Source organism: Triticum urartu, chromosome 1A, assembly GCF_056163025.1.
Source record: "Triticum urartu cultivar PI428250 chromosome 1A, HENAU_Tu73, whole genome shotgun sequence".
NCBI lineage: Eukaryota > Viridiplantae > Streptophyta > Magnoliopsida > Poales > Poaceae > Triticum > Triticum urartu.
Genome location: NC_141873.1, coordinates 128,689,346 through 128,833,524, shown reverse-complemented (window position 1 = coordinate 128,833,524; position 144,179 = coordinate 128,689,346).

Here is a 144,179-nt window from a genome sequence, read left to right as displayed (position 1 = left end):
ACATGATGATTGGCTAAACAGCATGGCATTGCGTAATTCACATATATAATGCCTTTGCAACAAGATAGCATTGTATAATTCACATATATAATGTCTTGCAACAAGATGGCAATGCATAATTCACATATATGGTAATTAGACACAGAACTGGTGGCATTCACACAAATCATGTCTAAACTAATCAAATGACATAGCAATGCGAGACACCATACGCACGATATGAGCAACATAACCCTGCCAAGTTAGAGCATACACCTTGGGGGGGGGGGGAATAGGACTAGTCATCTCTCTCTGAATCCTCCTCTGAGGAGCTATCCGTAACCAGCGAGATATGCGCTTCGTCAGATAGCATAGTTTGCTCTGAAGACCTTGTTTTCACTCCAGAATTTACCATCACCGTGTCAAATGGCTGATGCACATGAAGAGCAGTTGAATGTACTAACATTGTTGACAAATGTAATATGTAACGAAAAAAAAGGATGGCCTGATATAATTTACATATAAGATGACTGGCTAAGCAAGATGGCATTGCAAAATTCACATATATGATGCCTGGCTAAACAAGATGGCGTTGCATAATTCACATAAACGATGAATAAACTAAACAGATGGCATTCGCAAAAAGAATGTCTAAACTAAGCAGATGACATATTTGATGTATAAAGTAAGCAATGCAAGACACCATATGCATGATATAACCAACATCAGCATGCCAAGTTAGAGCGAAGACCTCAGGGGGTAAATAGGAGTTGTCTTCTCCTTCTGAATCCCCCTCGGAACAGATATTTTCCTCGCGATTACAATCTGAAATGCATGGAGGGGGGGCTGCCTTTGCGCCTACCATGGAGCGACGTCTGCATGAAATTTTATTGCCATGCAAGGCTCGTCTCTTTTGCTCTACATGTTCAGTTCCATTGTTTACAATAACTGTCATGCATAGGAATAAAACATAGTGAGATTATGTAAGGAGTGGATGCGGAAATCTAGAGTGATGGTAGCAACCTGTGGATAGACCCAAAACCAATAATAGCAGTCAGATAATGGCTTCAGTTAAAAAATACAAATAATGGCTTCTTTACTGTTTGTTTCCCACCCAACATGAAACTCATAGTAGACACCAGAGATTAACCAGATAGTAGATAGATACTATTGATAGCGGCCCCGATATGTACCCCACAACCATTTAAAAACCCAAGTTTGACCATTACTTTGGAGCTGACTCAGAGTCTAATCGGTGAACAGGATGATAAAGTAGCATGTAATATTAAGCGATGCATAACGTAAGCATACACGAAGGAGTGCGGCCTCTCTTGCGGACCCGTGTAGTCCCCGAGGTCATCTGCTCGGTTGATGATGGTAATGCAGTTTTCATGGCTGCCAGCGGCGGGGAAGAAGATCTGAGGTGGCGAAAGATAGTCTGGAGGCCGGATCCCTGCTGTGCTGGACCCTTCTGTCGTTGGAGCAGCTGAGCTGGGGTGGACAACGGCCAGCAGGAGCGGGAAAAACCACGCAAGGTTTTCTTTGACAACTATCTGTAAGAGAAGTAATTCTGTAAGGGCTCGTTTGAATTGGAGGATTCCAGCAATGCAGGGATAGGAAATATACAAGAATAGGATAGGAATGCACATGCAAAACACAGAATTTAAAAACACAGGATTTTTGCCAATCTGGGTGTTTGATTCACAACAATTGGAAGATCACAGGATTCTAAGAAGCATGGTGAGATTAAGTCAAACCACAAGAAAATGTACGGTTATAATGCTATTATGCTACTATCTCTTAGTCTTGTGCTTCATGACTAGGAATTTGAAAAGGAGGACAAGTGAAAATTAAAATTCCTACGTTTTTTATTTCAAGGAGACACTAAAGGAACAAATATGTGTGCTCAGTGGACAATATATATAACATGTAGAGTAAAAAAGAGATGCAACAAGTGTACAACCTCTTTGGCGAAGCCATGTCGATCTCAGCATGATTGGGTTGGCCGGTGAGGATGCTCCGGCTGACTTTGCTGTCGGAGGAGGGGAAGAAGATCTTAGGCGTCTGGAGATGGAGCCCGAGGTACTGCTCCGCTGTGATGGAGGGTTTCGTCGTTAGAGCAGCTCCGGCGAGTTGTACGACGCTGAGGCTGAAGCAGGACAAGAGAGACAACGAACAACGTTAACCTGAGTGGAATTCTAATAGCATCTCCAGTACATGACGTAAAATACATAACCACAAAGTGCTAGATGTAAAATACATCAGCCGCTCATCTCCGAACTTAATTGTCGAAACTGAACTTAACTGTCGAAACTGAACTTAACTATCGAAATTGAACTTAACTATCGAAACTGAATTTTGCTGTCGAAACTGAACGCACTAGCAAGGTGAGGCTACACGTCGTTCGACTGACTTTTTCATCTCTGGTCAGTCGATTTTGTAGCCGTTGGATATGAAATCAAGGGCCTGTGGTTCATCTTCAACCTCCACCCCCCTAAGCCGCCAGCCACCACCGGCCAAACAGCAGTCCCCCGCGGCCTGTGGCCGGCGGTGCGCCGCCCCGCCTGCCCCGAAAACACTCCCAACCGCCGATCCGCCGCCGCCCCGGCCATCCCTCTAGGCCACCCCACCCGTGCCGAGCTTTTTCTTCGGCGATCCCCACGCCACCGCCCCGCCAACACCCTGCCACCGCCGGCGACCACCGCCCCCATCCTGAACCCTAATATAGATAGGTGGGTACCTCTCCGACGAGCCCCCCTGTCGGTGTCAAAACTGGCGGATCTCGGGTAGGGGGTCCCGAACTGTGCGTCTAGGCCGGATGGTAACAGGAGGCAAGGGACACGAAGTTTTACCCAGGTTCGGGCCCTCTCGATGGAGGTAAAACCCTACGTCCTGCTTGATTAATATTGATGATATGGGTAGTACAAGAGTAGATCTACCACGAGATCGGAGAGGCTAAACCCTAGAAGGTAGCCTATGGTATGATTGTTGTTGTCTATGTTGTCCTACGGACTAAAACCCTCCGGTTTATATAGACACCGGAGAGGGTTAGGGTTACACAAAGTCGGTTACAATGGTAGGAGATCTGAATATCCGTATCGCCAAGCTTGCCTTCCACGCCTAGGAAAGTCCCTTCCGGACACGGGACGAAGTCTTCAATTTTGTATATTCATAGTCCAGGAGTCCGGCTGAAGGTATAGTCCGGCTATCCGAACACCCCCTAATCCAGGACTCCCTCAGTAGCCCCTGAACCAGGCTTCAATGATGACGAGTCCGGCACGCAGATTGTCTTCGGCATTGCAAGGCGGGTTCCTCCTCCAAGTACTTCATAGAAGATTTTGAACACAAAGATAGTGTCCGGCTCTGCAAAATAAGTTTCCACATATTGCCATAGAGAGAATAACATTTACACGAATCTAATCTGCTGATGTATTCTGTAGTGTGTCACACCACGGCCAAGCCTTTATCCGAGTCGTTTCATTATCCCACCTCAGCGCGTCATGCGAGGCAGTTTCCTTGGCACGTCTTGTTAAAGCAGAGATCGTGTCCCCTCATTTCGGGATTCTCATCAATACGGGCGTGGGTAACCCAACTGCGCCATTGATTATGGCACCTGGAGATAGGTGAGTTTTACCAGGCTGGTGGGGACACGTAGTTGCGTCTACCCATATAAGGGGATAAGGATCCACCTTTTCACCTACGCCTTCTTCCTCCTTTGCCTATCCATTCTCGCGCACTCGAGCTCCAGCGCCCAAGTCTGCACTCCCCACCTCAACCTTCTCCAACCATGTCCGGAGCGGGAGGCAAGTGGATGGTCTCCTCCGTCACGGAGGGACACATCAAAAAGCTGAGGAAGGCCGGATACCTGTCTAACGACATTGCGTACCGGCTTCCCGAAAAGGGGCAGCTCATCCCCACCCCTAGGCCCCATGAGAGGGTGGTGTTCCTCCCCCATTTCCTCCATGGACTGGGCTTCCCTCTCCAACCATTTGTCTGGGGGCTCATGTTCTACTACGGCCTAGATTTCCATGATCTGGCCCCGAACTTTGTCCTCAACATCTCGGCGTTTATCGTCGTGTGCGAGGATTTCCTCCACATCTGCCCCCATTTCGGCCTATGGCTCAAGACTTTCAACGTCAAGACGAAGGTGGTGCGCGGCCACCAGGCGGAGTGCGGAGGTGCCCTGGTCGGCAAGATGGCCAACGTCCTATGGCTTGAGAGCTCCTTTGTGGAGACCCTGAAGGGGTGGCATTCGGGGTGGTTTTACATCACCGAGCCGCGCGACCCCGAATGGGTCGCACCCCCCGAGTTTCGATCCGGACCCCCTACGCGGCTCACCTTCTGGAAGGAGACGGGCCTGTCGTGGGGTAAGAAAGGAGAGCTGACCGGACTCCAAACATGCAACTAAACCCTGGTAGACAAGAAGCTCAAGCTTGTCAATGTAGTCCAGGTTATGCTCATCCGCCTGATCCTCCAGTGTCAACAACGGGCTTTCAACCTGTGGGAGTACGACCCGGCGCGGCACCAGACTCTGAGCAGGCTCTTCGACACGATGTACGAAGATGCCTGGAAGGTGCTTTTCAAGGGCGCCGAGGCCCCCGCATCCGCTACTGAGGATCGCGGATTCAGTACGCAGCGTCACGCTCATGCGGTAAGCTGTTTTTTTCCTTTTACAGGGTATCAGTTTTTCATAGTTTGACTCCATGCGGGATCTAAGCTCCCTTACCTTTAACAGGATTGGCAGGTGACGTCCGGACAGATCAATTGTCCGGCTCCTTTGCCCGAAGGCCCAGTGGATGCTCGCTTGGCAAAGCTGCTGGTTCCGGCACCCTATGTGGTGCCGGAGAAGAAGGCTGCGAAAAAGGCCACGGGGACTCGAAAGAGTGCCCGGCGCCAGGAGGTGTCGGATCCATCATCCGACGGTTTCGAGGCGCATTCCTCCCGTGAAGACGAGGAGGAAGAAGAAGAGACCTCTCCCCCTCCAGCGGGAGGAGAGAAGAAAATGAAGGCCGCCCCCTCTGGGGAGGCCAGAGGGTCCAAGAAGGGGAAAATCCTTCCTCCGGACTACTCCACCGACGCCGACGACGGCGGAGAGGAGTGGCAGCCCAGGGCCAAGCCCCTGGCAAAATCGTAAGTATCCGGATACTAGAGTAATTCATAGTATTCGTTTATTGCACAGCTTTCCCTTATGTCGAATATGTTCATGCAGCCCACCCAAAGACCAGCTCGACGCGTCGTCGAGCGGCTCACTGGACTCGTCGGACGTGAACTCGCTTCCGACGGCTTCCTCCCCCCGCCCTACGGACGACACCGAAGTGTTGTCCCAACAGGTTCCAAGCCAGGAGGAGGTGGTCCTGGAGGCACCACAGGGCGACCTCCCGGACTCCAGGAGTAAAGGGGATGAAACCCCCAAGGGCTCCAAGTCCGGCTCTAGGCCGGACTCCGCTCCGGAGCCTTCAAAGGTTCCAGAGTCCGGCGGGGGACCTCCTTCCAAGAGGAGCAAGCCCACCGTGCCGGTGTCCCCCGTCCAACTGGAGGCGCCGGACAATCTGTTGGAGGCGCTCCAAGGCGCCTGCATCGACGAGGAGCACCGCACTATTATGAGTGCGGTGGTCCAGAAGGTTCAGTCCGCCAAGAGTGGACTGACTGAAGCTTGTACGAGCCTTTTAACAGGCTTTGAGGTAAGTAAAGAATGTTTAAATAATGTTACCGCATAGACAGTAGCCCCTGATGCTCTGTTTGGCGTTCGGGAAGAAAAGCCGAATAGAGGATCAAATAAAATTCGCAGGAGTCTAACAAAAAGGAGTCAATATGCGTATGCAGGCTTCTCTGCTTGCGTTTGCCGCACTGACTGCGGAAGTGGACACACTAAAGCAGAACCTCGAGCGGTCCGAGCAAGAGCTCGGGCGCGCCAAGAAGCAGCTCGAGGACAATGAAGGTAAGAAATACCTTGTTTAAATATATATAAAAAGGTGCAATTGCAAAAAATGACAGGATTATCGTGGCTATTTTAGGGGCCACGTCTGAGGTGGCGACCCTTAAGCAAGCGCTACTCGAGGCTGAGAAGAAAGTGGCCACGGAGCGCACCGAGCGGGAGAGGTATGAGGCCCAGGTTGGCAAGGTGCGGCAAGAGCTCCAGGTTCTCATGAAAAAGCATGAGAGTTTGGAGCTTGACTCAAAGACGCAAGCGTCCGAGCTCACGGCGGCTACTGAAAATGCCAAGTCTACCAAGGCCGAATCCCAGAAGACCCTCCAGGAGTTGGATGAGGTGAAGAAGATAGCGGTGGGTAAGGCGTTCTTTATGCAAATAAAACACATAAATGTGAGTTACTTATTACTTACCCGAATCCGGAGCTCTCCAGGAGTGTTCGCAGATCTTCCCCGGAGTGTGTCTGATGCCGCCGCATTCTATCGAGCCGAGGAGGGTAGCTCGAAAGAGAAGGTGTTCTGGAGAGGCTCTGCCTGGGAGCTATTTCGGGCTGGTGCGGCGGCTAGTGGAGGCCTGTCCAAGGCTCGAAGTCATCAAGTGCTCCGTCTGCATTGAACGTGCCCATAGGGCCCTTGCCCGTGCTAAGGTGCACTGGGGCAAGCTGGATGCTGAGAAGCTTGTGAAGGACGGGCCACCGCCGGGGAAAGAGCATCGCAAGCCTGAGAATTATTATAAGGATGTTCTGAAGGGTGCCTGCCTTATGGCGGATGAATGTTCTAGGGATGTAATTTTTGAGTGAAACTTGCTCGTTTTGTCCTGTGCGCTGGAAACTTGTTCATATGCGCTAAGTAATGAAGTTTGTAATTTAAAATATTACCTTCTGTGTGGCTGTTTATCAATTCAGAGAGATGGCAAGTCGTCAGCTTCTGCCCCCGTGCCGCTAGTGCTGGGGTGTTCGGGGATAAACCTGAGCGTTCTTTTTCCCATGTTTGGGTCCTTCGAGGGAGGCGCTCAGCCCAACGAACAAGGCAATCGGACTATAATGCGTGAACACTCTCACTTAGCCATAGAATTCTATAATTTTAAATTTCGGTGAAGCCCCTGGTATTCGGAAGACCGAGTTCGGGGCGCTATCCACGCCTTGGCCGGACAGAGCCGGCTCCTCGCCCTAAGCGGCATAAGTCTTTAGGGACTCAAAAGACCTCTCGAATAGCGACCAGCTCTCGCTTCATCATGACAGTCAGTTTTAGCTTTCTCCACTGAGGTGCTCGACCTAGCTCAATTGGGGCACAATCGCAGTGGTTCTCCTAGTGCTACCTTAGCCGATATAGCGGAACGTAAGGCACCAAAACATAGGAGCCGGGCAAACCCAACTATTGACCCAAGACATGATTCGGAGCCGATGCATATAATGCTATAAGTTCGGGGTGCCACACTTGTTAAAGTGTTCGGACTTCTCACACCATATTGAGGGGTCCTAAAGCCCCTGGCGTTTTTTGGCCGTACCAACGTGTACGGGTGCAACATGTCATTAAGGAACATATATATATAAAGAAAAGAAAAAGAGTAATGCAAAAATAGACAAAAGCTATGCATTGTTTATTAAAAAGGGGCTGCGATTAAAGCTGAACGATACAAATAATGCGATAAGTGAAAGGTTGGACTATTTAACATGTCCGTTCCAGGGGCAAGCTACAGAATAGTATGCGGAACAGCTATACTGCTCGTGATAGAGACCACCTGGGAGTTCCGTAATGCGGCGTGGCTTGTCTGCTCCCCTGGTTCTTGCATCGTTTGTGCGGCAATTGAATTGCCAAACAGGCCTTCCAAAGGATGGAGTCCTGAAAGTAAGAGAAAATTAAAAAATCGGCAGCCCCTGGTACGGTTTAGGCCGTGTTTCGCGGGTGCCGTGATGGTGCCCCTCCCCCTGTACCCATGGTATCTCTAGAGCGTAGTTATGTACGCGAAGTACTGGCGTCGCCTTTTTGCGAGGGTTGGGGTTGGGGCCACATTGCTATGCCTGCTCGGATCATGCCAGGCGGTCTTGTTGTAGGTTACTCCAGGCGCGCTTGACGGTGTCCGGTCGTTTAGTGGCCTGACTGGAGAACTGCCTGGAGAAGCTGCTTTGTACTTCCGCTGCAAGGGCCGCCGTGTGCTCCTCCGTTCGGAGGGAGCGTTCGGTGTTTCCATTGACCATAATTACTCGAGGGCCTGGCATCTTGATCTTAAGGTATGCGTAGTGCGGTACCGCATTGAACTTGGCGAATGCGGTTCGCCCGAGCAGTGCGTGATAACCACTGCGGAACGGGACTATGTCGAAGATTAACTCCTCGCTTCAGAAATTATCCGGAGATCCGAAGACCACTTCAAGTGTGACTGAGCCTATATAGTTGGCCTCTACAACTGGTATTACGCCTTTAAAGGTCGTTTTGGTGGGCTTAATCCTCGAGGGATCTATGCTCATTTTCCGCACTGTATCCTGGTAAAGCAGGTTCAGGCTGCTGCCGCCGTCCATAAGGACTCTAGTGAGATGAAATCCGTCAATAATTAAGTCTAGAACCAATGCGGTGAATCCGCCATGACGGATGCTAGTGGGATGGTCCCTTCGATCAAAAGTGATCGGGCAGGAGGACCATGGGTTGAACTATGGGGCGACTGGCTCCACCTCGTATACGTCCCTTAACGCGCGCTTCCGCTCCCTTTTGGGGACGTGGGTTGCGTATATCATGTTCACCGTCCGCACTTGTGGGGGAAAACCCTTCTGTCCACTGTTGTTCGGCGGCCAGGGCTCCTCGTCGTCATCGCTATGCAGCCCCTTGTCTTCATTTTTGGCGTTTAACTTGCCTGCCTGCTTGAACACCCAACAATCCCTGTTGGTGTGATTGGCCGGCTTTTCGAGGGTGCCATGTATCTGGCACAAGCGGTCGAGTATTCGGTCCAAACTGGATGGGCCCCTAGGATTCCTTTTGAATGGCTTTTTCCGCTGACCGGATTTAGAGCATCTGAATCCGGCATTAACTGTCGTATCCTCAGCATTGTCGCCGTTAATGCGGCGCTTCTGCTTGTTGCGACGTGACCTGCCACTGCCGTCCCTGGTGTCCGAGTTACCAGGGTGCTTGGTCATGTTGTTGCTACGAGCAAGCCAGCTGTCTTCTCCCGTGCAAAAGCGGGTCATGAGTGTCGTGAGTGCTACCATAGATTTCGGCTTTTCCTGTCCAAGGTGCCGGGCCAACCACTCGTCACGGATATTGTGCTTGAAGGCTGCTAGGGCATCAGTGTCCGGACAGTCGACTATTTGAATTTTCTTTGTTAGGAACCGTGTCCAGAATTGCCTGGCCGATTCCTCTGGCTGCTGAATTACGTGACTTAGGTCATCGGCGTCTGGGGGTCGCACATAAGTGCCCTGGAAATTGTCGAGGAATGCGACTTCCAGGTCCTCCCAACAACTGATTGATCCTGTTGGCAAGCTGTTAAGCCAATGCCGAGCTGGTCCTCTAAGCTTGAGTGGCAGGTATTTGATGGCATGGAAATCGTCGCCGCGGGCCATGTGGATATGAAGGAGATAGTCCTCGATCCATACCGCAGGATCTGTTGTGCCATCATATGATTCGATGTTTATGGGTTTGAAACCCTTGGGGATTTTATGATCCATTATTTCGTCTGTGAAGCATAGTGGGTGTGCGGCGCCTCTGTACTGGGCTATATCACGGCGTAGCTCCAATGAGCTTTGTCTACTGTGTTCGGCCCTGCCGAATTTGTGGCCGGCGTGACGGTTACCGTCTCGAGCCGTGGGGCGCCCACGTGATCCATAGATCGATCTTGTTTGCCTTGCCTTGTCCTCCAGCATATCTCGTAAGTCCGGCGCACATTCCCGTGCCTTGGTACGGGGTGCGGCTTGAGTGGAGGGCCGAGAGGCCTCTCTGTCACGGCCACGAGGTGGCTGGTCGGCCACATCAAGTGCTTCCTCCTCTAATCGGGGTAGCAACCTGCGCTTTGGGTAGCTCTTGGAGGGGCATTTGATTTTATGCTCCTCGGCCGCAAGGACTTCAGTCCATCTGTCGACTAGCAAATCTTGATCAGCTCTAAGCTGTTGCTGTTTTTTCTTGAGGCTTCTTGCCGTGGCCATAAGCCTGCGTTGAAAACGCTCTTGTTCGATGGGATCCTCTGGCACGACGAATTCGTCGTCGTCGAGGCTTGCCTCCTCTTCGGAGGGAGGCATATAATTATCGTCCTCAACCTCTATGTCAGCCGCTCTCTCCTGAGGGCTGGTTTCTCCATCCTCCTGTGCTAAATCTTGCTAGAGGGGGTTTTCTTCGGCACTTTCCGGAGTATTATTATCTCTCGTGCTGGAATCGCCGCATTTGTTTTGGCAGGATTTTGAGCAGCTCCGCTGACGCCAGTGCTTAGGCTGTTTCTTGGAGGGGTCATCCTCCGCTGTTCCATTGCCATCTCCTTTTTTGGGGTGTCCACCATGTATATGTCATATGACGAGGTGGCTTTCCAGGGCCTAGTAGGCGCTGGTTCTTCATCATCTCCTCCATCGGCGTCCATACCGTCGATGTCTTCGGAGTCGAAGTCGAGCATGTCGGTTAAATCATCGACAGTGGCTACAAAGTGGGTGGTGGGTGGGCTTTGAATTTCTTCATCGTCCGTACCCCAACCTTGCTGACCGTAGTCCGGCCAGGGCTCTCCTGACAAAGAGAGAGACTTTGGTGTCTTCAGAATATCGCTGAAAGGCGAGTGCTGAAAGATGTCCACGCAAGTAAACTCCATGATCGGCGCCCAATCGGATTCGATCGGCAGGGGCGCGGAGGGTTCGGAGTCCGGAGAGGAGTCCGACTCCTTGGAGTCACGAGTCTCGCAGAGTGCGGGGCTGGTGTTCGGCTCAATCGCCGTTGGGATCACAGCCCCCGAGGTGGTGTCCAACCGCCCATCCTCGATCGGCGCAGTTAGCTCCGAATTAGGGGTCGAAGCCGATGCGGGTGCGGCCTCCAGGGAACTGTTCGACGGCAGAGTTAGATCATGCTCGTCGTGACAGTGCGGCGCGCTCGGCAGTGGCTCGAATCCATCGAAGATCAAGTCCCCGCGGATGTCAGCCATGTGGTTTAAACTTCCAAATCTGACCTGACGGCCAGGGGCGTAGCTTTCGATCTGCTCCGAAATGGCCAAGTGAATTGGCCTGCAGTGCGAAGCCGCCGAAGATGAAGATCTGTCCGAGGAGGAAGGTCTCACCCTGGACTGCATCAGCATTGACGATCGTGGGAGCCATCAAGCCTGACGGCGACGTCACAGAGGAACTCTCAATGAAAGCACCAATGTCGGTGTCAAAACCGACGGATCTTGGGTTGGGGGTCCCGAACTGTGCGTCTAGGCCGGATGCTAACAGGAGGCAAGGGACACGAAGTTTTACCCAGGTTCGGGCCCTCTCAATGGAGGTAAAACCCTACGTCCTTCTTGATTAATATTGATGATATGGGTAGTACAAGAGTAGATCTACCACGAGATTGGAGAGGCTAAACCCTAGAAGCTAGCCTATGGTATGATTGTTGTTGTCTATGTTGTCCTACGGACTAAAACCCTCCGGTTTATATAGACACCGGAGAGGGTTAGGGTTACACAAAGTCGGTTACAATGGTAGGAGATCTGAATATCCGTATCACCAAGCTTGCCTTCCACGCCAAGGAAAGTCCCTTCCGGACACGGGACGAAGTCTTCAATCTTGTATCTTCATAGTCCAGGAGTCCGGCTGAAGGTATAGTCCGGCTATCCGAACACCCCCTAATCCAGGACTCCCTCACCCCCTCCCCGCTGCGGCTGGTTCTTCCTTCACCCCGGCGAGCCCCCCCCCCCCCCACCCCATGAAAATCGATTGACCCAAAAGTCGATTCAGTCGACTGAAGTGTAGCTTAATCGGAGCAGCATCGCAAGCAAGAGCAAGAGTGAGAGCAGCAACGCAAGCAAGAGCAATAGCAAGAGCAGACCAGGCAGGAGACTGAGAGCAAGAGCAGAGCAGCAGCGCGAGCAAGAGCTAAAGCAGCAGCAGCTCCTACTGATGTGGACGTCGCCGCCGAGGGAGCGACGACATGGAGGAAGTGGCCGATGATGCCGTCGTGGATGGAGCCGCGCCGTGTCGGCTCGAGACCGAGCACCGGCAGCACCGTGAGATCGAATCAAGAAGAAAATGTGGTGATTAGTGTACAACCTCTTTGGTGGCGCCGATTAGGCTACAACTTCATCTGAGGAAACGGTGATGATGATGCTCTTGCGGTGGTGCAGGTGAAGATGGCGGTGTGGGAATGGAGGTGGCATGAAAGACGAGGGGAACGTCGGGGCAGCTCCTTGGAGGTGGAGGACGGGGTGGCTGAACCGGCAGGATGATGAGATCGACGACGGATCCTCATCCGGTACGGTGGATGAGGGACGTCGAGGTGTTGCTGTGGACGACGTCGTCGGGGAAGAGGCTCCGGCTGGGTGGCGGACGGAGCAGGGTGTGGGGTTACGTCGCGGGTTTTCGCGGCCTCGGTGTACGAATGGGTGGGCGGATGGGATGGCAGTGGGGAACCATGGCTTAGAGACGCGCTTGTCCGAAATGTGGGGTAAGTTACGAAAGTACCCCCACCTATTTGAGGCGGTACCACGGGCATTTCGCGTGTCGGGATTTCACAGGAGGTGGGAGTTTTCGCGCGCGTTGTAATTTCGGAATAGCAAGGCGCGGGTTGAGATGGAGAGAGTTGTCGGAGCACAACGAGACAAAGATATATCTTATATATTTCGGGCTAACAAGGCGCGGGTTGAAATTTCCGGACAAGCGTAACGTGTACTGTACCAAATCAATGTGCACTACAAATGTCATTCAAAACTTTGAATTCATGTTATTTTCAATTAAAATATTTCTCTACGTGTATAATGCATGCAACCTACTACTCAAATGAACGTTTTAGTGCATTCCAAACGTATATACTACCGCTTCAATATGAACTAAATTTGAATTCGTTTCTCTATTTGAATAAGATCTATAGTAATGATTGTTGTGAAGTCAAAGCATTTGAATTCGTTTCTCTATTTTAATAAGATCTACAATCATCATTATTGTCAAGTTAAACCATCCTTTGTGTATTATCTTCACAGCACACCACATGATTAGTCTTGAGTTACATATGAACTATGTGTACTATATGAACTCGAACTAGATTTTTTGAATCCACTTTATTTTGATTTCAAGTCACATTACATTTCTAGCTCTAGCTAGAACTTCATAATCTAAACCATGTCTCATATGTATAATGTGTTTATCACATTATGTATGGTGCCCCGCCCCCTACGCCTACAAGTATTTAGATGTGAGTTGCAAACACCACACATTACCACAAATTCAAATAAAATGTGAGAATGTTCGATATATAGTATTGTTTAGATTGTTCGATATTTAGTTCTAAGCTGCAAACGCCACACATTATCACAAATCCAAATAAAATGTGAGATTGTTTGATGTATAGTATGATTTAGATTGTTCGGCATTTAGCTGTGAGTTGCAAACGCCATGCATTATCACATTATGGTATAACATGTGCACAGCACGTGTATCACCGCTATATTCATGCATGCAATGTTTAAAACACTATGATCTCCTATTCAAATATATGAATCCGCTTTCATATCAAATTATGATCTTTGTTAGTCTCTTACACCCACACAATCCTCTAACCTTTGTAGCTACCACTAACTTTCTCTCGTGCATGCACACGCCCTCCTCACCCTCCCCCTCCCTTGGCATTCTAGACACCGGGCACATTCATTTTTTTCTTTAGGTCGTTCTCCTAGAGTCTCCACAACTCCTTTCCGACACGCACCGATCGATAAACCTCTCCAGCGATGCTTGCCTACAACATACACACACACCTTCAATCTCCTCCTTTATGTGTCCTTGCCTCGTGTCTCTCATACGGTCAGACACACGTGTAAATTCTCGCCCCTCTTTTCATCGATCTCACAACCGCAAACTCCTCCCCGTATCTAGCTAGTAGTTGGGACTCTCGCACCACCTCCTAGCTCCATTCTCTCTGTCTATCTGTCTCGCTGGGCCTTATTTGCCTCTAACAAATGGACGTACACCGACCGATCTCTCGGTATACATATACCTATCTAGGTCCTTACAACTCGTTTTTACCCACACGTCAATCGATCTACCTCATTAGTTGTGTCTCTCCCTTCCTCCGACAAACAACAATTGATCTACCGATCTAGTTAGGTTTGCTTACCAAACACATGGTTCCCCTTCATCATCCATGGATGCGTCCCGACAGATCTATCACGCATAGGCACACACAGAAACACATCCCCAATCTTATTGATAACAGTGCAGTTCCACCCTCAGTTTGCCTAGTAGGCCTCTCCCACCATCTTCGAGAAGCAACTCCATCACCCATCCAGCACTCTACCCCTCTCCCTCCCTCTCCCTCCCTCTATCTCTCTCCTCTCTCTCTCTCTCTCTCTCTGTGTGTCCCATCATATTTCCTGTCCTTCAGTTATGTATGGATGTCGACCGATCTCCCTCAAGACATAGCTGGGTCTCTCCTTCTCAACACATACACGAGTCATTCTACCTCTATAGTTAGGCCTCTGCCTACCCCTCCCCCACCCCTCCCCCCACACACACCGATCCATCAAGCACTCTAGTCATGTCTCCCTGCCACACACAAACTTGACATGTGCCCTCTAACGTTCCGTTAGGCCAGTCGCCCTATATCTTTGACTTGCACACATACACAATTTCGATGGCTCTCTTCATCGATCTCGCACCCACCCACTTGATCCTCTCTTTGACTCTATCGATAGCTATGACCCCTCCCTCTCTTCTCGTGGATTACCCGACCCTCTATGTATGATATGGATAGGCCTCCATTTCACACACATTGCATGCAAAAATTTGTTTGAGATGCCATCGACACATATTCCCACAAATAATTCACGAAATCAACCCCCACCCGACCCCCCACCCCAAAACAAAAAACACTCACGAACGCGGTTTGTATCTCTCACACACACCCACGTAGGTGGGGGACGTGCACGAAGGGAAGAGGTGCATGCACGGCGCACGTACTCCCGTCTCTTTCCCAACCACACCCGCGCGGGTACACTGTGGAGCTCATTTCTGTACGAAAAAGGCAGCCCACATGGTAATTTGGCACGTGTACTGGTTGTCCACTTGGTGGAGGGAGGATCGTCTACCATGGGTGAACAAACAAATTGCGACTTGACGTGTTATGTTAAGAAAAAGAGGCAAACCATGTGGGGCATACCTTAGAGGCAAGGCTCTATACACTGGAGTACTTTTGATGTGTCCCGTCAACTCGTAGAACGAGGAGAAGCTTGCTTAGTACGCTGTCACCCCCGTTCCTAAATATAAGTCTTTGTAGATATTTCACCATGAACCACATGCGGATGTATATAGATGCATTTTAAGTGTAGATTCATTCATTTTGTTCTGTATGTAGTGGAATCTCTACAAAAACTTATCTACTAGTAATAGATAGCCCCCACTACTAGGAATTCTCTATCCTCTCCTTGAGCCACATCATCAAAATTGATGTAGCCGTTAGATGAAGTAAATCAGTCCATAATAGCCGTCTGATCTAGACGTTGAGAGGCTCCGCACTAAGCCACATGCAAGCATGCAGAAATACCGTGGCACATGCATGTGAGTGGGTTTTAAATCACATCAACATGTCTGCATGCAAGCATGCACCGGTAGCATGCATGTAAGTGAGCTTTTAAGTCCCATTAACATGTCAAAAAGAGAAATATAATCCCATTATGTAGTAGGAGTTGGCTGATCTTTTTTCCTTACATGGGATGATCTAAATGATGATGGGAGTTTGTTTAGTTTGGCTACCACATTTGTCATGCGGTTATAGAGTTTTTTTTAGTTCTATGCAATCGATAAAGAGAGATATACCGTTGTTCCGCGGCAACGCGCGGGGACTCATCTAGTGATATTTAGGAACGGAGGGAGTACTATGTAAAGAGTTAGGTTTCGCACGATGATAGTGTGAGGTGGGCCATGTAATCACTGAGCCTACGTGTTTTCACTGCTCTTGCACGCCTCCGCTGTAAGGATGGAGAAAATTGTAATCTAGTAGTAGTACCTCCTTTCGCCGAAAGCGTGGGACATCCAGCAGTCCTACCACCTTAGTAATAAAGACCAATGAGCCGTCAAATCGCATAGACCCAGCAGTAACCATCACTCTTGCGCCAGTGAGAGGTCACGTCCACTCTGCCCGGGCATGAATGCGGCACCGATTCTTTGGAGCGGCGCTGACCGTTTCGGGCGGGAAGCGCGCGCCTGCGATGGAGGGGCTTTGGGTGGGCAGGCTGGTCAGGAGAGGGCGTGGCAGCTGTCCGCATGTCCCTACCGGACACGCCCGGAAACGAGAGGATGCACCGACTCTCATGGCTAAAATCGTACACTACACAACATCTCTCTGTAGGAGTAGGTCGATCTGTCGCTCTCTCTAACACACACATGTTGTTAAACACACACACACACACACACACACACGCACGCACCATGGTCCCGTTGCACCTTCTAACTTGAGGTCTCAGGTTCGATAACTACACTTGAGCATAATTTGTGCCAGGAGGATTATTTGACTGGTCAAAATGTTTTATAGGGTTTGCACGCTTCACACTCTCTCTCCAGTATATATATATACACGCTGGAGCCTCAACGCTTGTAGTTGCTCTCTTCACACTCTCTCGCCCTCTCCCTCCGTTCTGAATTCCTTGTCGCAGGTATGGATGTATCTAGATGTATTTTAGTTCTAGATACATCCATTTCTTCGACGAGTAATTTGGAACGGAGGGAGTAGTTGCTCTCTTCACACTCGTTGGCCTCTCTCTCCCTCACTGCTGCTCAAAGAGCCGGCAGGATCCGTCCGCTGGGAAGGGAAGGAGGCTTAACGCTGTCGCCGTCGGCGAGGGACTACCGGCGCAGCTGTTCACTTTCCACCCAGCGGCGGCGAGGGAGGGCCTCCGACCCCTTCTTCTTCGTCGCCGTCCCATCGCCCACCGAACCATGCCCCAAGAACCTTAAGTTATAATTTACTTACTCCACATGCATTGCTCTAGCTGCATGTATACCATGAATCTAGGACGTGGTTCAAAGAGGAAAGGAGTGGGGGAAAGTAGTGGGAAAAGTTCTATATAGCATGAATCTAGGACGTGGATCAAAGAGGAAATGAAGGGGGAAAGTTGTATAGCATGAATCTAGGACGTGGTTCAAAGAGGAAAGGAATGGGGGAAAGTAGTGGGGAAAGTTGTATCGCATAAATCTAGGACGTGGTTCTAAGAGGAAAGGAAGGGGCGAAAGTACTAGTTCAAAAAGGAAAGGAAGGGACAAGGCTGTAGAGTTTGACCAGGACTAGATTTGTTGCGCTCACATAGGGAAAGGTGTCTAAAGATAACAAAACCGGGCCAACACAAATATGCTCCTTGGTTGTTTGTTCTTTGTTGCAACATACTGTGCATGACCACAGTACAACGGTAGATGCACATGGTGCTGGTGCGTCCACTGTCCCGTGCAACTCATTAGCTGTTGTTAATCTAAGGCCCTGTTTGGTTAAAAACTACCTAGTCCCTACCTGCTTGGTTCCAGGGACTAAACATGGACTATAGGTTATTAAATGACATGCTAAAAGACCATGTTACCCCTAGTAATGAACTAATATAGACAAGGTGCGATGCGTGGCTGGGGCAACTGTTGGAAAAAGTCCCAAAAAGACTCCCTCGGGGTCTTCTTTCTTTAGTCCCAAATGCCCACTTTTAGTCCCTAAAAGTCCCTCCTGTTTGGTTTAGATGGGACTGAGACGGAGTTTTTTTAGTCCCTACACTAAAATGTCCCTGTAAACAAACACCCTCTAATAATGCCGCTGGAAAATTGATGCAATGCCAGAGTTAAAAGAAAATTACATTTTAACGAGGTTTATTGTTAATATAATCTCTATGTTAATATTAATTAATGCCACCGTTTGAGAAATGCTATTCTCTTGCTTTCTTTCCCATTTAGATAAGGTAGATGCTTCTTTTTGTTGGCTTCTGTTTCATCCACCGTTATTGACCACTAATTGTTTCCTTTGCACCTCTGTGTAAACAGGGTTATCTACTTCACCTCGTTGCCATTGTGACCTTTTGTTGCACTGCACTTTTGTTTTAAGAGTGTTTTCTGCAGTTCAACCAAAATGTCACACCGACAATGTTGCTTGATTGCTTGATCTTAGTGGAACTGCACAAGAGGGATCTTACTTCCTATCTGTTAAGGCGAATTTGGTTCAGATCTTCTTCTTGTGAGTTGTTTGAATTCCGCATCATGAGAGGTCAGTACTAGCCTTCTTTCACATGATTCTGCAGTGTGATTTCATATGTTGTGCTACTTGTACGATAATGTTGCTTGATTTTAGTGAACTGCACAAATGGAGACAAGACTTCCAATCTGTATGTGCACCGTAATATCCCATTGAGGTAAGATAAGGATATTTCACAACTGCTGGCCTATATTTTGCCACTTTCATCAGAAAATTAAGTTTGGTACTATACTTGTGCTCCCTAATTGACATGCCAAATCTTACATTGAAGGTGAAGCTTGTCTGTTATTGAACCAAGTGATGAAGGGGAAGAACAAGCGGAAGAAAAACAAAAATCAACTCCCGGTGCTGTAATGAAGCACTGGAACTGTGATGACACAAGTAATGATATAGTTTTGCATCTTAATTTATTGCTATGGCTGGAACGAGCAATTGTTTTGCCACTGATTTGATGCCACTCTTAATGTAATATGTAATTATCTCAACTTGTGCAAACAGGGATCTTCTTTGAAGATACCATATATTTTAGTGTAACTGCACAAGAAGATGTTGGAAACATTAAACTAATCGGGGAGTATATAGTAAGCATGGCCACCACCGTAGATAGCAACAGATGGTTCCGGAGAAGTGCTTCATCTGTATGCTCTACACACTAAGCCTCCTGACAAAGGTTGGTACTCGCCCACCGATTTCATCCATATGATTGAGCTTTGTCATCTCTATTGGTGTTGTGCTACTGTTTAGATACTGTCATGAAAAAGTGGTATTGTCCTTGAGAAGTGCTTCATCTGTGTTGTTTTAAATATTTCCTTTCCTTTTTCAAGAAAACAGGGATGCTAGCATTTAGTAGTCCTCTTGTCTTTGCACAACCGGATCATCTTCCTCTGAAGAATAATATGGAGTACGTGAAGTGACTAGTTCCGATTATGCCAGGATGAAGAAGCCCTATCTATCTTCTCATTAGAAGGAGCAGTTGAAGGATGGTTACATTACTCCCCACAAGACCAAACTAACTTCAGCTCAGAAGGACTGACAAATCTCCATCTTTTTGTTGTGATGCGCGAGTACAATGTTGTTCTAGGATTCTTTCTGGCAAGTTCCATTTTTCTATAAGTGTGCTCTACATGGACCATGTATGTGCCTGTTGAAACTATCAATTCATAGTACAATTTGCTTTATACTAATCACTTTTTTGTATTTGTGCAAACAGGGGTGCTCAGCTTGATTTCAATGGGAACTGCACAAAATGTTCATGAATACATCGAATCATTCATTTCCACCACAAGAAAGGAGGTGCCGATAAGTTCAAGGCGTTGCAACATATAAGGGCGAAATCATACAAGCTACGCGTGAATTTGGTTGATTTTGGTGGAACTGCACAAAAAGAACAGTTGGTTTATTTAGCACGAGGTGCCGTGTCAATATCCGAACTGATGGCAAACCCTGCCCATTCCACAATCGTAGGCATTTGATATTTTGGAATGGGACAACCTTGTCAAATTTTTCTCATTGATTTTAGCAAGACATGCGTTTGATATTTTCGAATGGGACACCCTTTGCTGTCAGCAACGTCGATCAATTTTTTCTTTATTCTTTAGTTTTGAAGTAAATATTGCCTCTGACATGTGAGTCGTTGAGATGCATAATCATCGATTGTTTTGAATGTTCTCTATGAATTGCCAGGCCCGTGTGTTTGATTGCAATGTACAGAAATGCTAAAAAGCTGCTCAAACTCTTTGTACTCCTTCTATTCCTTTTTACTTTGCACATTGTGAAAGTGCATACTTTTTTGTATAAGATTGGTCAAAGTAGAGATACTTTGACTGCAGACAAAACTTGTATGCAGACTAGAAAGGACCGGAGGGAGTACATGTGAAACTGCTGCAAATGAGGTAATCACCCTGGGAATAATGCTAGTACGTATTGTTTTGCATGTTCATTCAATGCCAGTGATACAGGAATTCGAACTAATCGAAATAAATTCATTCATACACGGTCGGATTTCATATAAACTTGCCGGATTTCATTACATTTCATACATTCTTCAACTAAAAAGGGGTGCGCTGGAGGTATAATTAATTAACCGAAGCTACCCACATGTGTCCCACTGAGCTGAACATAAGCTTCAGTGACTTAACTGCAGGTGCACTTGCGTAACTGACATGTGGCCTGTTGGGCCCACGTGTCAGTCAGCCAACTGCACCAGCAGTTAAGTAGAAGCAGCGTTCTTCTCCAGCGCAGCTCTCCAACTCCACGCCGCCGCCAAGAAGCTAACCAGCCGTCAATGGTCAACCCGCCTAGCTTGGCTTCAAACGGAGGGTAGCAGCGGTGGCCTTACTTGGACCCGAGCGGCGGCGACCTACCGTGTTCTACTCTTCCTCGTTTTCTGTGTGGCACGGCCTCGTTGGCAGCGGGGCGGGGCCTCGGCGGAGCCGGCGATGTCCTCTGCCTCGTTGTTGGCAGGGCGGGGCCTCAGCGGAGCCGGCGGTGTCCTCTGCCTTGTTGTTGGCGGGGCAGGGCCTCGTCGACGCTAGCGGAGCGGGGACTCGTCGGAGCCGACATTGTCCTCTGCCTCGTCCTCGGTCTCGCCAAACAGTGCCTCGCCCGCTTCATCGCCCTCTTTTCTAGCCTCTTTGTAGGCGGCCGCAGCCTCCGCCACCTGCATGCGGTACCGCCAGTGCTCGAGGCGGCCCTTGCGGGCGGAGCGGTACGAGTCGAGCAGTGCCTCATGCTCCGCCCGCTCCGCGGCGATCTGCTCCTCCGCCTGCAGGTGCTCCTCGAGGAGATGGTGGTTGTAGGCGGCGTCGGCCTGTGCCTCCCGGAACTGCTCCTCATGCATCTGCCTCACCCTACCCATATATTGGGCACGGGCCTCACCGACGGTCATGGTGCAATGCACCGGCGAGGATGGCGCGGAGGAGGGGGCTGGCGCCGGATCGTCGACTACCATGTACTCCATTGGGACGTCGTCGTCCTCCGGCTGCCTGCCGGCCAGCCGGTCGGCAGCAATGGCTTCCATCTCCTTGTGGTTCGTCGTCCTCCCGTCCCGAAGAGCGCTGGAGCACAAGGAAGCCATGGTGGGTAGTAGTGGTGTGGACAGGAGAAAGGGAACGGATGCGGATGACTGCGGCTATGGCCGGCGCAGCAGTTTATATAGCAATGGTGGGTGGGCAGAGGGACGGACGTGTGGTGCCCGAGTAGCCGCCTCGGTAACCGCGTATCATTAATGTGGGCAGCAGATGGACGGACGGATGGCACTTGTGTCGTTTGAAGGCAGAGCAATCGCCTGCACCGGCAAACGGGGAGGGCGGCGCTGAATGTTTCGGGCGGAAAGCGCGCACGGGCGAGGAGATGACTTTACTTGGAGAGGATGACAATGGGGACCCATCAGGTCCATAGCCTCACGTACGCAAGTGCCTCCTTATTATTTATATATATATAACTATAATTTATTTTGCTTCCTCCTGGTTTCCTAGCATCACGGTCCCACACCATTGTCAACCTATGTAGTACTCCCTCCTTTCCGGTTTATAGGGCTTATCTCAAAATTTTAGTTTTTCCATTTTATAAGGCTCAATTTGGTTGTTCCCCATCACATGTTCAGACTTCAAGGTGTATTAAATCATTGCATGCAAGTATTAAGAGAAAACTGACCAATGCATGCACTTTATGCATGCATGCATTGCAATTAATGCATTCGTAAACATAATTTTTTGAGGAAAACAAAAGCATTAATTGGTGCAAACTACAAAAAATATTCCACCACTCATCATCTACCTTGGTTGGTGAGATTTTTGAATTGAGCCTTATAAACCGGAAAGGAGGGAGTAGTCAATAAATGAGAGAATTGCACAAGAAGCGGCCGACAGCTCGGACCAAGCAGCTCGAGCAGTATTTGTGTTTTTGAGGTGTGAGCACTGCAGAGTTTTTCGATGTTTAGCCCAGATATTAATTTTTCTCCTTTGAACAACAACGAAAACACCGCTGCAGGTATTAACTGGGCGGGTTGTGGCCCGTCTAGCCCAGGCCAGATATCCAGCCCAGATATTAATTTTTTTCAAGCTGAAAATGGCTAGCCCATCTATACTTTTTTTAGGAATACCTAGGCAAGGTCCAGTTGTTATTCTCCGCCCTGCTGGGCTGCAAATCTTTCCTAGGAGGGATGCATTAGGCTTAACAAGAAAATGGGCTTTAAGAAATAATAAATGAGATGTAATTATAAAAACTGGGCAGTAACTATAAAAAAATGCACCAAACACGTCATTACTTTATAAAATATTATTTTTGGATATTGAAAATTTTAATTTCATTAATTGTTGCGAGTGCAATGTTTCGTTGGATTTTTACGTAATATAAATTTATATTGAAATTGTATTTAATCTGACTAGAAATTTCGGGATAAAAATATTTCGGATCCCATCAAAATGTGGGAAATTTTATTGAATTCTGTTTTGAATGGTTGGTTGAAATGGGCTGTACTTTTAACAAACTGTAAATGGGTTGTAGTAAATTCCATTAGAATTCAAAAATGGGCTACACATTCTTACAAATCTCAAATGGGCTATAAGTTCTTTGCCACACACTTCTAGCCTTACTAAGTTGACGCGTCCCCTAAAAAAATAGAGTTGACGCATATGCAAGGCTTTGTCAACTTATAGTCAACCCACGGTTCTAGTAGTAGTGGCCGTTGGATGTCAATCCAACGGATGCCGTGCTTCTTCTTCAATCTCGGATATTCTAGCTTCACCCGCCCAAAAAATGATTCCTCCCCCTGACATCTGGGGCGCACCGCTCCGGAAGCTGACCTGTGGGCCTACTAAGTTGACGTACCAAGGGCTTTGTCAACTTAGTCAATATAAACGATTCTAGCTGCAGTGACCGTACGATGTCCATCCAACGGCCGTCGTGCTTCTTCAACCTCTGGTCTTCTTGTGCTCCAGCCGCCCAAAGCAGCGCCGGTTGTGCCGCCTGCTCCTGCCTCCCGTGGCCGGCTGTGCTGCCGCGGAGGCCTCACCGCCCCCTACTACTCCCACTGCTAGCCAGGCCATCCCTCCACTCACCCACACCCCCTGTTATTCTACGGCGACGGCAGCGCAGCCAAACCAGTGAACTCTCGTACTCCTCTCCCCGTGTGCATCCACTACCGCGTCTTCCCCGGCTCTGCATCGTCCCCTTCCTAGGCCTCACCGTCGTCCACCGCCCTGGTGCTCTCGGCGCGGCGTGGTCAACATGGTCAAGGAATGACTTCCATTGGACATGGACTATACGTGGAGAGGCTGACAGTTGGGTCCACGGCAGCCGCAAGGAAGTGCCTCCTTATTACGTGTAAAATAATTATTCCTCCACCTGACAGCGGGGACCCACCGGACGGTCCATCGTATTTCGCGAAAAAAATGATTCGCCCCCTGACTGCTGGGACCCACGAGCTACATCTTCACACGCAAGGAAGTGCGTCCGGGAAAAAACGATTCGCCCCCTGACTGCTGGGACCCACCAGCTACATCTTCGCACGCAAGGAAGTGCGTTCGAAAAAAAACAATTCGCCCCCCGACTGCTGGGACCCACCAGCTACACCTTCGTACACAAGGAAGTGCGTCCGGACAAAAAAACGATTCGCCCCCTGACTGCTGGGACCCAGCAGCTACACCTTCGCACGCAAGGAAGTGCGTCCGAGCAAAAAAAACGATTCGCCCCCCTGACTGCTGAGACCCACCAGCTACATCTTCGCAGGCAAGGAAGTGCCTGACAGTCGGGACCCACCTGGTCGAAGCATACGTAGTGTTGTCATTCTAGTCGCGAACATGTACGTACATACAGGTCGATGTAGAGGCGCGCACGTGTCATAGTAGAGGCGCGCACGTGTCGTAGTAGAGGCGCGCACGTAGCATGTACACGTATGTACAGCGGCCAGGGTGCAAGAAATTAAATACGGCCACGTATGTGTACATACGGGCGGGGTCTCGAACGCCTACTTGTGCATACGTACGGCCAGGGCTCGTGTACATGGCTGGGTCGGAATGGAGAAACAGCGTCGTCCTCGTGTTCATGGGGAGGCAACGGAATGCGTCGTGTTCATGGGAAGGCAACAGAATGCATCGTGTTCATGGGGAGGCAATAGAATGCGTTGTCTTCATCGGGAGGCAATGGAACGCGTGGGAGCCAACCGGCTGGGTCGGAACGGAATGCGTGGTCGTGTTCATCGGGAGGGCTTGGACGGATCAGGCGATGGAAACGAGGCCTGGCGTACCGCAGAACGGAGGAAACGGACCTCCGACGGTCGAAACGGGGGTCCTGTTGATCGGGAGGGGTGTGGCGTACCGCAAAATGGAGGAAACGGACCTCCTACGGTCAAAACAGGGGTCCTGTTGATCGGGAGGGGTGTGGCGTACCGCAAAACGGACGAAACGGACCTCCTACGGTCGAAACGGGGGTCCTTTTCATCGGGAGGGGGTGGCGTACTGCAAAACGGGACTCCACGAGATACTGTTCATCTCCATCGTTGACCTCCTCCAGCCTCCACGGGCTCCTGTTCATCCAGCCTCCACCGCGCGCTACTCCACCGGCTACTATTCAACCACCCCTCCACGGGCACCCCTCCACCATCTACTGTTCATCCAGCCCTCCACACCACGGGGTCCTGTTCAACCACCCCTCCACGGGCACCCCTCCACCATCTACTGTTCATCCAGCCCTCCACCACACCACGGGGTCATGTTCATCCAGAGGCAACGCCACCGCTCACTGTTCATCCAACCCCCCCCCAACGCTCACTGTTCATCCAATCGATCGGCTTCAGTTAGCAGTAGTAGCGAAGGAATCGCTCGATTGGGTTCAGTTAACAGCCATCGATCGATCGCTCGGGTTCAGTAACGCGTAGCCTCCAGTGCAATCGCTCGGGTTCAGTAACGCGTAGCCTCCAGTGCAATCGCTCGGGTTCAGTAACGCGTAGCCTCCAGTGCAATCGCTCGGGTTCAGTTAGAGCCCAACGCCTCGCTTAGGTTCAGTTAGAGCCAACGCCTCGCACACACACGCATATGTGTACGAGAGAAACGCGCATCGCTCGGCCCCCGACCTCCCACCGTAACTGGGAACTCCCCGAAATTTTCCTCGCCCTCGCTTCTACCACGGTTTTTTCCGTCATGGACGGCCAAAAGAATGTCATGCAGCTGCGTCTCCAGCCCGCCCAGGATGAAAAGCTGATTTTCTGTCATGATTTTTTGTCATAGAAGAAGGAGCCCACCACATCTATGATGGTACCGGGTTTTTTCACAATTATCGTCATAGAAGTGTCATATGTATGACAAAAAAAATTCGGTCGGCCCAAAATGTCACGGATGTGTCTTTTTTGCAGTGCTTCATCTTTTGCAAGGATTTTTTTTATTATTTCCAAATAGACGTTCCGTGAAGTTTTAGGTCATTTCGAGAACTTTTGATTCTGCACATAAATAACACCATGGCAATTCTGCTGAAAACAGCGTCAGTCCGGGTTAGTTCCATTCAAATCATGCAAGTTAGAGTCCAAAACAAGGGCAAAAGTGTTTGGAAAAGTAGATACGACGGAGATGTATCAACTCCCCCAAGCTTAAACCTTTGCTTGTCCTCAAGCAATTCAGTTGATAAGCTGAAAGTGATAAAGAAAAACTTTTACAAACTCTGTTTGCTCTTGTTGTTGTAAATATGTAAAGCCAGCATTCAAGTTTTCAGCAAAGATTATAAACTAACCATATTCACAATAACGCTTAGGTCTCATGTTTACTCATATCAATGGCGTAATCAACTAGCGAGCAATAATAATAAATCTCATATGACAACACTTTCTCAAAACAATCATAATATGATATAATAAGATGGTATCTCGCTAGCCCTTTCTGAGACCGCAAAACATAAATGCAGAGCACCTTTAAAGATCAAGGACTGACTAGACATTGTAATTCATGGTAAAAGAGATCCAGTCAAGTCATACTCAATGTAAACTAACAGTAATGAATGCAAATGACAGCGGTGCTCTCTAACTGGTGCTTTTTAATAAGAGGATGATGACTCAACATGAAAGTAAATAGATAGGCCCTTTGCAGAGGGAAGCAGGAATTTGTAGAGGTGCCAGAGCTCGGTTTTGAAATAGATGTGAATAATATTTTGAGCGGTATACTTTCATTGTCAACATAACAACCAAGAGATGGTGATATCTTCCATGCTACACACATTATAGGCGGTTCCCAAACAGAATGGTATAGTTTATACTCCCCTCCACCAACAAGCATCAATCTATGGCTTGCTCGAAACAACGAGTGCCTCCAACTAACAAGAGTCCCAGTGGATGCACAAGCAGTATTCCCGCTTAGTACAGGTGAAGGCTAGCAAAAGACTGGGAAGCTACCAGCTAGAGAGCGACAACAGTCATGAACATGCATTAAAATTAATCAACACTGAATGCAAGCATGAGTAGGATATAATCCACCATGAACATAAATATCGTGAAGTCTTTGTTGATTTTGTTTCAACTACATGCGTGAACATGTGCCAAGTCAAGTCACTTAAATCATTCAGAGGAGGATACCACCCTATCATACCACATCACAACCATTTTAATAGCATGTTGGTACGCAAGGTAAACCATTATAACCTCCTAGGTAATCAAGCATGGCACAAGAAACTATGATCTCTAGTTGTCATTGCAAACATGTTTATTCATAATAGGCTGAATCAGGAATGATGAACTAATCATATTTACAAAAACAAGAGAGGTCGAGTTCATACCAGCTTTTCTCATCTCAATCAGTCCATCATATATCGTCATAATTGCAATTCACTTACATGACCGAACGATGTGGATAATAATAATAGTGCACGTGCATTGGACTAAGCTGGAATCTGCAAGCATTCAATAAACAGGAGAAGACAAGGCAATATGGGCTCTTTTGTCAGATCAACAATAATGCATATAAGAGCCACTTTAACAATTTAATTATGGTCTTCTCCTATCGACCCCCCGAAGAAAAGAAAAGAAATAAAACTATTTACACAGGAGATCTTCCAACAAGCAAAAGAAGAACAGGAAATCTTTTTGGGTTTTCTTTTTTTAATTACTACTACAAGCATGGAAAGTAAACTAATTAAAAGCTACAACTAATTTTTTGGTTTTCTTAAAGTTTTATTAAGCACACAAGAAGAAAGCATAAAAATGGAAATAAACTAGCATGGATGATACAATGAAAAAGTATGAGCACCGACATCTAGCAATGAGTGTGTGAACATGAATGTAATGTCGGTGAGAAATACGTACTCCCCCAAGCTTAGGCTTTTGGCCTAAGTTGGTCTATGGCCACGGTTGGCCTGGCGGATATCCATAGTAATAGTTGGGGTCGTACTGCGAAGAAGAAGACTCTGATTGCCACTAGTTGGCAATCATCTCCGGATCCCACTGGTAATTAGACTGTCGTGGAGGATCAACTTGTGGTTCCGACTCTGGCTCTGTGGCTGATGTACGGTTCCGGTAGGCGTGAATAGCCTCTAACAGAACAAGGTACTGGCCTGCAGATAAATCAAACAAGGAAGGAGCAGGCAGGGTAATAGTCTCAGGATGATGTTTATGAAAGAACAATTTGTATTGAAGCTCCCCTTCCCTATTCTTAACAATAAAGTCATGTGCCACCATACTCTTATAATCTAAATAAACAAGAGGCAGCAATTTTTCTTCCTTCTCATAATGCCTAATAGGTATGTTAAAATGTGCAGCTAGGCGTGAAGCATAGATGCCTCCAAAGACGGGGCCCTTTGTACGGTTCGGACTTAACCGTTTAGCAATAATACCGCCCATACAAACAGAGTTATCACAGAATAAACTGTGGAACAAAATAATAATATCAGGAACACTAAGGTTTCCACAGTTTCCGCGACCAATTAAGCAAAGACTAGCAAATATTGCAAAGTAGCGTGAAACAGGAAAACGTATGCTAGTGATTCGTGCATCGGAAACCTTCCTCGTTTCCCCTACAGTGATGGTATCAATAAACCCATCCACATTGCCGCGATGTGGTTACTCTATCGTGCCCTCTAAAGGGATCGAACAAACCCGACAAAAATCATAAAGTGACATCTCCTTATGCTCATCATATAAATAAAAATCCACCGTAGGTGGTGAGCTCCTAGCATGGAAATGAAAGTTTTGCACAAAGATATTGGTGAGTAAGAGATACTGGTCGCGTTGGTCGTGGAGGAAGGCGGTGAGGCCTGCATTCTCAGCCAATTCATAAAAATCATCATAAATCCCAGCTGCTCTCAAGAAATCATCGGAAGGCCATTCACACGGCCGAACCTCCGTAGTGCGAGGCAGATTATATTTGGGCCTCTCTGCTTTTTCATTTTGATTTTCCTTTGAGATTCGGCTCGATGAGCCCCTCAAAAATCTCTTCATTATTTTCTGAAAAATTCTGAAATTTTTAGTAACTTGAAATAAAAGTGAGCCAAGCTCAACAAAATTGATAGCAACAACTCCTACAAGTGCCTAGAGCCTATATCATGCATTAGAACTACTTGGGACCATATAAATTTGAAATGCAAGCTCAAGAACAGGGTCACCTAGGCAGCACAAATTTGCAATGAATAAAGCACTAGAACAAAAACTAATTGGACCAATGGAGGAGTCACATACCAAGGAACAATCCCCCCAAGCAGTTTTGTGAGAGGTGCTTTGAGCAAGGAGATCGAAAATCACAGCAAAATGAGCTAGAACTCGTGCTTGAGCTGGATATTGGTGTTTGTGGGAGGAAGAAGGAGTGTGTAGGTGCAGGAATAAGTGGAGGGGAGCCACTGTGGGCCCACGAGGCAGGGGACACGCCCAGGGGGTAGGGCGCGCCCTCCACCCTCGTGGCCAGGTGGATGCCCCTCCTGTTGTGTTCTTAGTGCCAGATATTCTCAAATATTCCAGAAAAATCATATTTAAATTTCAGGGCATTTGGAGAACTTTTATTTTCGGGGTATTTTTATGTTGCATGGATAATTCAGATAACATACAGAAAATACTATTTTTGCTATATTTAATATAAATAATAGAAAGTAAAAAGAGGGTACAGAAGGTTGTGCCTTCTAGTTTCATCCATCTCATGCTCATCAAAAGGAATCCACTAACAAGGTTGATCAAGTCTTGTTAACGAACTCATTCCGAATAACATGGAACCGGAGAAATTTCGAACAACACTATGTTACCTCAACGGGGATATGCACGTCCCCAATAATAGGAATATCATATTTCTTTTTGACAGTAGGAAGAGGAAATTCAAAACCTCCAAAAATAATCGATGGAAATTTTCCAATAGAATTGATACTATGAACTTGAGGTTGTTTCCTCGGAAAGTGTACCGTATGCTCATTACCATTAACATGAAAAGTGACATTGCCTTTAGTGCAATCAATAATAGCTCCTACAGTATTCAAAAAGGGTCTTCCAAGAATAATAGACATACTATCGTCCTCGGGAATATCAAGAATAACAAAGTCCGTTAAAATAGTAACGTTTGCAACTACAACAGGCACATCCTCACAAATACTGACAGGTATAGCAGTTGATTTATCAGCCATTTGCAAAGATATTTCGGCATGTGTCAACTTATTCAAATCAAGTCTACGATATAAAGATAGAGGCATAACACTAACACCGGCTCCAAGATCACATAAAGCAGTTTTAACATAGTTTCTTTTAATGGAGCATGGTATAGTGGGTACTCCTGGATCTCCAAGTTTCTTGGGTATTCCACCCTTAAAATTGTAATTAGCAAGCATGGTGGAAATTTCAGCTTCCGATATCTTTCTTTTATTAGTAACAATTTCTTTCATATACTTAGCATAAGGATTCATTTTGAGCATATCAGTTAATCGCATACACAAAAAGATAGGTCGAATCATTTCAGCAAAGCGCTCAAAATCCTCATCATCCTTTTTCTTGGATGGTTTGGGAGGAAAAGGCATGGGTTTCTGAACCCATGGTTCTCTTTCTTTACCATGTTTCCTAGCAACAAAGACTTTCTTATCATAACGTTGATTCTTTGATTGTGGGTTATCAAGATCAACAGCAGGTTCAATTTCTATATCATTATCATTGCAAGGTTGAGCATCATCATGAACATTATCACTAGTTTCAGGTTCATTACCAGATTGTGTTTCAGCATCAGAAATTGAAATATCATTTGGATTCTCAGGTATATCAATAACAGGTTCACTAGAAGCATGCAAAGTCTTATCATTTTTCTTTTTCTTCCTTTTAGAAGGACTAGGTGCATCTATATTATTTCTCTGGGAATCTTGCTCAATTCTCTTAGGGTGGCCTTCAGGATACAGAGGTTCCTGAGTCATTCTAACAGTTCTAGTAGCCACTCTAATAGCAAAATCATTATTCTTACTATTCAATTCATTGAGCAAATCATTTTGAGCCTTAAGTACTTGTTTTACTTGAGTGGTAACCATAGAAGCATGTTTAGTAATAAGTTTAAGTTCACCTTTGACATTAGCCATATAATCACCCAAGTGTTCAAGCATATTTTAATTGTATTTCAATTTTCTACCAAAATAAGCATTAAAGTCTTCTTGCTTAACCATAAATTTATCAAACTCATCTAATCATGGGCTAGCAAACTTAGTAAATGGGATTTCAGCTTTATCATATCTATAGAGAGAATTTACCTTTACTACCTGTGTCGGGTTATCAAGACCATGTATTTCTTCAATAGGTAATGGATTAAGATCATATGTTTCTTCAACAGGTGGTAAATTAAGACCGTGTATTTCTTCAATAGGAGGTAAATTCTTAACATCTTCAACTTTAATACGTTTTTCTTTCATAGATTTCTTTGCCTCTTGCATATCTTCAGGACTGACAAATAGAACACCTCTTTTATTCGGAGTTGATTTAGGAATAGGCTCAGGAAGTGTCCAATTATTTTCATTTGTCAACATATTATTCAATAGAATTTCAGATCCATCCGGTGTTCTTTCCCTGAAAGGTAATCTATGGAAGCATCGGTTAGTCCATTATAAGAGATATCAAGTATTTCATTTTTCTTGAGAGGATGATCAGGCAAAGCATTAAGTAACTTGAGAAGCCTCCCCCAAGCTTGTGGGAGACTCTCTTCTTCAATTTGCACAAAATTATATATATCCCTTAAGGCAGCTTGTTTGTTATGAGCAGGGAAATATTTGGTAGAGAAGTAATAAATCATATCCTGGGGACTACGCACACAACCAGGATCAAGAGAATTAAACCATAGCTTAGCATCACCCTTTAATGAGAACGGAAATATTTTAAGGATATAAAAGTAGTGAGTTCTCTCATCATTAGTGAACAGGGTGGCTATATCATTTAATTTAGTAAGATGTGCCACAACACTTTTAGATTCATAGCCATGAAAAGGATCAGATTCAACCAAAGTAATTATATCAGGATCAACAGAGAATTCATAATCCTTATCAGTAACACAGATAGGTGAAGTAGCAAAAGCAGGGTCAGGTTTCATTCTAGCATTAAGAGATTGCTGCTTCCATTTAGCTAATAACCTCTTGAGCTCGTATCTATCTTTGCAGGCTAAAATAGCTAGAGCAACTTCTTTTTCAAAAACATAACCCTCAGGAATAAGAGGCGATTCATATTTATTAGGGGAAGAGTCTTCATCGTCACTTTCATCAATATTATCAGTTTCAATAATTTCATTCTCTCTAACCCTAGCAAGTTGTTCATCAAGAAATTCACCAAGTGGCACAGTAGTATCAAGCATAGAAGTAGTTTCATCATAAGTATCATGCATAGCAGAAGTGGTATCATCAATAACATGCGACATATCAGAACGAATAGCAGAAGCAGGTTTAGGTGTCGCAAGCTTACTCAAAACAGAAGGTGAATCAAGTGCAGTGCTAGATGGCAGTTCCTTACCTCCCCTCGTAGTTGAGGGATAAATCTTGGTTTTTGGATCTCTCAAGTTCTTCATAATGATAAGAAGATATAAATCCCAAGTGACTCAAAGAATAGAGCTATGCTCCCCGGCAACGGCGCCAGAAAATAGTCTTGATAACCCACAAGTATAGGGGATCGCAACAATTTTCGAGGGTAGAGTATTCAACCCAGATTTATTGATTCGACACAAGGGGAGCCAAAGAATATTCTGAAGTATTAGCAGCTGAGTTTTCAATTCAACCACACCTGGAAACTTAATATCTGCAGCAAAGTATTTAGTAGCAAAGTAATATGATAGTAGTGGTAACGCTAGCAAAAGGTAATGATAGCAAAAGTAATGTTTTTGGTATTTTGTAGTGATGATAGCAATAGCAACGGAAAATTAAATAAGCAAAGAACAATATATGGAAAGCTCGTAGGCAATGGATCAGTGATGGAGAATTATGCCGGATGTGGTTCATCATATAACATTCATAACCTAGCGTGACAGAGAACTAGCTCTAATTCATCAATGTAATGTAGGCATGTATTCCGAATATAGTCATTCGTGCTTATGGAAAAGAACTTGCATGACATCTTTTCTCCTACCCTCCCGTGGCAGCAGGGTCCTAATGGAAACTAAGGGATATTAAGGCCTCCTTTTAATAGAGTACCGGAACAAAGCATTAGCACATAGTGAATACATGAACTCCTCAAACTACGGTCATCACTGGGAGTGGTCCCGATTATTGTCACTTCGGGGTTGCCGGTTCATAACACATAGTAGGTGACTATAGACTTGCAAGATAGGATCAAGAACTCTCATATATTGATGAAAACATAATAGGTTCAGAGCTGAAATCATGGCACTCGGGACCTAGTGACAAGCATTAAGCATAGCAAAGTCAAAGCAACATCAATCTCAGAACATAGTGGATACTAGGGATCAAACCCTAACAAAACTAACTCGATTACATGATAGATCTCATCCAACCCATCACCGTCCAGCAAGCCTATGATGGAATTACTCACGCACGGCGGTGAGCATCATGAAATTGGTGATGGAGGATGGTTGATGATGACGATGGCGACGGATTCCCCTCTCCAGAGCCCCGAACGGACTCCAGATCAGCCCTCCCGAGAGGTTTTAGGGCTTGGCGGCGGCTTTGTATCATAAAATGTGATGAATCCTTCTCTCTGATTTTTTTTCTCCCCGAAAGCAAATATATAGAGTTGGAGTTGAGGTCGGAGGAGCTCCAGGGGGGCCACGAGGTAGGGGGCGCCCCCCACCCTCGTGGCTAGGGTGTGGGCCCCCTGGTCTTCATCTTTTGCAAGGATTTTTTATTATTTCCAAATGGACGTTCCGTGAAGTTTCAGGTCATTCCGAGAACTTTTGTTTCTGCACATAAATAACACCATGGCAATTCTGCTAAAAACAACATCAGTGTGGGTTAGTTCCATTCAAATCATGCAAGTTAGAGTCCAAAACAAGGGAAAAGTGTTTGGAAAAGTAGATATGATGGAGACGTATTAGCCTCCGCCGCTCGCAGGTCCTGCCGGCTACAGATTACGGTAGCCGTGTTGCTTAATGACGCGTGCTTGGTCAGGGGAGCGTGGCTACAGTCCTGCCGCCTGGTGGGAAATCACTATAGCCACTCTGTGTCTTATCTGGATAATGGGGCGTGGGACCCCTAGGAAGGAACGGGCCGGCTGCTGGGAGCCGGCCTCCCTCAGGTCTGACTGGTGATGCCCCCGACGTCTTCCGGGCTCTCGCTGACAGGAAGGGCCCACTGACTTCGGGCCGTATCGACAGGCGGTCGTGGGAACAGGGCTTCTCCAGCCAGGAGTGATGTCAAGGGAGGAGCGGCAACAGTGCCGCGCCGGGTGGAGATCTCCACCTGTACGGGGCACTGTGGCCATGCCCGGCCCTGGATTCGGGGGGATGGGCTACACTACAGCCACACCCTGTCTTGTCTTCTTAATGGAGGCGCAGACTTGGAGGGCACCACGGGCCAACTGCCAGGAGCCGGCCTCTTTGGAGGCCGCTTGCCAAGAGTCGGCCCGTCTCCGGGAGTCGGGCGTTCGGCCAGCCGGCCGCCAGAAGGCGGAGCTCAATCTTGACGTTCCAAGGGGCGCAGCCGGCCCCGATGTCTTGAAAAGTTCTGGGCCTCGGGTTAGGCTACCCGTGGCCCATTACTCCGACAGTTATATTCATGCCCCAATCATGAGCTCTCAAAAGAAATGATTATTCAAAAATTTTATGCTCGGCTTTCTCTCAGTAATCGCTCCATGCTCGATACTTCTTGTATTGGATCTTTTATGATGAAGACTATTGAATTCAAATGGGATTTATTCAAAAGAATTAAACGCAACTATGAAGATTGGGACCTCGATGAAGGTAAGGAGTCACGTATAACACCTAAGTTTGATTGTGTTAAATATTTTATGGATACCGATGCTTTCCGTGAATTTAGCACTAAATATGGACTTGACTCTGAGATAGTAGCTTCTTTCTGTGAATCCTTCGCTACTCATGTTGATCTCCCTAAGGAGAAGTGGTTTAAATATAATCCTCCCATTGAAGTAAAAGTAGTTGCACCTATTAAAGTTGAAGAAAAGACCATCACTTATAATGATCATGTTGTTCCTACTGCTTATATTGAGAAACCACATTTCCCTGTTAGAATAAAGGATCATGCTAAAGTTTCAACTGTGGTTAACAAAAGTAATATTAAGACAACTAAACCTCCTGAGCAAATTAAAGTTTAACCTAGTGTTGCTATGGTTAAAGATCTCTTAGCCGGTAATATTGATGGGCATGTTATTTACTTCTGCAATGAATCTGCTAGAATTGCTTGACCTAATACTAAAAATAAACATAGACCTGTTCTAAGCATGCCTGTTATTTCTGTTAAAATAGGAGATCATTGCTATCATGGCTTATGTGATATGGGTGCTAGTGCAAGTGCAATACCACATTCCTTATACAAAGAAATTATGCATGATGTTGCACCTGCTGAGATAGAAGAGATTGATGTTACTATTAAGCTTGCCAATAGAGATACTATTTCACTAGTTGGGATTGTTAGAGATGTTGAAGTCTTGTGTGGGAAAGTTAAATATCCTGCTGATTTTCTTGTTCTTGGTTCCGTACAAGATGACTTTTGTCCCATTATTTTTGGTAGACCCTTCTTGAATACTGTTGATGCTAAGATAGACTGCAATAAGGATATTGTTTCTGTGGGTTTAGGGGATATGTCTCATGAGTTTAATTTTGCTAAATTTCGTAGACAACCCCATGATAAAGAATTGCCTAGTAAAGATGAAATTATTGGTCTTTCTTATATTGTCGTGCCTCCTAGTGATCCTTTAGAACAATATTTGCTAGACCATGAAAATGATATGTTTATGAATGAAAAAGGGAAATAGATGAAGTATTCTTTAAACAGGGGCCTATTTTGAAACACAAATTGCCTGTTGAAATTCTAGGGGATCCTCCTCCACCCAAGGTTGATCCCGTGTTTGAGCTTAGACCTTTACCTGATACTCTTAAATATGCTTATCTTGATGAGAAAGAGATATATCCGGTTATTATCAGTGCTAACCTTTCAGAGCATGAAGAAAATAGATTATTGAAAACTCTGGAGAAGCACCGTGCTGTTATTGGATATACTCTTGATGATCTTAAGGGCATTAGTCCCACTCTATGCCAGCACAAAATAAAACTGGAGAAAGATGCTAAACCGGTTGTTGATCACCAACGACGGTTAAATCCTACGATGAAAGAAGTGGTAAGAAAAGAAATACTAAAGATTCTAGAGGCAGGTATAATTTATCCCGTTGCTGATAGTCAGTGGATAAGTCCTGTCCATTGTGTCCCTAAGAAGGGAGGTATTACTGTTGTTCCTAATGATAAAGATGAATTGATCCCACAAAGAATTGTTACAGGTTATAGAATGGTAATTGATTTCCGCAAATTAAATAAAGCTACTAAAAAGGATCATTACCCTTTACCTTTTATTGATCAAATGCTAGAAAGATTATCCAAGCATACACATTTTTGCTTTCTAGATGGTTATTCTGGTTTCTCTCAAATACATGTGCCAAAAGAGGATCAAGAAAAGACAACTTTTACTTGCCCTTTCGGTGCCTTTGCTTATAGATGTATGCCTTTTGGATTATGCAATGCACCTGCTACCTTTCAAAGATGTATGGCTGCTATATTCTCTGACTTTTGTGAAAAGATTGTTGAGGTTTTCATGGTTTCTCCGTTTACGGAACTTCTTTTCATGATTGCTTAAGCAACCTTGATCGAGTTTTGCAGAGGTGTGAAGAAACTAATCTAGTCTTGAATTGGGAGAAGTGACACTTTATGGTTAATGAAGGTATTGTCTTGGGGAATAAATTTTTTGAAAGAGGCATTGAAGTTGATAAAGCTAAAGTTGATGCTATTGAAAAGATGTCGTGTCCCAAGGACATTAAAGGTATAAGAAGTTTCCTTGGTCATGCCAGTTTTTATAGGAGGTTCATTAAGGACTTTTCTAAAATTTCTCGGCCTCTGACTAATCTCTTACAAAAAGATGTCCCTTTTGTCTTTGATGATGATTGTGTAGAAGCATTTGAAATACTTAAGAAAGCTTTGATTTATGCACCAATTGTTTAGCCTCCTGATTGGAATTTACCATTTGAAATTATGTGTGATGCTAGTGATTATGCTGTAGGGGTTGTTCTAGGACAAAGAGTTGATAAGAAATTAACTGTTATTAAATATGCTAGTAAAACTCTGGACAGTGCCCAAAGAAATTATGCTACTACTGAAAAAGAATTTTTAGCAGTTGTATTTGCTTGTGATAAGTTCAGACCTTATATTGTTGATTCTAAAGTAACTATTCACATGGATCATGCTGCTATTAAATATCTTATGGAAAAGAAAGATGTTAAACCTAGACTTATTAGCTGGGTTCTCTTGTTACAAGAATTTGATTTTCATATTATTGATAGAAAGGGAGCTGAGAACCCCGTTGCAGACAACTTGTCTAGGTTATAGAATGTTCTTGATGACCCACTACCTATTGATGATAGCTTTCCTGATGAACAATTAGCTGTAATAAATGCCTCTCATACTGCTCCATGGTATGATGATTATGCTAATTACATTGTTGCTAAATTTATACCACCTAGTTTCACATACCAGCAAAAGAAAAAGTTCTTCTATGATTTAAGACACTACATCTGGGATGACCCACATCTTTATAAAGGAGTAGATGGTGTTATTTGATGTTGTGTACCTGAGCATGAATAGGAATAGATCCTACGCAAGTGTCACTCTGAGGCTTATGGAGGACACCATGTTGGAGACAGACCTGCACATAAGGTATTGCAATCCGGTTTTTATTGGCCTACTCTCTTTAAGGATGCCCGTAAGTATGTTTTGTCTTGTGGTGAATGCCAGAGAATTCATAATATTAGTAGACGTCAAGAAATGCCTATGAATTATTCACTTGTTATTGAACCATTTGATGTTTCGGGCTTTGATTATATGGGACCTTTTCCTTCCTCTAATGGGTACACACATATTTCAGTTGCTGTTGATTACGTTACTAAGTGAGTAGAAGCTATTCCAACTAGTAGTGCTGATCATAACACCTCTATCAAGATGCTTAAAGAAGTTATTTTCCGAGGTTTGGAGTCCCTAGATACTTAATGACTGATGGTGGTTCACATTTCATTCATGGTGCTTTTCGTAAAATGCTTGCTAAGTATGATGTTAATCATAGAATTGCATCTCCATATCATCCACAATCAAGTGGTCAAGTAGAACTGAGCAATAGAGAGCTTAAATTGATTTTGCAAAAGACTGTGAATAGATCTAGCAAGAATTGGTCCAAGAAACTTGATGATGCATTATGGGCCTATAGAACTGCATACAAAAATCCTATGGGTATGTCTCCATATAAAATGGTTTATGGTAAAGCATGTCACTTACCTCTCGAATTAGAACATAAGGCATATTTGGCTATTAAAGAGCTCAACTATGACTTCAAACTTGCCGGTGAGAAGAGGCTTTTTGACATTAGCTCACTTAATGAATGGAGAACCCAGGCCTATGAGAATGCCAAACTATTTAAAGAAAAAGTTAAAAAATGGCATGATAAAAGGATACAAAAGCGCGAGTTTAATGTAGGTGATTATGTATTGTTATACAACTCTCTTTTAAGATTTTTTGCAGGAAAACTCCTCTCTAAATGGGAAGGTCCTTACATCATCGAGGAGGTCTATCGTTCTGGTGCCATAAAAATCTTCGAAGGCACAAATCTGAGGGTGGTAAATGGTCAAAGAATCAAACATTATATCTCAGGTAATCCCATAAATGTTGAAACTAATGTTATTGAAACCGTAACCCCGGAGGAATACATGAGGGACACTTTCTAGAATGTTTCAGACTCCGAAAAGGAATAGGTACGTGGTAAGGTAAGTAAACCGACTCCAAAACAGTTCTAATGGCATTTTTTCTCCATTTTGGAATATCTAAGAAAATAGGAAAATAAGAAGCAGACCGGAAAGAACACGAGGCTTCCACGAGGGTGGAGGGCGCGCCCTACCACCCTGGGAGCGCCCCTGCCTCGTGTGCACCTCGTGTGCCCTCCAGACTCCATTTTCTTGCACAATACTTCTTTTGGTCGGCAAAAATTCATTATATAATCTCCCGAAGGTTTTGACCGCCGTATCATGCAAATATGTTTTGTCTTTGTTTTGACCTGTTTTCTGACTAATCTAGATCGCCATGGCGTCTTCAAGTGCCCCCAAGGACAAGTTCTTCGAGAAGGTCATCAGCCCCTACCTCACGGAGGTGCTGCAACACCCTCAAACCATTGAGATGCGTGAGGGGTTGCTGCACATCCGTGATGTTGAGGGACCAAGGAGGACCGGAAGCGTGGAGACAAGGCTCGAGGCAATGGAGCAACAAGTTTTCAAGTGCCATGAGATGGTGGAACATGGACTCGAATCCAATCATATAATGATCACGGAGTTCACCAACAACCACAAGCTGGATGACAAGGACATTAGGGAGGCCATCTTCAAGCTTCACGAGAAAATTGAGCACCTCCAAGCCCAGATCTATGACCTGCAAAACCAAAACTGTGAGTATGAATATAGATTCAAGAGGATGAGTTTGGCTGCAGATTTCAGGATCCCGGAGACTCGATCATCCTTCTATGATGGTGAGCCTATGCCTTGGAAGACGGACGACAAGCCTACATCACCAACAACTCCATCATCACCACCTCCGAGGAAGGAAACATAAACACATGGGTATAGGTGCTACCTCTTGAGCACTGCATTGGTTTTCCCCGAAGAGGAAGGGATGATGCAGCAAAGTAGCATAAGTATTTCCCTCAGTTTTTGAGAACCAAGGTATCAATCTAGTAGGAGGCTACGCGCGAGTCCCTCGTACCTGCACAAAACAAATAAATCCTCGCAACCAACGCGAATAGGGGTTGTCAATCCCTACACGGCCACTTACGAGAGTGAGATCTGATAAGATAATATTTTTGGTATTTTTTGATATAGATGCAAAGTAAAATAAAGGCAAAGTAAAAAGCAAAGGAAATAACTAAGTAGTAGGAGATCAATATGATAAAGATAGACCTGGGGGCCATAGGTTTCACTAGTGGCTTCTCTCGAGAGCATAAGTATTCTACGGTGGGTGAACAAATTACTGTTGAGCAATTGACAGAATTGAGCATAGTTATGAGAATATCTAGGTATGATCATGTATATAGGCATCATGTCCGAGACAAGTAGACCGACTCCTGCCTAGCATCTACTACTATTATTCCACTCATCGACCGCTATCCAGCATGCATCTAGAGTATTAAGTTAATGAAAACAGAGTAATGCCTTAAGCAAGATGCAATGATGTAGATGGATAGACTCATGCAATATGATGAAAACCCCATCTTGTTATCCTCGATGGAAACAATACAATACGTGCCTTGCTGCCCCTACTGTCACTGGAAAAGGACACCGCAAGATTGAACCCAAAGCTAAGCACTTCTCCCATTGCAAGAAAGATCAATCTAGTAGGCCAAACCAAACTGATAATTCAAAGAGACTTGCAAAGTTAACCAATCATATATAAAAGAATTTAGAGAAGATTCAAATATTATTCATAGATAGACTTGATCATAAACCCATAATTCATCGGTCTCCACAAACACACCGCAAAAAGAAGATTACATCGAATAGTTCTCCACAAGAGAGGCGGAGAACATTGTATTCAGATCAAAAAAGAGAGAATAAGCCATCTAGATAATAACTATGGACCCTGTAGGTCTTAGGTAAACTACTCACACTTCATCGGAGAGGCTATGGTGTTGATGTAGAAGCCCTCCGTGATCGATGCCCCCTCCGGCGGAGCTCTGGAACAGGCCCCAAGATGGGATCTCGTGGATACAGAAAGTTGCGATGGTGGAATTAGGTTTTTGGCTCCATATCTGATCATTTGGGGGTACGTAGGTATATATAGGAGGAAGGAGTACGTCGGTGGAGCAACAGGGGGCCCACGAGGGTGGAAGGCGCGCCTGGGGGGTAGGCGCGCCCCCTACCTCGTGGCCTCCTATCTTGTGTCTTGACGTAGGGTCCATGTCTCCCGGGTCTTGTTTGTTGAGAAAATCACGTTCCCGAAGGTTTCATTCCGTTTGGACTCCGTTTGATATTTCTTTTCTTCGAAACCCTAAAACAGGCAAAAAACAGCAATTCTGGGCTGGGCCTCCGGTTAATAGGTTAGTCCCAAAAATAATATAAAAGTGGATAATAAAGCCCAATAATGTCCAAAACAGTAGATAATATAGCATGGAGCAATCAAAAATTATATATACGTTGGAGACGTATCAAGCATCCCCAAGCTTAATTCCTGCTTGTCCTCGAGTAGGTAAATGATGAAAACAGAATTTGTGATGCGGAGTGCTACTTGGCATAATTTTAATGTAATTTTTCTTAATTGTTGTATGAATATTCAGATCCGAAAGATTCAAGACAAAATTTTAATATTGACATAAAAATAATAATACTTCAAGCATACTAACAAAGCAATTATGTGTTCTCAAAATAACATGGCCAAAGAAAGTTATCCCTACAAAATCATATAGTCTGGCTATGCTCCATCTTCACCACACAAAATATTTAAATCATGCACAACCCCGATGACAATCCAAGCAATTGTTTCATACTTTTGACATTCTCAAAACTTTTTCAATTTTCACGCAATACATGAGTGTGAGCCATGGACATAGCACTCTAGGTGGAATAGAATGGTGTTGTGGAGAAAACAAAAAGGGGAAGATAGTCTCACATCAACTAGGCATATCAACGGGCTATGGAGATGCCCATCAATAGATATCAATGTGAGTGAGTAGGGATTACCATGCAACGAATGCACTAGAGCTATAAGTATATGAAAGCTCAAAAAGAAACTAAGTGGGTGTGCATCCAACTTGCTTGCTCATGAAGACCTAGGGCGATTTGATGAAGCCCATCATTGGAATATACAAGCCAAGTTCTATAATGAAAAATTCCCACCAGTATATGAAAGTGATAACATGAGAGACTCTCTACTATGAATATCATGGTGCTACTTTGAAGCACAAGTGTGGTAAAAGGATAATAACATTGTCCCTTCTCTCTTTTTCTCTCATATTTTTTTTTATTTGGGCCTTTTCTCTTTTTTTATGGCCTCTTTTCTTTCTCTTTTTTTTATTTTTCGTCCGGAGTCTCATCCCGACTTGTGGGGGAATCATAGTCTCCATCATCCTTTCCTCACTGGAACAATGCTCTAATAATGATGATCATCACACTTTTATTTTTCTTACAACTCAAGAATTACAACTCGATACTTAGAACAAAATATGACTCTATATGAATGCCTCTGGCGGTGTACCGGGATGCAATGACTCATGAGTGACATGTATGAAAGAATTAAGAATGGTGGCTTTGACACAAATATGATGTCAACTACATGATCATGCTAAGCAATATGACAATGATGAAGTGTGTCATAATAAACGGAACGGTGGAAAGTTGCATGGCAATATATCTCGGAATGGCTATGGAAATGCCATAATAGGTAGGTATGGTGGCTGTTGTGAGGAGGGTATATGGTGGGTGTATGATACCGGCGAAAGGTTCGCGGTATTAAAGAGGCTAGCAAAGGTGGAAGGGTGAGAGTGCGTATAATCCATGGACTCAACATTAGTCATAAAGAACTCATATACTTATTGCAAAAATCTACAGGTTATCAAAGCAAAGTATTACGCGCATGCTCCTAGGGGGATAGATTGGTAGGAAAAGACCATCTCTCATCCCAGACCGCCACTCATAAGGAAGACAATCAAAAAATAAATCATGCTCCGACTTCATCACATAACGGTTCACCATACATGCATGCTACGGGAATCACAAACTTTAAAACACGTATTCTGTCGGCGTTCTGGGAACGGGGGTCCCCAGAATTGCCTGCCTGCGACCTGCGGCGTGCCTCAAAAGGGGGCCCAGCGCGGCCCATCTTCACCAACACAAACCCAAGACCCTCGCGAGGGGCCAAGCCTCGCGGGGCGGACGACGCGGAGCTTCCTCGGGCACGGCCTCGTCAGGCTGGCTCACGAGGAGGCGGAGAGATCAAGGCGGGGAACCTCACGAGGTGCCCGTGATGCAAGCCATGACGACCAAGGGCGCCAGGCGGGTGCCAGCCCGCGCATTGTCCTCCCTTCCTCTTTGGTGCAAAGGGGGGCAAGCGCAGCCGTGGAGTACCGAGGCGTCAGGCAAAGGTTGCCATTTCGGTGCAACGAGACCAAGACCAGGAGGACTACGAGACGGAGGTCACCGTGGAGCCCAAGGCGGCGTCATCACCAGAGCTTTGCGCAGGCGAAGACTACTTTTGTCAGGATAGCTGATACTAGTTGTCCCCCTTCAAATTAGCCCGCCATTGTTGGCTCCCTTCCCGCTCGACATTTGGGAAGAGGACCAGGGCCTCTATAAATAGGACCAGCCACCCACAGAGCAAGGGGGTTTGGAGGAGAGAAAAAGAAAGGATCAGAGAGAGAGAAGTGTGACTGAACTCCTCCCCGCAGTTCATCGCCCCAGCCAAGAACAGACCCTCGCGAGGCTGTTCTTCCTTCTATTGTTCGTCATCATCAGCCCAAGAGGCAATCCACCATACCACACACTGGAGTAGGGTATTACACCACAACGATGGCCCGAACCAGTATAAACCCTATGTCTCTTGTGTTGTTCTTTCCACAGTTCAGATCTTAGCGAGGCGGAGCGGTGCAGGTAGGTAGGAGGCGAAATCTCCACACGCACCCCAGTGTTCGAACCTGAAGGGTCTGTCGGAACCTGAAATCCGACATTTGGCGCGCCATGTAGGGGTGCACCGGAGTTCTCTCTTCCACCACTGCCACGGCCCGCCTCGCGATGGGTAGCGCATCGCCCGCTCCGGCTGCCGGCACCAGCGCGGGGGCCAGGGGGCTCCGAGCCCTGGCCCCAGCCCTGCAACGGGCACGGTGGCCGGACAAGCTCAAGCCAACGACGCCGCCGCGCTACGGCGGCATGACAGATCCGCTGGCCTTCTTGCTGGCGAGCGAGGAGGCCCTCTTCAAAGCTGGAGGTGACGATGGGGTCGTGGCCAACTGGCTCCCCATGGCCCTCACTGGCGCCCCGCGCACATGGCCGCTCCACCCGCCGGCAGCCTCCGTGGCTTCTCGGGAAGAGCCCCGCAACCTCTTCCCCGCCCATCGCGTTGCGCCAACACCCCCGGTCGTCGCGGCTCTCTTGGGCGGATCGCAGGCGCCTCCTACAAGTCACCACGTCAAGCCGTTCATCCGCTGGGTCAGCGCCGCTTCCACGCGGCAGGGGGCTCCCCTGGACCGGGCGGCGCCCGAGACCGGCCTGACCTTCAGCTCGGAGGACCACCCCTCCAACTCGGCCTGCTCGGGTGCGCTCCCCATGCTGTGCACCCCCACCATCTGCCAGGTGGCCGTTACCAGAACCCTCATTGATGGCGGCGCGGGCCTCAGCATGCTCTCGGTCGAGGCCTTCAACCTCCTCTGCATACCCCTGGAACAGCTGCAACCCAGCCGGCCCTTCTCAGGCGTTGGGGGCGAGTCGTCCAGCTCCTTGGGACAGATCCGGCTCCCAGTAACCTTCGGCACCTACGACAACTTCCGCACGGAGCTGGTCGACTTCGACATCGCCCCCATCGGCCTCCCCTACAACGCCATCCTCGGCTACCCAGCACTGGCCCAGTTCATGGCCGCGACGCACCCGGCGTACAACCTCATGAAGATGCCCGGGAGCAGCGGTGTCCTCACTGTGCACGGGGACACCGGGGACACGCTGCGGGTGCTCAAGCTCGCCTTCAAGACGGCGGCGCCGGCACAGCCCGCCGACTTGGAGACCCCCGAGCCCAAGGGGGCTGCACCTGCCAAGAAGAAACAGTTGTTCACCCAAGACAAGGTAGAAACCAAGCAGATACCCGTCGATGAGGACGGGTCCACCAACGCCACTTTCACCATAGGCGCCCACCTCAAACCCGAGCAGGAGGAGGCCCTGGTCAGGTTCCTGTGCGCAAACAAGAAGGTATTCGCTTGGGAGCCTGACCAGTTGGCAGGGATCCCTAGGAGTGTAATCGAGCATCACCTCAACGTGTGCCCCAACGTGCGCCCTGTGAAGCAGAAGGCCAGGCGGCAGTCCACAGAAAAGCAGGCCTTCATCATCCAAGAGACCTGCAAATTAGAAGCCACTGGGGTCATTCGCGAGGTCCGATACCCGGATTGGTTAGCCAACCCTGTCGTTGTGCCGAAGAAGGGAGGGAAGGAGCGCATGTGTGTTGACTTCACCAACCTCAACAAAGCATGCCCGCAAGATCCGTTCCCGCTCCCCCGCATCAACCAGATCGTCGATTCCACTGCGGAATGCGAACTGTTATGCTTCTTGGATGCCTTTTCTGGGTATCACCAGATCAAGATGGCGGTAGAAGACGTCGAGAAGATAGCCTTCCTAACCCCGTGTGGGGTGTACTGCTACACATGCATGCCATTCGGGCTGCGTAACGCAGGGGCGACCTTTCAGCGGCTGATGCACATCACCTTGGGCCCGCAGCTCGGGAAGAATGTTGAAGCTTACGTCGATGACATTGTGGTAAAGTCTCGGGAGGCCAGGACCTTGATACAAGACCTGGAGGAAACCTTCGCGAGCCTCAACGCAGTGAACCTACGGCTCAACCCAGAGAAGTGTGTGTTCGGAGTCCCCTCGGGAAAGCTCTTGGGTTTCCTCGTGTCCCACCGAGGCATCGAGGCTAACCCGGAGAAGGTCAAGGCGGTGGAAGACATGAGCCCGCCAAAGACCCTGAGAGAAATGCAGAAGCTCACGGGGAGCGTGACCGCGCTAGGATGACAATGGGGACCCATCAGGTCCATAGCCTCACGTACGCAAGTGCCTCCTTATTATTTATATATATATAACTATAATTTATTTTGCTTCCTCCTGGTTTCCTAGCATCACGGTCCCACACCATTGTCAACCTATGTAGTACTCCCTCCTTTCCGGTTTATAGGGCTTATCTCAAAATTTTAGTTTTTCCATTTTATAAGGCTCAATTTGGTTGTTCCCCATCACATGTTCAGACTTCAAGGTGTATTAAATCATTGCATGCAAGTATTAAGAGAAAACTGACCAATGCATGCACTTTATGCATGCATGCATTGCAATTAATGCATTCGTAAACATAATTTTTTGAGGAAAACAAAAGCATTAATTGGTGCAAACTACAAAAAATATTCCACCACTCATCATCTACCTTGGTTGGTGAGATTTTTGAATTGAGCCTTATAAACCGGAAAGGAGGGAGTAGTCAATAAATGAGAGAATTGCACAAGAAGCGGCCGACAGCTCGGACCAAGCAGCTCGAGCAGTATTTGTGTTTTTGAGGTGTGAGCACTGCAGAGTTTTTCGATGTTTAGCCCAGATATTAATTTTTCTCCTTTGAACAACAACGAAAACACCGCTGCAGGTATTAACTGGGCGGGTTGTGGCCCGTCTAGCCCAGGCCAGATATCCAGCCCAGATATTAATTTTTTTCAAGCTGAAAATGGCTAGCCCATCTATACTTTTTTTAGGAATACCTAGGCAAGGTCCAGTTGTTATTCTCCGCCCTGCTGGGCTGCAAATCTTTCCTAGGAGGGATGCATTAGGCTTAACAAGAAAATGGGCTTTAAGAAATAATAAATGAGATGTAATTATAAAAACTGGGCAGTAACTATAAAAAAATGCACCAAACACGTCATTACTTTATAAAATATTATTTTTGGATATTGAAAATTTTAATTTCATTAATTGTTGCGAGTGCAATGTTTCGTTGGATTTTTACGTAATATAAATTTATATTGAAATTGTATTTAATCTGACTAGAAATTTCGGGATAAAAATATTTCGGATCCCATCAAAATGTGGGAAATTTTATTGAATTCTGTTTTGAATGGTTGGTTGAAATGGGCTGTACTTTTAACAAACTGTAAATGGGTTGTAGTAAATTCCATTAGAATTCAAAAATGGGCTACACATTCTTACAAATCTCAAATGGGCTATAAGTTCTTTGCCACACACTTCTAGCCTTACTAAGTTGACGCGTCCCCTAAAAAAATAGAGTTGACGCATATGCAAGGCTTTGTCAACTTATAGTCAACCCACGGTTCTAGTAGTAGTGGCCGTTGGATGTCAATCCAACGGATGCCGTGCTTCTTCTTCAATCTCGGATATTCTAGCTTCACCCGCCCAAAAAATGATTCCTCCCCCTGACATCTGGGGCGCACCGCTCCGGAAGCTGACCTGTGGGCCTACTAAGTTGACGTACCAAGGGCTTTGTCAACTTAGTCAATATAAACGATTCTAGCTGCAGTGACCGTACGATGTCCATCCAACGGCCGTCGTGCTTCTTCAACCTCTGGTCTTCTTGTGCTCCAGCCGCCCAAAGCAGCGCCGGTTGTGCCGCCTGCTCCTGCCTCCCGTGGCCGGCTGTGCTGCCGCGGAGGCCTCACCGCCCCCTACTACTCCCACTGCTAGCCAGGCCATCCCTCCACTCACCCACACCCCCTGTTATTCTACGGCGACGGCAGCGCAGCCAAACCAGTGAACTCTCGTACTCCTCTCCCCGTGTGCATCCACTACCGCGTCTTCCCCGGCTCTGCATCGTCCCCTTCCTAGGCCTCACCGTCGTCCACCGCCCTGGTGCTCTCGGCGCGGCGTGGTCAACATGGTCAAGGAATGACTTCCATTGGACATGGACTATACGTGGAGAGGCTGACAGTTGGGTCCACGGCAGCCGCAAGGAAGTGCCTCCTTATTACGTGTAAAATAATTATTCCTCCACCTGACAGCGGGGACCCACCGGACGGTCCACCGTATTTCGCGAAAAAAATGATTCGCCCCCTGACTGCTGGGACCCACGAGCTACATCTTCACACGCAAGGAAGTGCGTCCGGGAAAAAACGATTCGCCCCCTGACTGCTGGGACCCACCAGCTACATCTTCGCACGCAAGGAAGTGCGTTCGAAAAAAAACAATTCGCCCCCCGACTGCTGGGACCCACCAGCTACACCTTCGTACACAAGGAAGTGCGTCCGGACAAAAAAACGATTCGCCCCCTGACTGCTGGGACCCAGCAGCTACACCTTCGCACGCAAGGAAGTGCGTCCGAGCAAAAAAAACGATTCGCCCCCCTGACTGCTGAGACCCACCAGCTACATCTTCGCAGGCAAGGAAGTGCCTGACAGTCGGGACCCACCTGGTCGAAGCATACGTAGTGTTGTCATTCTAGTCGCGAACATGTACGTACATACAGGTCGATGTAGAGGCGCGCACGTGTCATAGTAGAGGCGCGCACGTGTCGTAGTAGAGGCGCGCACGTAGCATGTACACGTATGTACAGCGGCCAGGGTGCAAGAAATTAAATACGGCCACGTATGTGTACATACGGGCGGGGTCTCGAACGCCTACTTGTGCATACGTACGGCCAGGGCTCGTGTACATGGCTGGGTCGGAATGGAGAAACAGCGTCGTCCTCGTGTTCATGGGGAGGCAACGGAATGCGTCGTGTTCATGGGAAGGCAACAGAATGCATCGTGTTCATGGGGAGGCAATAGAATGCGTTGTCTTCATCGGGAGGCAATGGAACGCGTGGGAGCCAACCGGCTGGGTCGGAACGGAATGCGTGGTCGTGTTCATCGGGAGGGCTTGGACGGATCAGGCGATGGAAACGAGGCCTGGCGTACCGCAGAACGGAGGAAACGGACCTCCGACGGTCGAAACGGGGGTCCTGTTGATCGGGAGGGGTGTGGCGTACCGCAAAATGGAGGAAACGGACCTCCTACGGTCAAAACAGGGGTCCTGTTGATCGGGAGGGGTGTGGCGTACCGCAAAACGGACGAAACGGACCTCCTACGGTCGAAACGGGGGTCCTTTTCATCGGGAGGGGGTGGCGTACTGCAAAACGGGACTCCACGAGATACTGTTCATCTCCATCGTTGACCTCCTCCAGCCTCCACGGGCTCCTGTTCATCCAGCCTCCACCGCGCGCTACTCCACCGGCTACTATTCAACCACCCCTCCACGGGCACCCCTCCACCATCTACTGTTCATCCAGCCCTCCACACCACGGGGTCCTGTTCAACCACCCCTCCACGGGCACCCCTCCACCATCTACTGTTCATCCAGCCCTCCACCACACCACGGGGTCATGTTCATCCAGAGGCAACGCCACCGCTCACTGTTCATCCAACCCCCCCCAACGCTCACTGTTCATCCAATCGATCGGCTTCAGTTAGCAGTAGTAGCGAAGGAATCGCTCGATTGGGTTCAGTTAACAGCCATCGATCGATCGCTCGGGTTCAGTAACGCGTAGCCTCCAGTGCAATCGCTCGGGTTCAGTAACGCGTAGCCTCCAGTGCAATCGCTCGGGTTCAGTAACGCGTAGCCTCCAGTGCAATCGCTCGGGTTCAGTTAGAGCCCAACGCCTCGCTTAGGTTCAGTTAGAGCCAACGCCTCGCACACACACGCATATGTGTACGAGAGAAACGCGCATCGCTCGGCCCCCGACCTCCCACCGTAACTGGGAACTCCCCGAAATTTTCCTCGCCCTCGCTTCTACCACGGTTTTTTCCGTCATGGACGGCCAAAAGAATGTCATGCAGCTGCGTCTCCAGCCCGCCCAGGATGAAAAGCTGATTTTCTGTCATGATTTTTTGTCATAGAAGAAGGAGCCCACCACATCTATGATGGTACCGGGTTTTTTCACAATTATCGTCATAGAAGTGTCATATGTATGACAAAAAAAATTCGGTCGGCCCAAAATGTCACGGATGTGTCTTTTTTGCAGTGCTTCATCTTTTGCAAGGATTTTTTTTATTATTTCCAAATAGACGTTCCGTGAAGTTTTAGGTCATTTCGAGAACTTTTGATTCTGCACATAAATAACACCATGGCAATTCTGCTGAAAACAGCGTCAGTCCGGGTTAGTTCCATTCAAATCATGCAAGTTAGAGTCCAAAACAAGGGCAAAAGTGTTTGGAAAAGTAGATACGACGGAGATGTATCAACTCCCCCAAGCTTAAACCTTTGCTTGTCCTCAAGCAATTCAGTTGATAAGCTGAAAGTGATAAAGAAAAACTTTTACAAACTCTGTTTGCTCTTGTTGTTGTAAATATGTAAAGCCAGCATTCAAGTTTTCAGCAAAGATTATAAACTAACCATATTCACAATAACGCTTAGGTCTCATGTTTACTCATATCAATGGCGTAATCAACTAGCGAGCAATAATAATAAATCTCATATGACAACACTTTCTCAAAACAATCATAATATGATATAATAAGATGGTATCTCGCTAGCCCTTTCTGAGACCGCAAAACATAAATGCAGAGCACCTTTAAAGATCAAGGACTGACTAGACATTGTAATTCATGGTAAAAGAGATCCAGTCAAGTCATACTCAATGTAAACTAACAGTAATGAATGCAAATGACAGCGGTGCTCTCTAACTGGTGCTTTTTAATAAGAGGATGATGACTCAACATGAAAGTAAATAGATAGGCCCTTTGCAGAGGGAAGCAGGAATTTGTAGAGGTGCCAGAGCTCGGTTTTGAAATAGATGTGAATAATATTTTGAGCGGTATACTTTCATTGTCAACATAACAACCAAGAGATGGTGATATCTTCCATGCTACACACATTATAGGCGGTTCCCAAACAGAATGGTATAGTTTATACTCCCCTCCACCAACAAGCATCAATCTATGGCTTGCTCGAAACAACGAGTGCCTCCAACTAACAAGAGTCCCAGTGGATGCACAAGCAGTATTCCCGCTTAGTACAGGTGAAGGCTAGCAAAAGACTGGGAAGCTACCAGCTAGAGAGCGACAACAGTCATGAACATGCATTAAAATTAATCAACACTGAATGCAAGCATGAGTAGGATATAATCCACCATGAACATAAATATCGTGAAGTCTTTGTTGATTTTGTTTCAACTACATGCGTGAACATGTGCCAAGTCAAGTCACTTAAATCATTCAGAGGAGGATACCACCCTATCATACCACATCACAACCATTTTAATAGCATGTTGGTACGCAAGGTAAACCATTATAACCTCCTAGGTAATCAAGCATGGCACAAGAAACTATGATCTCTAGTTGTCATTGCAAACATGTTTATTCATAATAGGCTGAATCAGGAATGATGAACTAATCATATTTACAAAAACAAGAGAGGTCGAGTTCATACCAGCTTTTCTCATCTCAATCAGTCCATCATATATCGTCATAATTGCAATTCACTTACATGACCGAACGATGTGGATAATAATAATAGTGCACGTGCATTGGACTAAGCTGGAATCTGCAAGCATTCAATAAACAGGAGAAGACAAGGCAATATGGGCTCTTTTGTCAGATCAACAATAATGCATATAAGAGCCACTTTAACAATTTAATTATGGTCTTCTCCTATCGACCCCCCGAAGAAAAGAAAAGAAATAAAACTATTTACACGGGAGATCTTCCAACAAGCAAAAGAAGAACAGGAAATCTTTTTGGGTTTTCTTTTTTTAATTACTACTACAAGCATGGAAAGTAAACTAATTAAAAGCTACAACTAATTTTTTGGTTTTCTTAAAGTTTTATTAAGCACACAAGAAGAAAGCATAAAAATGGAAATAAACTAGCATGGATGATACAATGAAAAAGTATGAGCACCGACATCTAGCAATGAGTGTGTGAACATGAATGTAATGTCGGTGAGAAATACGTACTCCCCCAAGCTTAGGCTTTTGGCCTAAGTTGGTCTATGGCCACGGTTGGCCTGGCGGATATCCATAGTAATAGTTGGGGTCGTACTGCGAAGAAGAAGACTCTGATTGCCACTAGTTGGCAATCATCTCCGGATCCCACTGGTAATTAGACTGTCGTGGAGGATCAACTTGTGGTTCCGACTCTGGCTCTGTGGCTGATGTACGGTTCCGGTAGGCGTGAATAGCCTCTAACAGAACAAGGTACTGGCCTGCAGATAAATCAAACAAGGAAGGAGCAGGCAGGGTAATAGTCTCAGGATGATGTTTATGAAAGAACAATTTGTATTGAAGCTCCCCTTCCCTATTCTTAACAATAAAGTCATGTGCCACCATACTCTTATAATCTAAATAAACAAGAGGCAGCAATTTTTCTTCCTTCTCATAATGCCTAATAGGTATGTTAAAATGTGCAGCTAGGCGTGAAGCATAGATGCCTCCAAAGACGGGGCCCTTTGTACGGTTCGGACTTAACCGTTTAGCAATAATACCGCCCATACTAACAGAGTTATCACAGAATAAACTGTGGAACAAAATAATAATATCAGGAACACTAAGGTTTCCACAGTTTCCGCGACCAATTAAGCAAAGACTAGCAAATATTGCAAAGTAGCGTGAAACAGGAAAACGTATGCTAGTGATTCGTGCATCGGAAACCTTCCTCGTTTCCCCTACAGTGATGGTATCAATAAACCCATCCACATTGCTGCGATGTGGTTACTCTATCGTGCCCTCTAAAGGGATCGAACAAACCCGACAAAAATCATAAAGTGACATCTCCTTATGCTCATCATATAAATAAAAATCCACCGTAGGTGGTGAGCTCCTAGCATGGAAATGAAAGTTTTGCACAAAGATATTGGTGAGTAAGAGATACTGGTCGCGTTGGTCGTGGAGGAAGGCGGTGAGGCCTGCATTCTCAGCCAATTCATAAAAATCATCATAAATCCCAGCTGCTCTCAAGAAATCATCGGAAGGCCATTCACACGGCCGAACCTCCGTAGTGCGAGGCAGATTATATTTGGGCCTCTCTGCTTTTTCATTTTGATTTTCCTTTGAGATTCGGCTCGATGAGCCCCTCAAAAATCTCTTCATTATTTTCTGAAAAATTCTGAAATTTTTAGTAACTTGAAATAAAAGTGAGCCAAGCTCAACAAAATTGATAGCAACAACTCCTACAAGTGCCTAGAGCCTATATCATGCATTAGAACTACTTGGGACCATATAAATTTGAAATGCAAGCTCAAGAACAGGGTCACCTAGGCAGCACAAATTTGCAATGAATAAAGCACTAGAACAAAAACTAATTGGACCAATGGAGGAGTCACATACCAAGGAACAATCCCCCCAAGCAGTTTTGTGAGAGGTGCTTTGAGCAAGGAGATCGAAAATCACAGCAAAATGAGCTAGAACTCGTGCTTGAGCTGGATATTGGTGTTTGTGGGAGGAAGAAGGAGTGTGTAGGTGCAGGAATAAGTGGAGGGGAGCCACTGTGGGCCCACGAGGCAGGGGACACGCCCAGGGGGTAGGGCGCGCCCTCCACCCTCGTGGCCAGGTGGATGCCCCTCCTGTTGTGTTCTTAGTGCCAGATATTCTCAAATATTCCAGAAAAATCATATTTAAATTTCAGGGCATTTGGAGAACTTTTATTTTCGGGGTATTTTTATGTTGCATGGATAATTCAGATAACATACAGAAAATACTATTTTTGCTATATTTAATATAAATAATAGAAAGTAAAAAGAGGGTACAGAAGGTTGTGCCTTCTAGTTTCATCCATCTCATGCTCATCAAAAGGAATCCACTAACAAGGTTGATCAAGTCTTGTTAACGAACTCATTCCGAATAACATGGAACCGGAGAAATTTCGAACAACACTATGTTACCTCAACGGGGATATGCACGTCCCCAATAATAGGAATATCATATTTCTTTTTGACAGTAGGAAGAGGAAATTCAAAACCTCCAAAAATAATCGATGGAAATTTTCTAATAGAATTGATACTATGAACTTGAGGTTGTTTCCTCGGAAAGTGTACCGTATGCTCATTACCATTAACATGAAAAGTGACATTGCCTTTAGTGCAATCAATAATAGCTCCTGCAGTATTCAAAAAGGGTCTTCCAAGAATAATAGACATACTATCGTCCTCGGGAATATCAAGAATAACAAAGTCCGTTAAAATAGTAACGTTTGCAACTACAACAGGCACATCCTCACAAATACTGACAGGTATAGCAGTTGATTTATCAGCCATTTGCAAAGATATTTCGGCATGTGTCAACTTATTCAAATCAAGTCTACGATATAAAGATAGAGGCATAACACTAACACCGGCTCCAAGATCACATAAAGCAGTTTTAACATAGTTTCTTTTAATGGAGCATGGTATAGTGGGTACTCCTGGATCTCCAAGTTTCTTGGGTATTCCACCCTTAAAATTGTAATTAGCAAGCATGGTGGAAATTTCAGCTTCCGATATCTTTCTTTTATTAGTAACAATTTCTTTCATATACTTAGCATAAGGATTCATTTTGAGCATATCAGTTAATCGCATACACAAAAAGATAGGTCTAATCATTTCAGCAAAGCGCTCAAAATCCTCATCATCCTTTTTCTTGGATGGTTTGGGAGGAAAAGGCATGGGTTTCTGAACCCATGGTTCTCTTTCTTTACCATGTTTCCTAGCAACAAAGACTTTCTTATCATAACGTTGATTCTTTGATTGTGGGTTATCAAGATCAACAGCAGGTTCAATTTCTATATCATTATCATTGCAAGGTTGAGCATCATCATGAACATTATCACTAGTTTCAGGTTCATTACCAGATTGTGTTTCAGCATCAGAAATTGAAATATCATTTGGATTCTCAGGTATATCAATAACAGGTTCACTAGAAGCATGCAAAGTCTTATCATTTTTCTTTTTCTTCCTTTTAGAAGGACTAGGTGCATCTATATTATTTCTCTGGGAATCTTGCTCAATTCTCTTAGGGTGGCCTTCAGGATACAGAGGTTCCTGAGTCATTCTAACAGTTCTAGTAGCCACTCTAATAGCAAAATCATTATTCTTACTATTCAATTCATTGAGCAAATCATTTTGAGCCTTAAGTACTTGTTTTACTTGAGTGGTAACCATAGAAGCATGTTTAGTAATAAGTTTAAGTTCACCTTTGACATTAGCCATATAATCACCCAAGTGTTCAAGCATATTTTAATTGTATTTCAATTTTCTACCAAAATAAGCATTAAAGTCTTCTTGCTTAACCATAAATTTATCAAACTCATCTAATCATGGGCTAGCAAACTTAGTAAATGGGATTTCAGCTTTATCATATCTATAGAGAGAATTTACCTTTACTACCTGTGTCGGGTTATCAAGACCATGTATTTCTTCAATAGGTAATGGATTAAGATCATATGTTTCTTCAACAGGTGGTAAATTAAGACCGTGTATTTCTTCAATAGGAGGTAAATTCTTAACATCTTCAACTTTAATACGTTTTTCTTTCATAGATTTCTTTGCCTCTTGCATATCTTCAGGACTGACAAATAGAACACCTCTTTTCTTCGGAGTTGATTTAGGAATAGGCTCAGGAAGTGTCCAATTATTTTCATTTGTCAACATATTATTCAATAGAATTTCAGATCCATCCGGTGTTCTTTCCCTGAAAGGTAATCTATGGAAGCATCGGTTAGTCCATTATAAGAGATATCAAGTATTTCATTTTTCTTGAGAGGATGATCAGGCAAAGCATTAAGTAACTTGAGAAGCCTCCCCCAAGCTTGTGGGAGACTCTCTTCTTCAATTTGCACAAAATTATATATATCCCTTAAGGCAGCTTGTTTGTTATGAGCAGGGAAATATTTGGTAGAGAAGTAATAAATCATATCCTGGGGACTACGCACACAACCAGGATCAAGAGAATTAAACCATAGCTTAGCATCACCCTTTAATGAGAACGGAAATATTTTAAGGATATAAAAGTAGTGAGTTCTCTCATCATTAGTGAACAGGGTGGCTATATCATTTAATTTAGTAAGATGTGCCACAACACTTTTAGATTCATAGCCATGAAAAGGATCAGATTCAACCAAAGTAATTATATCAGGATCAACAGAGAATTCATAATCCTTATCAGTAACACAGATAGGTGAAGTAGCAAAAGCAGGGTCAGGTTTCATTCTAGCATTAAGAGATTGCTGCTTCCATTTAGCTAATAACCTCTTGAGCTCGTATCTATCTTTGCAGGCTAAAATAGCTAGAGCAACTTCTTTTTCAAAAACATAACCCTCAGGAATAAGAGGCGATTCATATTTATTAGGGGAAGAGTCTTCATCGTCACTTTCATCAATATTATCAGTTTCAATAATTTCATTCTCTCTAACCCTAGCAAGTTGTTCATCAAGAAATTCACCAAGTGGCACAGTAGTATCAAGCATAGAAGTAGTTTCATCATAAGTATCATGCATAGCAGAAGTGGTATCATCAATAACATGCGACATATCAGAACGAATAGCAGAAGCAGGTTTAGGTGTCGCAAGCTTACTCAAAACAGAAGGTGAATCAAGTGCAGTGCTAGATGGCAGTTCCTTACCTCCCCTCGTAGTTGAGGGATAAATCTTGGTTTTTGGATCTCTCAAGTTCTTCATAATGATAAGAAGATATAAATCCCAAGTGACTCAAAGAATAGAGCTATGCTCCCCGGCAACGGCGCCAGAAAATAGTCTTGATAACCCACAAGTATAGGGGATCGCAACAATTTTCGAGGGTAGAGTATTCAACCCAGATTTATTGATTCGACACAAGGGGAGCCAAAGAATATTCTGAAGTATTAGCAGCTGAGTTTTCAATTCAACCACACCTGGAAACTTAATATCTGCAGCAAAGTATTTAGTAGCAAAGTAATATGATAGTAGTGGTAACGCTAGCAAAAGGTAATGATAGCAAAAGTAATGTTTTTGGTATTTTGTAGTGATGATAGCAATAGCAACGGAAAATTAAATAAGCAAAGAACAATATATGGAAAGCTCGTAGGCAATGGATCAGTGATGGAGAATTATGCCGGATGTGGTTCATCATATAACATTCATAACCTAGCGTGACAGAGAACTAGCTCTAATTCATCAATGTAATGTAGGCATGTATTCCGAATATAGTCATTCGTGCTTATGGAAAAGAACTTGCATGACATCTTTTCTCCTACCCTCCCGTGGCAGCAGGGTCCTAATGGAAACTAAGGGATATTAAGGCCTCCTTTTAATAGAGTACCGGAACAAAGCATTAGCACATAGTGAATACATGAACTCCTCAAACTACGGTCATCACTGGGAGTGGTCCCGATTATTGTCACTTCGGGGTTGCCGGTTCATAACACATAGTAGGTGACTATAGACTTGCAAGATAGGATCAAGAACTCTCATATATTGATGAAAACATAATAGGTTTAGAGCTGAAATCATGGCACTCGGGCCCTAGTGACAAGCATTAAGCATAGCAAAGTCAAAGCAACATCAATCTCAGAACATAGTGGATACTAGGGATCAAACCCTAACAAAACTAACTCGATTACATGATAGATCTCATCCAACCCATCACCGTCCAGCAAGCCTATGATGGAATTACTCACGCACGGCGGTGAGCATCATGAAATTGGTGATGGAGGATGGTTGATGATGACGATGGCGACGGATTCCCCTCTCCAGAGCCCCGAACGGACTCCAGATCAGCCCTCCCGAGAGGTTTTAGGGCTTGGCGGCGGCTTTGTATCATAAAATGTGATGAATCCTTCTCTCTGATTTTTTTTCTCCCCGAAAGCAAATATATAGAGTTGGAGTTGAGGTCGGAGGAGCTCCAGGGGGGCCACGAGGTAGGGGGCGCCCCCCACCCTCGTGGCTAGGGTGTGGGCCCCCTGGTCTTCATCTTTTGCAAGGATTTTTTATTATTTCCAAATGGACGTTCCGTGAAGTTTCAGGTCATTCCGAGAACTTTTGTTTCTGCACATAAATAACACCATGGCAATTCTGCTAAAAACAACATCAGTGTGGGTTAGTTCCATTCAAATCATGCAAGTTAGAGTCCAAAACAAGGGAAAAGTGTTTGGAAAAGTAGATATGATGGAGACGTATTAGCCTCCGCCGCTCGCAGGTCCTGCCGGCTACAGATTACGGTAGCCGTGTTGCTTAATGACGCGTGCTTGGTCAGGGGAGCGTGGCTACAGTCCTGCCGCCTGGTGGGAAATCACTATAGCCACTCTGTGTCTTATCTGGATAATGGGGCGTGGGACCCCTAGGAAGGAACGGGCCGGCTGCTGGGAGCCAGCCTCCCTCAGGTCTGACTGGTGATGCCCCCGACGTCTTCCGGGCTCTCGCTGACAGGAAGGGCCCACTGACTTCGGGCCGTATCGACAGGCGGTCGTGGGAACAGGGCTTCTCCAGCCAGGAGTGATGTCAAGGGAGGAGCGGCAACAGTGCCGCGCCGGGTGGAGATCTCCACCTGTACGGGGCACTGTGGCCATGCCCGGCCCTGGATTCGGGGGGATGGGCTACACTACAGCCACACCCTGTCTTGTCTTCTTAATGGAGGCGCAGACTTGGAGGGCACCACGGGCCAACTGCCAGGAGCCGGCCTCTTTGGAGGCCGCTTGCCAAGAGTCGGCCCGTCTCCGGGAGTCGGGCGTTCGGCCAGCCGGCCGCCAGAAGGCGGAGCTCAATCTTGACGTTCCAAGGGGCGCAGCCGGCCCCGATGTCTTGAAAAGTTCTGGGCCTCGGGTTAGGCTACCCGTGGCCCATTACTCCGACAGTTATATTCATGCCCCAATCATGAGCTCTCAAAAGAAATGATTATTCAAAAATTTTATGCTCGGCTTTCTCTCAGTAATCGCTCCATGCTCGATACTTCTTGTATTGGATCTTTTATGATGAAGACTATTGAATTCAAATGGGATTTATTCAAAAGAATTAAACGCAACTATGAAGATTGGGACCTCGATGAAGGTAAGGAGTCACGTATAACACCTAAGTTTGATTGTGTTAAATATTTTATGGATACCGATGCTTTCCGTGAATTTAGCACTAAATATGGACTTGACTCTGAGATAGTAGCTTCTTTCTGTGAATCCTTCGCTACTCATGTTGATCTCCCTAAGGAGAAGTGGTTTAAATATAATCCTCCCATTGAAGTAAAAGTAGTTGCACCTATTAAAGTTGAAGAAAAGACCATCACTTATAATGATCATGTTGTTCCTACTGCTTATATTGAGAAACCACATTTCCCTGTTAGAATAAAGGATCATGCTAAAGTTTCAACTGTGGTTAACAAAAGTAATATTAAGACAACTAAACCTCCTGAGCAAATTAAAGTTTAACCTAGTGTTGCTATGGTTAAAGATCTCTTAGCCGGTAATATTGATGGGCATGTTATTTACTTCTGCAATGAATCTGCTAGAATTGCTTGACCTAATACTAAAAATAAACATAGACCTGTTCTAAGCATGCCTGTTATTTCTGTTAAAATAGGAGATCATTGCTATCATGGCTTATGTGATATGGGTGCTAGTGCAAGTGCAATACCACATTCCTTATACAAAGAAATTATGCATGATGTTGCACCTGCTGAGATAGAAGAGATTGATGTTACTATTAAGCTTGCCAATAGAGATACTATTTCACTAGTTGGGATTGTTAGAGATGTTGAAGTCTTGTGTGGGAAAGTTAAATATCCTGCTGATTTTCTTGTTCTTGGTTCCGTACAAGATGACTTTTGTCCCATTATTTTTGGTAGACCCTTCTTGAATACTGTTGATGCTAAGATAGACTGCAATAAGGATATTGTTTCTGTGGGTTTAGGGGATATGTCTCATGAGTTTAATTTTGCTAAATTTCGTAGACAACCCCATGATAAAGAATTGCCTAGTAAAGATGAAATTATTGGTCTTTCTTATATTGTCGTGCCTCCTAGTGATCCTTTAGAACAATATTTGCTAGACCATGAAAATGATATGTTTATGAATGAAAAAGGGAAATAGATGAAGTATTCTTTAAACAGGGGCCTATTTTGAAACACAAATTGCCTGTTGAAATTCTAGGGGATCCTCCTCCACCCAAGGTTGATCCCGTGTTTGAGCTTAGACCTTTACCTGATACTCTTAAATATGCTTATCTTGATGAGAAAGAGATATATCCGGTTATTATCAGTGCTAACCTTTCAGAGCATGAAGAAAATAGATTATTGAAAACTCTGGAGAAGCACCGTGCTGTTATTGGATATACTCTTGATGATCTTAAGGGCATTAGTCCCACTCTATGCCAGCACAAAATAAAACTGGAGAAAGATGCTAAACCGGTTGTTGATCACCAACGACGGTTAAATCCTACGATGAAAGAAGTGGTAAGAAAAGAAATACTAAAGATTCTAGAGGCAGGTATAATTTATCCCGTTGCTGATAGTCAGTGGATAAGTCCTGTCCATTGTGTCCCTAAGAAGGGAGGTATTACTGTTGTTCCTAATGATAAAGATGAATTGATCCCACAAAGAATTGTTACAGGTTATAGAATGGTAATTGATTTCCGCAAATTAAATAAAGCTACTAAAAAGGATCATTACCCTTTACCTTTTATTGATCAAATGCTAGAAAGATTATCCAAGCATACACATTTTTGCTTTCTAGATGGTTATTCTGGTTTCTCTCAAATACATGTGCCAAAAGAGGATCAAGAAAAGACAACTTTTACTTGCCCTTTCGGTGCCTTTGCTTATAGATGTATGCCTTTTGGATTATGCAATGCACCTGCTACCTTTCAAAGATGTATGGCTGCTATATTCTCTGACTTTTGTGAAAAGATTGTTGAGGTTTTCATGGTTTCTCCGTTTACGGAACTTCTTTTCATGATTGCTTAAGCAACCTTGATCGAGTTTTGCAGAGGTGTGAAGAAACTAATCTAGTCTTGAATTGGGAGAAGTGACACTTTATGGTTAATGAAGGTATTGTCTTGGGGAATAAATTTTTTGAAAGAGGCATTGAAGTTGATAAAGCTAAAGTTGATGCTATTGAAAAGATGTCGTGTCCCAAGGACATTAAAGGTATAAGAAGTTTCCTTGGTCATGCCAGTTTTTATAGGAGGTTCATTAAGGACTTTTCTAAAATTTCTCGGCCTCTGACTAATCTCTTACAAAAAGATGTCCCTTTTGTCTTTGATGATGATTGTGTAGAAGCATTTGAAATACTTAAGAAAGCTTTGATTTATGCACCAATTGTTTAGCCTCCTGATTGGAATTTACCATTTGAAATTATGTGTGATGCTAGTGATTATGCTGTAGGGGTTGTTCTAGGACAAAGAGTTGATAAGAAATTAACTGTTATTAAATATGCTAGTAAAACTCTGGACAGTGCCCAAAGAAATTATGCTACTACTGAAAAAGAATTTTTAGCAGTTGTATTTGCTTGTGATAAGTTCAGACCTTATATTGTTGATTCTAAAGTAACTATTCACATGGATCATGCTGCTATTAAATATCTTATGGAAAAGAAAGATGTTAAACCTAGACTTATTAGCTGGGTTCTCTTGTTACAAGAATTTGATTTTCATATTATTGATAGAAAGGGAGCTGAGAACCCCGTTGCAGACAACTTGTCTAGGTTATAGAATGTTCTTGATGACCCACTACCTATTGATGATAGCTTTCCTGATGAACAATTAGCTGTAATAAATGCCTCTCATACTGCTCCATGGTATGATGATTATGCTAATTACATTGTTGCTAAATTTATACCACCTAGTTTCACATACCAGCAAAAGAAAAAGTTCTTCTATGATTTAAGACACTACATCTGGGATGACCCACATCTTTATAAAGGAGTAGATGGTGTTATTTGATGTTGTGTACCTGAGCATGAATAGGAATAGATCCTACGCAAGTGTCACTCTGAGGCTTATGGAGGACACCATGTTGGAGACAGACCTGCACATAAGGTATTGCAATCCGGTTTTTATTGGCCTACTCTCTTTAAGGATGCCCGTAAGTATGTTTTGTCTTGTGGTGAATGCCAGAGAATTCATAATATTAGTAGACGTCAAGAAATGCCTATGAATTATTCACTTGTTATTGAACCATTTGATGTTTCGGGCTTTGATTATATGGGACCTTTTCCTTCCTCTAATGGGTACACACATATTTCAGTTGCTGTTGATTACGTTACTAAGTGAGTAGAAGCTATTCCAACTAGTAGTGCTGATCATAACACCTCTATCAAGATGCTTAAAGAAGTTATTTTCCGAGGTTTGGAGTCCCTAGATACTTAATGACTGATGGTGGTTCACATTTCATTCATGGTGCTTTTCGTAAAATGCTTGCTAAGTATGATGTTAATCATAGAATTGCATCTCCATATCATCCACAATCAAGTGGTCAAGTAGAACTGAGCAATAGAGAGCTTAAATTGATTTTGCAAAAGACTGTGAATAGATCTAGCAAGAATTGGTCCAAGAAACTTGATGATGCATTATGGGCCTATAGAACTGCATACAAAAATCCTATGGGTATGTCTCCATATAAAATGGTTTATGGTAAAGCATGTCACTTACCTCTCGAATTAGAACATAAGGCATATTTGGCTATTAAAGAGCTCAACTATGACTTCAAACTTGCCGGTGAGAAGAGGCTTTTTGACATTAGCTCACTTAATGAATGGAGAACCCAGGCCTATGAGAATGCCAAACTATTTAAAGAAAAAGTTAAAAAATGGCATGATAAAAGGATACAAAAGCGCGAGTTTAATGTAGGTGATTATGTATTGTTATACAACTCTCTTTTAAGATTTTTTGCAGGAAAACTCCTCTCTAAATGGGAAGGTCCTTACATCATCGAGGAGGTCTATCGTTCTGGTGCCATAAAAATCTTCGAAGGCACAAATCTGAGGGTGGTAAATGGTCAAAGAATCAAACATTATATCTCAGGTAATCCCATAAATGTTGAAACTAATGTTATTGAAACCGTAACCCCGGAGGAATACATGAGGGACACTTTCTAGAATGTTTCAGACTCCGAAAAGGAATAGGTACGTGGTAAGGTAAGTAAACCGACTCCAAAACAGTTCTAATGGCATTTTTTCTCCATTTTGGAATATCTAAGAAAATAGGAAAATAAGAAGCAGACCGGAAAGAACACGAGGCTTCCACGAGGGTGGAGGGCGCGCCCTACCACCCTGGGAGCGCCCCTGCCTCGTGTGCACCTCGTGTGCCCTCCAGACTCCATTTTCTTGCACAATACTTCTTTTGGTCGGCAAAAATTCATTATATAATCTCCCGAAGGTTTTGACCGCCGTATCATGCAAATATGTTTTGTCTTTGTTTTGACCTGTTTTCTGACTAATCTAGATCGCCATGGCGTCTTCAAGTGCCCCCAAGGACAAGTTCTTCGAGAAGGTCATCAGCCCCTACCTCACGGAGGTGCTGCAACACCCTCAAACCATTGAGATGCGTGAGGGGTTGCTGCACATCCGTGATGTTGAGGGACCAAGGAGGACCGGAAGCGTGGAGACAAGGCTCGAGGCAATGGAGCAACAAGTTTTCAAGTGCCATGAGATGGTGGAACATGGACTCGAATCCAATCATATAATGATCACGGAGTTCACCAACAACCACAAGCTGGATGACAAGGACATTAGGGAGGCCATCTTCAAGCTTCACGAGAAAATTGAGCACCTCCAAGCCCAGATCTATGACCTGCAAAACCAAAACTGTGAGTATGAATATAGATTCAAGAGGATGAGTTTGGCTGCAGATTTCAGGATCCCGGAGACTCGATCATCCTTCTATGATGGTGAGCCTATGCCTTGGAAGACGGACGACAAGCCTACATCACCAACAACTCCATCATCACCACCTCCGAGGAAGGAAACATAAACACATGGGTATAGGTGCTACCTCTTGAGCACTGCATTGGTTTTCCCCGAAGAGGAAGGGATGATGCAGCAAAGTAGCATAAGTATTTCCCTCAGTTTTTGAGAACCAAGGTATCAATCTAGTAGGAGGCTACGCGCGAGTCCCTCGTACCTGCACAAAACAAATAAATCCTCGCAACCAACGCGAATAGGGGTTGTCAATCCCTACACGGCCACTTACGAGAGTGAGATCTGATAAGATAATATTTTTGGTATTTTTTGATATAGATGCAAAGTAAAATAAAGGCAAAGTAAAAAGCAAAGGAAATAACTAAGTAGTAGGAGATCAATATGATAAAGATAGACCTGGGGGCCATAGGTTTCACTAGTGGCTTCTCTCGAGAGCATAAGTATTCTACGGTGGGTGAACAAATTACTGTTGAGCAATTGACAGAATTGAGCATAGTTATGAGAATATCTAGGTATGATCATGTATATAGGCATCATGTCCGAGACAAGTAGACCGACTCCTGCCTAGCATCTACTACTATTATTCCACTCATCGACCGCTATCCAGCATGCATCTAGAGTATTAAGTTAATGAAAACAGAGTAATGCCTTAAGCAAGATGCAATGATGTAGATGGATAGACTCATGCAATATGATGAAAACCCCATCTTGTTATCCTCGATGGAAACAATACAATACGTGCCTTGCTGCCCCTACTGTCACTGGAAAAGGACACCGCAAGATTGAACCCAAAGCTAAGCACTTCTCCCATTGCAAGAAAGATCAATCTAGTAGGCCAAACCAAACTGATAATTCAAAGAGACTTGCAAAGTTAACCAATCATATATAAAAGAATTTAGAGAAGATTCAAATATTATTCATAGATAGACTTGATCATAAACCCATAATTCATCGGTCTCCACAAACACACCGCAAAAAGAAGATTACATCGAATAGTTCTCCACAAGAGAGGCGGAGAACATTGTATTCAGATCAAAAAAGAGAGAATAAGCCATCTAGATAATAACTATGGACCCTGTAGGTCTTAGGTAAACTACTCACACTTCATCGGAGAGGCTATGGTGTTGATGTAGAAGCCCTCCGTGATCGATGCCCCCTCCGGCGGAGCTCTGGAACAGGCCCCAAGATGGGATCTCGTGGATACAGAAAGTTGCGATGGTGGAATTAGGTTTTTGGCTCCATATCTGATCATTTGGGGGTACGTAGGTATATATAGGAGGAAGGAGTACGTCGGTGGAGCAACAGGGGGCCCACGAGGGTGGAAGGCGCGCCTGGGGGGTAGGCGCGCCCCCTACCTCGTGGCCTCCTATCTTGTGTCTTGACGTAGGGTCCATGTCTCCCGGGTCTTGTTTGTTGAGAAAATCACGTTCCCGAAGGTTTCATTCCGTTTGGACTCCGTTTGATATTTCTTTTCTTCGAAACCCTAAAACAGGCAAAAAACAGCAATTCTGGGCTGGGCCTCCGGTTAATAGGTTAGTCCCAAAAATAATATAAAAGTGGATAATAAAGCCCAATAATGTCCAAAACAGTAGATAATATAGCATGGAGCAATCAAAAATTATATATACGTTGGAGACGTATCAAGCATCCCCAAGCTTAATTCCTGCTTGTCCTCGAGTAGGTAAATGATGAAAACAGAATTTGTGATGCGGAGTGCTACTTGGCATAATTTTAATGTAATTTTTCTTAATTGTTGTATGAATATTCAGATCCGAAAGATTCAAGACAAAATTTTAATATTGACATAAAAATAATAATACTTCAAGCATACTAACAAAGCAATTATGTGTTCTCAAAATAACATGGCCAAAGAAAGTTATCCCTACAAAATCATATAGTCTGGCTATGCTCCATCTTCACCACACAAAATATTTAAATCATGCACAACCCCGATGACAATCCAAGCAATTGTTTCATACTTTTGACATTCTCAAAACTTTTTCAATTTTCACGCAATACATGAGTGTGAGCCATGGACATAGCACTCTAGGTGGAATAGAATGGTGTTGTGGAGAAAACAAAAAGGGGAAGATAGTCTCACATCAACTAGGCATATCAACGGGCTATGGAGATGCCCATCAATAGATATCAATGTGAGTGAGTAGGGATTACCATGCAACGAATGCACTAGAGCTATAAGTATATGAAAGCTCAAAAAGAAACTAAGTGGGTGTGCATCCAACTTGCTTGCTCATGAAGACCTAGGGCGATTTGATGAAGCCCATCATTGGAATATACAAGCCAAGTTCTATAATGAAAAATTCCCACCAGTATATGAAAGTGATAACATGAGAGACTCTCTACTATGAATATCATGGTGCTACTTTGAAGCACAAGTGTGGTAAAAGGATAATAACATTGTCCCTTCTCTCTTTTTCTCTCATATTTTTTTTTATTTGGGCCTTTTCTCTTTTTTTATGGCCTCTTTTCTTTCTCTTTTTTTTATTTTTCGTCCGGAGTCTCATCCCGACTTGTGGGGGAATCATAGTCTCCATCATCCTTTCCTCACTGGAACAATGCTCTAATAATGATGATCATCACACTTTTATTTTTCTTACAACTCAAGAATTACAACTCGATACTTAGAACAAAATATGACTCTATATGAATGCCTCTGGCGGTGTACCGGGATGCAATGACTCATGAGTGACATGTATGAAAGAATTAAGAATGGTGGCTTTGACACAAATATGATGTCAACTACATGATCATGCTAAGCAATATGACAATGATGAAGTGTGTCATAATAAACGGAACGGTGGAAAGTTGCATGGCAATATATCTCGGAATGGCTATGGAAATGCCATAATAGGTAGGTATGGTGGCTGTTGTGAGGAGGGTATATGGTGGGTGTATGATACCGGCGAAAGGTTCGCGGTATTAAAGAGGCTAGCAAAGGTGGAAGGGTGAGAGTGCGTATAATCCATGGACTCAACATTAGTCATAAAGAACTCATATACTTATTGCAAAAATCTACAGGTTATCAAAGCAAAGTATTACGCGCATGCTCCTAGGGGGATAGATTGGTAGGAAAAGACCATCTCTCATCCCAGACCGCCACTCATAAGGAAGACAATCAAAAAATAAATCATGCTCCGACTTCATCACATAACGGTTCACCATACATGCATGCTACGGGAATCACAAACTTTAAAACACGTATTCTGTCGGCGTTCTGGGAACGGGGGTCCCCAGAATTGCCTGCCTGCGACCTGCGGCGTGCCTCAAAAGGGGGCCCAGCGCGGCCCATCTTCACCAACACAAACCCAAGACCCTCGCGAGGGGCCAAGCCTCGCGGGGCGGACGACGCGGAGCTTCCTCGGGCACGGCCTCGTCAGGCTGGCTCACGAGGAGGCGGAGAGATCAAGGCGGGGAACCTCACGAGGTGCCCGTGATGCAAGCCATGACGACCAAGGGCGCCAGGCGGGTGCCAGCCCGCGCATTGTCCTCCCTTCCTCTTTGGTGCAAAGGGGGGCAAGCGCAGCCGTGGAGTACCGAGGCGTCAGGCAAAGGTTGCCATTTCGGTGCAACGAGACCAAGACCAGGAGGACTACGAGACGGAGGTCACCGTGGAGCCCAAGGCGGCGTCATCACCAGAGCTTTGCGCAGGCGAAGACTACTTTTGTCAGGATAGCTGATACTAGTTGTCCCCCTTCAAATTAGCCCGCCATTGTTGGCTCCCTTCCCGCTCGACATTTGGGAAGAGGACCAGGGCCTCTATAAATAGGACCAGCCACCCACAGAGCAAGGGGGTTTGGAGGAGAGAAAAAGAAAGGATCAGAGAGAGAGAAGTGTGACTGAACTCCTCCCCGCAGTTCATCGCCCCAGCCAAGAACAGACCCTCGCGAGGCTGTTCTTCCTTCTATTGTTCGTCATCATCAGCCCAAGAGGCAATCCACCATACCACACACTGGAGTAGGGTATTACACCACAACGATGGCCCGAACCAGTATAAACCCTATGTCTCTTGTGTTGTTCTTTCCACAGTTCAGATCTTAGCGAGGCGGAGCGGTGCAGGTAGGTAGGAGGCGAAATCTCCACACGCACCCCAGTGTTCGAACCTGAAGGGTCTGTCGGAACCTGAAATCCGACATTTGGCGCGCCATGTAGGGGTGCACCGGAGTTCTCTCTTCCACCACTGCCACGGCCCGCCTCGCGATGGGTAGCGCATCGCCCGCTCCGGCTGCCGGCACCAGCGCGGGGGCCAGGGGGCTCCGAGCCCTGGCCCCAGCCCTGCAACGGGCACGGTGGCCGGACAAGCTCAAGCCAACGACGCCGCCGCGCTACGGCGGCATGACAGATCCGCTGGCCTTCTTGCTGGCGAGCGAGGAGGCCCTCTTCAAAGCTGGAGGTGACGATGGGGTCGTGGCCAACTGGCTCCCCATGGCCCTCACTGGCGCCCCGCGCACATGGCCGCTCCACCCGCCGGCAGCCTCCGTGGCTTCTCGGGAAGAGCCCCGCAACCTCTTCCCCGCCCATCGCGTTGCGCCAACACCCCCGGTCGTCGCGGCTCTCTTGGGCGGATCGCAGGCGCCTCCTACAAGTCACCACGTCAAGCCGTTCATCCGCTGGGTCAGCGCCGCTTCCACGCGGCAGGGGGCTCCCCTGGACCGGGCGGCGCCCGAGACCGGCCTGACCTTCAGCTCGGAGGACCACCCCTCCAACTCGGCCTGCTCGGGTGCGCTCCCCATGCTGTGCACCCCCACCATCTGCCAGGTGGCCGTTACCAGAACCCTCATTGATGGCGGCGCGGGCCTCAGCATGCTCTCGGTCGAGGCCTTCAACCTCCTCTGCATACCCCTGGAACAGCTGCAACCCAGCCGGCCCTTCTCAGGCGTTGGGGGCGAGTCGTCCAGCTCCTTGGGACAGATCCGGCTCCCAGTAACCTTCGGCACCTACGACAACTTCCGCACGGAGCTGGTCGACTTCGACATCGCCCCCATCGGCCTCCCCTACAACGCCATCCTCGGCTACCCAGCACTGGCCCAGTTCATGGCCGCGACGCACCCGGCGTACAACCTCATGAAGATGCCCGGGAGCAGCGGTGTCCTCACTGTGCACGGGGACACCGGGGACACGCTGCGGGTGCTCAAGCTCGCCTTCAAGACGGCGGCGCCGGCACAGCCCGCCGACTTGGAGACCCCCGAGCCCAAGGGGGCTGCACCTGCCAAGAAGAAACAGTTGTTCACCCAAGACAAGGTAGAAACCAAGCAGATACCCGTCGATGAGGACGGGTCCACCAACGCCACTTTCACCATAGGCGCCCACCTCAAACCCGAGCAGGAGGAGGCCCTGGTCAGGTTCCTGTGCGCAAACAAGAAGGTATTCGCTTGGGAGCCTGACCAGTTGGCAGGGATCCCTAGGAGTGTAATCGAGCATCACCTCAACGTGTGCCCCAACGTGCGCCCTGTGAAGCAGAAGGCCAGGCGGCAGTCCACAGAAAAGCAGGCCTTCATCATCCAAGAGACCTGCAAATTAGAAGCCACTGGGGTCATTCGCGAGGTCCGATACCCGGATTGGTTAGCCAACCCTGTCGTTGTGCCGAAGAAGGGAGGGAAGGAGCGCATGTGTGTTGACTTCACCAACCTCAACAAAGCATGCCCGCAAGATCCGTTCCCGCTCCCCCGCATCAACCAGATCGTCGATTCCACTGCGGAATGCGAACTGTTATGCTTCTTGGATGCCTTTTCTGGGTATCACCAGATCAAGATGGCGGTAGAAGACGTCGAGAAGATAGCCTTCCTAACCCCGTGTGGGGTGTACTGCTACACATGCATGCCATTTGGGCTGCGTAACGCAGGGGCGACCTTTCAGCGGCTGATGCACATCACCTTGGGCCCGCAGCTCGGGAAGAATGTTGAAGCTTACGTCGATGACATTGTGGTAAAGTCTCGGGAGGCCAGGACCTTGATACAAGACCTGGAGGAAACCTTCGCGAGCCTCAACGCAGTGAACCTACGGCTCAACCCAGAGAAGTGTGTGTTCGGAGTCCCCTCGGGAAAGCTCTTGGGTTTCCTCGTGTCCCACCGAGGCATCGAGGCTAACCCGGAGAAGGTCAAGGCGGTGGAAGACATGAGCCCGCCAAAGACCCTGAGAGAAATGCAGAAGCTCACGGGGAGCGTGACCGCGCTAGGATGACAATGGGGACCCATCAGGTCCATAGCCTCACGTACGCAAGTGCCTCCTTATTATTTATATATATATAACTATAATTTATTTTGCTTCCTCCTGGTTTCCTAGCATCACGGTCCCACACCATTGTCAACCTATGTAGTACTCCCTCCTTTCCGGTTTATAGGGCTTATCTCAAAATTTTAGTTTTTCCATTTTATAAGGCTCAATTTGGTTGTTCCCCATCACATGTTCAGACTTCAAGGTGTATTAAATCATTGCATGCAAGTATTAAGAGAAAACTGACCAATGCATGCACTTTATGCATGCATGCATTGCAATTAATGCATTCGTAAACATAATTTTTTGAGGAAAACAAAAGCATTAATTGGTGCAAACTACAAAAAATATTCCACCACTCATCATCTACCTTGGTTGGTGAGATTTTTGAATTGAGCCTTATAAACCGGAAAGGAGGGAGTAGTCAATAAATGAGAGAATTGCACAAGAAGCGGCCGACAGCTCGGACCAAGCAGCTCGAGCAGTATTTGTGTTTTTGAGGTGTGAGCACTGCAGAGTTTTTCGATGTTTAGCCCAGATATTAATTTTTCTCCTTTGAACAACAACGAAAACACCGCTGCAGGTATTAACTGGGCGGGTTGTGGCCCGTCTAGCCCAGGCCAGATATCCAGCCCAAATATTAATTTTTTTCAAGCTGAAAATGGCTAGCCCATCTATACTTTTTTTAGGAATACCTAGGCAAGGTCCAGTTGTTATTCTCCGCCCTGCTGGGCTGCAAATCTTTCCTAGGAGGGATGCATTAGGCTTAACAAGAAAATGGGCTTTAAGAAATAATAAATGAGATGTAATTATAAAAACTGGGCAGTAACTATAAAAAAATGCACCAAACACGTCATTACTTTATAAAATATTATTTTTGGATATTGAAAATTTTAATTTCATTAATTGTTGCGAGTGCAATGTTTCGTTGGATTTTTACGTAATATAAATTTATATTGAAATTGTATTTAATCTGACTAGAAATTTCGGGATAAAAATATTTCGGATCCCATCAAAATGTGGGAAATTTTATTGAATTCTGTTTTGAATGGTTGGTTGAAATGGGCTGTACTTTTAACAAACTGTAAATGGGTTGTAGTAAATTCCATTAGAATTCAAAAATGGGCTACACATTCTTACAAATCTCAAATGGGCTATAAGTTCTTTGCCACACACTTCTAGCCTTACTAAGTTGACGCGTCCCCTAAAAAAATAGAGTTGACGCATATGCAAGGCTTTGTCAACTTATAGTCAACCCACGGTTCTAGTAGTAGTGGCCGTTGGATGTCAATCCAACGGATGCCGTGCTTCTTCTTCAATCTCGGATATTCTAGCTTCACCCGCCCAAAAAATGATTCCTCCCCCTGACATCTGGGGCGCACCGCTCCGGAAGCTGACCTGTGGGCCTACTAAGTTGACGTACCAAGGGCTTTGTCAACTTAGTCAATATAAACGATTCTAGCTGCAGTGACCGTACGATGTCCATCCAACGGCCGTCGTGCTTCTTCAACCTCTGGTCTTCTTGTGCTCCAGCCGCCCAAAGCAGCGCCGGTTGTGCCGCCTGCTCCTGCCTCCCGTGGCCGGCTGTGCTGCCGCGGAGGCCTCACCGCCCCCTACTACTCCCACTGCTAGCCAGGCCATCCCTCCACTCACCCACACCCCCTGTTATTCTACGGCGACGGCAGCGCAGCCAAACCAGTGAACTCTCGTACTCCTCTCCCCGTGTGCATCCACTACCGCGTCTTCCCCGGCTCTGCATCGTCCCCTTCCTAGGCCTCACCGTCGTCCACCGCCCTGGTGCTCTCGGCGCGGCGTGGTCAACATGGTCAAGGAATGACTTCCATTGGACATGGACTATACGTGGAGAGGCTGACAGTTGGGTCCACGGCAGCCGCAAGGAAGTGCCTCCTTATTACGTGTAAAATAATTATTCCTCCACCTGACAGCGGGGACCCACCGGACGGTCCACCGTATTTCGCGAAAAAAATGATTCGCCCCCTGACTGCTGGGACCCACGAGCTACATCTTCACACGCAAGGAAGTGCGTCCGGGAAAAAACGATTCGCCCCCTGACTGCTGGGACCCACCAGCTACATCTTCGCACGCAAGGAAGTGCGTTCGAAAAAAAACAATTCGCCCCCCGACTGCTGGGACCCACCAGCTACACCTTCGTACACAAGGAAGTGCGTCCGGACAAAAAAACGATTCGCCCCCTGACTGCTGGGACCCAGCAGCTACACCTTCGCACGCAAGGAAGTGCGTCCGAGCAAAAAAAACGATTCGCCCCCCTGACTGCTGAGACCCACCAGCTACATCTTCGCAGGCAAGGAAGTGCCTGACAGTCGGGACCCACCTGGTCGAAGCATACGTAGTGTTGTCATTCTAGTCGCGAACATGTACATACATACAGGTCGATGTAGAGGCGCGCACGTGTCATAGTAGAGGCGCGCACGTGTCGTAGTAGAGGCGCGCACGTAGCATGTACACGTATGTACAGCGGCCAGGGTGCAAGAAATTAAATACGGCCACGTATGTGTACATACGGGCGGGGTCTCGAACGCCTACTTGTGCATACGTACGGCCAGGGCTCGTGTACATGGCTGGGTCGGAATGGAGAAACAGCGTCGTCCTCGTGTTCATGGGGAGGCAACGGAATGCGTCGTGTTCATGGGAAGGCAACAGAATGCATCGTGTTCATGGGGAGGCAATAGAATGCGTTGTCTTCATCGGGAGGCAATGGAACGCGTGGGAGCCAACCGGCTGGGTCGGAACGGAATGCGTGGTCGTGTTCATCGGGAGGGCTTGGACGGATCAGGCGATGGAAACGAGGCCTGGCGTACCGCAGAACGGAGGAAACGGACCTCCGACGGTCGAAACGGGGGTCCTGTTGATCGGGAGGGGTGTGGCGTACCGCAAAATGGAGGAAACGGACCTCCTACGGTCAAAACAGGGGTCCTGTTGATCGGGAGGGGTGTGGCGTACCGCAAAACGGACGAAACGGACCTCCTACGGTCGAAACGGGGGTCCTTTTCATCGGGAGGGGGTGGCGTACTGCAAAACGGGACTCCACGAGATACTGTTCATCTCCATCGTTGACCTCCTCCAGCCTCCACGGGCTCCTGTTCATCCAGCCTCCACCGCGCGCTACTCCACCGGCTACTATTCAACCACCCCTCCACGGGCACCCCTCCACCATCTACTGTTCATCCAGCCCTCCACACCACGGGGTCCTGTTCAACCACCCCTCCACGGGCACCCCTCCACCATCTACTGTTCATCCAGCCCTCCACCACACCACGGGGTCATGTTCATCCAGAGGCAACGCCACCGCTCACTGTTCATCCAACCCCCCCCAACGCTCACTGTTCATCCAATCGATCGGCTTCAGTTAGCAGTAGTAGCGAAGGAATCGCTCGATTGGGTTCAGTTAACAGCCATCGATCGATCGCTCGGGTTCAGTAACGCGTAGCCTCCAGTGCAATCGCTCGGGTTCAGTAACGCGTAGCCTCCAGTGCAATCGCTCGGGTTCAGTAACGCGTAGCCTCCAGTGCAATCGCTCGGGTTCAGTTAGAGCCCAACGCCTCGCTTAGGTTCAGTTAGAGCCAACGCCTCGCACACACACGCATATGTGTACGAGAGAAACGCGCATCGCTCGGCCCCCGACCTCCCACCGTAACTGGGAACTCCCCGAAATTTTCCTCGCCCTCGCTTCTACCACGGTTTTTTCCGTCATGGACGGCCAAAAGAATGTCATGCAGCTGCGTCTCCAGCCCGCCCAGGATGAAAAGCTGATTTTCTGTCATGATTTTTTGTCATAGAAGAAGGAGCCCACCACATCTATGATGGTACCGGGTTTTTTCACAATTATCGTCATAGAAGTGTCATATGTATGACAAAAAAAATTCGGTCGGCCCAAAATGTCACGGATGTGTCTTTTTTGCAGTGCTTCATCTTTTGCAAGGATTTTTTTTATTATTTCCAAATAGACGTTCCGTGAAGTTTTAGGTCATTTCGAGAACTTTTGATTCTGCACATAAATAACACCATGGCAATTCTGCTGAAAACAGCGTCAGTCCGGGTTAGTTCCATTCAAATCATGCAAGTTAGAGTCCAAAACAAGGGCAAAAGTGTTTGGAAAAGTAGATACGACGGAGATGTATCAACTCCCCCAAGCTTAAACCTTTGCTTGTCCTCAAGCAATTCAGTTGATAAGCTGAAAGTGATAAAGAAAAACTTTTACAAACTCTGTTTGCTCTTGTTGTTGTAAATATGTAAAGCCAGCATTCAAGTTTTCAGCAAAGATTATAAACTAACCATATTCACAATAACGCTTAGGTCTCATGTTTACTCATATCAATGGCGTAATCAACTAGCGAGCAATAATAATAAATCTCATATGACAACACTTTCTCAAAACAATCATAATATGATATAATAAGATGGTATCTCGCTAGCCCTTTCTGAGACCGCAAAACATAAATGCAGAGCACCTTTAAAGATCAAGGACTGACTAGACATTGTAATTCATGGTAAAAGAGATCCAGTCAAGTCATACTCAATGTAAACTAACAGTAATGAATGCAAATGACAGCGGTGCTCTCTAACTGGTGCTTTTTAATAAGAGGATGATGACTCAACATGAAAGTAAATAGATAGGCCCTTTGCAGAGGGAAGCAGGAATTTGTAGAGGTGCCAGAGCTCGGTTTTGAAATAGATGTGAATAATATTTTGAGCGGTATACTTTCATTGTCAACATAACAACCAAGAGATGGTGATATCTTCCATGCTACACACATTATAGGCGGTTCCCAAACAGAATGGTATAGTTTATACTCCCCTCCACCAACAAGCATCAATCTATGGCTTGCTCGAAACAACGAGTGCCTCCAACTAACAAGAGTCCCAGTGGATGCACAAGCAGTATTCCCGCTTAGTACAGGTGAAGGCTAGCAAAAGACTGGGAAGCTACCAGCTAGAGAGCGACAACAGTCATGAACATGCATTAAAATTAATCAACACTGAATGCAAGCATGAGTAGGATATAATCCACCATGAACATAAATATCGTGAAGTCTTTGTTGATTTTGTTTCAACTACATGCGTGAACATGTGCCAAGTCAAGTCACTTAAATCATTCAGAGGAGGATACCACCCTATCATACCACATCACAACCATTTTAATAGCATGTTGGTACGCAAGGTAAACCATTATAACCTCCTAGGTAATCAAGCATGGCACAAGAAACTATGATCTCTAGTTGTCATTGCAAACATGTTTATTCATAATAGGCTGAATCAGGAATGATGAACTAATCATATTTACAAAAACAAGAGAGGTCGAGTTCATACCAGCTTTTCTCATCTCAATCAGTCCATCATATATCGTCATAATTGCAATTCACTTACATGACCGAACGATGTGGATAATAATAATAGTGCACGTGCATTGGACTAAGCTGGAATCTGCAAGCATTCAATAAACAGGAGAAGACAAGGCAATATGGGCTCTTTTGTCAGATCAACAATAATGCATATAAGAGCCACTTTAACAATTTAATTATGGTCTTCTCCTATCGACCCCCCGAAGAAAAGAAAAGAAATAAAACTATTTACACGGGAGATCTTCCAACAAGCAAAAGAAGAACAGGAAATCTTTTTGGGTTTTCTTTTTTTAATTACTACTACAAGCATGGAAAGTAAACTAATTAAAAGCTACAACTAATTTTTTGGTTTTCTTAAAGTTTTATTAAGCACACAAGAAGAAAGCATAAAAATGGAAATAAACTAGCATGGATGATACAATGAAAAAGTATGAGCACCGACATCTAGCAATGAGTGTGTGAACATGAATGTAATGTCGGTGAGAAATACGTACTCCCCCAAGCTTAGGCTTTTGGCCTAAGTTGGTCTATGGCCACGGTTGGCCTGGCGGATATCCATAGTAATAGTTGGGGTCGTACTGCGAAGAAGAAGACTCTGATTGCCACTAGTTGGCAATCATCTCCGGATCCCACTGGTAATTAGACTGTCGTGGAGGATCAACTTGTGGTTCCGACTCTGGCTCTGTGGCTGATGTACGGTTCCGGTAGGCGTGAATAGCCTCTAACAGAACAAGGTACTGGCCTGCAGATAAATCAAACAAGGAAGGAGCAGGCAGGGTAATAGTCTCAGGATGATGTTTATGAAAGAACAATTTGTATTGAAGCTCCCCTTCCCTATTCTTAACAATAAAGTCATGTGCCACCATACTCTTATAATCTAAATAAACAAGAGGCAGCAATTTTTCTTCCTTCTCATAATGCCTAATAGGTATGTTAAAATGTGCAGCTAGGCGTGAAGCATAGATGCCTCCAAAGACGGGGCCCTTTGTACGGTTCGGACTTAACCGTTTAGCAATAATACCGCCCATACTAACAGAGTTATCACAGAATAAACTGTGGAACAAAATAATAATATCAGGAACACTAAGGTTTCCACAGTTTCCGCGACCAATTAAGCAAAGACTAGCAAATATTGCAAAGTAGCGTGAAACAGGAAAACGTATGCTAGTGATTCGTGCATCGGAAACCTTCCTCGTTTCCCCTACAGTGATGGTATCAATAAACCCATCCACATTGCTGCGATGTGGTTACTCTATCGTGCCCTCTAAAGGGATCGAACAAACCCGACAAAAATCATAAAGTGACATCTCCTTATGCTCATCATATAAATAAAAATCCACCGTAGGTGGTGAGCTCCTAGCATGGAAATGAAAGTTTTGCACAAAGATATTGGTGAGTAAGAGATACTGGTCGCGTTGGTCGTGGAGGAAGGCGGTGAGGCCTGCATTCTCAGCCAATTCATAAAAATCATCATAAATCCCAGCTGCTCTCAAGAAATCATCGGAAGGCCATTCACACGGCCGAACCTCCGTAGTGCGAGGCAGATTATATTTGGGCCTCTCTGCTTTTTCATTTTGATTTTCCTTTGAGATTCGGCTCGATGAGCCCCTCAAAAATCTCTTCATTATTTTCTGAAAAATTCTGAAATTTTTAGTAACTTGAAATAAAAGTGAGCCAAGCTCAACAAAATTGATAGCAACAACTCCTACAAGTGCCTAGAGCCTATATCATGCATTAGAACTACTTGGGACCATATAAATTTGAAATGCAAGCTCAAGAACAGGGTCACCTAGGCAGCACAAATTTGCAATGAATAAAGCACTAGAACAAAAACTAATTGGACCAATGGAGGAGTCACATACCAAGGAACAATCCCCCCAAGCAGTTTTGTGAGAGGTGCTTTGAGCAAGGAGATCGAAAATCACAGCAAAATGAGCTAGAACTCGTGCTTGAGCTGGATATTGGTGTTTGTGGGAGGAAGAAGGAGTGTGTAGGTGCAGGAATAAGTGGAGGGGAGCCACTGTGGGCCCACGAGGCAGGGGACACGCCCAGGGGGTAGGGCGCGCCCTCCACCCTCGTGGCCAGGTGGATGCCCCTCCTGTTGTGTTCTTAGTGCCAGATATTCTCAAATATTCCAGAAAAATCATATTTAAATTTCAGGGCATTTGGAGAACTTTTATTTTCGGGGTATTTTTATGTTGCATGGATAATTCAGATAACATACAGAAAATACTATTTTTGCTATATTTAATATAAATAATAGAAAGTAAAAAGAGGGTACAGAAGGTTGTGCCTTCTAGTTTCATCCATCTCATGCTCATCAAAAGGAATCCACTAACAAGGTTGATCAAGTCTTGTTAACGAACTCATTCCGAATAACATGGAACCGGAGAAATTTCGAACAACACTATGTTACCTCAACGGGGATATGCACGTCCCCAATAATAGGAATATCATATTTCTTTTTGACAGTAGGAAGAGGAAATTCAAAACCTCCAAAAATAATCGATGGAAATTTTCTAATAGAATTGATACTATGAACTTGAGGTTGTTTCCTCGGAAAGTGTACCGTATGCTCATTACCATTAACATGAAAAGTGACATTGCCTTTAGTGCAATCAATAATAGCTCCTGCAGTATTCAAAAAGGGTCTTCCAAGAATAATAGACATACTATCGTCCTCGGGAATATCAAGAATAACAAAGTCCGTTAAAATAGTAACGTTTGCAACTACAACAGGCACATCCTCACAAATACTGACAGGTATAGCAGTTGATTTATCAGCCATTTGCAAAGATATTTCGGCATGTGTCAACTTATTCAAATCAAGTCTACGATATAAAGATAGAGGCATAACACTAACACCGGCTCCAAGATCACATAAAGCAGTTTTAACATAGTTTCTTTTAATGGAGCATGGTATAGTGGGTACTCCTGGATCTCCAAGTTTCTTGGGTATTCCACCCTTAAAATTGTAATTAGCAAGCATGGTGGAAATTTCAGCTTCCGATATCTTTCTTTTATTAGTAACAATTTCTTTCATATACTTAGCATAAGGATTCATTTTGAGCATATCAGTTAATCGCATACACAAAAAGATAGGTCTAATCATTTCAGCAAAGCGCTCAAAATCCTCATCATCCTTTTTCTTGGATGGTTTGGGAGGAAAAGGCATGGGTTTCTGAACCCATGGTTCTCTTTCTTTACCATGTTTCCTAGCAACAAAGACTTTCTTATCATAACGTTGATTCTTTGATTGTGGGTTATCAAGATCAACAGCAGGTTCAATTTCTATATCATTATCATTGCAAGGTTGAGCATCATCATGAACATTATCACTAGTTTCAGGTTCATTACCAGATTGTGTTTCAGCATCAGAAATTGAAATATCATTTGGATTCTCAGGTATATCAATAACAGGTTCACTAGAAGCATGCAAAGTCTTATCATTTTTCTTTTTCTTCCTTTTAGAAGGACTAGGTGCATCTATATTATTTCTCTGGGAATCTTGCTCAATTCTCTTAGGGTGGCCTTCAGGATACAGAGGTTCCTGAGTCATTCTAACAGTTCTAGTAGCCACTCTAATAGCAAAATCATTATTCTTACTATTCAATTCATTGAGCAAATCATTTTGAGCCTTAAGTACTTGTTTTACTTGAGTGGTAACCATAGAAGCATGTTTAGTAATAAGTTTAAGTTCACCTTTGACATTAGCCATATAATCACCCAAGTGTTCAAGCATATTTTAATTGTATTTCAATTTTCTACCAAAATAAGCATTAAAGTCTTCTTGCTTAACCATAAATTTATCAAACTCATCTAATCATGGGCTAGCAAACTTAGTAAATGGGATTTCAGCTTTATCATATCTATAGAGAGAATTTACCTTTACTACCTGTGTCGGGTTATCAAGACCATGTATTTCTTCAATAGGTAATGGATTAAGATCATATGTTTCTTCAACAGGTGGTAAATTAAGACCGTGTATTTCTTCAATAGGAGGTAAATTCTTAACATCTTCAACTTTAATACGTTTTTCTTTCATAGATTTCTTTGCCTCTTGCATATCTTCAGGACTGACAAATAGAACACCTCTTTTCTTCGGAGTTGATTTAGGAATAGGCTCAGGAAGTGTCCAATTATTTTCATTTGTCAACATATTATTCAATAGAATTTCAGATCCATCCGGTGTTCTTTCCCTGAAAGGTAATCTATGGAAGCATCGGTTAGTCCATTATAAGAGATATCAAGTATTTCATTTTTCTTGAGAGGATGATCAGGCAAAGCATTAAGTAACTTGAGAAGCCTCCCCCAAGCTTGTGGGAGACTCTCTTCTTCAATTTGCACAAAATTATATATATCCCTTAAGGCAGCTTGTTTGTTATGAGCAGGGAAATATTTGGTAGAGAAGTAATAAATCATATCCTGGGGACTACGCACACAACCAGGATCAAGAGAATTAAACCATAGCTTAGCATCACCCTTTAATGAGAACGGAAATATTTTAAGGATATAAAAGTAGTGAGTTCTCTCATCATTAGTGAACAGGGTGGCTATATCATTTAATTTAGTAAGATGTGCCACAACACTTTTAGATTCATAGCCATGAAAAGGATCAGATTCAACCAAAGTAATTATATCAGGATCAACAGAGAATTCATAATCCTTATCAGTAACACAGATAGGTGAAGTAGCAAAAGCAGGGTCAGGTTTCATTCTAGCATTAAGAGATTGCTGCTTCCATTTAGCTAATAACCTCTTGAGCTCGTATCTATCTTTGCAGGCTAAAATAGCTAGAGCAACTTCTTTTTCAAAAACATAACCCTCAGGAATAAGAGGCGATTCATATTTATTAGGGGAAGAGTCTTCATCGTCACTTTCATCAATATTATCAGTTTCAATAATTTCATTCTCTCTAACCCTAGCAAGTTGTTCATCAAGAAATTCACCAAGTGGCACAGTAGTATCAAGCATAGAAGTAGTTTCATCATAAGTATCATGCATAGCAGAAGTGGTATCATCAATAACATGCGACATATCAGAACGAATAGCAGAAGCAGGTTTAGGTGTCGCAAGCTTACTCAAAACAGAAGGTGAATCAAGTGCAGTGCTAGATGGCAGTTCCTTACCTCCCCTCGTAGTTGAGGGATAAATCTTGGTTTTTGGATCTCTCAAGTTCTTCATAATGATAAGAAGATATAAATCCCAAGTGACTCAAAGAATAGAGCTATGCTCCCCGGCAACGGCGCCAGAAAATAGTGTTGATAACCCACAAGTATAGGGGATCGCAACAATTTTCGAGGGTAGAGTATTCAACCCAGATTTATTGATTCGACACAAGGGGAGCCAAAGAATATTCTGAAGTATTAGCAGCTGAGTTTTCAATTCAACCACACCTGGAAACTTAATATCTGCAGCAAAGTATTTAGTAGCAAAGTAATATGATAGTAGTGGTAACGCTAGCAAAAGGTAATGATAGCAAAAGTAATGTTTTTGGTATTTTGTAGTGATGATAGCAATAGCAACGGAAAATTAAATAAGCAAAGAACAATATATGGAAAGCTCGTAGGCAATGGATCAGTGATGGAGAATTATGCCGGATGTGGTTCATCATATAACATTCATAACCTAGCGTGACAGAGAACTAGCTCTAATTCATCAATGTAATGTAGGCATGTATTCCGAATATAGTCATTCGTGCTTATGGAAAAGAACTTGCATGACATCTTTTCTCCTACCCTCCCGTGGCAGCAGGGTCCTAATGGAAACTAAGGGATATTAAGGCCTCCTTTTAATAGAGTACCGGAACAAAGCATTAGCACATAGTGAATACATGAACTCCTCAAACTACGGTCATCACTGGGAGTGGTCCCGATTATTGTCACTTCGGGGTTGCCGGTTCATAACACATAGTAGGTGACTATAGACTTGCAAGATAGGATCAAGAACTCTCATATATTGATGAAAACATAATAGGTTTAGAGCTGAAATCATGGCACTCGGGCCCTAGTGACAAGCATTAAGCATAGCAAAGTCAAAGCAACATCAATCTCAGAACATAGTGGATACTAGGGATCAAACCCTAACAAAACTAACTCGATTACATGATAGATCTCATCCAACCCATCACCGTCCAGCAAGCCTATGATGGAATTACTCACGCACGGTGGTGAGCATCATGAAATTGGTGATGGAGGATGGTTGATGATGACGATGGCGACGGATTCCCCTCTCCAGAGCCCCGAACGGACTCCAGATCAGCCCTCCCGAGAGGTTTTAGGGCTTGGCGGCGGCTTTGTATCATAAAATGTGATGAATCCTTCTCTCTGATTTTTTTTCTCCCCGAAAGCAAATATATAGAGTTGGAGTTGAGGTCGGAGGAGCTCCAGGGGGGCCACGAGGTAGGGGGCGCCCCCCACCCTCGTGGCTAGGGTGTGGGCCCCCTGGTCTTCATCTTTTGCAAGGATTTTTTATTATTTCCAAATGGACGTTCCGTGAAGTTTCAGGTCATTCCGAGAACTTTTGTTTCTGCACATAAATAACACCATGGCAATTCTGCTAAAAACAACATCAGTGTGGGTTAGTTCCATTCAAATCATGCAAGTTAGAGTCCAAAACAAGGGAAAAGTGTTTGGAAAAGTAGATATGATGGAGACGTATTAGCCTCCGCCGCTCGCAGGTCCTGCCGGCTACAGATTACGGTAGCCGTGTTGCTTAATGACGCGTGCTTGGTCAGGGGAGCGTGGCTACAGTCCTGCCGCCTGGTGGGAAATCACTATAGCCACTCTGTGTCTTATCTGGATAATGGGGCGTGGGACCCCTAGGAAGGAACGGGCCGGCTGCTGGGAGCCGGCCTCCCTCAGGTCTGACTGGTGATGCCCCCAACGTCTTCCGGGCTCTCGCTGACAGGAAGGGCCCACTGACTTCGGGCCGTATCGACAGGCGGTCGTGGGAACAGGGCTTCTCCAGCCAGGAGTGATGTCAAGGGAGGAGCGGCAACAGTGCCGCGCCGGGTGGAGATCTCCACCTGTACGGGGCACTGTGGCCATGCCCGGCCCTGGATTCGGGGGGATGGGCTACACTACAGCCACACCCTGTCTTGTCTTCTTAATGGAGGCGCAGACTTGGAGGGCACCACGGGCCAACTGCCAGGAGCCGGCCTCTTTGGAGGCCGCTTGCCAAGAGTCGGCCCGTCTCCGGGAGTCGGGCGTTCGGCCAGCCGGCCGCCAGAAGGCGGAGCTCAATCTTGACGTTCCAAGGGGCGCAGCCGGCCCCGATGTCTTGAAAAGTTCTGGGCCTCGGGTTAGGCTACCCGTGGCCCATTACTCCGACAGTTATATTCATGCCCCAATCATGAGCTCTCAAAAGAAATGATTATTCAAAAATTTTATGCTCGGCTTTCTCTCAGTAATCGCTCCATGCTCGATACTTCTTGTATTGGATCTTTTATGATGAAGACTATTGAATTCAAATGGGATTTATTCAAAAGAATTAAACGCAACTATGAAGATTGGGACCTCGATGAAGGTAAGGAGTCACGTATAACACCTAAGTTTGATTGTGTTAAATATTTTATGGATACCGATGCTTTCCGTGAATTTAGCACTAAATATGGACTTGACTCTGAGATAGTAGCTTCTTTCTGTGAATCCTTCGCTACTCATGTTGATCTCCCTAAGGAGAAGTGGTTTAAATATAATCCTCCCATTGAAGTAAAAGTAGTTGCACCTATTAAAGTTGAAGAAAAGACCATCACTTATAATGATCATGTTGTTCCTACTGCTTATATTGAGAAACCACATTTCCCTGTTAGAATAAAGGATCATGCTAAAGTTTCAACTGTGGTTAACAAAAGTAATATTAAGACAACTAAACCTCCTGAGCAAATTAAAGTTTAACCTAGTGTTGCTATGGTTAAAGATCTCTTAGCCGGTAATATTGATGGGCATGTTATTTACTTCTGCAATGAATCTGCTAGAATTGCTTGACCTAATACTAAAAATAAACATAGACCTGTTCTAAGCATGCCTGTTATTTCTGTTAAAATAGGAGATCATTGCTATCATGGCTTATGTGATATGGGTGCTAGTGCAAGTGCAATACCACATTCCTTATACAAAGAAATTATGCATGATGTTGCACCTGCTGAGATAGAAGAGATTGATGTTACTATTAAGCTTGCCAATAGAGATACTATTTCACTAGTTGGGATTGTTAGAGATGTTGAAGTCTTGTGTGGGAAAGTTAAATATCCTGCTGATTTTCTTGTTCTTGGTTCCGTACAAGATGACTTTTGTCCCATTATTTTTGGTAGACCCTTCTTGAATACTGTTGATGCTAAGATAGACTGCAATAAGGATATTGTTTCTGTGGGTTTAGGGGATATGTCTCATGAGTTTAATTTTGCTAAATTTCGTAGACAACCCCATGATAAAGAATTGCCTAGTAAAGATGAAATTATTGGTCTTTCTTATATTGTCGTGCCTCCTAGTGATCCTTTAGAACAATATTTGCTAGACCATGAAAATGATATGTTTATGAATGAAAAAAGGGAAATAGATGAAGTATTCTTTAAACAGGGGCCTATTTTGAAACACAAATTGCCTGTTGAAATTCTAGGGGATCCTCCTCCACCCAAGGTTGATCCCGTGTTTGAGCTTAGACCTTTACCTGATACTCTTAAATATGCTTATCTTGATGAGAAAGAGATATATCCGGTTATTATCAGTGCTAACCTTTCAGAGCATGAAGAAAATAGATTATTGAAAACTCTGGAGAAGCACCGTGCTGTTATTGGATATACTCTTGATGATCTTAAGGGCATTAGTCCCACTCTATGCCAGCACAAAATAAAACTGGAGAAAGATGCTAAACCGGTTGTTGATCACCAACGACGGTTAAATCCTACGATGAAAGAAGTGGTAAGAAAAGAAATACTAAAGATTCTAGAGGCAGGTATAATTTATCCCGTTGCTGATAGTCAGTGGATAAGTCCTGTCCATTGTGTCCCTAAGAAGGGAGGTATTACTGTTGTTCCTAATGATAAAGATGAATTGATCCCACAAAGAATTGTTACAGGTTATAGAATGGTAATTGATTTCCGCAAATTAAATAAAGCTACTAAAAAGGATCATTACCCTTTACCTTTTATTGATCAAATGCTAGAAAGATTATCCAAGCATACACATTTTTGCTTTCTAGATGGTTATTCTGGTTTCTCTCAAATACATGTGCCAAAAGAGGATCAAGAAAAGACAACTTTTACTTGCCCTTTCGGTGCCTTTGCTTATAGATGTATGCCTTTTGGATTATGCAATGCACCTGCTACCTTTCAAAGATGTATGGCTGCTATATTCTCTGACTTTTGTGAAAAGATTGTTGAGGTTTTCATGGTTTCTCCGTTTACGGAACTTCTTTTCATGATTGCTTAAGCAACCTTGATCGAGTTTTGCAGAGGTGTGAAGAAACTAATCTAGTCTTGAATTGGGAGAAGTGACACTTTATGGTTAATGAAGGTATTGTCTTGGGGAATAAATTTTTTGAAAGAGGCATTGAAGTTGATAAAGCTAAAGTTGATGCTATTGAAAAGATGTCGTGTCCCAAGGACATTAAAGGTATAAGAAGTTTCCTTGGTCATGCCAGTTTTTATAGGAGGTTCATTAAGGACTTTTCTAAAATTTCTCGGCCTCTGACTAATCTCTTACAAAAAGATGTCCCTTTTGTCTTTGATGATGATTGTGTAGAAGCATTTGAAATACTTAAGAAAGCTTTGATTTATGCACCAATTGTTTAGCCTCCTGATTGGAATTTACCATTTGAAATTATGTGTGATGCTAGTGATTATGCTGTAGGGGTTGTTCTAGGACAAAGAGTTGATAAGAAATTAACTGTTATTAAATATGCTAGTAAAACTCTGGACAGTGCCCAAAGAAATTATGCTACTACTGAAAAAGAATTTTTAGCAGTTGTATTTGCTTGTGATAAGTTCAGACCTTATATTGTTGATTCTAAAGTAACTATTCACATGGATCATGCTGCTATTAAATATCTTATGGAAAAGAAAGATGTTAAACCTAGACTTATTAGCTGGGTTCTCTTGTTACAAGAATTTGATTTTCATATTATTGATAGAAAGGGAGCTGAGAACCCCGTTGCAGACAACTTGTCTAGGTTATAGAATGTTCTTGATGACCCACTACCTATTGATGATAGCTTTCCTGATGAACAATTAGCTGTAATAAATGCCTCTCATACTGCTCCATGGTATGATGATTATGCTAATTACATTGTTGCTAAATTTATACCACCTAGTTTCACATACCAGCAAAAGAAAAAGTTCTTCTATGATTTAAGACACTACATCTGGGATGACCCACATCTTTATAAAGGAGTAGATGGTGTTATTTGATGTTGTGTACCTGAGCATGAATAGGAATAGATCCTACGCAAGTGTCACTCTGAGGCTTATGGAGGACACCATGTTGGAGACAGACCTGCACATAAGGTATTGCAATCCGGTTTTTATTGGCCTACTCTCTTTAAGGATGCCCGTAAGTATGTTTTGTCTTGTGGTGAATGCCAGAGAATTCATAATATTAGTAGACGTCAAGAAATGCCTATGAATTATTCACTTGTTATTGAACCATTTGATGTTTCGGGCTTTGATTATATGGGACCTTTTCCTTCCTCTAATGGGTACACACATATTTCAGTTGCTGTTGATTACGTTACTAAGTGAGTAGAAGCTATTCCAACTAGTAGTGCTGATCATAACACCTCTATCAAGATGCTTAAAGAAGTTATTTTCCGAGGTTTGGAGTCCCTAGATACTTAATGACTGATGGTGGTTCACATTTCATTCATGGTGCTTTTCGTAAAATGCTTGCTAAGTATGATGTTAATCATAGAATTGCATCTCCATATCATCCACAATCAAGTGGTCAAGTAGAACTGAGCAATAGAGAGCTTAAATTGATTTTGCAAAAGACTGTGAATAGATCTAGCAAGAATTGGTCCAAGAAACTTGATGATGCATTATGGGCCTATAGAACTGCATACAAAAATCCTATGGGTATGTCTCCATATAAAATGGTTTATGGTAAAGCATGTCACTTACCTCTCGAATTAGAACATAAGGCATATTTGGCTATTAAAGAGCTCAACTATGACTTCAAACTTGCCGGTGAGAAGAGGCTTTTTGACATTAGCTCACTTAATGAATGGAGAACCCAGGCCTATGAGAATGCCAAACTATTTAAAGAAAAAGTTAAAAAATGGCATGATAAAAGGATACAAAAGCGCGAGTTTAATGTAGGTGATTATGTATTGTTATACAACTCTCTTTTAAGATTTTTTGCAGGAAAACTCCTCTCTAAATGGGAAGGTCCTTACATCATCGAGGAGGTCTATCGTTCTGGTGCCATAAAAATCTTCGAAGGCACAAATCTGAGGGTGGTAAATGGTCAAAGAATCAAACATTATATCTCAGGTAATCCCATAAATGTTGAAACTAATGTTATTGAAACCGTAACCCCGGAGGAATACATGAGGGACACTTTCTAGAATGTTTCAGACTCCGAAAAGGAATAGGTACGTGGTAAGGTAAGTAAACCGACTCCAAAACAGTTCTAATGGCATTTTTTCTCCATTTTGGAATATCTAAGAAAATAGGAAAATAAGAAGCAGACCGGAAAGAACACGAGGCTTCCACGAGGGTGGAGGGCGCGCCCTACCACCCTGGGAGCGCCCCTGCCTCGTGTGCACCTCGTGTGCCCTCCAGACTCCATTTTCTTGCACAATACTTCTTTTGGTCGGCAAAAATTCATTATATAATCTCCCGAAGGTTTTGACCGCCGTATCATGCAAATATGTTTTGTCTTTGTTTTGACCTGTTTTCTGACTAATCTAGATCGCCATGGCGTCTTCAAGTGCCCCCAAGGACAAGTTCTTCGAGAAGGTCATCAGCCCCTACCTCACGGAGGTGCTGCAACACCCTCAAACCATTGAGATGTGTGAGGGGTTGCTGCACATCCGTGATGTTGAGGGACCAAGGAGGACCGGAAGCGTGGAGACAAGGCTCGAGGCAATGGAGCAACAAGTTTTCAAGTGCCATGAGATGGTGGAACATGGACTCGAATCCAATCATATAATGATCACGGAGTTCACCAACAACCACAAGCTGGATGACAAGGACATTAGGGAGGCCATCTTCAAGCTTCACGAGAAAATTGAGCACCTCCAAGCCCAGATCTATGACCTGCAAAACCAAAACTGTGAGTATGAATATAGATTCAAGAGGATGAGTTTGGCTGCAGATTTCAGGATCCCGGAGACTCGATCATCCTTCTATGATGGTGAGCCTATGCCTTGGAAGATGGACGACAAGCCTACATCACCAACAACTCCATCATCACCACCTCCGAGGAAGGAAACATAAACACATGGGTATAGGTGCTACCTCTTGAGCACTGCATTGGTTTTCCCCGAAGAGGAAGGGATGATGCAGCAAAGTAGCATAAGTATTTCCCTCAGTTTTTGAGAACCAAGGTATCAATCTAGTAGGAGGCTACGCGCGAGTCCCTCGTACCTGCACAAAACAAATAAATCCTCGCAACCAACGCGAATAGGGGTTGTCAATCCCTACACGGCCACTTACGAGAGTGAGATCTGATAAGATAATATTTTTGGTATTTTTTGATATAGATGCAAAGTAAAATAAAGGCAAAGTAAAAAGCAAAGGAAATAACTAAGTAGTAGGAGATCAATATGATAAAGATAGACCTGGGGGCCATAGGTTTCACTAGTGGCTTCTCTCGAGAGCATAAGTATTCTACGGTGGGTGAACAAATTACTGTTGAGCAATTGACAGAATTGAGCATAGTTATGAGAATATCTAGGTATGATCATGTATATAGGCATCATGTCCGAGACAAGTAGACCGACTCCTGCCTAGCATCTACTACTATTATTCCACTCATCGACCGCTATCCAGCATGCATCTAGAGTATTAAGTTAATGAAAACAGAGTAATGCCTTAAGCAAGATGCAATGATGTAGATGGATAGACTCATGCAATATGATGAAAACCCCATCTTGTTATCCTCGATGGAAACAATACAATACGTGCCTTGCTGCCCCTACTGTCACTGGAAAAGGACACCGCAAGATTGAACCCAAAGCTAAGCACTTCTCCCATTGCAAGAAAGATCAATCTAGTAGGCCAAACCAAACTGATAATTCAAAGAGACTTGCAAAGTTAACCAATCATATATAAAAGAATTTAGAGAAGATTCAAATATTATTCATAGATAGACTTGATCATAAACCCATAATTCATCGGTCTCCACAAACACACCGCAAAAAGAAGATTACATCGAATAGTTCTCCACAAGAGAGGCGGAGAACATTGTATTCAGATCAAAAAAGAGAGAATAAGCCATCTAGATAATAACTATGGACCCTGTAGGTCTTAGGTAAACTACTCACACTTCATCGGAGAGGCTATGGTGTTGATGTAGAAGCCCTCCGTGATCGATGCCCCCTCCGGCGGAGCTCTGGAACAGGCCCCAAGATGGGATCTCGTGGATACAGAAAGTTGCGATGGTGGAATTAGGTTTTTGGCTCCATATCTGATCATTTGGGGGTACGTAGGTATATATAGGAGGAAGGAGTACGTCGGTGGAGCAACAGGGGGCCCACGAGGGTGGAAGGCGCGCCTGGGGGGTAGGCGCGCCCCCTACCTCGTGGCCTCCTATCTTGTGTCTTGACGTAGGGTCCATGTCTCCCGGGTCTTGTTTGTTGAGAAAATCACGTTCCCGAAGGTTTCATTCCGTTTGGACTCCGTTTGATATTTCTTTTCTTCGAAACCCTAAAACAGGCAAAAAACAGCAATTCTGGGCTGGGCCTCCGGTTAATAGGTTAGTCCCAAAAATAATATAAAAGTGGATAATAAAGCCCAATAATGTCCAAAACAGTAGATAATATAGCATGGAGCAATCAAAAATTATATATACGTTGGAGACGTATCAAGCATCCCCAAGCTTAATTCCTGCTTGTCCTCGAGTAGGTAAATGATGAAAACAGAATTTGTGATGCGGAGTGCTACTTGGCATAATTTTAATGTAATTTTTCTTAATTGTTGTATGAATATTCAGATCCGAAAGATTCAAGACAAAATTTTAATATTGACATAAAAATAATAATACTTCAAGCATACTAACAAAGCAATTATGTGTTCTCAAAATAACATGGCCAAAGAAAGTTATCCCTACAAAATCATATAGTCTGGCTATGCTCCATCTTCACCACACAAAATATTTAAATCATGCACAACCCCGATGACAATCCAAGCAATTGTTTCATACTTTTGACATTCTCAAAACTTTTTCAATTTTCACGCAATACATGAGTGTGAGCCATGGACATAGCACTCTAGGTGGAATAGAATGGTGTTGTGGAGAAAACAAAAAGGGGAAGATAGTCTCACATCAACTAGGCATATCAACGGGCTATGGAGATGCCCATCAATAGATATCAATGTGAGTGAGTAGGGATTACCATGCAACGAATGCACTAGAGCTATAAGTATATGAAAGCTCAAAAAGAAACTAAGTGGGTGTGCATCCAACTTGCTTGCTCATGAAGACCTAGGGCGATTTGATGAAGCCCATCATTGGAATATACAAGCCAAGTTCTATAATGAAAAATTCCCACCAGTATATGAAAGTGATAACATGAGAGACTCTCTACTATGAATATCATGGTGCTACTTTGAAGCACAAGTGTGGTAAAAGGATAATAACATTGTCCCTTCTCTCTTTTTCTCTCATATTTTTTTTTATTTGGGCCTTTTCTCTTTTTTTATGGCCTCTTTTCTTTCTCTTTTTTTTATTTTTCGTCCGGAGTCTCATCCCGACTTGTGGGGGAATCATAGTCTCCATCATCCTTTCCTCACTGGAACAATGCTCTAATAATGATGATCATCACACTTTTATTTTTCTTACAACTCAAGAATTACAACTCGATACTTAGAACAAAATATGACTCTATATGAATGCCTCCGGCGGTGTACCGGGATGCAATGACTCATGAGTGACATGTATGAAAGAATTAAGAATGGTGGCTTTGACACAAATATGATGTCAACTACATGATCATGCTAAGCAATATGACAATGATGAAGTGTGTCATAATAAACGGAACGGTGGAAAGTTGCATGGCAATATATCTCGGAATGGCTATGGAAATGCCATAATAGGTAGGTATGGTGGCTGTTGTGAGGAGGGTATATGGTGGGTGTATGATACCGGCGAAAGGTTCGCGGTATTAAAGAGGCTAGCAAAGGTGGAAGGGTGAGAGTGCGTATAATCCATGGACTCAACATTAGTCATAAAGAACTCATATACTTATTGCAAAAATCTACAGGTTATCAAAGCAAAGTATTACGCGCATGCTCCTACGGGGATAGATTGGTAGGAAAAGACCATCTCTCATCCCAGACCGCCACTCATAAGGAAGACAATCAAAAAATAAATCATGCTCCGACTTCATCACATAACGGTTCACCATACATGCATGCTACGGGAATCACAAACTTTAAAACACGTATTCTGTCGGCGTTCTGGGAACGGGGGTCCCCAGAATTGCCTGCCTGCGACCTGCGGCGTGCCTCAAAAGGGGGCCCAGCGCGGCCCATCTTCACCAACACAAACCCAAGACCCTCGCGAGGGGCCAAGCCTCGCGGGGCGGACGACGCGGAGCTTCCTCGGGCACGGCCTCGTCAGGCTGGCTCACGAGGAGGCGGAGAGATCAAGGCGGGGAACCTCACGAGGTGCCCGTGATGCAAGCCATGACGACCAAGGGCGCCAGGCGGGTGCCAGCCCGCGCATTGTCCTCCCTTCCTCTTTGGTGCAAAGGGGGGCAAGCGCAGCCGTGGAGTACCGAGGCGTCAGGCAAAGGTTGCCATTTCGGTGCAACGAGACCAAGACCAGGAGGACTACGAGACGGAGGTCACCGTGGAGCCCAAGGCGGCGTCATCACCAGAGCTTTGCGCAGGCGAAGACTACTTTTGTCAGGATAGCTGATACTAGTTGTCCCCCTTCAAATTAGCCCGCCATTGTTGGCTCCCTTCCCGCTCGACATTTGGGAAGAGGACCAGGGCCTCTATAAATAGGACCAGCCACCCACAGAGCAAGGGGGTTTGGAGGAGAGAAAAAGAAAGGATCAGAGAGAGAGAAGTGTGACTGAACTCCTCCCCGCAGTTCATCGCCCCAGCCAAGAACAGACCCTCGCGAGGCTGTTCTTCCTTCTATTGTTCGTCATCATCAGCCCAAGAGGCAATCCACCATACCACACACTGGAGTAGGGTATTACACCACAACGATGGCCCGAACCAGTATAAACCCTATGTCTCTTGTGTTGTTCTTTCCACAGTTCAGATCTTAGCGAGGCGGAGCGGTGCAGGTAGGTAGGAGGCGAAATCTCCACACGCACCCCAGTGTTCGAACCTGAAGGGTCTGTCGGAACCTGAAATCCGACATTTGGCGCGCCATGTAGGGGTGCACCGGAGTTCTCTCTTCCACCACTGCCACGGCCCGCCTCGCGATGGGTAGCGCATCGCCCGCTCCGGCTGCCGGCACCAGCGCGGGGGCCAGGGGGCTCCGAGCCCTGGCCCCAGCCCTGCAACGGGCACGGTGGCCGGACAAGCTCAAGCCAACGACGCCGCCGCGCTACGGCGGCATGACAGATCCGCTGGCCTTCTTGCTGGCGAGCGAGGAGGCCCTCTTCAAAGCTGGAGGTGACGATGGGGTCGTGGCCAACTGGCTCCCCATGGCCCTCACTGGCGCCCCGCGCACATGGCCGCTCCACCCGCCGGCAGCCTCCGTGGCTTCTCGGGAAGAGCCCCGCAACCTCTTCCCCGCCCATCGCGTTGCGCCAACACCCCCGGTCGTCGCGGCTCTCTTGGGCGGATCGCAGGCGCCTCCTACAAGTCACCACGTCAAGCCGTTCATCCGCTGGGTCAGCGCCGCTTCCACGCGGCAGGGGGCTCCCCTGGACCGGGCGGCGCCCGAGACCGGCCTGACCTTCAGCTCGGAGGACCACCCCTCCAACTCGGCCTGCTCGGGTGCGCTCCCCATGCTGTGCACCCCCACCATCTGCCAGGTGGCCGTTACCAGAACCCTCATTGATGGCGGCGCGGGCCTCAGCATGCTCTCGGTCGAGGCCTTCAACCTCCTCTGCATACCCCTGGAACAGCTGCAACCCAGCCGGCCCTTCTCAGGCGTTGGGGGCGAGTCGTCCAGCTCCTTGGGACAGATCCGGCTCCCAGTAACCTTCGGCACCTACGACAACTTCCGCACGGAGCTGGTCGACTTCGACATCGCCCCCATCGGCCTCCCCTACAACGCCATCCTCGGCTACCCAGCACTGGCCCAGTTCATGGCCGCGACGCACCCGGCGTACAACCTCATGAAGATGCCCGGGAGCAGCGGTGTCCTCACTGTGCACGGGGACACCGGGGACACGCTGCGGGTGCTCAAGCTCGCCTTCAAGACGGCGGCGCCGGCACAGCCCGCCGACTTGGAGACCCCCGAGCCCAAGGGGGCTGCACCTGCCAAGAAGAAACAGTTGTTCACCCAAGACAAGGTAGAAACCAAGCAGATACCCGTCGATGAGGACGGGTCCACCAACGCCACTTTCACCATAGGCGCCCACCTCAAACCCGAGCAGGAGGAGGCCCTGGTCAGGTTCCTGTGCGCAAACAAGAAGGTATTCGCTTGGGAGCCTGACCAGTTGGCAGGGATCCCTAGGAGTGTAATCGAGCATCACCTCAACGTGTGCCCCAACGTGCGCCCTGTGAAGCAGAAGGCCAGGCGGCAGTCCACAGAAAAGCAGGCCTTCATCATCCAAGAGACCTGCAAATTAGAAGCCACTGGGGTCATTCGCGAGGTCCGATACCCGGATTGGTTAGCCAACCCTGTCGTTGTGCCGAAGAAGGGAGGGAAGGAGCGCATGTGTGTTGACTTCACCAACCTCAACAAAGCATGCCCGCAAGATCCGTTCCCGCTCCCCCGCATCGACCAGATCGTCGATTCCACTGCGGAATGCGAACTGTTATGCTTCTTGGATGCCTTTTCTGGGTATCACCAGATCAAGATGGCGGTAGAAGACGTCGAGAAGATAGCCTTCCTAACCCCGTGTGGGGTGTACTGCTACACATGCATGCCATTCGGGCTGCGTAACGCAGGGGCGACCTTTCAGCGGCTGATGCACATCACCTTGGGCCCGCAGCTCGGGAAGAATGTTGAAGCTTACGTCGATGACATTGTGGTAAAGTCTCGGGAGGCCAGGACCTTGATACAAGACCTGGAGGAAACCTTCGCGAGCCTCAACGCAGTGAACCTACGGCTCAACCCAGAGAAGTGTGTGTTCGGAGTCCCCTCGGGAAAGCTCTTGGGTTTCCTCGTGTCCCACCGAGGCATCGAGGCTAACCCGGAGAAGGTCAAGGCGGTGGAAGACATGAGCCCGCCAAAGACCCTGAGAGAAATGCAGAAGCTCACGGGGCGCGTGACCGCGCTAGGGCGCTTCATCTCCAAGTTGGGGGAACGAGCGCTGCCCTTCTTCCAGCTAATGAAGAAAAAGGGGCCCTTCGAGTGGACTGAAGAGGCCGACAAGGCGTTCCAGGATCTCAAGAGATACCTGACCAGCCCACCGGTCATGGTGGCTCCGCGCCCTCAAGAGCCCCTGGTGCTTTACCTCGCCGCCACTCCCTACTCCGCCAGCGCAGCCTTGGTGGCAGTCAGAGAGGAGCGCTGAATCAAAACCGCGGCAGCAGCCCGGGACAAGGCAGAACAGGGACAAGGAAGGCCCACAGAAACTGCCACAGCGGCTGAGGAGGATCAGCCGCCGCAGAGGGGCGCACCGGAGGCGGAAGAGGCCCCTCTCCCAGATGGCCAGTCTCAGGAGGCCTCATTGCCTCAAGAGGCGCCATGGTCTCCGAAGGGAGCCACCAGCACTGACGCACTCCACCTCGTTGAGCACCCAGTGTACTTCTTCAGCACGGTGTTGCGGGATGCAAGGGCACGGTACCCCATGCCTCAGAAACTTCTCCTCGCGCTACTGGTGGCCTCGCACAAGCTGCGGCACTATTTTCAGGGTCACCCCATCAAGGTCGTCTCGTCATACCCCCTGGAGAGAGTACTCAGGAGCCCTAATTCAGCTGGAAGGGTCGCTGAGTGGAACATAGAACTGCAAGTGTTTCAGCTCGAATTCAGCACGACCAGAGTCATCAAGGGGGCAGCGTTGGCGGATTTTGTGGCAGAATGGACGGAGGCGCCAGGCCTCAAGGCCGACGAGGATCGGTCACTGTCCCCGAGAAGCGAGGCGCCAGAAGGCTGGGTCATGTACTTCGATGGGGCGTTCTCCAGGCATGGCGTGGGGGCTGGGGCTGGGGCGGTGCTTATATCGCCCACTCAGGACAAGCTCTATTACGCCGTGCAGCTCTGTTTCCAGCAAGGTGAAAAGGTCTCCAACAACATAGCGGAGTATGAAGGTTTAATAGCGGGCTTGAAGGCCGCGGCTGCCCTGGGGGTGAAACGCCTCACCATCAAGGGCGATTCGCAGCTCCTTGTCAATTTCTCCAATAAGGTGTACGAGCCGAAGGATGAGCACATGGAAGCCTACCTAGCGGAGGTCCGTAGGATGGAGAAGCAGTTCTGGGGGTTGGAGTTGCAGCATGTGCCCCGTGGCACCAATCAGGAGGCCGACGACATCGCCAAACGGGCGTCCAGGCGGTTACCTCAGGAGCCTGGCGTTTTCGAGGAGCGGTCTTCAAGCCCTCAGCCCTGCCGTCATTATCGAACACGGCTCAGCCCCGGGAAGAGCTCCCCCAGCCACCTGCCTCAGGGGCTCCGGCCTGTGGCCCGGCCTCAGGAGCACGCCTGCTCCTGACGATGGAACCTCAGGAGGGATGTTGGATCGCGGAGCTCCGGGGTTACCTAACGCAAGGGACCCTACCGGAGAAGGAGGAGGAAGTAGAGCGAGTGGCACGCCAGGCCACGGCATACTGCATCAAGGATGGAGAGCTCTACCGGAAGCGGCCAAACGATGTATCCCTGCGCTGCGTCTCTAGGGAGCAAGGGAAGGAACTGCTGGAAGATATACACGGCGGAGACTATGGACATCATTCATCATCATGGACCCTCGTTGGCAAGGCATTCCGCAGTGGGTTTTATTGTCCCACCGCGCTCAATGACGCCGTCGAACTAGTGAAAGCTTGTGAGGCCTGCCAGTTCCATGCCAAGCAGATCCATCAGCCAGTAGGAGGCTTGCAGACTATCCCCCTTTCGTGGCCATTCGCAGTCTGGGGGCTGGACATCTTAGGCCCGTTTCCTCGGGCGCCCGGGGGCTACCGCTACCTCTACGTCGACGTGGACAAGTTCACCAAGTGGGCTGAAGTGGAGGTTGTCCGCGCCATTCCCGCGGGTTCCGCGGTCAAGTTCATCAAGGGCATCGTGAGCCGGTTTGGGGTGCCGAATCGCATCATCACGGACAACGGTTCATAGTTCACCAGTAACCTCTTCAAAACATATTGTGCTAACCTTGGAACGCAGATATGCTACGCTTCGGTGGCGCACCCCCAAAGCAACAGCCAGGCCGAGCGAGCCAACGCGGAGGTCCTGAGGGGCCTCAAGACCAGGACGTTCAAGAAGAAGCTGGAGGCCTGCGGCAGAGGTTGGTACGATGAGCTTCAGTCCGTGTTGTGGTCCATCCGCACAACCGCGACCAAGCCGACTGGAGAGACCCCGTTCTTCCTGGTCTACGGAGCCGAACCGGTCCTCCCTCACGAGGTCAGACGTCGCTCCGCGCGGGTCCTGGCGTTCGACGAGGCGCAGCAGGACACCATGCGGGGAATGGACCTTGTGCTGGGGGAGGAACGTCGCCGAGAAGCCACGCTACGAGCGGCGAGGTACCAACAAGCACTGCGGCGATATCACTGCCGCAACATCCGCCCCAGAACTCTCGAGGTAGGAGACCTCGTGCTCAGGCGGGTTCTCTCCAGGGAGGGGCTACACAAGCTCTCTCCCATGTGGGAGGGCCCGTTCAAAGTTGTTCATGTTTCCAGGCCCGGCTCCACGCGCTTGGAGACTCGGGAGGGGGTGCCAGTCCAGAACACATGGAACATCCAGCACCTCCGGAGGTTCTACCCCTAAAAAGGCCCAGAGCCTGTGAAGAAGGCGAATGCCTGTGAAGCTATCACGTTTTGGAAAAGGCCCAGAGCCTGTGAAGAAGGCGAATGCCTGTGAAGCTATCGCGTTTTGGAAAAGGCCCAGAGCCTGTGAAGAAGGCGAATGCCTGTGAAGCTATCGCGTTTTGGAAAAGGCCCAGAGCCTGTGAAGAAGGCGAATGCCTGTGAAGCTATCGCGTTTTGGAAAAGGCCCAGAGCCTGTGAAGAAGGCAAATGCCTGTGAAGCTATCGCGTTTTGGAAAAGGCCCAGAGCCTGTGAAGAAGGCGAATGCCTGTGAAGCTATCACGTTTTGGAAAAGGCCCGGAGCCTGTGAAGAAGGCCAACGCCTGTGAATCTCGCCGCCCGTGACACTCTCACGTAATAATGAGTTGGGGCTGTACACGCCCCGGAGTCTCAGGAGCGCCGGCCTCAGGCCCTGGGGCTCCCTCCCATGCCCAGTGGCAGCACTTAGCTCCGCGCTGGTGAGAAGACGTCGAAGACTAGATTAGGTGCCGGACGCGGCTTTTCATTTGCTTTCCGCAGTTGGCTTGTTCCTTCTCATTCGAAGTTTTATTGAAGTTGTTGTCGTCTTTGGCTTGTGGTTCTTCGACTTTTCACTCTCCTACCTCGATTTCTCTTGTGCAAGGCCTCGCGAGGGGGGGGCAGCCGAGCGCCCTCGCGAGTGTTCCTATCCTAGTCATTCAAAGGGTTCGCGACCTGGGCCCATTACAGGAGCACCCCTCCAGTCCGTGCCCCACGGGCACCGCGACACAAACAAAGGGCCTGGGTCGGTCGCCCCCCATGGCCGGGGCCGGGAACTATCCACGCGCGGGCACGTAGCCAGAAGGTACGATAACGAAAGCAAAATGATGATTAACAGCAATAACCCAAACACGCCCTCGCGGGGCTCCACACTACTATCTTTGTTATGCAGGAAAAAGGAAAAGAAAGAACAAATCTGGTGCAGCTCGCCTCACACCGGCCCGCAGGGAAGGCCCGAGCTGCCTCCGGAGTTCCGGCGGACTCCCTCTCGCGCTTCACCAGGGCGCGACGGCGGGCGGACACGTTACCACCTCCCAAGCAGAAACGACGGCGTGGAGGCTGACCGCGGCCGCCGCTGGAAGAGTCGCCGCTTGAAGAAGAGTCGGAGAAGCTTGAGGAACCCTGAGCGCCGCTAGCCGCGCGAGCGCTGCCCTCTCCATCATCGCCGGAGCTGGGTTCCCAGCCGTGGTCGTCACCCTCGGGGCAACACCCTGAGTGGCGACCGTCTTCCCCAAACACCCTCACGTAGAGGGTGGCATCACCGTCGAACTTGAAGTGTAGGGTGCCCCGACGGCTCAGGCCACGCGCGCGGGCAAACATCTGCCAACCGTGCGCCAGGGACAGGCTCCCGGACGCGGAGACCTCCAGTGAGACCCATGAGGCCCGGCTGCAGCAGCCGTCGGCTTGGAGCCAGAGGCCGCCCAGGGCGCCGGCTGGGAGCTCGCCAAGGAGGAAGCGAGGAAGTGGAAGACGGGTGCTAGTCGGCTCCGCCGACCACACGACGAACTCCGGCAGCACTTCAGCAGCGTGAAAGCACGGCCTAGGGGGACGCGCAGCCGGAGCGCGCCCCCCGGCCGCAGCAATCTGCCCGTCGCTGTGCTAAAGATCGCCTCCACGGCCGTGGGGAGCTACCGTGGTGGCCATAGGATGTTTGCCAGGGCACCCTCGGCCGCGCTTGGGCGGGGGAGAGGCGGGCTCAACCTGGCGAGCCTTCCCCTTCTCTGCGGCCGAGAACCTCCTCGACGGGGCCAAGAAGAAAAAGGATAAGCAAGGGGGGATGAACTGGAAGGGCGCGCACCGGTCCGTACTTATAGCTGGCGAGGGCCAACCAACGGCCCCCCACGATCTCAGGTAATTATGACCCGCTCTGCATGCAGGGACTTGTCCAATCCGTGCAGTTGCCGAGGCGCCATGGGGAAGTGGAGGCGCCCACGTCCAATCAACCGCCACGCGGCGCCCAAGGCCGCAGGCTGTTAGGGCCCGCGGCGCTTCGCTCTTGCCCTTCCGCCTCCTCGCACGGCCAAGTCCGGGCGCGCCTTGGGCCCGGGGGCTACTGTCGGCGTTCTGGGAATGGGGGTCCCCAGACTTGCCTGCATGCGGCCTGCGGCGCGGCTCAAAAGGGGGCCCAGCGCGGCCCATCTTCACCAACACAAACCCAAGACCCTCGCGAGGGGCCAAGCCTCGCGGGGCGGACATCGTGGAGCTTCCTCAGGCACGGCCTCGTTAGGCTGGCTCACGAGGAGGTGGAGAGATCAAGGCGGGGAACCTCACAAGGTGCCCGTGACGCAAGCCATGACGACCAAGGGCGCCAGGCGGGTGCCAGCCTGCGCAGTGTCCTCCCTTCCTCTTTGGTGCAAAGGGGGGCAAGCGCAGCCGCGGAGTACCGAGGCGTCACGCAAAGGTTGCCATTTCGGTGCAACAAGACCAAGACCAGGAGGACTACGAGACGGAGGTCACCGTGGAGCCTAAGGCGGCGTCATCACCAGAGCTTTGCGCAGGCGAAGACTACTTTTGTCAGGATAGCTGATACTAGCTGTCCCCCTTCAAATTAGCCCGCCATTGTTGGCTCCCTTCCCGCTCGACATTTGGGAAGAGGACCAGGGCCTCTATAAATAGGACCAGCCACCCACAGAGCAAGGGGGTTCGGAGGAGAGAAAAAGAAAGGATCAGAGAGAGAGAGAAGTGTGACTGAACTCCTCCCCGCAGTTCATCGCCCCAGCCAAGAACAGACCCTCGCGAGGCTGTTCTTCCTTGTATTGTTCGTCATCATCAGCCCAAGAGGCAATCCACCATACCACACACTGGAGTAGGGTATTACACCACAACGGTGGCCCGAACCAGTATAAACCCTGTGTCTCTTGTGTTGTTCTTTCCATAGTTTAGATCTTAGCGAGGCGGAGGGGTGCAGGTAGGTAGGAGGCGAAATCTCCACGCGCACCCCAGTGTTCGAACCTCAAGGGTCTGCCGGAACCCGAAATCCGACATATTCTTCAAATTCAAAACTACTCAACTAGCACAACTTTAATATCACCATCTACATATCTCAAAACAATTATCAAGCATCGAACTTCTCATAGTATTCAACACACTCATAAGAAAGTTTAATTATTAATCTTGCATACCAAGCATATTAGGATTTTAAGAAAATTACCATGCTATTTAAGACTCTCAAAATAATCTAAGTGAAGCATGAGAGATCAATAGTTTCTATAAACAAATCCACCACCGTGCTCTAAAAGATATAAGTGAAGCACTAGAGCAAAACTATATAACTCAAAAGATATAAGCGAAGCACATAGAGTATTCTAACAAATTTCAAATCATGTATGGCTCTCTCAAAAGGTGTGTACAGAAAGGATGATTGTGGTAAACTAAAAAGTAAAGACTCAAATCATACAAGACGCTCCAAGCAAAACACATATCATGTGCCGAATAAAAATATAGCTCCAAGTAAAGTTACCGATAGAAGTAGACGAAAGAGGGGATGCCTTCCAGGGCATCCCCAAGCTTTGGCTTTTAGGTGTCCTTAGATTATATTTGGGGGGGGGCATGGGCATCCCCAATCTTAGGCTCTTGCCACTCCTTGTTCCATAATCCATCAAATCTTTACCCAAAACTTGAAAACTTCACAACACAAAACTTAAAGTAGAAAATCTCGTGAGCTCTGTTAGTGAAAGAAAACAAAAGACCACTTCAAGGTATTGTAATGAACTCATTCTTTATTTATATTGGTGTTATACCTACTATATTCCAGCTTCTCTATGGTTTATAAACTATTTTACTAGCCATATATTCATCAAAATAAGCAAACAACACACGAAAAACAGAATCTGTTAAAAACAGAACAGTCTGTAGTAATATGTAGCTAGCGCAAGATATGGAACCCTAAAAATTCTAAAATAAATTTCTGGATGTGATTAATTTATCTATTAATCATCTTCAAAAAGAATTAACTAAATATCACTCTCCAAATAAAAATGACAGTAGTTCTCGTAAGCGCTAAAGTTTATGTTTTTTACAGAAAGTGTAACAAGACTTTCCCCAAGTTTTCCCAACAGTTCTACTTGGCACCAACACTAATTAAACACAAAAAACACAACCAAAACAGAGGCTAGATAAATTATTTATTACTAAACAGGAGCAAAAAGCAAGTAATAAAAATAAAATTGGGTTGCCTCCCAACAAGTGTTATCGTTTAACGCCCCTAGCTAGGCATAACAAGCAAGGATAGATCTAGGTATTGCCATCTTTGGTATTAGGAAAGAAAAGAGCAAACTTGCTATCTATAGAATTAATCCTTCTATTTTGATAAAGCACATGGCTATTAATGGTAGAAGAAAGATTAAGTGTGTTACGGAAATTTGTATCTAGACTAGCCTTTATCTCTTTAATAGATTTGTTTTGGTAAGAGAGCAAAAGAGATGTAGATTCAACTTTCTCATTCATGGGGTGCCCAAAAATAGTTTTCATTTTTTCATAAGTGTCTACGACATCCCCTTCAAGAAAACCTTCTTCAAATATAGAATCTAATACGTTCTTAAAAGAAGAAGGAAGGGCAATATAAAATCTTTTTAAGTAAACTTCAATTTGATATTGAGGAACATAGCTGGCCCAAATTCTTAATAGTCTATACCAAGCATCCTTCAAAGATTCATCAAGTAAATAACGAAAAATTCCAGAATCATCTTCATCAAAATTATTAAGACTCTGATTGATAACTCCGGTAGGTTTTTCCATAGTATCCTTATTTATGAGTTTAGCGAGAATAGAAGGGTTGTCCAAAGTACTAAAACTCTGGAGAGAACCCCCAACCCTTTTTGATTCAGACATGGCGGAAGAAAGGCGAGCGAAAAAGAGAGGGAGGATAGAGAGAGAGGGCGAATAAAACAGCAAGGGTGAAGTGGGGGAGAGGAAAACGAGAGCCAAATGGCAAATAATGTAATGCGAGAGATAAGGGTATGTGATGGGTACTTGGTATGTTGACTTTTGCGTAGACCTCCCCAGCAACGGCGCCAGAAATCCTTCTTGCTACCTCTTGAGCACTGCGTTGGTTTTCCCCGAAGAGGAAGGGATGATGCAGCAAAGTAGCGTAAGTATTTCCCTCGGTTTTTGAGAACCAAGGTATCAATCCAGTAGGAGGCTACGCACGAGTCCCTCGTACCTGCACAAAACAAATAAATCCTCGCAACCAACGCGAATAGGGGTTGTCAATCCCTACACGACCACTTACGAGAGTGAGATCTGATAGATATGATAAGATAATATTTTTGGTATTTTTGTGATAAATATGCAAAGTAAAATAAAGGCAAAGTAAAAAGCAAAGGAAATAACTAAGTAGTAGGAGATCAATATGATAAAGATAGACCCGGGGGCCATAGGTTTCACTAGTGGCTTCTCTCGAGAGCATAAGTATTCTACGGTGGGTGAACAAATTACTGTTGAGCAATTGACAAAATTGAGCATAGTTATGAGAATATCTAGGTATGTTCATGTATATAGGCATCACGTCCGAGACAAGTAGACCGACTCCTGCCTGCATCTACTACTATTACTCCACTCATCGACCGCTATCCAGCATGCATCTAGAGTATTAAGTTAATGAAAACAGAGTAATGCCTTAAGCAAGATGCAATGATGTAGATGGATAGACTCATGCAATATGATGAAAACCCCATCTTGTTATCCTCGATGGAAACAATAAAATGCGTGCCTTGCTGCCCCTACTGTCACTGGGAAAGGACACCGCAAGATTGAGCCGAAAGCTAAGCACTTCTCCCATTGCAAGAAAGGTCAATCTAGTAGGCCAAACCAAACTGATAATTCGAAGAGACTTGCAAAGATAACCAATCATACATAAAAGAATTCATAGAAGATTCAAATATTATTCATAGATAGACTTGATCGTAAACCCACAATTCATCGGTCTCAACAAACACACCGCAAAAAGAAGATTACATCGAATAGTTCTCCACAAGAGAGGGGGAGAACATTGTATTGAGATCCAAAAAGAGAGAAGAAGCCATCTAGCTAATAACTATGGACCCGTAGGTCTGAGGTAAACTACTCACACTTCATCGGAGAGGCTATGGTGTTGATGTAGAAGCCCTCCGTGATCGATGCCCCCTCCGGCGGAGCTCCGGAACAGGCCCCAAGATGGGATCTCGTGGATACAGAAAGTTGCGACGGTGGACTAAGGTTTTTGGCTTCGTATCTGATCGTTTGGGGGTACGTAGGTATATATAGGAGGAAGGAATACATCGGTGGAGCAAAAGGGGGCCCGTGAGGGTGGAGGGCGCGCCTGGGGGGGGGTAGGCGCACCCCCCTACCTCGTGGCCTCCTCTCTTGTGTCTTGACGTAGGGTCCAAGTCTCCCGGGTCTTGTTTGTCGAGAAAATCACGTTCCCGAAGGTTTCATTCCGTTTGGACTCCGTTTGATATTCCTTTTCTTTGAAACCCTAAAACAGGCAAAAAACAGCAATTCTGGGCTGAACCTCCGGTTAATAGGTTAGTCCCAAAAATAATATAAAAGTGGATAATAAAGCCCAATAATGTCCAAAACAGTATATAATATAGCATGGAGTAGTCAAAAATTATAGATACGTTGGAGACGTATCAATGGGCACTCCCCTTGGCAACTGCCAAGCTTGGGGGAGTGCCCCGGTATCGTATCACCATCACTTTTATCTTTACCATTTTTCTTAGTTCGATCCTTTTGGTCTAGTAGAATAAAGTTTTAGTATGATCTAATTCTTTAGTTTTGCTTTATGATCCTTCTATGTAATCGAGTCCGCGAGCTATATATAATAAAGATTAGTGTTGAGTCAAGGGCTTGATTATTTTGCTATGATCTTGAGGGAAGAGAATAATAAAAAAGAAATAAAGAGAAATAAAGAGATCATATGGATCTTATGGAGAGTAATGACTTCACATATAAAAAGTATGATGAATAAAAGTTGTTGAGAGTTGACAAACATAGTTTTGGTCATCGTTGCAATTAATAGGAAGTAATAAACAAAGAGAGGATTTCACATATAAATATACTATCTTGGACATCTTTTATGATTGTGAGCACTCATTAAAATATGACATGCTAAAGAGTTGACGTTGGACAAGGAAGACAACGTAACGGGTTATGCTTTCTTACATCTGAGATAAATTATATTATCATGGATCATCCAACATGTTGAGTTTGCCTTTCCCTCTCTTGCTAGCCAATTTCTTTGCACCAAGTAGAGATACTACTTGTGCTTCCAAATATCCTTAAACCCAGTTTGCCATGAGAGTCCACCATATCTACCTATGGATTGAGTAAGATCTTTCAAGTAAGTTGTCATCGTTGCAAGCAATAAGAATTGCTCTCTAAATATGTATGATTTATTAGTGCGGAGAAAATAAGCTTTATACGATCTTGTGATGTGGAAGAAATAAAAGCGACGGACTGCATAATAAAGGTACATATCGCAAGTGGAAATATAAAGTGATGTTCTTTTGCATTAAGATTTTGTGCATCCAACCATAAAAGCACATGACAACCTCTGCTTCCCTCTGCGGAGGGCCTATCTTTTATTCTTGTCTTATACTTCATGCAAGAGTCACGGTGATCTTCACCTTTCCTTTTTACACTTTATCCTTTGGCAAGCACAATGTGTTGGAAAGATCCTGATATATATGGCTAATTGGATGTGGGTTTTCATGAACTATTACTGTTGACATTACCCTTGAGGTAAAAAGTTGGGAGGCAAAACTATAAGCCCCTATCTTTCTTTGTGTCCGATTAAAACTTCATGACCATAAATATCATGTGAGTGTTAGCAATTGTGAGGGACTAAATGATTGTTGAGTATGTGGAATTGCTAAGAAGCTCTTATATTGACTCTTTCCTATGTTACGATAAATTGCAATTGCTTCAATGACTGAGATTATAGTTTGTTGGTTTTCAATGAAGTTTCTGATTCATACTTGAGTATGTGAATGAATTGTTACTTTAGCATAAGAGATCATATGACAATATATATGTTGTTGTTCTAAGAATGATCATGATGCCCTCATGTCCGTATTTTATTTTTATCGACTCCTCTATCTCTAAACATGTGGACATATTTTTTGATTTTGGATTTCGCTTGAGGACAAGCGAGGTCTCAGCTTGGGGGAGTTGATACGTCCATTTTGCATCATGCTTTTTATCGATATTTATTGCATTATGGGATGTTATTACACATTATGTCACAATACTTATGCCTATTCTCTCTTATTTTACAAGGTTTGCATGAAGAGGGGGAATGCCGGCAGCTGGAATTCTGGGCTGGAAAAGGAGCAAATATTAGAGACTTATTCTGCACATCTCCAAAGTCCTGAAACTCCACAGGAATTATTTTCAGAATATATAAAAAATATTGGGCGAAGAAAGTACCAGAGGAGGGCCACCCACCGTCCACGAGGGTGGGGGCGCGCCCTACCCCCCTAGGCGTGCCCCCTGCCTCGTGGGCCCACTGGTGGCCCTCTAATGCCCATCTTTGGCTATATGGAGTCTTTCGTCCAGGAAAAAAAATCATAAGCAAGCTCACGGGACGAAACTCCGCCGCCACGAGGCGGAACCTTGGCGGATCCAATCTAGGGCTCCGAAGGAGCTGTTCTACCGAGGAAACTTCCCTCCGGGAGGGGGAAATCATCACCATCGTCATCACCAACGATCCTCTCATTGGGAGGGGGTCAATCTCCATCAACATCTTCACCAGCACCATCTCCTCTCAAACCGTAGTTCATCTCTTGTATCCAATATTTGTATCCAAACCTCAGATTGGTACCTGTGGGTTGCTAGTAGTGTTGATTACTCCTTGTAGTTGATGCTAGTTGGTTTACTTGGTGGAAGATCATATGTTCAGATCAATTATGCATATTAATACCCCTCTGATTATGAACATGAATATGCTTTGTGACTAGTTACGTTTGTTCCTGAGGACATGGGAGAAGTCTTGCTATAAGTAGTCATGTGAATTTGGTATTCGTTCGATATTTTGATGAGATGTATGTTGTCATCCCTCTAGTGGTTCATGTGAACGTCGACTACATGACACTTCACCACTGTTTGGGCCTAGACGGAGGCATTGGGAAGTAATAATTAGGTGATGGGTTGCTAGAGAGCTTAAACCCTAGTTTATGTGTTGCTTCATAAGGGGATGATTTGGATCCATATGTTTCATGCTATGGTTAGGTTTACCTTAATACTTCTGTTGTAGTTGCGGATGCTTGCAATAGGGGTTCATCATAAGTGGGATGCTTGTCCAAGTAAGGGCAGTACCCAAGCACCGATCCATCCACATATCAAATTATCAAAGTACCGAATGCGAATCATATGAACATGATGAAAACTAGCTTCACGATAATTCCCAAGTGTCCTCGGGGGCGCTTTACTTTATATAAAAGTTTGTCCAGGATTGTCCTTTGCTACAAAAAGGATTGGGCCATATTGTTGCACCTTATTTACTTTTACTATTTGTTACCCGTTACCAATTACCTTATCACAAAACTATCTGTTACTGATAATTTCAGTGCTTGCAGAAAATACCTTGCTGAAAACCTCTTATCATTTCCTTCTACTCCTCGTTGGGTTCGACACTCTTACTTATCGAAAAGGCTATGATAGATCCCCTACACTTGTGGGTCATCAGATGCCTATCATATTAGGACTAAATTCATAACCAAAGCAAATTACCATGCTGTTCTAAAAGAATCACAAAATAATATTGTTGGAAATATGCCCTAGAGGCAATAATAAAAGTATTATTATTATATTTCTTTGTTCATGATAATTGTCTTTATTCATGCTATAACTGTATTATCCGGAAATCGTAATACACGTGTGAATACATAGACCATAATGTGTCCCTAGTAAGCCTCTAGTTGACTAGCTCGTTGATCAACAGATAGTCATGGTTTCCTGGCTATGGACATTAGATGTCATTGATAACGGGGTCACATCATTAGGAGAATGATGTGATGGACAAGACCTAATCCTAAGCATAGCACAAGATCGTGTAGTTCGTTTGCTAGAGCTTTTCCAATGTCAAGTATCTTTTCCTTTGACCATGAGATCGTGTAACTCCCAGATACCGTAAGAGTGCTTTGGGTGTATCAAACGTCACAACGTAACTGGGTGACTATAAAGGTGCACTACAGGTATTTCCGAAAGTGTCTGTTGGGTTGACACGGATCGAGACTGGGATTTGTCACTCCATATAACGGAGAGGTATCACTGGGCCCACTCGGTAATGCATCATCATTATGAGCTCAAGGTGACCAAGTGGTTGATCACGGGATCATGCATTACGCTACGAGTAAAGTGACTTGCCGGTAACGAGACTGAACAAGGTATTGGGATACCGACGATCGAGTCTCGGGCAAGTAACATACCGATTGACAAAGGGAATTGTATACGGGGTTGTTTAATCCTCGACATCGTGGTTCATCCGATGAGATCATCGTGGAGCATGTGGGAGCCAACATGGGTATCCAGATCCCGCTGTTGGTTATTGACAGGAGAGTCGTCCCGGTCATGTCTGCATGTCTCCCGAACCCGTAGGGTCTACACACTTAAGGTTCGGTGACGCTAGGGTTGTGAAGATATGTGTATGCAGTGACCCGAATGTTGTTCGGAGTCCCGGATGAGATCCCGGATGTCACGAGGAGTTCCGGAATGGTCCGGAGGTAAAGAATTATATATAGGAAGTGCTGTTTCGGCCATCGGGACAAGTTTCGGGGTTATCGGTATTGTATCGGGACCACCGGAGGGGTCCCGGGGGCCCACCGGGTGGGACCACCTGTCCCGGGGGCCACATGGGCTGTAGGGGGTGCGCCTTGGCCTAGATGGGCCAAGGGCACCAGCCCCAAAAGCCCATGCGCCTAGGGTTCCACTTAAGGGAAGAGTCCCAATGGTGGAAGACACCTCTAGGTGCCTTGGGGGGGAGGGAAACCTCCCCTTGGCTGCCGCACCTAGGAGATTGGATCTCCTAGGCTGGCGCACCACCCCCCTTGGCCCTCCTATATATAGTTGAGGAGAGGGAGGACTTCATACCTCAGCCTTTGGTGCTTCCCTCTCCCCTGTTACATCTCTCCCTCGTAGTACACGGCGAAGCCCTGCTACTGTGACGCCCTGCATCCACCACCACGCCATCGTGCTGCTGGATCTTCATCAACCTCTCCTCCCCCCTTGCTGGATCAAGAAAGGAGGAGACGTCATCTGCTCCGTACGTGTGTTGAACGCGGAGGTACCGTCCGTTCGGTGCTAGGATCTCCGGTGATTTGAATCACGTCGTGTTCGACTACATCAACCCCGTTCTTCGAACGCTTCCGCTCGCGATCTACAAAGGTATGTAGATGCATCTAATCACTCGTTGCTAGATGAACTCCTAGATGGATATTGGTGAAACGAGTAGGAAAAATTTGTTTTCTGCAACGTTCCCCAACAGTGGTATCAGAGCTAGGTCTATGCGTAGTTCTCTTGCGCGAGTAGAACACAATTTGTTGTGGGCGTAGATGTTGTCAACTTTCTTGCTGCTACTAGTCTTATCTTGCTTCAACGGTATTGTGGGATGAAGCGGCCCGGACCAACCTTACACGTATGCTTACGTGAGACCGGTTCCACCGACTAACATGCACAAGTTGCATAAGGTGGCTGGCGGGTGTCTGTCTCTCCTACTTTAGTTGGAGCAGATTCGATGAACAGGGTCCTTATGAAGGGTAAATAGAAGTTGAAAAATCACGTTGTGGCTTTCACGTAGGTAAGAAAACGTTCTTGTTAGAACCCTACTTCAGCCACGTAAAATCTGCAACAACAATTAGAGGACGTCTAACTTGTTTTTGCAGCAAGTGCTTTGTGATATGATATGGCCAAAGTTGTGATGAATGATGAATGATCTATATGTTATGTATGAGATGTTCATGCTATTGTACAAGGAATCACAACTTACATGTCGATGAGTATGACGGTGACAGGATGATCATAAAGCCCCAAGATGGAGATCAAAGGAGCTATGTGATATTGGCCATATCATGTCACTATTATTATTTGATTGCATGTGATGTTTATCATGTTTTGCATCTTGTTTACTTAGAACGACGGTAGTAAATAAGATGATCCCTTACAACAATTTCAAGAAGTGTTCTCCCCTAACTGTGCACCATTGCTACAGTTCGTCGTTTCGAAGCACCACGTGTTAATCGGGTGTGATAGATCCTTACGTTCACATACAACGGGTGTAAGACAGTTTTACACATGCAAAAAACACTTAGGGTTAACTTGACGAGCCTAGCATGTACAGACATGGCCTCGGAACACAGAGACCGAAAGGTCGAACACGAGTCATATGGAAGATACGATCAACATGAAGATGTTCACCGGCGATGACTAGTCCGTCTCACGTGTTAATCGGACACGGCCTAGTCGACTCGGATCGTGTAACACTTAGATGACTAGAGGGATGTCTAATCTGAGTGGGAGTTCATTAATAATTTGATTAGATGAACTTAATTATCATGAACTTAGTCTAAAATCTTTACAATATGTCTTGTAGATCAAATGGCCAACGTCGTATTCAATTTCAACGCGTTCCTAGAGAAAACCAAGCTGAAAGACGATGCAGCAACTATACGGACTGGGTCCGGAACCTGAGGATCATCCTCATAGCTGGCAAGAAAGATTATGTCCTACAAGCACCGCTAGGTGATCCACCCGTCCCACAGAACCAAGACGCTATGAACGCTTGGTAGACACGTACTGATGACTACTCCCTCGTTCAGTGCGGCACGCTTTACAGCTTAGAGCCGGGGCTCCAAAAGCGTTTTGAGAGACATGGAGCATATGAGATGTTCGAAGAGCTAAAAATGGTTTTTCAAGCTCATGCCCGGATCGAGAGATATGAAGTCTCCGATAAGTTCTTCAGCTGGAAGATGGAGGAAAATAGTTCTGTCAGTGAGCACATACTCACTATGTCTGGGTTACATAACCGCTTGACTCAGCTGGGAGTTAATCTCCCGGATGACGCGGTCATTAACAGAATCCTCCAGTCGCTTCCACCAAGCTACAAGAGCTTTGTGATGAACTTCAATATGCAGGGGATGGTAAAGACCATTCCTGAAGTATTTGCTATGCTGAAATCAGCAGAGGTAGAAGTCAAGAAAGAACATCAAGTGTTGATGATGAATAAAACCACTAAGTTCAAGAAGGGCAAGGGTAAAAAGAACTTCAAAAAGGACGGCAAGGAAGTTGCTGCGCCCGGCAAGCAAGCTGTCGGGAAGAAGTCAAAGAATGGACCCAAGCCTGAGACAGAGTGCTTTTATTGCAAAGGGAAGGGTCACTGGAAGCGGAACTGCCCCAAATACTTAGCGGACAAGAAGGCCGGCAACACCAAAGGTATATTTGATATACATGTAATTGATGTGTACCTTACCAGTGCTCGTAGTAACTCCTGGGTATTTGATACCGGTGCCGTTGCTCATATTTGTAACTCACAGCAGGAGCTGCGGAATAAACGGAGACTGGCGAAGGACGAGGTGATGATGCGCGTCGGGAATGGTTCCAAGGTCGATGTGATCGCCGTCGGCACGCTACCTCTACATTTACCTACGGGATTAGTTATAAACCTCAATAATTGTTATTTAGTGCCATGTTTGAGCATGAACATTGTATCAGGATCTCGTTTAATACGAGATGGCTACTCATTTAAATCCGAGAATAATGGTTGTTCTATTTATATGAGAGATATGTTTTATGGTCATGCTCCGATAGTCAATGGTTTATTCTTAATGAATCTCGAGCGTATTTCTACACATATTCATAGTGTGAGTACCAAAAGATGTAAGGTTGATCATGATAGTCCCACATACTTGTGGCACTGCCGCCTTGGTCACATAGGTGTCAAACGCATGAAGAAGCTCCATGCAGATGGACTTTTAGAGTCTCTTGATTATGAATCATTTGACACGTGCGAACCATGCCTCATGGGAAAAATGACCAAGACTCCGTTCTCAGGAACAATGGAGCGAGCAACCAACTTATTGGAAATCATACATAGTGATGTGTGCGGTCCAATGAGTGTTGAGGCTCGCGGTGGCTATCGTTATGTTCTCACCCTCATTGATGACTTGAGTAGATATGGGTATGTCTACTTAATGAAACACAAGTCTGAAACCTTTGAAAAGTTCAAGGAATTTCAGAGTGAGGTTGAGAACCAACGTGACAGGAAAATCAAGTTTCTACGATCAGATCGTGGAGGAGAATACTTGAGTCACGAATTTGGCACACACTTAAGAAAATATGGAATAGTTTCACAACTCACGCCGCCTGGAACACCTCAGCGTAATGGTGTGTCCGAACGTCGTAATCGCACTCTATTAGATATGGTACGATCTATGATGTCTCTTACCGATTTACCGCTATCTTTTTGGGGCTATGCTTTAGAGACTGCCGCATTCACTTTAAATAGGGCTCCGTCGAAATCCGTTGAGACGACACCGTATGAATTATGGTTTGGGAAGAAACCTAAGCTGTCGTTTCTAAAAGTTTGGGGATGCGATGCTTATGTCAGGAAACTTCAACCTGAAAAGCTCGAACCCAAGTCGGAAAAATGCGTCTTCATAGGATACCCTAAAGAAACTGTTGGGTATACCTTCTACCTCAGATCCGAAGGCAAGATCTTTATTGCCAGGAATGGATTCTTTCTAGAGAAAGATTTTCTCTCGAAAGAAGTAAGTGGGAGGAAAGTAGAACTTGATGAAGTATTGCCTCTTGAACCGGTAAATGGCGCAACTCAAGAAAATGTTCTTGAGGTGCCTGCACCGACTAGAGAGGAAGTTATTCATGATGATCAAGATACTTCTGATCAAGCTCCTACTAAAATTCGAAGGTCCACAAGAACACGTTCCGCACCAGAGTGGTACGGCAACTCTGTCTTGGAAATCATGTTGTTAGAAAACGGTGAACCTTCGAACTATGAAGAAGCGATGGCGGGACCGGATTCCGACAAATGGCTAGAAGCCATGAAATCCGAGATAGGATCCATGTATGAAAACGAAGTATGGACTTTGACTGACTTGCCTGTTGAACGGCGAGCCATAGAAAATAAATGGATCTTTAAGAAGAAGACAGACGCGGATGGTAATGTGACCATCTATAAAGCTCGGCTTGTCGCTAAGGGTTATCGACAAGTTCAAGGGGTTGACTACGATGAGACTTTCTCACCGGTAGCAAAGCTAAAGTCCGTCTGAATCATGTTAGCAATTGCCGCATTCTAAGATTATGAGATATGGCAAATGGACGTCAAAACGGCATTCCTTAATGGTTTCCTTAAGGAAGAATTGTATATGATGCAGCTGGAAGGTTTTGTCGATCCTAAGAATGCTAACAAGGTGTGCAAGCTCCAACGCTCGATTTATGGGCTGGTGCAAGCATCTCGGAGTTGGAACATTCGCTTTGATGAAATGATCAAAGCGTTTGGGTTTACGCAGACTTATGGAGAAGCCTGCGTTTACAAGAAAGTGAGTGGGAGCTCTGTAGCATTTCTCATTTTATATGTAGATGACATACTTTTGATGGGAAATGATATAGAACTCTTGGACAGCATCAAGGCCTACTTGAATAAGAGTTTTTCAATGAAGGACCTTGGAGAAGCTGCTTATATATTAGGCATCAAGATCTATAGGGATAGATCGAGACGCCTCATAGGTCTTTCACAAAGCACGTACCTTGATAAGATTTTGAAGAAGTTCAAAATGGATCAGTCCAAGAAAGGGCTCTTGCCTGTTTTGCAAGGTATGAAATTGAGCTCGGCTCAATGCCCGACCACGGCAGAAGATATAGAAGAGATGAGTGTCATCCCCTATGCCTCAGCCATAGGTTCTATTATGTATGCCATGCTGTGTACCAGACCTGATGTAAACCTTGCCGTAAGTTTGGTAGGAAGGTACCAAAGTAATCCCGGCAAGGAACACTGGACAGCGGTCAAGAATATCCTGAAGTACCTGAAAAGGACTAAGGAAATGTTTCTCGTTTATGGAGGTGACGAAGAGCTCGTCGTAAAGGGTTACATCGACGCTAGCTTCGACACAGATCTGGATGACTCTAAGTCACAAACCGGATACGTGTATATGTTGAATGGTGGAGCAGTGAGCTGGTGCAGCTGCAAGCAGAGCGTCGTGGCGGGATCTACATGTGAAGCGGAGTACATGGCAGCCTCGGAGGCAGCACATGAAGCAATATAGGTGAAGGAGTTCATCACCGACCTAGGAGTCATACCCAATGCGTCGGGGCCAATCAAACTCTTTTGTGAAAACACTGGGGCTATTGCACTTGCCAAGGAGCCCATGTTTCACAAGAAGACAAGGCACATCAAGCGTCGCTTCAACTCCATTCGTGAAAATGTTCAAGATGGAGACATAGAGATTTGTAAAGTACATACGGACCTGAATATAGCATATCCGTTGACTAAACCTCTCCCTAGGGCAAAACATGATCAACACCAGAATTCCATGGGTGTTCGATTCATCACAATGTAACTAGATTATTGACTCTAGTGCAAGTGGGAGACTGTTGGAAATATGCCCTAGAGGCAATAATAAAAGTATTATTATTATATTTCTTTGTTCATGATAATTGTCTTTATTCATGCTATAACTATATTATCCGGAAATCGTAATACACGTGTGAATACATAGACCATAATGTGTCCCTAGTAAGCCTCTAGTTGACTAGCTCGTTGATCAACAGATAGTCATGGTTTCCTGGCTATGGACATTGGATGTCATTTATAACGGGGTCACATCATTAGGAGAATGATGTGATGGACAAGACCTAATCCTAAGCATAGCACAAGATCGTGTAGTTCGTTTGCTAGAGCTTTTCCAATGTCAAGTATCTTTTCCTTTGACCATGAGATCGTGTAACTCCCGGATACCGTAAGAGTGCTTTGGGTGTATCAAACGTCACAACGTAACTGGGTGACTATAAAGGTGCACTACAGGTATTTCCGAAAGTGTCTGTTGGGTTGACACGGATCGAGACTGGGATTTGTCACTCCATATAACGGAGAGGTATCACTGGGCCCACTCGGTAATGCATCATCATTATGAGCTCAAGGTGACCAAGTGGTTGATCACGGGATCATGCATTATGGTACGAGTAAAGTGACTTGCCGGTAACGAGACTAAACAAGGTATTGGGATACCGACGATCGAGTCTCGGGCAAGTAACATACCGATTGACAAAGGGAATTGTATACGGGGTTGTTTAATCCTCGACATCATGGTTCATCCGATGAGATCATCGTGGAGCATGTGGGAGCCAACATGGGTATCTAGATCCCGCTGTTGGTTATTGACCGGAGAGTCGTCCCGGTCATGTCTGCATGTCTCCCGAACCCGTAGGGTCTACACACTTAAGGTTCGGTGACGCTAGGGTTGTGAAGATATGTGTATGCAGTGACCCGAATGTTGTTCGGAGTCCCGGATGAGATCCCGGACATCACGAGGAGTTCCAGAATGGTCCGGAGGTAAAGAATTATATATAGGAAGTGCTGTTTCGGCCATCGGGACAAGTTTCGGGGTTATCGGTATTGTATCGGGACCACCGAAGGGGTCCCGGGGGCCCACCGGGTGGGGCCACCTGTCCCGGGGGCCACATGGGCTGTAGGGGTGCGCCTTGGCCTAGATGGGCCAAGGGCACCAGCCCCAAAAGCCCATGCGCCTAGGGTTCCACTTAAGGGAAGAGTCCCAATGGTGGAAGACACCTCTAGGTGCCTTGGGGGGGAGGGAAACCTCCCCTTGGCTGCCGCACCTAGGAGATTGGATCTCCTAGGCTGGCGCACCACCCCCCTTGTCCCTCCTATATATAGTTGAGGAGAGGGAGGACTTCATACCTCAGCCTTTGGTGCTTCCCTCTCCCCTGTTACATCTCTCCCTCGTAGTACACGGCGAAGCCCTGCTACTGTGACGCCCTGCATCCACCACCACGCCGTCGTGCTGCTGGATCTTCATCAACCTCTCCTCCCCCCTTGCTGGATCAAGAAAGGAGGAGACGTCATCCGCTCCGTACATGTGTTGAACGCGGAGGTATCGTCCGTTCGGTGCTAGGATCTCCGGTGATTTGAATCACGTTGTGTTCGACTACATCAACCCCGTTCTTCGAACGCTTCCGCTCGCGATCTACAAAGGTATGTAGATGCATCTAATCACTCGTTGCTAGATGAACTCCTAGATGGATCTTGGTGAAACGAGTAGGAAAAATTTTGTTTTTTGTAACGTTCCCCAACAAATATAAATGAAGCATGAGAGTTTAACAATTTCTTCAAAATAAAACCACCACCATGCTCTAAGAAGATATAAGTGAAGCACTAGAGAAAATGACAAACTACTCCAAAAGATATAAGTGAAGATCAATGAGTTGTTGAATAATTATGTAACTATGTGAAGACTCTCTAACATTTAAGAATTTCAGATCTTGGTATTTTATTCAAACAGTAAGAAAAACAAAATAAAATAAATGACGCTCCAAGCAAAACACATATCATGTGGTGAATAAAAATATAGCTCCAAGTAAAGTTACCGATGAACAAAGACGAAAGAGGGGATGCCATCCGGGGCATCCCCAAGCTTAGGCTCTTGGTTGTCCTTGAATGTTACCTTGGGGTGCCTTGGGCATCCCCAAGCTTAGGCTATAGCCACTCCTTATTCCATAGTCCATCGAATCTTTACCTAAAACTTGAAAACTTCACAACACAAAACTCAACAGAAAATCTCATGAGCTCCGTTAGAATAAGAACATAAATCACCACTTTTGGTACTGTTGTGAACTCATTCTAAATTCATATTGGTGTAATATATACTGTATTCCAACTTCTCTATGGTTCATACCGTCCTATACTACTCATAGATTCATCAAAATAAGCAAACAACACAACGAAAACAGAATCTGTCAAAAACAGAACAGTCTGTAGTAATCTGTATCATTCGAATACTTCTGTCACTCCCAAAATTCTGAAATAAATTGGTGGACCTGAGGAATTTGTCTATTAATCATCTACAAAAAGAATCAACCTAATCGCACTCTCCAGTAAAAAAATGGCAGGAGAACCCGTGAGCGCCAAAGTTTTTGTTTTTTACAGCAAGATCGCAAAGACTTCACCCAAGTCTTCCCAAAGGTTCTACTTGGCACAAACACTAATTAAAACATAAAACCACATCTAAACAGAGGCTAGGTGGTTTAGTTGTTACTAAATAGGAACAAAAAGCAAGGAACAAAAGTAAAATTAGGTTGCCTCCCAACAAGCGCTATCGTTTAACGCCCCTAGCTAGGCATGATGATTTCAATGATGCTCAAATAAAAGATAAGAATTGAAACATAAAGAGAGCATCATGAAGAATATGACTAGGACATTTAAGTCTAACCCACTTCCTATGCATAGGGATTTTGTGAGCAAACAACTTATGGGAACAAGAATCAACTTGCATAGGAAGGTAAAACAAGCATAGCTTCAAGATTTTCAACACATAGAGAGGAAACTTGATATTATTGCAATTCCTACAAGCATATACTCCTCCCTCATAATAATTTTTAGTAGCACCATGAATTAATTCAACAATATAACCATCACATAAAGCATTCTTTTCATGATATACAAGTATGCAAAGTTGACACTCTTCCAAAATAGTGGGATTAACATTAACTAAACTCATGACCTCTCCAAACCCACTTTCATAATTATCACAATAAGATTCAACACCCTCCAAAATAGTGGGATCATTACTTCCTAAAGTTGACACTCTTCCAAACCCACTTTCATCAATATAATCATCATAAATATGAGGCATGCTATCATCAAAATAAATTTGCTCATCAAGACTTGGGGGACAAAAAATATCATCTTCATCAAACATAGCATCCCCAATATTGTGGCTTTGCATATCATTAGCATCATGGATATTCAAAGAATTCATACTAACAACATTGCAATCATGCTCATCATACAAAGATTTAGTGCCAAACATTTTAATACATTCTTCTTCTAGCATTTAGGCACAATTATCGGAATCCTTATTTTCATGAAAGATATTAAAAAAGATGAAGCATATGAGGTACCCTTAATTCCATTTTTTGTAGTTTACTTTTATAGACTAACCAAGTGATAAAATAAGAAACTAAAAGATTTGATTGCAAGATCTAAAGATATACCTTCAAGCGCTAACCTCCCCGGCAATGGCGCCAGAAAAGAGCATGATGTCTACTACACAACCTTCTTCTTGTAGACGTTGTTGGGCCTCCAAGTGCAGAGGTTTGTAGGACAGTAGCAAATTTCCCTCAAGTGGATGACCTAAGGTTTATCAATCCGTGGGAGGCATAGGATGAAGATGGTCTCTCTCAAACAACCCTGCAACCAAATAACAAAGAGTCTCTTGTGTCCCCAACACACCCAATACAATGGTAAATTGCATAGGTGCACTAGTTCGGCGAAGAGATGGTGATACAAGTGCAATATGGATGGTAGATAAAGGTTTTTGTAATCTGAAAATATAAAAACAGCAAGGTAACTAATGATAAAAGTGAGCACAAACAGTATTGCAATGCGTTGAAACAAGGCCTAGGGTTCATACTTTCACTAGTGCAAGTTCTCTCAACAATAATAACATAATTGGATCATATAACAATCCCTCAACATCCAACAAAGAGTCACTACAAAGTCACTAATAGCGGAGAACAAACGAAGAGAATATGGTAGGGTACTAAACCACCTCAAAGTTATTCTTTCTGATCGATCTATTCAAGAGTCTGTAGTAAAATAACACGAAGCTATTCTTTCCATTCGATCTATCCTAGAGTTCGTACTAGAATAACACCTTAAGACACAAATCAACCAAAACCCTAATGTCGCCTAGATACTCCAATGTCACCTCAAGTATCCGTGGGTATGATTATACGATATGCGTCACACAATCTCAGATTCATGTATTCAACCAACACAAAGAACTTCAAAGAGTGCCCCAAAGTTTCTACCGGAGAGTCAAGACGAAAACGTGTGCCAATCCCTATGCATAAGTTCACGAGGTCACAGAACTTGCAAGTTGATCACCAAAACATACATCAAGTGGATCACGTGATATCCCATTGTGACCACAGATAAGCACATGCAAGACATACATCAAGTGTTCTCAAATCCTTAAAGACTCAATCCGCTAAGATAACTTCAAAGGGAAAACTCAATGCATTACAAGAGAGTAGAGGGGGAGAAACATCATAAGATCCAACTATAGTAGCAAAGCTCGCGATACATCAAGATCGTGCCAAATCAAGAACACGAGAGAGAGAGAGAGAGAGAGAGATCAAACACATAGCTACTGTTACATACCCTCAGCCCCGAGGGTGAACTACTCCCTCCTCGTCATGGAGAGCGCCAGGATGATGAAGATGGCCACCGGAGAGGGATTCCCCCCTCCGGCAGGGTGCCAGAACAGGTCTAGATTGGTTTTCGGTGGCTATGGAGGCTTGCGGCGGCGGAACTCCCGGTCTAGGTTGCTTTCTGGAAGTTTGGGGTTATATAAGAGGTGTTGGAGTCGGGAACAGGTCAGGGAGGTCCCCGTGGCAGCCACGAGGTAGGGGGCGCGCCCAGGGGGTAGGGCGCGCCCCCCACCCTCGTGGTGGCCTCGGGACTCTTCTGGCCCATCTCCGGTACTCCGTGGGCATCTTCTGGTCCAAAAATGATCTCCGTGAAATTTCAGGTCAATTGGACTCCATTTGGTTTTCCTTTTCTGCGATACTCTAAAACAAGGAAAAAACAGAAACTGGCACTAGGATCTAGGTTAATAGGTTAGTCCCAAAAATCATATAAAATAGCATATAAATGCATATAAAACATCCAAGGTTGACAATATAATAGCATGGAACAATCAAAAATTATAGATACGTTGGAGACGTATCAAGATGATCTAGAGAAATTATTATGAAAGTATAAAGAAAATTCTCTGAATGCTAGAATACAATATGATCCTAAGCTTGCTACTTCACCTATCTTTATTGATGATAATGATTACGAATTCTCTGTCGACCCAGAGTTAATCACTTTGGTTGAATCCGTTCCTTTCCATGGTTTTGAAACTGAAACTGTTGTTGCACATCTTACTAAGTAGAATGACATAGCCACCCTTTTTACTCATGATGAGAAGACTCATTATTACTTTATTCTCAAATTATTTCCGTTCTCATTAAAGGGTGATGCTAAAGCTTGGTACAATACTCTTGCTCCTGGTTGTGTGCTTAGTCCCCAGGATATGATTTATTACTTCTCTGAAAAATATTTCCCTGCTCATAAGAAACAAGCTGCATTACAGGAAATATTTAACTTTGTGCAAATTAAAGAAGAGAGTCTCCCAGAAGCTTGGGGGAGGCTTTGCTAGTTACTTAATGCCTTGCCTGATCACCTTATTAAGAAAAAAGAAATACTTGATATCTTCTATAATGGACTAACTGATGCTTCTAGGGATTTCCTAGATAGTTGTGTTGGTTGTATTTTCAGGGAATGAATAGTTGGGCAAGCTGAGGAATTATTGAATAACATATTAAAAAATTATGATGATTGGAATCTTCGTGAACCACCGACTAAACCCACTCCGAAGAAGAGGGGTATATTATATCTCAGTCCTGAAGATATGCAAGAGGCAAAGAAATCTATGAAGGAAAAAAGGTTTAAAAGCCGAGGATGTCAAAAATTTACCCCCTATTGAAGAAATACATGAGCTTAATACATCACCACTGTCTAAGGTGGTATAGGTAAATTCTCTAATGAAGTTTAATGATAATGACAATCCTCACAATATGCACCCTAGCCAATTCCTTTATGAGTTTGAAAATTACATTAGGAAACAAGATCACTTCAATGCAAATATTATGAAACAATTGAAATACAATTCTGATATGACTGCTCGCTTGAGTGACTTGTTATTTAAAATCTCAAATGATGATAGAGGTGTTGGAAAACATGCTTCTATGGTTCAAACTCAGTTAGAACAAGTTGCTAAATCTCAAAGATAGTTGCTAGATGAAATGAATTACAAGATACATGACTTTGCTATGCAACTAGAGGAGGTAAAATGACTCGGGAACCACTTTATCCTTAGGGATACCCAAAAAGAATTGAACAGGATTCACAAAGGAACAACACCACTGCACCTAGTCCTTCTAAAAAGAAGAAGAAGAAGAAGAAGAAAAATGGTAGGACTTTGCATGCCTCTAGTGAACCTGAAGTAGAAAAACATCCTAATAATGAAGTCTCTATCTCTGATGCTGAAACTCAACCTGGTAATGAACACTCACCTTCTGATAATGAAAAAGTTAATGATGAGGCTCATTGTCGGTGTTAAAACCGGCGGATCTCGGGTAGGGGGTCCCGAACTGTGCGTCTAGGCCGGATGGTAACAGGAGGCAGGGGACACGATGTTTTACCCAGGTTCGGGCCCTCTTGATGGAGGTAAAACCCTATGTCCTGCTTGATTAATATTGGTGATATGGGTAGTACAAGAGTAGATCTACCATGAGATCGGAGAGGCTAAACCCTAGAAGCTAGCCTATGGTATAATTGTATGTACATGATCTATCGACTAGCCTGGCCTCGGTTTATATAATGCACCAGAGGCCTAGGATAACAAGAGTCCTAGCCAAATACACCGGTGGGGAGGAGTCCTTGTCTTGATCGCCAAGTCTTGTGGAATCTTCCTTGTATGCAACAGCTGTCCGAACTGGCCCATGAGTATACGGCCATGGGGGTCCTCGGCCCAATCTAACAGATCAAGAGATGACGTGGTGAGTACCCCCTAGTCCAGGACACCGTCAGTAGCCCCCTGAACCGGTCTTCAAGTTAGGGACGCTCCTCGATTCTTCCGAACCATTCTTCATCTTCGGTCGTCGGTCTTGAAAACTGGTTCAACATATCTTCTCATCTTCGATCTTGAGGACCGCCGAAATGCATTCGACGAGTTTACACGTCCGGTATCTGAGGAGCCCCTTTAAGTTTCCGGCCTTTATCAATGACTTCTTATTTTTATGCCACACCTCGGGTTTGAAGTTGTTCCCGGGCCGCAGCATCCTCTTGTGTCTGAGCTCCAACGCCGGACTGCATTCGAGGTATCTTTTGCAGCCGAGCACCAACGCCGGACTGCTTCCCAGCTCTAACACCGAAATGTATCCGAGCTCCAACGCCGGACTATGTATCCGAGCTCCAACGCCGGACTTATGTATCCGAGGTGTCGTAAATCACCTTGGTTCAAAGAAGTTTGAAGGAGTTTAGCCGAGCTTAATGCCGGAAATGCCCTCTATGGAGCCAGCCACTAGAGCCCGAGCTTTATGCCGGACTGCTTCCGAGGTGGTGCACCACCCCGAATGTGGGCCGATTTTTGTCAATATTTTTGATTGGTGCAATTTATTCTCTGCCGAGATATATAGCCAGTAGCCCTCAAGGTGGGTATCGGTCTAAAACCCGAGATGCACATGAAGGATGACATAAGACCGTTGATCCCAGTAGCCGCTGAGACTCAGGTTGATTTGCAAAATCGGTCTGAGGATCCAGTCCTAGCTCGGCAGAATACTTCGGGACACAAAAAGCGGCGCGCTCAGTCCTCGAGACTCAGGTTGGGTGCGGCCGACCAACCTGAGGATCAAAATCTCCTCGGAAACTATATTGCACATAAAATTTTCTGCATTGGACAGGCAATGCAGTAGCCCCTGAGACACTGGTCGGGTGGCAACACCAGATCAGGGGATCGATGTGCCCCTTCAATATTTGTAAATAATAAGCCTGAAGCCCAGTAGCCCCCGAGCCTTAATGCGGGCACGGGTGGCCGAATTAAGGATTGATATCCATAGTAAAATCACAAATTATGTGTAATGACTCTATGTATCCAAGTACTTTACGTCATTTAATGCTCGGATCCGCATTGTACAAAACTTTGTTGACTGACCATCGGCTTCCACCTCCTCCGCCAGTAGCCGAGGAGTGTTTGTCTTACTTTATAAAGCCTTTATGAGGGCAAAGATTTATGACAAACAAGGCAATCTAGCCATACGGTTTTGTAAACAAAGGTACACAGAGAGATATGTTATATTACTGTTTAACGGAAGAAATGTCTTCCAAAGAAAATAGTCCCGCTATCGGTTCCTTTCTTTGGGTTGTCATGCTAAGCATGATCATGAAACCTCAGCTCCAATGTAAGAGCAAAATATCGAGGAATTAGTTTGGGAGGCCAGTTAATAGCCCCCGGTAGTGTCCGGCGACAGTCGAGGTCAAGGCGTAAACACTTCGGCCATTGTTAAGAATGGCCCGTCATTTAACACCGTCATCGGATCGCTGACCAGTTTACGCTTATTGTGACAGTCAGTTTTCGGCTTTCTCCACTGAGTTGCTTAACCATGTGAGCTGGAAGCACAATCACAATGGTTCTCCCTTTGCACACCTAGCCGAACAAAGCGGAACGTAGGAGGCAAGCGCAGGAGCCGGGCAACCCAACTATTGACCGAAGACACAATTTGAAACCGATGCATATATAGCAATATCTGAGAATGTTTTTGCCGAATCTCTAAAGGTGTCCGGCGTTGCACTGCGAGACTTGTGCTGAAAACACACAAATAGTTTAAAAGTGCCATAAGCTTGGAAAACCAAAAAACATCAGTAAAAACTTGACGTCCGAACAAGATCAAGTGTTCGGTGCCAATCTGAAAATTGGCCTTAGCAAAAGAAGTGCTTCTATCGTGCTTTAACATGATACATCCTATATCAAGACTTCAAGCGGGTCAGCCTACGGCTTCAACCTCCTATCCCGAGGGCGGAGTACTTCTCACTAGGCCAGTTTAGCAAACTAAACTCTAGCGGCTTTGAGAGAGAAATTAGGCTCCCCGGCTAGTGACCACACGTTCGTGTCGAAAAAAGGAGTGATAGATAATAATAATAATAATAATAATAATAATAATAATAATAATAATAATAATAATAATAATAAAACTTTGCAACGACTAAGAAGAAGAACACTTATCATAAAACGGCTCATATAAATTTAAGAGCCCCCAAGTGACTTGGGTAAAAGAATGATTGCATGTACCTAAGTACCTATATCATATCTATGTTCAACCGAACTTTAAACGCGTCTTAACCAACCGTCGGCTTCTCCCTCTTCGGTCAAGGACCGAAAAGTGTTATGTACTCCATCTGTCGAGAATATCAACGGCGTTTCCAATAACCAGGCACTCAGGCCATAAGGCTGTAACAGACAAAGCGCACTCAGAGAACTTATGCTATATTACTGCGAAGTGTAAGAAGCATCTTCGAAGAAAATAGTACCCCCACCGATACCTTTCTTCGGTGCTCATTATTATTATGAGACTTGTGCAATAGATATTTTTGTACTCATGAGTTCCGTTGTGTGCCTACCATCATTGAAACCTATAAGAGCGCTAGCTTTCGGCTTCACCCAGTCTGAGGTCCGGCTCGGATGACCCGATCGTGACAATCGCAGAGGTGCTCCCTTTACTCCCTAGACGAACAATCAGGAACGTAGGGGTAAACACAGGAGCGAGGCAACCCAGCTTGCAAATCGCTTAAGTCAATATGGTGCATATTGTGGCGTATTACACGAACAAGGAACGAAGCCATACAAGTATAATCATATGCAAGAGGAAAAGCTTCATGAAGGAAGCCCCAAAATGAATTGGGTATTTGAATTTATGCGCACAAACAAAGTTTGGACAAGGAAATTTTTTACAAGCAACTTTTTTCCAAAAAAGTATAATACTTGGTCGAACCGAACACAAGTTAGAAATTAAAGCTTTGAGCATGAAAGCGACTTAGCTGGTTAATGTGTTCGGCATTGATGACGTGGTCTGAGCTTGATGCGGGACAAAGTTCCATCCCCCAAGCCGGTCCCGAGGTGGCAGAGCGGAGAGCTCGACACGCCGAAGTGGTGACATAGCACAGTCAATGCAGACCGGCAGAGTGACGCCGAAATCCCCGGATCATTTTCCTGTGCACAAAAAATAGTGCAAACCGGAGATAATAGTAATAATGATAATTAAAAAAATCGTTGCATAATAAATAATTTATGCAAAGTGAGTAATAAAAGAAATATGGTCTGGCGCCGGAGTCAATGTCGATGCAGGGCGTCGGCGTGATGCAGTAAAGGCGTGGCAAATCCTGAATTCACAGGTCGGTGCGAGCTCCGGATGCGGCGTTCGCCGGACTATGTACGGAAACTGACCGAACCACCATGTGACTGTCGTTAATGCGGCCACCATTTGATAGACCTGTGTACATATGATGGACAAACCAGAGTAATAATTCCTTGGAAAAAATGAACCCAAACAAGAAAAAAAATACTGGGATTAATAGCACCTGGTTTATTTGTTGTAGCAATCCGAAGGAAGGTGATTCCCAAAATTGGGACCCGATCCGCACACCCATTGCCTGATGGGCGATAAAACGACGGCATGGCAATGCTGGCAAAGGATGGCTCGCCGAGGCAAAGCCCTCGGTCCAGCTAACGTGACAGAGCTGGTCGGCTAGTGACGCCGAAGTGTCCGGAGTAGGTTGATGAAGAGATGGCAAAGCCCCCGGTCCAGCCGAGATGTCGAAGCCTCGATGTCAGCCGATGAGTCGAAGTAGGTCGGCGTGATGGATACCAGCTTGAAGAAGCAATAGTGCAGCCATGCCGATGCAGGTCGTGACGTGGTCGATGCCGGCTTGATGAAGCGACCGTGCGGCGATGAAGGTATGCCCGCTCCGTGTAATCCGTGGGGTGGCGATGTTGGTGATGATTTATCCTTCGTGATTCCGGACTCTTGTTTGGCTTGCCGAGATGATGATCCGAAGAAGTTGAGCTCGGCTCAACAAAGTGACGACGTGTCTAGCGCAGGTTGGCAGCCGTGGAGCAATATTGCCGGACTGGTTTGACACCAGCATGATGTTGAAGATCATGTTCAAAAGATCTTAAAGTTAGTGGGATGTGTTCGGGAACAAAACACAATACCCCATATAAAACTTCCTTCAAAAGGGATGTCCGAAATCCCGTTCATAAAAAAGACGAACTCGGGTCGGATTCGTTTTCGCACAGAAAACAGATCCGAAAAGTGATGCACTAATCGGAAGGTTCCCAGAGTTTGGACGGTCGGATCGAGCTGAAATTTTGAGAGGTCGTAGATATAGGAATTCCGCAGCAGATCAACGGTTGGATCTTCCAAAGGACGTCCGAGCTAGAAGCTGGACACCACGCCCTAAACTCATCCATATTCCCGTCCAGATTTGACAGGGCTCCGGTATATCGTGGATTGCCAGAGATTCCTCCATCGGAACTCGACGAAATTTTCCAGGTTTGTTGTAGAATCAATTCCGCACAATTCCACCAAAGAGATCGTTAAAAAGACACTTGAGGAGGCGGTGGCGACGGACACAAGTTTGCTGTCCAGAAAAACAGCACGGTTGCTTGAGGGCAATGTTGACGTTGAGCCCCCGAGCTCCATGGATGATTCCTCCATGATCTTGATAGAGATCGGAGTTGATGTTTGATGAAGGCCCTCGTCCAAACATGGTGATCCGAACACTGGGCGCAGTTCTTGGTCGAACCAAGCTGACCAGTCGAGCTGGTGACGAAGATGCCGAAGTCGCAGTTGATCTGCAAGCGAGTCATCGATCCTTTTGTCGATCACACAGCGGAACTCTCAATGAAAGCACCAATGTCGGTGTCAAAACCGGCGAATCTCGGGTAGGGGGTCCCGAACTGTGCGTCTAGGCTGGATGGTAACAGGAGGCAGAGGACACGATGTTTTACCCAGGTTCGGGCCCTCTTGATGGAGGTAAAACCCTACGTCCTACTTGATTAATATTGATGATATGGGTAGTACAAGAGTAGATCTACCACGAGATCGGAGAGGCTAAACCCTAGAAGCTAGCCTATGGTATAATTGTATGTACATGATCTATCGACTAGCCTGACCTCGGTTTATATAATGCACCAGAGGCCTAGCATAACAAGAGTCCTAGCCGAATACGCCGGTGGGGAGGAGTCGTTGTCTTGATCGCCAAGTCTTGTGGAATCTTCCTTGTATGCGGCAGCTGTCCGAACTGGCCCATGAGTATACAGCCATGGGGGTCCTCGGCCCAATCTAACAGATCAGGAGATGACGTGGTGAGTACCCCCTAGTCCAGAACACCGTCACTCATGAAGATAGTCAACCAAATAATGAAGAACCAGATAATGATGTTGAGATAGAATCACCACTTGATCTTGATAACCCACAACCTAAAAATAAAAGGTATGATAAAAAAGACTTTGTTGCTAGAAGACACGGTAAAGGAAGAGAACCGTGGGTTCAAAAACCTATGACGTTTCCACCTAAGTCAACTAAAAAGAAAGATGATGAAGAATTTAAACACTTTGCTGAAATGCCGAGGCCAGTCTTTTTGCGTACTCGCTTAACTGATATCCTTAAAATGCCTCCTTATGCAAAGTATATGAAAGACATCATCATCAATAAGAGAAAAATACCGGAAGCTGAAATCTCCACCATGCTTGCTAATTATACTTTTAAGGATGGAGTACCTAAAAAACATGGAGATCCGGGGATACCAACTATACCTTGCTCTATCAAAAAGAATTATGTGAAAACTGCTTTATGTGATTTAGGAGCTGGTGTTAGTGTTATGCCTTTCTCTTTATATAAAAGACTTGATTTGAATAAGCTCACACCTACTGAAATATCATTGCAAATAGCTGACAAATCTACTGCCATACCTATCGGTATTTGTGAGGATGTGCCCATTGTTGTTGCTAATGTTACTATTTTGACTGACTTTGTTCTAGTTGAGATGCCCGAGGACGACAACATGTCAACTATCCTTGGTAGACCCTTCTTGAATGTTGCAAGGGTTGTTATTGATTGCAATAAAAGCAAGGTCACTTTTCATATCAATGGTAATGAGCATACGGTGCACTTTCCGAAGAAACAATTCCAAGTGAATGGTATTAATGTTATTGAAGAATCTCCGACAATCACTATTGGAAGTTTTCAACTACCTCTACCTACTACCAAAAAGAATTATGAAATGCTTATTGTTGGGGACATTCATCTCCCCGTTGAGGTAACTTAGTGATTTACGAAAATTCTTTGGTTTCATGCTAATAGAAAGTGGTTGTTAATAAGACTTGATCAACCTTATTAATGGATCATTTTTGAGAGGTATAAAGTTGATGAATTTAGTAAGCACTACCTTCTATCCCTACCTTTTGTTTTCTGTTTTTATTAGTTAAATAAAATAAAATGCCATATTTTGTCTGTTTTTTGAATTTCCCATGCAATAAAAAAATGACCCAAAAACAAAAATTCTCAGAATGCCCTAAAAATTTAATACGAATTTTTTATGAATATTTAATAATTTTTTATGCAAATAATATCAGAGGGAGGTGCACAAGGTGGGCACAACCAACCTGGGCGCGCCAGGACCCCTAGGCGTGCCCTGGTGGGTTGTGGTCCCCACGTGGGCCCCCTCACTTATCTCTTCACACCACATCATCACCTACCTCCAGAAAAAATCCCCATTGCTCTCTCTCTCTCGTGTTCTTGCTCTCAAACCCGCGGATTTCGATCTTTTTGCTCGAACCTCTATTTATGAAACTATCTCGGGGGATTGTTGCTTGGTATGTGACTCCACCGTTTGTCTAATTAGTTTTTTGCTTTAGTAGTTTATATTTTCAATAATTAGCTACTCTTGGTGCTGCTGTAGATGAGCTTGCATGTTGAATTCTTAGAGTTCTAAGTAGTTTGAATGCTTGCTATGGCCTCTATGTATGCCTATGAGTAGTTGCTATCAATCTTGCAAAGTTTTGTTGATAAATTTTTGTCACCCAAAAAATTTCAGAAAATTGTACGCGAACATGATGAACCTATTTGGAAGGAGTTCTTTGAAGAGGAGATCCTCGGGGGCATCTTCTAGTGACAGCTCCGCTCGTCGGTCTTATGTTGAACCAAGTGAAAGTTCCATTCGAGATGCCGCCACCAAAACATGCATATGGCCATGCGATGATTATATGGTGCATGTGGGCATTAAGGAGGAATTTGAGCAATATGTTCACAATGCCGGTCTCGGTCCCTATATTTTAGATAAGTGCGATCAACACCACACTCTCACTGAATCATTTGTCAAAGGATTTAAATTTCATCCACGTGAGTCTACGGTGTCATTTAAACTGTATGAAAATCCATTCACCATACCACTAGAGAGATTTGCTCACCACTTCAAACTCCCATTTTGGGGTTCGCTTGATGAACCAACAAGGGCTGACTACCAATCATTCTTGACTAGTGTTTGCTACGGTGAGACGAGGGGAGTGAAGCAAGGTAGAATAAAGAGCATTCATTTTCCCGCAATTCAATACTTTGCCTTATTCAATGGGAAATGTATTGTAGGCAAACAACATTGTAGTACACTTTGTGCTCCAGACTTGAGCCTCATACGCACTGCTCTCACTGGTGATAGAAGTTATAATCTTGGGGAAATTGTTGCACGCAGGTTACAACACAATGCTAATAGTGGTTGTTTCTATGGTGGAATTTATGCCACGCGTTTAGCAAGAGAGCTAGGTGTTTCACCTTTGCCCTTTGACCCTATCCTACCCACGCAGTATTTAGACTTTGATGCTATGAAAAATCATAAGATCCTTAAAGGAGATATCCATAATTTCACTTATAACTTGTTGTTTAACCAAGCATATGTTGTGCACACATATTTGCCTGCGCATGCTCTTTTTGATTATCATAGCAAGGCAAGATATTTCGTCCTTGAGAGCGAGGCTCGAGCCCACAACGCTGCGGTCGAGGGGGCACGGTAGGCCGAGGCATCTGCACCAAGAGCCTCCGTGAGCTACCACTCCGACTACTATCCAAGCTACTGATTGATTACCAAGTTAGACCAAAATCCTACGCTTGGGGGAGTACGTGTTTCCAACGACTTTATATTCAAGTCCACTTATTCCATTTGTCGGTGTCTCCACTTTTTCATTGTATCATCCATACTTAATTTTATTTTCTTGCTTTCTTCTTGTGTGTCTGAAAAACCTTAGTAAAACCAAAAAAAATACTTGTAGTTAGCTTACTTTCTATGCATGCTTAGTTGTTGCACTAAAAAGAAAACCCAAAAAGATTTCCTTGTTCTTCTTTTGCTTGTTAGGAGCTTTCCCGTGTAAATAGTTTTCCTGTTTTGCTTTTTCCTTTTATTTGCTTGTTCAAGAAAACCAAAAAGTCCAAAAATATTTCAATGTGTTTCTCAGAACTTCTTTTCTTTTTATTTGAGTCGTACCGAGGAGAAGACCACAATGAAAATGTTGAGGGGCTCTCATTTGCATAATTGTTGATCTAACAAAGAGCCCATTTTACCTTGTATTCTCCTATTGAATAAAATGTTTGCAGATTCCAACTTAGTCCACGACACTCTTGCACTATTATTATTTTCACATCGTTCGGTCGTGCGAGTGATAGGCAATAATGACGATATTCGATGAACTGGCCATGGCAGAGAGAAACGTGTCGGCGTTCTGGGAACGGGGGTCCCCAGACTTGCCTACCTGCGGCCTGCGGCATGGCTCAAAGGGGGGCCCAGCGCGGCCCATCTTCACCAACACAAAACCAAGACCCTCGCGAGGGGCCAAGGCTCGCGGGGCGGACGACGCGGAGCTTCCTCAGGCATGGCCTCGTCAGGCTGGCTCACGAGGAGGCGGAGAGACCAAGGCAGGATACCTCACGAGGTGCCCGTGACGCAAGCCATGACAACCAAGGGCGCCAGGTGGGTGCCAGCCCGCGTAGTGTCCTCCTTTCCTCTTTGGTGCAAAAGGGGGGCAAGCGCAGCCGTGGAGTACCGAGGCGTCAGGAAAAGGTTGCCATTTCGATGCAACGAGACCAAGACCAGGAGGACTACGAGACGGAGGTCACCGTGGAGCCCAAGGCGGCGTCATCACCAGAGCTTTGCGCAGGCGAAGACTACTTTTGTCAGGATAGCTGATACTAGCTGTCCCCCTTCAAATTAGCCCGCCATTGTTGGCTCCCTTCCCGCTCGACATTTGGGAAGAGGACTAGGGCCTCTATAAATAGGACTAGCCACCCACAGAGCAAGGGGGTTTGGAGGAAGGATAAAAGAAAGGATCAAAGAGAGAGAGAAAGGTGACTGAACTCCTCCCAGCGGTTCATCGCCCCAGCCAAGAACAGACCCTCGCGAGGCTGTTCTTCCTTGTATTGTTCATCATCATCAGCCCAAGAGGCAATCCACCACACCACACACTGGAGTAGGGTATTACACCACAACGGTGGCCCGAACTAGTATAAACCCTGTGTCTCTTGTGTTGTTCTTTCCGTAGTTTAGATCTTAGCAAGGCGGAGGAGTGCAGGTAGGTAGGAGGCGAAATCTCTGCGCGCACCCCAGTGTTCGTGTTGGGGAACGTAGCATAAATTCAAAATTTTCCTACGTGTCACCAAGATCTATCTATGGAGTCATCTAGCAACGAGGGAGGAGTATATCTACATACCCTTGTAGATCGCGCGCGGAAGCGTTCAAGAGAACGGGGTTGATGGAGTCGTACTCATCGTGATTCAAATCACCGATGATCCTAGCGCCGAACGGACGGCACCTCCGCGTTCAACACACGTACAGAAGGGAGACGTCTCCCATGCCTTGATCCAGCAAGGAGGAGGGAGAGGTTGATGGAGATCCAGCAGCACGACGGCGTGGTGGAAGTAGCGGGATTCCAACAGGGCTTCGCTAAGCGCTGCGGGAGGAGGAAGATGTGTCACGGGAGGGAGAGGGAGGCGCCAGGGCTCAGATTGGTTTGCTCCTCCTTTTTCCCCACTATATATAGGGCCAAGGGAGAGGGGGAGGCGCAGCCCTTGCCCCTTCCTCCAAGGAAGGGTGCGGCCAAGGGTGGGGAGGAGTCCATCCTCCCCAAGGCACCTCGGAGGTGCCTTCCCCTTTTAGGACTCTCCCCTTTTTTTCCTCTCTTGGCGCATGGGCCTCTTGGGGCTGGTGCCCTTGGCCCATATAGGCCAAGGCACACCCCTTACAGCCCATGTGGCCCCCCGGGGCAGGTGGCCCCACCCGGTGGACCCCCGGGACCCTTCCGGTGGTCCCGGTACAATACCGGTGACCCCGAAACTTGTCCCGATGGCCGAAATAGCACTTCCTATATATAATTCTTTACCTCCGGACCATTCCGGAACTCCTCGTGACGTCCGGGATCTCATCCGGGACTCCGAACAACTTTCGGGTTACCGCATACTAATATCTCTATAACCCTAGCGTCACCGAACCTTAAGTGTGTAGACCCTACGGGTTCGGGAGACATGCAGACATGACCGAGACGTTCTCCGGTCAATAACTAACAGCGGGATCTGGATACCCATGTTGGCTCCCACATGTTCCACGATGATCTCATCGGATGAACCACGATGTCAAGGACTTAATCAATCCCGTATACAATTCCCTTTGTCTATCGGTATGTTACTTGCCCGAGATTCGATCGTCGGTATCCAATACCTAGTTCAATCTCGTTACCGGCAAGTCTCTTTACTCGTTCCGTAACACATCATCCCGTGATCAACTCCTTGGTCACATTGCGCATATGATGATGTCCTACCGAGTGAGCCCAGAGATACCTCTCCGCTTACACGGAGTGACAAATCCCAGTCTCGATTCGTGCCAACCCAACAGACACTTTCGGAGATACCTGTAATGCACCTTTATAGTCACCCAGTTACGTTGTGACGTTTGATACACCCAAAGCATTCCTACGGTATCCGGGAGTTGCACAATCTCATGGTCTAAGGAAATGATACTTGACATTAGAAAAGCTTTAGCATACGAACTACACGATCTTTGTGCTAGGCTTAGGATTGGGTCTTGTCCATCACATCATTCTCCTAATGATGTGATCCCGCTATCAACGACATTCAATGTCCATGGTTAGGAAACCGTAACCATCTATTGATCAACGAGCTAGTCAACTAGAGGCTTACTAGGGACATGGTGTTGTCTATGTATCCACACATGTATCTGAGTTTCCTATCAATACAATTATAGCATGGATAATAAACGATTATCATGAACAAGGAAATATAATAATAACCAATTTATTATTGCCTCTAGGGCATATTTCCAACAGTCTCCCACTTGCACTAGAGTCAATAATCTAGTTCACATCGCCATGTGATTAACACTCACAGGTCACATCGCCATGTGACCAACACCCAAGAGTTTACTAGAGTCAGTAGTCTAGTTCACATCACTATGTGATTAACACTCGATGAGTTTTAGGTTTGATCATGTTGCTTGTGAGAGAGGTTTTAGTCAACGGGTCCGAACCTTTCAGATCTGTGTGTGATTTACAAATCTCTATGTCATCTCCTAGATGTAGCTACCACGCTCTATTTGGAGCTATTCCAAATAACTGTTCTACTTGGAGCTATTCTAAATTGTTGCTCCATTATACGTATCCGGTATCTCTACTCAGAGCTATCCGGATAGGTGTTAAGCTTGCATCGACGTAACCCTTTACGACGAACTCTTTTACCACCTCCATAATCGAGAAAATTCCTTAGTCCACTAGTTACTAAGGATAACTTTGACCACTGTCCTGTGATCCATTCTTGGATCACTCTTGTACCCCTTGACTGACTCACGGCAAGGCACACTTCAGGTGCGGTACACAGCATAGCATACTGTAGAGCCTACGTCTCAAGCATAGGGGACGACTTTCGTCCTTTCTCTCTATTCTGCCGCGGTCGAGCTTTAAGTCTTAACTTCATACCTTATAACTCAGGCAAGAACTCCTTCTTTGACTGATCCATCTTGAACACCTTCAAGATCATGTCAAGGTATGTGCTCATTTGAAAGTACCATTAAGCGTTTTGATCTATCCTTGTAGATCTTGATGCTCAACGTTCAAGTAGCTTAATCCAGGCTTTCCATTGAAAAATACTTTCCAAATAACCCTATATGCTTTCCAGAAATTCTACGTCATTTCTGATCTATGATATGTCGACAATATATATTCATCAGAAATTCTATAGTGCTCCCACTCACTTCTTTGGAAATACCAGTTTCTCATAAACTTTGTATACTACCCAAAATCTTTGATCATCTCATCAAAGCATACATTCCAACTCCGAGATGCTTACTCCAGTCCTCAGAAGGATTGCTGGAGCTTTGCATACTTATTAGCATCTTTCAGGATTGACAAAACCTTCCGGTTGTATCACATACAACCTTTCCTCAAGAAAATCATCGAGGAAACAATGTTTTGACATCCTATCTGCAAGATTTCATAAATAATGCAGTAATCGCTAATATAATTCCAACAGACTCTTAGCATCACTACGAGTGAGAAAATCTCACCGCAGTCAACTCCTTGACCTTGTCAGAAAACATCTTGACGACAAGTCGAGCTTTCTTAATGGTGACATTTACCATCATTGTCCATCTTCCTTTTAAAATCCATCTGTACTCAACAGCCTTACGACCATCGAGCCATTCTGCCAAAGTCTACACTTTGTTTTCATACATGGATCCTCTCTCGGATTTTATGGCCTCGAGCCATTTATCGGAATCCAGGCCCACCATCGCTTCTCCATAGCTCGTAGGTTCATTGTTGTCTAGCAACATGACTTCCAAGACAGGACTACGTACCACTCTGAAGTAGTACGCATCCTTGTCATCCTACGAGGTTTGGTAGTGACTTGATCTGAAGTTTCATGATCACTATCATAAGCTTCCACTTCAATTGGTGTAGGTGCCACAGGAACAACTTCCTGTGCCCTACCACACACTAGTTGAAGAGACGGTTCAATAACCTCATCAAGTCTCCACCATCCTCCCACTCAATTCTTTCGAGAGAAACTTTTCCTCGAGAAAGGACCCGATTCTAGAAACAATCCCTTATTGCTTTCGGATCTGAGACAGGAGGTATACCCAACTGTTTTGGGTGTCCTATGAAGATGCATTTATCCGCTTTGGGTTCGAGCTTATCAGCCTGAAACTTTTTCACATAAGCGTCGCAGCCCCAAACTTTTAAGAAATGACAGCTTAGGTTTCTCTAAACCATAGTTCATATGGTGTCATCTCATCGGAATTACATGGTGCCCTATTTAAAGTGAATGTGGTTGTCTCTAATGCCTAACCCATAAACTATCGTGGTAATTCGATAAGAGACATCATGGTATGCATCATATCCAATAGGGTGCAGTTATGATGTTCGGACACACCATCACACTATGGTGTTCCAGGCTGTATTAGTTGTGAAACAATTTCCACAATGTCTTAATTCTGTGCCAAACTCGTAATTCAGATATTCATCTCTATGATCATATCATAGATATTTTATCCTCTTGTCACGACGATCTTTCAACTTCACCCTGAAATTACTTGAACCTTTCAATAATTCAGACTCGTGATTCATCAAGTAAATATACTCAACATCTACTCAAGTCATCTGTGAAGTAAGAACATAACGATATCCACTACATGCCTCAGCACTCATTGGACTGCACACATCAAAATGTATTACTTCCAACAAGTTGCTTTCTAGTTCCATTTTACTGAAACCGAGGCTTTCAGTCATCTTGCCCATGTGGTATGTTTTGCATGTCTCAAGTGATTCAAGATCAAGTGAGTTCAAACGGTCCATTTGCATGGAGTTTCTTCATGCATATACACCAATAGACATGGTTCGCATGTCTCAAACCTTTCAAAAACGAGTGAGCCCAAAAGATCCATCAACATGGAGCTTCTTCATGCGCTTTATACCGATATGACTTACGTGGCAGTGCCACAAGTAGGTGGTACTATCATTACTATCTTTTGGCATGAACATGTGTATCACTACGATCAGGATTCAATAAACCATTCATTTTAGATGCAAGACCATTGAAGGTATTATTCAAATAAACAGAGTAACCATTATTCTCCTTAAATGAATAACCATATTGCGATAGACATAATCCAATCATGTCTATGCTCAACGCAAACACCAAACTCGATGGTAGAGGGAGCGTGCGATATTTGATCAACCTTGGAAATACTTCCAACACATATCGTCATCTCACCTTTAGCTAGTCTCCGTTTATTCCATAGCTTTTATTTCGAGTTACTAACACTTAGCAACCGAACCGGTATCTAATACCCTGGTGCTACTAGGAGTACTAGTAAAGTACACATCAACACAATGTATATCCAATATACTTCTATCGACCTTGCCAGCCTTCTAATCTACCAAGTATCTAGGGTAATTCTGCTCCAGTGGTTGTTCCCCTTATTACAGAAGCACTTAGTCTCGGGTTTGGGTTCAACCTTGGGTTTCTTCACTAGAGCAGCAGCTGAATTGCCGTGTCATGAAGTATCCCTTCTTGCCCTTGCCCTTCTTGAAACTAGTGGTTTCACCAACCATCAACAATTGATGCTCCTTCTTGATTTCTACTTTTGTGGTGTCAAACATCACGAACATCTCAAGGATCATCATACATGTCCCTGATATATCATAGTTCATCACGAAGCTCTAGCAACTTGGTGGTAATGACTTCGGAGAAACATCACTATCTTATCTGGAAGATCAACTCCCACTTGATTCAAATGATTGTTGTACTCAGACAATCTGAGCACAAGCTCAACAATTGAGCTTTTCTCCTTAGTTTGCAGGTTAAGAAAATTGTCGGAGGTCTTATACCTCTTGACGTGGGCACGAGCCTGAAATTCCAATTTCAGCCCTCAAAACATCTCATATGTTTCGTGACGTTTCAAAAACGTCTTTGGTGCCTCAACTCTAAACCGTTTAACTGAACTATCATGTAGTTATCAAAACGTGTATGTCAGATGTTCGCAACATCCACAGACGACGTTCGAGGTTCAGCACACTGAGCGGTGCATTAAGGACATAAGCCTTCTATGAAGCAATGAGGACAATCCTCGGTTTACGGACCTAGTCCGCATAATTGCTACTATCAACTTTCAACTAAATTTTTCTCTAGGAACATATCTAAACAGTAGAACTATAGCGTGAGCTACGACATAATTTGCAAAATCCTTTTGACTATGTTCAGGATAATTAAGTTCATCTTATGAACTCCCACTTAGATAGACATCCCTCTAGTCATCTAAGTGATTACATGATCCGAGTGAACTAGGCCGTGTCCGATCATCACGTGAGACGGACTAGTCAACATCGGTGAACATCTTCATGTTGATCGTATCTTCTATACGACTCATGCTCGACCTTTCGGTCTCTGTGTTCCGAGGCCATGTCTGTACATGCTAGGCTCGTCAAGTTAACCCTAAGTGTTTTTGCTGTGTAAAACTGTCTTACACCCGTTGTATGTGAACGTAAGGATCTATCACACCCGATCATCACGGCGTGCTTCGAAACGACGAACTGTAGCAACGGTGCACAGTTAGGGGAGAACACTTCTTGAAATTGTTGTAAGGGATCATCTTATTTACTATCGTCGTTCTAAGCAAATAAGATGTATAAACATGATAAACATCACATGCAATCAAATAGTGACATGATATGGCCAATATCATATTGCTCCTTTTGATCTCCATCTTCGGGGCTCCATGATCATCTATTACAAGAACATGATCAATCTCATACATTACATATATCATTCATCACATCCTTTTGGCCATATCACATCACATAGCATACCCTGCAAAAACAAGTTAGACGTCCGCTAATTGTTGTTTGCATGTTTTACGTGGCTGCTATGGGTTTCAAGCAAGAACGTTTCTTACCTACGCAAAGACCACAATGTGATATGCCAATTGCTATTTACCCTTCATAAGGACCCTTTTCATCGAATCCGATCCGACTAAAGTAGGAGAGACAGACACCCGCTAGCCACCTTATGCAACTAGTGCATGTCAGTCGGTGGAACCTGTCTCACGTAAGAGTACGTGTAAGGTTGGTCCGGGCCGCTTCATCCCACAATACCGTCGAATCAAGATAAGACTAGTAACGGCAAGCATATTGAACAAAATCAACGCCCACAACTACTTTGTGTTCTACTCGTGCATAGAATCTACGCAATAGACCTAGCTCATGATGCCACTGTTGGGGAACGTAGCATAAATTCAAAATTTTCCTACGTGTCACCAAGATCTATCTATGGAGTCATCTAGAAACGAGGGAGGAGTAGATCTACATACCCTTGTAGATCGCGCGCGGAAGCGTTCAAGAGAACGGGGTTGATGGAGTCGTACTCGTCGTGATTCAAATCACCGATGATCCTAGCGCCGAACGGACGGCACCTCCGCGTTCAACACACGTACGGAAGGGAGACGTCTCCCATGCCTTGATCCAGCAAGGAGGAGGGAGAGGTTGATGGAGATCCAGCAGCACGACGGCGTGGTGGAAGTAGCGGGATTCCAACAGGGCTTCGCTAAGCGCTGCGGGAGGAGGAAGATGTGTCACGGGAGGGAGAGGGAGGCGCCAGGGCTCAGATTGGTTTGCTCCTCCTTTTTCCCCACTATATATAGGGCCAAGGGAGAGGGGGAGGCGCAGCCCTTGCCCCTTCCTCCAAGGAAGGGTGCGGCCAAGGGTGGGGAGGAGTCCATCCTCCCCAAGGCACCTCGGAGGTGCCTTCCCCTTTTAGGACTCTCCCCTTTTTTTTCCTCTCTTGGCGCATGGGCCTCTTGGGGCTGGTGCCCTTGGCCCATATAGGCCAAGGCACACCCCTTACAGCCCATGTGGCCCCCCGGGGCAGGTGGCCCCACCCGGTGGACCCCCGGGACCCTTCCGGTGGTCCCGGTACAATACCGGTGACCCCGAAACTTGTCCCGATGGCCGAAATAGCACTTCCTATATATAATTCTTTACCTCCGGACCATTCCGGAACTCCTCGTGACGTCCGGGATCTCATCCGGGACTCCGAACAACTTTCGGGTTACCGCATACTAATATCTCTATAACCCTAGCGTCACCGAACCTTAAGTGTGTAGACCCTACGGGTTCGGGAGACATGCAGACATGACCGAGACGTTCTCCGGTCAATAACCAACAGCGGGATCTGGATACCCATGTTGGCTCCCACATGTTCCACGATGATCTCATCGGATGAACCACGATGTCAAGGACTTAATCAATCCCGTATACAATTCCCTTTGTCTATCGGTATGTTACTTGCCCGAGATTCGATCGTCGGTATCCAATACCTAGTTCAATCTCGTTACCGGCAAGTCTCTTTACTCGTTCCGTAACACATCATCCCGTGATCAACTCCTTGGTGACATTGCGCATATGATGATGTCCTACCGAGTGGGCCCAGAGATACCTCTCCGCTTACACGGAGTGACAAATCCCAGTCTCGATTCGTGCCAACCCAACAGACACTTTCGGAGATACCTGTAATGCACCTTTATAGTTCGAACCTCAAGGGTCTGCCGGAACCCCGTTCTCCTCGACCATCATGCCCATGTCTGATGCTCGTCGGGCCCGCGCCGAGCATCGGGCCGCACTCGCTTCCCGCGTCACCTAGACGGCCCCGGTCGGCGGGCGTCCTCGCCGTTCCCTGTCACCTGCCGTCAACGCCGCCACCGGCCCGGCGGGGGACGAGCAGCAAGCATCGTCCCAGCATCCGTCCGTGCGGCAGGACGGCCGCACCGCAACTCCCTCGCTCACCCCAGCTGGATCTTCGTCCCGCGCGCTCCGCGCGCCCATGGAGGCTCGGGCTGCACTCCTCGCGGCAAACGAGCTCCTGCGCTACCGTCCTGTCGACGACGTCTATGAAGAATGGCTCGATCGCGTCGCTGAGCTCGTCCGCGCCGCAGGGGGCTCTCCTGCACCGTCCGTTCTGCTGCACCGCACCCCGCCCCACGCGGGCAATGAAGCTCCGGCGGCGCCCCGGCCGCCTCCTCCTTAGGACGGCGCCATGGCTCCAAGGCACGTGGCCCCTGGGCGGAACCCGCTCCGTCAGGCGCCAGCGCGGCAAGAGCAGAGCTGTCAAGAAGTCCCTCGCCCGCAAGAAGCTGCCCGGGCACTCCCTGCTCCAGCACATCGCGACCATGCTCCTCCTCCCACGCGTCAAGATCCCGCGCTGCTCCCAGCTGCAGCGCGTGGGGACATGCAAGACCAAGCTCCCCGTCATCCAAGGCCTCCCGTGGCCACAGCAGGCTGCCGCGCCTTCACCGCCGAGCTACGCAGCGTCGCGTGGCCCGGCAAGTTCAAGCCGAACTTGCCTCCTCGCTACGACGGCACGGCCGACCCTGCGGAGTTCCTCCAGCTCTACGAGATGGGCATCAAAGCTGCCAACGGAGACGAGAAGGTCATGGCGAACTGGTTCCCCATGGCACTCAAGGACGGGGCCCGCACCTGGCTCCTGAACCTGGCTCCAGGCACAATCTCCTCCTGGGACGAGATGCGCACCTGCTTCATCGCCAACTTCCAAGGCACTCGCGACCAGCCACCCGCCGTGAGCGACATGCGCCGCATCAAGCAACAGCTCGGGGAGACCCTGCAGAAGTACATCCAGCACTTCAACAACGCGCGCCTCAAGATTCCCAAGGTGGCTGAGGAGGCCATCATCTCGGCCTTCTCCGATGGTGTGCGCGACGTCAAGATGAAGGAGGAGCTGGCGATGCATGAAGACCTGTGCACTTCCTTGGAGCTGTTCAACCTGGCAACCAAGTGCGCCAGGGCCGAGGAAGGGCGTCTCTCCCTCCTCGAGCTGCCTGCCGCAGACCTAGAAGAGAAGAAGCCCAAGGCCAAGGATGTGAAGCGCAAGGGGGCTGCCGTGCTCGCGGCAGAACCAGACACTAAGCAAGGCGGAGATCAGCCCGAACCTTCCAAGGGCAGCCGGTACTGTGTGTACCACGACCTCCACACCCACAACACCAACGAATGTCAAGAGCTCCGAGCCGTGCGAGAGGGAAGGATCGGCCGTCACCCTGACCGCAGTGACCGGGGCTATGGTCGAGGAGGAGGAAGGAACGCCGGACGCTGGGAAGACCGTGGCCCGCGCCAAGGGTGGCGCGATCAACCTCACGAGGATCGCTGGCAAGACCCGCCTCGCGAGGGAGGCTGGAGGGATCAGCCTCGTGAGGGAGACTGGAGGGATCAGCCTCGCGAGGATCGCCCGCAAGGCAACGAAGGCCTCCCACCGCTGCCGTCGCAGCCAAGGAGAAACGAGGACCGCCACCAGGACGAGGTGGCTGGGGGTTTCCAGGAGCCGCGCGCGATCGCCTGCATCCTGGGCGGTGCACAAGCCCCAGCCTCTCAGCGCATCTTCAAGCAGTTCGCCCGCGAAGTGAACGCAGTCCTCCCCAGGCTCGAAGCCACGCGCCCTCTCAGGTGGTCGGCGTGCGCCATCACGTTCAGCTCAGCAGATCAGCTCAAGTGTGCGGCTACAGCCAGAGTTCTCCCGATGCTTTGCTCCCCGATCGTCAGCAACGTGGTGGTCACCAAGACCCTCATCGATGGCGGGGCATGGCTCAACGTCCTGTCCGTGGAGATGCTCAACAACCTCCAAGTGCCCTACAGCCAGCTTCAGCCAACCAAGCCTTTCTCCGGTATCACCGACGGCTCCATGGTCCCGATTGGGCAGGTCCGCCTCCCTGTCACCTTCGGGGCACGCGACAACTACCGCACCGAGCTCATCGACTTCGACGTCGCTCACATTCGTCTGTCGTACAACGCCATCCTTGGGTACCCAGCGCTGGCCAAGTTCATGGCCGTAACTCACCACGGCTACAACGTCCTCAAGATGCCAGGAAGTGGCGGAGTCATCACGGTGCCCTGTGAAGAGAAGGACGCGGTGTGTTCCCTGGAACGAGCCTTTCAGGCCGCGTCACTGGAAGACCCGGATCGTGGAAGCAGGAGGCCTCCCGAGACCGCCCCTAAGAAGAAGAAGACATCGTCCGGCCCGACCACTCAGGAGGCAGGCCCCTCTGGGCCCACGCCTGCCCAGGGGGAACCTCCTTCCATCACATAGGAAAGCGCGCCCGGCGCCCTCCTCAGGCAGGCCTCGGGGGCTCTCCCCTGGAGGGCCACCGACCTAGCTAGGGTCATGAGGGAGGCGCTTGGGCACCACATGGAGACGTGTTTCGAAGCACGTTTCCCTCAAGAAGGAGCAAGGCAAGGAGATCCAGACCCTCAGGAGTTCGTCAGCAAGGACATTCAGGAGCTACAGGAGTCAAGAGTCATGAAAGGCGGCCGCCGCCTACCAGCAGTGGCTCCCCATCCAGGCAAGGATGGTGGGCTGCGCGTCTGCATCGACATACCAGGGCTCAACCGAGTCGCCTCTCTGGAGCGCCTCTGGCCCTCGCGAGTGGGGCGCTGCGGAGGCCCATCCCACAGCTACGTTCGCATGCCTTACGGCTTGCCGAACGCGGCTGACACGTACCAGCGCCTCATGAGGGGCATCACGGAGGCACGACAGGCCAAGCGTTCTGCAGCCCTGGCAGGGATGGAGATGGCCCGCGAGGAGCCGCCAGCGCCTCCGGAGCCTCCCGAGGCCCCTGTGCCTGGGGGCTCATGAGGATCGGCCCCCGCAGCCTACCGAGCCTGCTACATCAACGCTCCTTCGTCCTCAACATCATCAGGTGACATCTTTCTAGTTTTATTTCCAGCTGGGAGCGCCCCACCAGGGCTGCATTATTCCCAGGCCGCGTGGGTCCGTCCCTGCAGCGTGTATCCCTTTTTTATTCCATGTTGTTAGCTTACCTTGTTGGGGGCGCCCCTTGGGCTGCATGACCCCCCAAGTCGCTCAGGCCTGACCCAGTGATGTCCGCATTCCCAGCATCTATTTGAACGAATCCACTCCTTCGCGGCTAATGTGTTTACCTAGTTGCCTGCTCAGCTGACGCCAACTAACGGAGCTGCTCCCAAATGACACGACGCTTGCGCATGGGTCCGTCCCTGCAACGCCGACAAACCTGGATGGCTGAGCTCTGGCCGCGGCAGCCCCGCATAGCGTCACCTCGTCAAGCCTTCAGTGCCTCACTACCCCTCGGAAGCAACCAATGGCTGACTGTCAATTGTCATGACAACCCCTTGTTTTTTTCTATGATGGACCTGCAGGACCTCCTGAAGGAGCTGCGTCAGGCGAGGCCCTTGCGGTGTCTCCTTCGCTCTCGTCCGCGCGAACCGCTTGCACGTTAAAGGGGGGTGCCTGAGCATCGCGACTCAGGGCTCCTACTGGTTCTCCAGCCCTCACCCTCTGGCCTTGACCACGGCATCGCGACCTGGCATACCAGCGACGGCTGAGACTCGCTCGAGGGCCGGGACCCGAGGACGTAGAGCAGAAAGGGGAGCAAAGGCGAGAGGGGAGAGACACACGAGGACCTCACCGAGCAACCTCACGCCTGCCGATGCACGGACCCGGCGACACACCAGAGAGCGGCCCCTGATCCTCGAGATAAGTCATCACCCGGAAGCGCCAGCTACCGTGGCACCATCCCCGCACCTAATGCTATCCCGTGTTAGCGACGCCGCTCTCCTTTCTCACCAAACGACGGCTTCTTGGGCGCCAAAGGGGACCTCCTGAGCATCGCGACTCAGGGGCTCTTACCGGACTCCGGGTCGCTCACCTCCTGGCCTTGACCACGGCATCGCGACCTGGCATACCAGCGACGGCTGAAGCCTCCTTGGGACTGGGAACTGTTGGCGCAGAGCACCAAGCCCTCATGAGGTTCGAAAGGGAGGACTGAGCTAAGACGGAATGAGCAACTTGCGCAATTCTACGACAAGGGTTATATTAACAAAACAGGATCACAGGCACCTTACAAGCCCCCACGGGACGCATTTTTGATTCCTCGCAGGGAACATATCCTAAAGGGACACAAACTATGCGCGTCCCTGCAAAAGACGCCATCATCAACAGTGGGCCGTCAAGCACCGATGCCAACCGCATCCAGATCAGAGTCGGCGGCAGCCTGACAAGCCCGCCCTGCTCTGGGAGCGGCGCCGGATCAGGGGCTCGTAGCTGTCGTCGCTCGTCTCCGGAGTCGCGAAGAGCTCGCCGGACTCGCTGGAACCTCCGATGCCTCCACCACCTGAGGAGACGCCAAGCGAGCGGTTGGCGGGCCCAGTCCTCGTCGCGGCAGGGTCCTGGCCACCTTCCCTGGGGCAGCACTCCAGCCGGCACCCGCTCGCATCGAAGACCTTGAAGAGCATCACCGAAGCACCGTCGTAATCCAAGTGGACCACGAAGACGCCCCTTACCCTGCAAACCCGGGCGATCTCTCTCCAGCCCCGAGTCATGAAGACCTCGCCCGGGGCAACGACCGCGACCTCTGCCTCGGTCACGAGGGTGCTGCAGCCGGCGTGCTGCAGCCAGAGCTCCAGGGGCTCCCCCTGCGGGATGATGGAGGCGAAGAAGGGAGGAAGGCGGATCCAAGACTGAAGAGGAATGGCGACGTGGAGCACGAACTCTTGGGAGGAGCCCTCGGTGTGGACCCCAGGGGGGACGACCCACACCTTCGTGACCCGTCAGCGCCGACGGCGGCGCCGCCCGTGGCGGTCAGCATCAGCTCCTTCGGGGCCCTCGACGTGGGCGTACAATGGAAGCGGGAACCTCGGCGGCGCCCGCTCGCACCAAGGCCTCGACACCACCTAAAGGGCCCCTTCGTCCGGGCCACGGGGGACGAGCCGTTTCTTCGGCGGGAGTGGGTCTGGTTCCTCTCGGGGAGCCTTTCCCTTCTTTGTCGTCGAGAACCGGCGGATCGGAGCCATCACAGCAAGACGGAGCAAGGATCGGGAAGAAGGAGAAGCAAGGGGGGATGGACTGGAAGGGCGCGCGCTGTTCTGTACTTATGGCCGGCGAAGACCAACCGCCGACCTCCACGATTGCAGGTAATCACGACCCACTTTGCATGCAGGGACTTGTCCAGTCCGTGCGGTTGCCGAGGCGCCACGGGGAAGTGGAGGCGCCCACGTCCAATCAACCGCCACGCGGCGCCCAAGGCCGCAGGCTGTTAGGGCCCGCGGCGCTTCGCTCTTTCCCTTCCGCCTCCCTGCACGGCCAAGTCCAGGCGCGCCTTGGGCCCGGGGGCTACTGTCGGCGTTCTGGGAACGGGGGTCCCCAGACTTGCCTGCCTGCGGCCTGAGGCGCGGCTCAAAGGGGGGGCCAGCGCGGCCCATCTTCACCAACACAAAACCAAGACCCTCGCGAGGGGCCAAGCCTCGCGGGGCGGACGACGCGGAGCTTCCTCAGGCACGGCCTCGTCAGGCTGGCTCACGAGGAGGCGGAGAGACCAAGGTAGGATACCTCACGAGGTGCCCGTGACGCAAGCCATGACGACCAAGGGCGCCAGGCGGGTGCCAGCCCGCGCAGTGTCCTCCTTTCCTCTTTGGTGCAAAAGGGGGGCAAGCGCAGCCACGGAGTACCAAGGCGTCAGGCAAAGGTTGCCATTTCGGTGCAACGAGACCAAGACCAGGAGGACTACGGGACGGAGGTCATCGTGGAGCCCAAGGCGGCGCCATCACCAGAGCTTTGCGCAGGCGAAGACTACTTTTGTCAGGATAGCTGATACTAGTTGTCCCCCTTCAAATTAGCCCGCCATTGTTGGCTCCCTTCCCGCTCGACATTTGGGAAGAGGACCAGGGCCTCTATAAATAGGACCAGCCACCCACAGAGCAAGGGGGTTCGGAGGAAGGATAAAAGAAAGGATCAGAGAGAGAGAGAGAGAAAGGTGACTGAACTCCTCCCAGCGGTTCATCGCCCCAGCGAAGAACAGACCCTCGCGAGGCTGTTCTTCCTTGTATTGTTCATCATCATCAGCCCAAGAGGCAATCCACCACACCACACACTGGAGTAGGGTATTACACCACAAC